The sequence below is a fragment of the Falco punctatus genome (genome assembly GCF_963210335.1).
Source record: "Falco punctatus genome assembly, chromosome: 8".
Taxonomy (NCBI): domain Eukaryota; kingdom Metazoa; phylum Chordata; class Aves; order Falconiformes; family Falconidae; genus Falco; species Falco punctatus.
Window position 1 is genome coordinate 61,031,765 of NC_137588.1, and position 140,906 is coordinate 61,172,670.

The window sequence follows — 140,906 nt, forward strand, 5'->3', positions numbered from 1 at the left end:
GGTTTAAGCCCAGCCAGCAACTCAACCCCACACAACCACTTGCTCATTCATCCCCAGTGCGATGGGAGAGAGAACTGGAAGGGTAAAAATGAAAAAAAAACTTGTGAGTTAAGATAAAGACAGTTTAATAAGTAAAGCAAAAGCTGTGCACACAAGCAAAGGAAAAACAAGGAATTCATTCACCACTCTCCAATGCAGGCCAGTGTTCGGCCATCTGCAGGACAGCAGGGCTCTGTGGTGCATAGTGGTTACTTGGGAAGATAACCACTGTAACTCCCAACAGCATCCCTTTCCTTCTTCTTCCCCCAGCAATATAAGCTGAGCATGAGGCTCATGGCAGGGGACATCCCTGGGGTCAGGCGGGGTCAGCTGTCCCGGCCGTGCCCCCTCCCAGCTCCTTGTGCCCCCCAGCCCGCTCGCTGGTGCGTGGGGTGAGGAGCAGCAGAGCCCTTGGCTCTGTGTAAGCCCCGCTCAGCAGGGACTGAGCAGCCCTGTGTTACCAGCACCCTCTCCAGCACAAACCCAAAACACAGCCCCTTAACAGCTGCTAGGAAGAAAATTAACTCTATCCCAGCCAAAACCAACATACAAATACCAAGATACTTGGAGAGCTATTTTTTGCTTAGAGAAAAAGTCCAAAAGCAAGAGCGTGGGGTTGATCTTAACCCCAAGCTGTGTTAGCTATCTAAAGCAGAGATTCATGTCTGTGCAGCAATATGTAATTTCAAATTTCTTTCAACACCACAGGTTGAGTATATAGCTGTGCAGTCAATCTCTCTCTCTCTTCCCCCCCCCCCCCCCCCCCCCCCCAGGATGCCTTTGCCTCAAAACTTTGTTCTCCCCTGGGCCTGGTAACATCCACATCGTTCTCATATGTTTATTCATTTGGGTTCTCCTGACTTTCTCAGTGAACTCCAAGAAGCCAGAAATGGGGGCAAGAACAAAGCAGTCAGTGCATTTTAGAGGACAGAAGGTATCAGCACAGGAAAACAATGTCAAAACAGAGTGCAGTGAATCCTGCGGGTATGGGTGCCTCCTACAATAGAGGTTACTAAATTTTTCCCCTTATTCAAGCTCTAAAATATCTTAGTCGGAAAAGGCTTGCCCTCCTCACAATTGTGAGTACAGCTCAGGCTGGTGAAGGTAACTTAGCTGCCTGGGTATGTGGGGTGAAAGCCTGCACCAGGTGTCTTTAAGAGTTTGTGAAAGGTAGAGTCTTCTGAAAGGTAAGCTTTTAAAGTGCTGCTACAGAAACCACACCATACTGTCAGTGGGCCCTGCTGAAAAGGTCAGTGCCTGTGCCCATCATTTGTCTCAGGTGTTTCCATCAAATAGCATCTTCAGCTGAGTTGGTTACACAGATCTGAGACTGAAAGTTGGTTAAAAATCTCTTAACCAGTGCCCTTGCTTCCCCCAGTGCTATGAGGGGGTGGGAGAAGGACAACCTGGGGGCAAATCAACATCCTGCCATCCTCTAGTGTGTGCTGCTCAGAGAGCCCTGTGCTGCCTCCCACTGTTACCTCTCCAAGCAGAGGGTTTCCTCCAGGATTAAGCTCCCAGAGAACACACCAGGTGAGGTGGGCAGATGTTATTTGGTAATTGTAGTGGGGTGCATGATGAGGTGGGGATCCCTGCATCCAGGTAAGGAGGAGTGGGTGTGCAGAGGGGTTACACAAATGGGGAAGGACAGGGAAGGTCATGGGCTTGGAGAGCCCTGTGTGCCTGGAGCTGTGTAGGAGGGGGTGGGAGCATCCTGGTGGGTGTCCTGGGAAAAAAGACCTGCTCTTACTGCTCAGGATAGAGTGCAGAAGGGTGCACTGGTGCTCCCGGGTGTAGTTTGAAGTTGTTGCTCTGGCGGCTCTCCTCTGCCAAGCAAGAGAGGGGAGTGATGGCACTGACTGATTATTTTGCATGTTGGCATCGTTTTCTACCCTTCACTCCTGCCACACACATACATACACACCCCTCCGTGGCGTCCCCTAAGAGACAAGATCTAGGGAAGGCAGAAAACGATCTTAACCTGGGCATGGCAGACGGGGAGAAGCGGCACTAACCACTCCCAGCGGAGGGGCGGCACAGCCGGATGAGGCAGACGTGCGGCGTGTGAGGGGGAGAGCCCCCGACGGAGCCCCCCACCCCGCTAGGCAGCCTGCAGGCAGCCCTGCCCTCTCCAGGAAGGCTCTCTCGCCGCGCCTGTTCTGGGGTAGCCCCCTGGGAAGGCGCAGGGGCACTCGCCCAGCTCCGGCCAGAAAAGGGGCGCTCCGAAAAAAACCCATCAAATCCACACCTACAGGAGGACAACGGCGGGGGAAGAGGGGGAGGGAAGACGGGGAAGACAACGCAACTCACATGCCAACCTCGCAGCAGGCTCTTCCTCCAGGAAGCGAATCCCCGGCGCTCCCGGGTTGCTCTGCCTGAGCGGTGCCGAGGGGGGGATAAGGATGAGCCGCCGCCTCGACCGCGCCGGCGGCGGCTGCAGCACCGCGGACAGCGCCCGCCCCGTCCGGCCGCGCTGAGCGGCCGTTCAGCACCAGGGACAGCGGCAGCGCAGCGCACCATGGGGGGCCGGCGCCGCGCCCGCCCCGCGCCGCCGGAGTGAAGCGGAGCGGCCCCGACGCGCACATGTAAGGTGCTGCCCCTGCGGGGGCGGCGGGCACCGGGGGTCTGCCGTGTCCACAGCCGCCTTCCCTTTCTGCTCCTCTGGGAAGTGCTCTGGCTCTAATGCCCGTCCCTAGTTACGCACCGGGAAGTTTTGTCGGGGCTAGAGGTGGCTCGGTGTGGCTCGGTCTCCTGCAAGCCTGAGTATAGGCTGGCATGAGTGAGGTGGGTGGCTGCGTGGGAAATCGGTTTGGCTTTCTACCCTTGGAATTTGTGCAAACGTGTTTGGTCTCAGTGTACCGCAAAGGGCTGCTTGTTTGTTACCGGCCACATGGTTTGGAGCCACGCTGTTGTCTTCTTCTGTAGCTGGGTGAAATTTTTGAGGGTTTGCTTTTCCTGGAAACGGTGTGGCCAAGGTGAAACGAGGAAAAATGAGAGCGGCAAATACGGGACACTGTATCATGCCTGTTGCAGCTTGCTGGGTCTAACGGTTGTCAGAAATCCTTTGCTCTACTATTTTTCTTGTCTTGAAATAACGGTGAAGTGAGCAATGAAAAGGGTGCAGCAATAGGGAAAAATGAAATACAGCCAGAATCGAGATTACCAGTTCTTTTCAGAGCTTCTTCTTTCTCTTTTACATGGAACTGTTAGTTGAAAATCAGCGTTACACTGCCCCCTGCTTGCACCATTAGAAATATTTTTCATTGCTTTCAACAGTAGTAAAAATTTATGAATGAACAGGTATTCTTCTGTTGTGTTCTCGGTACGATCTCAGCCTGAGTTTTGAAGTGCTTCAACAGTAAAGGTGTCCTATTCTTAGTTCCCAAATCCGGATTAAAAAGGAAGAGTCAGACTCATTCTTGTCATGGCAGTTTATTTGGTGGCCAAACATGTTAATGAATGGACAATGGGAGAGAATGCAGAAATAGTCTTGATTTTTGTATATCTATCTCACATGCATTCTATGTTTACCTTTGTAATAATTAGTCATCTTCACAATCATATATTAAGGGGAAGCAAGGAAGGAAGGAAGGAAAAAAATCCCCAGTACATATAACACAAGAAGAAACTGAATTTGAGAAACAAAGTGATTACAGTCTCTCCAGCTGTAAAAGTCTTGTATTGGTGCATGAGATTGCTTTGGAATGGGAAAGAAAATGCTGATGCTTACTTTAAAAAAAGGGGGGAGGGTGAGACAACTCAGAAACAGAGAATGGGGTTTTCTGAAAGATAGCTGGTAGAAAGCCAAATTCCAATTCCTTTTTTCAAACCACCAGGCAGAGCTGCCTCCTTTCTAACACACATCAGGGAGGACATGAAAACATAGATGCTGGTAAAGATTTGGTGGTCTGTCCTCAATGTTTCTAGGTTATTGACCTCAGACCTTATGCTTCATGACAAGAAGGTGTTTGGAATGTTAGTGTGCATCATTCATCAGCATCCTTTAATGACATGAGAGGCCTGGTTTGTCTTCCTGAACGTATCTAGTGCTGCCATTTCTTTAAGGGATTTGAAAAGGTGTGGTTTTGCTGACTGCATCTGTACTTCCACAAGGAGAGAGGCCTCTTTGCAAAGTTTGACCTTGAAATATCATATTCTTCTATCTATATGAGCAGTGGAAATGGTCGGAGGGGACATTACTTCCTGCAACTGCTTTGTAGGACTGCTCTGCAAGTAAATTAGTATCTGCTTGAACAGAGCTAAAAAAAAATAATCTATTAATTGTCCCTAGATACGTATGCAACTTTTCATGTAGGAGAATGACCATGTTGCTAACAGTATTGAATTTGTGTTTTGGATATCCCAAGATTAAGTAAAATGGCACTTAAACATTTCAAAGCACAGAAAACTTTGGAATAAGCTGCTGTTAACCAAAACCAACCACCTCAAATGATACTGAGTCTGTTACATAGTAAATTAGCAATATGTGAAAAAGGATACTTAAAATTTTCATCTTGAAGGATTACATCTTGACTTAAGGTAAGATTTAGAAGGCTATTTAAGATATTAGAGAGAAAAAGGGTATCGGAAAGCTCTAGTAATACATACCTATGCAGCATTTGGAAAGCCAGAGTAGCCTATTGCACGTAGGATATTAAATGTGTGCAGCTGTGTTCAACCTGCGCTCCTGACCTGAAGTCTGGACTCTGCTGTAAAACATGTTGTAATTTTTTTAACTAAAAGATGCAACATCCTACATTTTTGCTCTGAACAAATTGACTTACTCTTTTAAATTGATTCATTTCTATACCAATTTGCATCTGCTTGTAAAACTTAATTTCCTTAATTTTTGTTCATGTTTATAGCATGTCTTAGTTCAGGTTTCCTGTGTGGAAGCAAGGGTTAATAGAGGAAAATGGTCCATTTGATGTATAAGAGCTGTGTCAATTCCAAAGAGGCCTCAGGGAGTCTGCAGCCTTTACGTGCCCTGATTCTTTTTAGAAATATTGATGTAAGTAGAAAGAAAAATAATAAGTAAAGTGTCAATCTGACAGTTTCTGAGACTCTGCAGGAACCAAAAGTGATGTGTTCAAAATGGCTTTCGGAAACTTAAATTTCTTTTTGAAGAAGGTGGACTCAATGTCTCATCAAAGCCTACTCTATGGCTGCTTTATCCAACATGGGGCACAGTAATGGTTATATAGCCTAAGTTTCTTCTGTAGTTTCTGGACACAGGGGGTCATTGAAAGGGCACAGGGAGACTCCTGCCAGCCTCTCTCCACTGAATGAAAGCAAACCCAAAGTGCAGTCAGAGACTGTAAGTTCCTAAAGCTGCCTTCGTAAATGCCTTGCTCAACTTTTAGGCTCTAAGACAAGTAAAGGTTGACATCACCTGAGAATTCCAAAATTGCTGCAGTACCTAATACCCATTGATTTCAATACCTAGTCAGACTTTAGATGTTTTACAAATGTAAGCAGATACTACTCAGCCTGCACTACATGCTTGTAAAATTCTGGCTCAACAGCACATTAAAAACTCCATTTTAGCCTCTTAAGAAAATTAGACCTTTGAATATTTTCCCCAAGCCTTAGCTCTAGATGATAGCCCTGCCCCTCCATAGGTTCTTGTGTGGGCCTAGAGAGGCAGCAGAAAGTCCTGCATGGCATAGTCTGGAGGATCAAGGAGAAAAGGCATTTGCTGAGGTAAACTCCGTATGAGGCAGCCTAGCTTCCTTCCTAAGTCCACCTTGACCTACATCTCTGGAACTCAGACCAGTTAGGAGAGTGTGGCTCCAAAAAAGGAGAGTTTCAGCTTCAACAGTGTTTTCAGTGATATCACATTAAGAACAAATCTCATGTTATGCCCTGTTCCCTTCTCAGATATCGAGTGTCTCGGTGCCCAGTACGTCCGTGCAAGGTGGAAGGACCTATTCTTAGCCACTTTAACTAGAAACTCAGAGAGTCCTGGGGAGGTTTTATTAAAAGCTTAATCACCTTTCAGAAACTGCTACTCTTCTCCACTCACCACATGAGTCCAGCCATCTTATGGCTCCCTCAGCTGTGTAAAGCTGCATGTGCTTTGCTGCAAACAGTACTTAAGCCCTGAAATTTTGGTTTTCTTTTCCCAGACCATTTTCTCTCCAACAACACTGCATACATTGGCATTCTTTCCTAGAAAAACACAATATTTAATTGCAGTGCCTGACGAGTTTGATCACTAGCTGTCTCAATAAAATATGCAAATACACAGTAATTTCAATGCAAAGCACCTTTAAACAAAAATGGCAAGATAAATGCAATCAAGTTACAATTACTTTTTTTTAAGAGGGAACATTACACATACTCAGTAAATACGATTAGTTCTAAACCTGCCTGCACATAACTGAAATGCAGAATAGAAAAAGGTGCTGAGTATAGTCATGACACCACAGTAGGGCTCAGTTTCCAAGATCTTCAGCTACAGCATATATTACTTCTTGCACTACCACTTCTTTATCACGATTCAGTTCTCAGGTCAAACATAATTATAACTTTCTTTTCAGAACAGTTGATAGCTAAGCATTTCTCATGAAATTATTCAAAGTTAAAAGTGTAATTTTTTATTCATCTCTTGTCCTCTATAAAGATGACAAAGTGCGATAGCTGAGATATTGATCTTCTCTGCTCATGAGCAAGGCTGGGGGGCATAATTCATCTGAGGTGAAGCCCTCTGAATGATGGTACTCTTGCCCTTACCTGCAGGCAGTAGAGACCAACTCTGTGCTGCAGGGATATCCCAGCAGAACATTTATTGCAAGACAAATGTTCTGTAGGAATTCTCTTTCTGGAGGGCAGGCATGCTTTTCTGTTTCCTCTTTCTTTGATGCAAATTTTGCTGTTAGAAACAGCATAAGAAACCAGTGTTCACTCCGAATTGAAGACAGTGAAATGAAGGTCCTTTTTTTTGGCATGTTACTTCATATACAACAAACCGGTGCCAATTAGCTCTAGTACAGACTCTAACCTCTCAGGCAAAAATTTTAGAACTGGGCCAATGGTAATATTTTATGTAGCTTTATGTTTATTTTGGGTGTGATTATAAGGTTATCTGGCTTCTCCTTTAGAAGTCATAACATACCAGAAGATAAAAGTTTTTCTAAGAAAAAAAGAATTAAGTATCAAGAATTATACTTGGACATCAGGCAAAATATCTAATAAATTCCTCACTGCTGGAAATGATCCATATAGCTGAGTTGCTTCCAGTACCGACCATTAAATATAACAACAAACAAGGTTGCCAAATATCTTGCCCTACATGGTTTTTGAACATCAGAAAAGCCCAGTGGAATTCCTCCAGCTTGAAGCAGCTATTGCAATTAACAGCCCTAAGATATTTAGGCGTGTGCAATCCTGCTGCACCCACAGGTCATCACTGAGCAGCTGCAGGAGCTGGATTGCTTTCCAGTCAATCCCAGCCACAGTTGCTTAAGCCATCACCAGCTCATCCTTTTAAGTTGCTTAACATTTTAAGAGGTTTAATTTAACATCCAGGAAAGCCCACGACTGCAAATGTGTAAAGTGCTTCCTGGTACCTTAAGTCTCTATCTAACAAAGTCAGAATTCAGAAGTGTTTATTGGTATGTATAGTCCTTACGTGAACTCAGTAAGATTTCAGTGCAGGTTTAAAACTTAAATGTTGTCCTGAACAGCTAAGGACATGCCCTCCAGTTTAGATAAGCACTTCTGCATATGGTTCATTACTTCGCTTTAAGCACGTTAGTCCTCTTGGTCTCACTGGGGCTGCTTCTAAGATGAAAGCTAATTGTTGGGGACATTGTGTATGTGTGTGTGCATGTGCATATGTGTTTGCAAAATTTGGACTCCAATGAACTCAATGGATCTTGAATGGTTGACTTCAAAGGGGCCTCGTTTTTACCCCAGGCATTTTGCTGCTTTAGAGACTTCTGTCTCCTTGTCAGTGTTAGATATGTTAATGGTATTTTTTATTTTTTTTTACTGTTATTGTTTTCTCTTATAGAAAACTTCATTCAGTCTTGAGTATTAATTTACGTAACCGTATCTCCTTCGTTATTCTTATGTCCCTCATGTCTGTGTCCTTAAACTTTCTTCCACAACCTTAGTTTTAAGGTTCATATAACACTTTATCTCTCAGTGGAGCATGGGATGATATGTTTAGTTTCTTCCAGCTTTTAGTAAGTTGTTATATGGATGCATCAAAGCTTAGGGAAACAGGTTCTTAATATGAACCTCTCTTTCAACTGCGTATGGTCACAAAATTGCTTTCTTAGAATTTGTTAAAATTTTAATGTAGCTGCTAAAAATTTTCCTTAAAATTGGTTTGAAACTCTCCAGTATTAGCTTTCTATTCTAGATCAGTAAAAAAGTGATGAATTAAGATGATAGCTGCACATGTATATGTTAGTTGCATAGGAACAGCTACCTTGAGAATTTCTGTGTCCTGATATTTTAGGTATTTGGGGATTCTGATGCCTTTTGTTTTCCCTGGCTTTTACTTAATTCCATTACTATGTTATTACATACGTTATTTCACTACGTATTACTGAAGGCAATATATCTACTCCACTCTGTTTCCTGGAACCTTTCCCTTTCGTCATTCATGACAGCACTTCCAAACTCCAGTAGTATTTTTCAGAGCACCACATGAACTTTTCATTGACTGAAGGTCAAATCTGCGTTGAGGAACAGATGGAGTGTGGAAGGATGAACCTTCGCCACCCACTGAGCATTAACACCTGCTTATTTGTTACATCTGCCCACTGCAGCTTAGAAGCTCCTGCAAATTTTATCCAAATGATTTAGGACTTGCTATGGGACTGAGTGCAAATGCTTTTTGTGGGAGCAGTGTTGTTTATACCTTTTTACTCAGGCTGCACATTCTGTAGGCTTAGGATGGAAATTAACACCGCATGCTTAGACTCTAAAAGAGGGACTATGATTTTGTTAAGATGCTACTGCAATGAAATTAAAAAACTATGAGATGGCACTGAATGCAAAGTGTGAACATTTTAAAACCACAGATAGATTTAGGATTTTAGTTAAATTCATACAACGGTATGTTTACTCCCCTTTGAGCCCATTTGCATGTGGCATAGTTTTCGTCAGGGGTTCCAGAGAAGGTAGAATAAGAACAGTTTGTGTCCATCCCACCAACTGCAAGTGAAGGCATTTCAGCCACATAATCAGTGGGGAAACTCATGACCATTTTTGATCTGCCCTCTGTTTGTGGTCAGATAACTGTGTTCTCTTCTTTCTGCAGTGGCACTCTGAAAGATGCTTACTGGGGAGTGATGTGACACCAAATCAGGAGTTATTCCTGTTTTTCAAGACTGGCCCCAGGATTTGGGTACTTGTATTTAGAGTAGCTGCAAACTATATTTCAGTGAAAAAATTCAGACGTTATTCATTAAACGGCTCTAGATCAGGAAACAGAAAAATGGTATTATGTAGCATGAAAAAAGCAGTGAATTAATAGGTGGTTTACTTGTACCAGCTGAATCTTAATAGAACATGCAACATCTCTACCGTTGTTACTGTGTGTTCAAAATTAGAGGCATGATTTTTAACTTTATGGAACATAGCTTGTTGGCCTGATCCAAGGTCTTGGATTGACATAGTCCTGCTAACTTTCTTTAGGGCTTATGTCCTCAAGGATAAAATTCAAAAAGAGTAAGTCAGAGAAAGATTATGGTGTAGATATCACTCCTAAATACTGTGTAATAAAGTTCTAAACAATAAAATGAAAACAAATATGTTCATACTATCTTTTTTTCTTTTTTTTTTTTCTATTTCTCAAGTTAACGTGCTGTGTATCCTTGTTGATATCCAGAAGGGTGTACAAGTCGGAAGAAAACTTGTCTGTTGTTCATAAAGCTAATCATCTTTATTCCACATGTATCTTAAATGATTTTAAACAACTGGCCTAGATCATAAAGCTAGCGAGATCTGATCATAATGAGATATTTTTATCCTTATTTCAGGTTATGTGAGACCATGACTCTCTGAGAATATAACCAACCTTCCTTTCTGGTATTCTGCAGGTTGAGAAACAGCAATTATAAAAACATGCATCGAAGGCACACAACCCTTCGGGAGAAGGGCCGGAGGCAGGCCATCCGGGGCCCAGCCTACATGTTCAATGAGAAAGGCACCAGCCTGACTGCAGAAGAGGAACGTTTTCTCGATTCTGCAGAATATGGCAACATTCCTGTTGTGCGAAAAATGCTGGAGGAATCCAAAACCTTGAACTTCAATTGTGTCGATTATATGGGACAAAACGCTCTTCAGTTAGCTGTAGGGAATGAGCACCTGGAAGTGACAGAGCTCCTCCTCAAAAAGGAGAATCTCGCTCGAGTTGGAGATGCGCTTTTGTTAGCCATCAGTAAAGGATACGTGCGCATTGTGGAAGCAATATTGAACCACCCAGCCTTTGCACAAGGACAGCGTCTCACACTCAGCCCCCTTGAGCAGGAACTGAGAGATGATGATTTTTATGCTTATGATGAAGATGGAACTCGGTTCTCCCATGACATTACCCCTATCATACTTGCTGCCCACTGCCAGGAGTATGAAATTGTTCACATCTTACTTCTAAAAGGCGCGCGGATTGAAAGGCCACATGACTATTTTTGCAAGTGCAATGAATGTATTGAGAAACAGAGGAAAGATTCCTTTAGTCACTCTCGATCGAGAATGAATGCCTACAAAGGATTAGCCAGTGCTGCTTATTTGTCTCTTTCCAGTGAAGACCCTGTCCTTACTGCTTTAGAGCTAAGCAATGAATTGGCCAGACTAGCGAACATTGAAACTGAATTTAAGGTAATTCACCACGGTGCCTTTTTCCTTGGGCTGAATGTGTTCAGGGTGCTGTATGCTTTATATGGTTGATCAAGTCTTGGTTTTCCGTTGGAGGGGGTGGGGGAGGAAACAGAAGCTGCAGAAACTGCCAGGTGTGTTAACTACACATAGATTTAGATCCCTGTGCATCCCCCAGTTAATAAATACATGGAACTGAACATTGCATATTATAGCAGAGACTTCCTTACCTGGAGTTCTTACGTTGCACACTGTGATTGCTTAGACTCTTTAGTTTGCAGCAGGAATAAAAATTAGATTATTACAAAGATGGAGACTCATTTTTTGTAAGAAAGGTAAGTCTTTTTAATTGAGCAATCTATTTAGAGGCAGAGCTCTAGAGGTTGGTTTAACGGCTTAAGAATCCAGTACACCTAGTTCTGTTTCAATGATAAAGGGTATAAACTAAGCAATTTTGGTTCCGTGTAAAATAATTTAAATTGCATTTCATCTTAATGGTTTGGTAGTGCATCTTTATATGATGGATTTCATGAGAAAGGAGGAGAGAAATGATCAAGAGATTGTTATAAAATTTATCATCATGCAAACATAACAGTGGGACTTGCAGAACATTCTTACAAGTTATTCAAGATTGCCATTATCATAATGAGTTTGTAAATGCCCAATGCCATTTGCATTATTTCTCTAAGTAATTTCCATGACATAAATAGCAATGTCTCCCTTTCTAAAATAAATTAGTCATGAAAAAAATAATTTTCAGTGGCTCAGTCATCAACATAAGACTGTTTTCTGACTTACCACTATTGTGCAGCTATGATCAGTGACACTGGGGTAATAAAATCTATGTTGTGAGTGAACTGGAGTAGGATGCTTGCCAGGAAGCCGTTACTTTTGATTTAGAAAACTATTCAAGACTTAAACCATCAATTTCCAGATTTGTAGCTATGGGCTGCAAAGGACCAGGGCAGTGATTGTCCCCCCTGTGCTGGGCACTGGTGGGGCCACACCACGACCCCTGGGGTCAGTGTCGGGCCCCTCACTCCCAGAGGGACACTGAGGGGCTGGAGCGTGTCCAGGGATGGGCAGGGGGCTGGGGAAGGGGCTGGGGCACCAGCCTGATGGGGGGCGGCGGGGGGAGCTGGGGGTGCTCAGCCTGCAGAAAAGGAGGCTCAGGCTCAGAGGGGACCTTCTCGCTCCCCACAGCTGCCTGACAGGGGGGTGTAGGCAGGGGGGGTCGGTCCCTTCTCCCAGGTGACAAGTGACAGGACAAGAGGAAACAACCTCAAGTTGTGCGGGGAGGTTTAGGTTGGAGATTAGGAAAAATTTCTTCACGGAAAGGGTGGTCGAGCACTGGAACAGGCTGCCCAGGGAGGTGGTGGAGTCACCATCCCTGGGGGTATTTACAAGATGTATAGATGTGGTACTCAGGGACATGGTTTAGTGATGCACTTGGCAGTGCTGGGTTAACAGTCAGACTTGATGATCTGAAAGGTCTTTTCCAACCTAAACGATTCTATGCTCTTCAGTTTAAAAGTGAGAAGAAAGCATGTTCTTAGGCTGTTACTTTTGAAACTCTGTAGTAAGTCTCTAACAGGAAAAAGTACCCAAATCACTGAGCTTTTTTGGCAATAGAATTAGGGCAAAATCCTGCAAACTCGTTTACACATGTGAATCAGATTTGCAAGGACACAATAATTTAAAAGGGATTTTTTACTTGCATCACATTCAGCCCTAGTGAAGTAACCTCACTGGGTTCTGTGAATCTGGCTGCTTGAATGAGAGTTACTCCACGGTGGGCTCACACCCACAGTTAACAAGATTCATATCTCATTAATGTTCCAGCTTCTTTCCAGTAGAAAAAGATATATTGTGTGGAGTATAGACAGCCCCAGTATTACATACCTGTTAGTTCTGATAAGTATCTTGCTGCAGAAAAGCAAATCCATTTCTACCAGAATCCCTCCTTTTGTTCGCAGAACTGCCAGCGTTGTCTAGACCGGCACTGGCAGGTACATGAATCCTCCAGGGGCAAAGAAGGAATCAAATGTTTAAATAGTCTCATGGCAGTAACATCTCTCCAGCACTGGCAAACTGATGCGAGTAAATCAATACTGGAAAAAACATTAGAAGCCCTTTGCCAAATTGCTGGATTTCCAGGAAGGCTTTCCGATTTTGTTGCCTTGTAGGAAGGTTCTGTGCAACATCTATGTAGGTTAGTGAAGTAACTCAGAAATACCCATACCCCTAGTTTACTTCAAAGTTGTCACATTCCTTTAGTATTTTAATACTTCCAGAAATAAGGAACTTCTCAAGATTATAATGTATTCTCACTGTAGGCAAAAAATCAGGTGTATGCGTTTATGCAAAAGCATTTATTCTTATTAACATAGTAAGTGTGATGTGGAACAGGGTATTAATAAACCAGTAAGGTTTATTTTCACAGAATATGACATTTTGAGAATTCATTTATAGAGAAGAACACAATTGCTGAAAACGTATTTAAGAAGCCCATAAATAATGAAAAAATTATGAAACCAGACAAGCTCCAGAGGACTTTTTTGTGCCTAAAATAACACTTTCCTAGAAATATAATTTTTTATTTCTAAAGTTCTGTAATTTAATTGGTGCTCAACAGATTTAGAAAATTATTGCTTGGGATTATTTCAGAACAGTTATTTATATGCAATCTTAGCAATACAGTTTTCAGGAGGTACAAAAAGTCCTTGAAACGGAAGGACATGAGTAAGATTTTAATAATGTGGGTGGACAAATAGTAATTAAGTAACTGAAGGAACTCCTAGCATGAGCTAATTAAAATATAGATGCAGTGCTTCTCACCTGCTGCTTGCCGCCCTAAATCTGTTATGCAATAGCACTAATCAGCGCATCAGACTGAAGAGCCAGAACATGCACTGTGTTTTTAGAGAACATGAAATTTTTTAGGTGAGTTGCCTCTTTGAACAGATACAAAAGGTGAAACAAAACAGCCACCGGAACGACTTTAAAGGAGACAATTTGCATTAACTGCGGTTGGCCACGGTTTCAGAGAGACTCCAATGAAGATTACTAGGTGAAAATAATTTTATCCATTAGTTTTCACAGTGGCAGAAGCTGAGTAGATTGTTCTCACCCAAAGTTGCTAAAATTCAGTCATACACTGTCTTACAACTCGTCTTTGCGTAAGCATCACACATCGCAAGGTAGTATGAGAGTGTTATTAAGGTGACAATAGGGGTCTGGACATATGCTAGATCACACTGCTGGCCTTTCTGTTGACCAATCAATAGGTCTTTAAAGCAAGAGTAGATGTTCTGGCTATCAGTCTGGAGTGGATATACTGCCCTGTTGAGCTCCTTTCTTGATGTCTCGAATTTGGCTCCAAATCAAGGTCAAGACAGTCAGCTACTATATGGTTTCCCACATGCTGAAAAGAATAATAACAGTGGAGACTTGGAGCTGGAAGAAACAGGGAAGCTCACAGAGCCAGTCAATGCAATTGTCTTACTGGAGCAGATACTCTCCTGGAGTAAATCAGTGCATTTTCACTGAAGCTTAGATGAGGCCGCAGAAAATAAGAATCTGTCCAGTATTTAAAACAAATGTAAAATCTGGATCAATGTTGCTGTTCCATTATTTCAAGCAAATGTCAGCTTTTGCAATGCTCATTGGGGAAGGTGGGGCCGGGGGGAGAAGTAATTTTGTTTTTCCCTTACATTTTCTAGTGTCAAAATGTTGCAAAAAAGTTTTCATATTAATGGGAGAAAACAAATTGCTTTGAAACATGTAGTCCATGAGTCTAGAAATAAATAATCCCCCTTCTCCAAAATAAGATGAAGAATATTGAACGGGCTGTTCCTACCAAAAATACTAGCAATGTAATTGCATTAAATGTCCTGGCAGTTAGCCTAGAAATAGGGTGCGTAGGAAACCCCTCAGAGGTGGATTCTTGAAATTTCAGAAAAGAAAGAAGTAAATGTCAGAGTCACTGTGTATGTTTGCAGGTTTTTATGCAATAGTACCCTTCCATAGTAGAGGCAGCCCAAGTTGGAAAAACAATCTGAATTCTGTACTTTGCCATTTTTGTATATCCCATTTGCAAGCTCAAAATTAAGTATTGGTTTCACATTCTCCTTATTCCCAGTTTTCATTTTGTGTTTACAAAGGAAAAATAAAATCAACATCTACTGGAGCAAGGGCAATACAGATTGGGGGTCTGATTTAGTCCACTGTATTGACATTGAAAAGAGAGAGGAGAAGAGAAGAGCCTTCCTCCCTGTGTGGACTAGAAGGTTCCTAGCAGTGGGAAACTGAGGGGTTTATTTAATTAAAAATTGAAAGTAAAATTAAAACATAAATATAGGACAAAGTTAATGTGCTTTGTAGTTTTCCATGAAAGGTGGAAAACAGCCAGTGATTAAAATATGAAGCTGTTTTGAGAGAGCAAACATAATGTCAGCCTCACAGAGCTAGGATCCCTCTAGTCCACGTAAGGAGGAAGGCTCCCCTCTTTTTCACTCTCTTTTACTCAAATTGAAAAAAAAACTGTGTACACTCCCATTTCTTTCAAAGTTGACAGACCCTGGGCCTGAGTCATAAAGCAAATAATCCTTCTCTCATCTACCAGTGCATTCTGTTTGTTTTGCCCATGTAAGTAAGCTTGAGGTCACTTCCAGTATGACTGACAGAGCCAGGATTTGTCCGTACAAACACATCAACACCCACGAGCCAGGCTGCTGAGAACTGCTGTCCTCCTTGGTGCAGAGAAATCGATCTTCGCCGTGTCATCTTGGTGTAAAACCATACGCAGATGTCTTCACAGGTGCCAGCTGTCCACAGCTAGGCAACTAATTTCTAGGACTGGAATATTAAAAGCAGAGTCAACAGGAACATTTGTGTATGCTCATTGAACCCTTCAGGAGATTACATTTCTAGCGAACAGTCTGCAGGATTTGCAGCTGCCTTTAACAGCAGTGTTAGGCTCAATATTACTGTCTACATCCTAGAAACAGTGAGTGGAACACAGAACAGCTCTGTTTACTTTTTTAAAGCTATGACTGCACACTGCTGTGTCTGGTGAGATCCCACTCTACGCCCCGTCTACAACCTTGCATGCTTTCAGATTAGACTACATGCTTGTGTACGGCAGGAAACATCCTTGTGGTGGTGACAATCAGCCAATTCATTCCATTTAGCAATCCAGACAAATTAAATTATAGAATCGCAAAGGGGGCTATGAAAAGATCTCACCAACCATAAGTGTTAAATAAGATCTCAGCTCCTGTTGATTAAAATGATACTGAAGGCATGGTGAAAACCACCACCTGGAAGACATATGGTGCGTGGTCTTTGTTTACCGATCCTACCAACATTGTCAGTTCATTTACTACAGCGTAGCTTGTTTCTAAATTATATGCCTCTTGCTGTCACTTTTCCTTTAACTGTTGTCCTTTCTCTAAAAAACGCTGGGATCAGAAAGCAGATCCTAGCTGTAAGCCTGCTCTGGTGTGCAAGTGAGCATCGTGTCCAGCTCAGCTGGCTGGTGGACTGCAGCTGGCTGCGATGTAATTTGTGGAGAGTGAGGGCTTGTGCAGCGGCAAGTCAAGTGTGGAGATGCCTGCAGAGATGCACCTGTTAGGAACTGCTTCTTGTTTTATTGGGGCTGCAGTAACGTTCAACAGCTGAGGCCCAAAACCCTAAATTCACATGATGCTGGAAGATGGCAAAACAACCCTGGAGACTCAGTGACTTGTATCAGTTAGGGATCATCTGGCTTTCCTGCAGCACAGCTCTTGCTCCAGGATATCAGCCCCACCTCTTTCCTACCTAAATAGAAATTGTTAACTTCACAGGGTGTGCTTTGCCTAAGCTTCTCAAGAGAAATGACCTTGCAAATTTTCTTAGTGTTTCTGACTTTATCTCTGCAAATAAGAAACTGGGAGCAGATCCTGCCCTTTGAGGATGACACCGTACTGCTGTTGCAGAGCAGTAAGGACTGCCATGTCTGGTTATATCTTGCAGAGAAGCTGCAGCTTTTTTGAGACTTGTGGCTCTGCAACACTGAACACCTCCCAACCTCTTCATTTCTCGGGCCATCTGCGAATCGTGGGCATTGCTGGGGTTAAGTACCTCAGAGATTGTGAATTGCTTCCTTTCACCTTTTTGATTGCTCAACTTGGTGAAATTAGACTTAATGAAAGTCCGTCTCTTCAAATGAAAAATAAATAGGGCGGGGTTATTCTAAAATTTGTAAGAAAATAAGGTGGGATGGTAATAAATATAGAGAAAAGAAGATACAAAAAAAATATCTGAAAGCCTAAGAAAAATTGGAAAAGCGAGCTGACTGCAAAAGTTGAACTCTGGTGTGTGTCCCCACCCCCCCCCCCCCGGAAGCATTGTAGCATGAAAAATACATACTGCATGGAGAGGGAAAAAATCATCATTAAGCTATTGCTTTCTGAAAGAAGTGATAAAAAAAATAGGAAGGAGCAGAAAATTTGGGGAAGCAGAATAGTTGGAAAGGGAAGTATTTTGTGAGAATGGAGGATAGCAGTGGACTTGGAAAAAGAAAAAGTCATTAAACCCCTCAGGCTGTAAACCAGCAAGGCTGGCTTAGACACTCTGCTTCCTACCCAAACCAAACAAACTCTTAGAGTGGTGTGCTGTCAGGACTGACTGATTGGAGGCAGCCCCTGAAACTCATCTTTCATTTAAAAAGAAAAAAAAAAAAAAAAAAAAAGAGATTGTTGTGGGAACCTCCCTAAGTAGCCTCATTAACACTCTTGTAAATCAATCACTTAGTTTTTCGGCTCTGACCCACTCTTCCTGGAGTGATCCCTTCACAACCTCTGCCTCAACATACTCTCTGGCAGACTTCATGCTCCTGATATGTTTGGGAACACATTTTTTGACTCATATTTATTATTTCAGCAAGATGCTCTTCAAGGCTTTAGTGTGTTGTATCTGGCCTTTCTTTAAGCTTTCATTTAATTTTCTAGAATTTCTGTTCTTTTCTTTTTTATTTCCAGACAGGACTTGCATTTTTTAAAAAAGCTGTCTTTTCACTTGTGCAACTTTTTTCCTGCTGTTTCACTTTGCTGGGTTTTAGGAAGGGAAGACAAAGGGAAGTTCAGAAACCTGGCCTGGTAGAGAGAATATATGCACTCCCTTTTTCTGCTGGTTTTATTTTCTCCTGCACAAGTATAATCAGTATTATGTAGTTCCTGTTTTGAAAATTAAGCATTGCCATTATACACACTTTTGAGTATATGAACCGTCACTATTCCCAAGCAGCTGCCTCTCACACCAGGTCCTGCACACAGCTGTGGAGCAACTGCTGTTTCTCCTGCTGCAAGTTTTCTGACCACCACCCCAAAAAGCAGCTGCTCAGGAGTGCGAAGTGCCTGCTCCCATCGTACCTCTTTCCTCAGCTACTTCTTCTGCCTCTCATTGCTAAATTTCTAATTGAGAGAACAGGTCACTAGGTTATTTGAATTTATTCCAAATTAATACCTGATAATACTGGACTTTGATTTGGCTGAGCCAGACCATCTCTTTCAGACCCTTCTTGTGTTCCAATTAATGTTCTAATTAGCTCGTTCCCTGCTTCTCCTGTTGGCTTTGTGTTACTTCAGTACCATCAGCTTCTCTAAGGGAGATCTCTGCTGCCTTTGGAGCCATCATGATATTCAAAGTCAAAAAGGTGACTAGCTTTTTGATTTTTTTTTTTTACCTAAATATGCATGATACCTGAGAAAGAACAGAAATGTATATATTGCTCCATACATTTGCACTGCTAGTGCACAGTCAAAAGAGTTGTGCGCTTCTGTTGAAGTGATGCAAACTGCTATTTCTAAAGACATGCTGGTAATCTATAATCTTTTTTTAAAGTTTTTCAGATATGAACTTTTCCAGGTCTTTAATAAGAACTTACTTTTGCATAGAAATGGGGTTAGGGATGAGGTCTGGTATTTTTTAGCTTTAAAAAGGAACAGTTTGTTCTTTTTTCCCTTCTCACTTAAAAGCCAATTTTCTCTACTGCCTTGAAAAAAATGTATGTTTAGAAGCTACAATTATTTTTTTTTCAATTTTCACTTGTGCATAGCAAATGCATAAGCTGATACAACCAATTACCCAACTCACAATACAGGAAAGAATCAAGTCCTAGTAATGCAGGAAAACAAATTACCTATTATCAAATTTTTAACTTATTGTTGGAACAAATGAGATATTAAAATAAGAGAGGAAATTAAAAATGATCATGGAAAGAACATGAGAGAAGGAGAATATATTTACGCTTTGCAGTGTAATTTGTGTTTGGCTCATGAGTGGGACTCGCTTTGTACATAAGGAACTCATTCTCCATGCTGTTCTTTTTCAGAGATAAATTCACTAATAACAGATGTCACATTGAGTTTGTCTTGAGAGGTAAATTAATTAATTGCAGATGTGTTTTGCATGGTAGTCTTGCAGAGACTGTGGAAAATGGATGTAGAGAACCCTTCTGACCTTAAAAAACCACCAAATTTGTGGCTCTTGTATTGTTCTCTTTAAATGTTTATAGATTAAGAAATATCCTCTATACTTTGAAAGCTGTTATTGTAAGTGCTCTTTCTATGTTCTGTGATTAAATAATTTTCTGCTTGGCACATTGCCCAAGCAAAATGGTTTTAAAATGTTGCATGAGAAGAAAATCGCCAAAGCTCTTCAGAGTGGTTTAGAACCGATGCCAAAGCTGTGGTGCCTGGAGCTGTCTTGAAAAAAAGATGTTTGTATCTGCAAATGTGAAGGTATGTCAGCATCTGTCTGTGTCTATTCACAGTAAAATGGAGTAGTAGATGCTGTGATTCATAGTGAAGGGTATAAGTCAGCCATCTACAACCCACGCCTGATCCTGGAAAAAATAAGGCCATTATTCATGGAAGTTGTAACTCTAGCGACAGTACTAGCCACTGAGCGGCCACCTAAAATGGGATCCTGGTCACTGCCTACAAGGTTATTTAGCCTACTTTAGGGATGATTGAGTGTTGTTACTGATAAAATCTCCCAGCTAAAGTTTAAAAGAAAAAAAAAAAAAAAAAAGAAAAAAACCCGTCTTTTAAAAGTTGACAAAATACTTTCTGGGAAAAAACATTCTCCTCACAGAGGAGCAAGCCCATGTCTCTCTCTTGAAAGAGTGAAGGGGGGAAAAAGACCCTTTCAACACATCAAATCAGAGACAATGCACCAGTGTAAGAAAATGTAATATTTTAATTAATGCCTTAAGGGTTTTGCTCCCTTCAAAAAATTGTTCAGAGGAAACTTCTGGCATTTGGAGATGGCAGGGCAGAAGGAACCCTGGAAATATTTGAATCTCCCAGAGAGTACAGCTGGGATACTTTTGTTTCCTGTGGTGCTACTGCGAGTGAGATGCTTGGCAGTGCCCGTCTGCACACCATCAGTGCAATGCTTATTACCCTTTACAGCTCCTTGGGAACCAATTTCTAGTCCTACTCGATTAAGGATGAGCAGCAGTGCGACTGAGGCACTTAAAGCTCACTGCTTCCAGTCTGATTGCACATAACAGCCCTAACACTAGAGCAGGGTACCAGTTTAGGTGAGCAACAGACGTGATCATAAAAACACTAAAATAACCTGGAGTCCTCTTATGAGCATTGATAGGAAACAATAGGTGGGTTCACCAGCTGGGTGGGAAGGGGAGCGCAATGGAAATGGTTCACAGGCGAAGCAGCACAGCAGCTGCCTTGCCACTGTCAAGCCTCTCAGAAGCATTTTCACATAGATGAATTCTAAGCCAAACAATAGGACATTTTAGCCAGGTAGAGAGATAAGCGCAAAATCTGGAATCTGTTCAAAGTGAGACTATTTCAGTTGCTTTAAGGTCATTTTGCTCCTGGGATGTCAGTGTTTCCTTTCAAATAAGCAACTCATCCTGCACCAAGAGTGCACTTCTGTCAAGCTGAAAAATCCCTATTAATGAGCACGTTTTTAAGGGACCTTGAGAGCAGGAGTTGGTGAGGGTGCTGTGCAGTTAACTCCCTTATGCATAAAATAATCCTGGGATGAATCTGTAGCAAAAGAAGGGAAATTCCAGTAAAATTCCTGGAATATTCCTCCTGCCAGAAACATCTGATATTAAATTTCTGAATGTGAATCTTTGATGTTCCAGTAAAGGGGTTACACTGGATCTGTCAATGTGCCTTCTCTCTGCATAAAAGCCTGGTGACTTTTCTCTTCTTCTTGTAGCCCTCCGTAGTAATTATATTAAGTCCAGATTTTTCATTCTTAAACCTTGGATATGAAGGAATTAAAAAATTAAATTTCATTATGTAAGGTGACTTTTATAAATCCTTCTGAACTGCCAAGGCTTAGTGGCAACTGATTTTGCTGAGCCATGATTTTCAGGAAATCTATTTGTGTGTGTGACGTCTTACATACAGTTACTCGGAGCATATGGAATATATTTAGAGGAAAGGTTTCTAGAGTGCAGAGATCTCCTCTTCATCCTTCTTGAACCTGAACTTTTGACAGTGAATACAAGGGAAGAGTCATTTACCTTTAATCCAGGCAATCTCTGAATATTTTGTAGTCAGGGTGAAGCCTGTAACATGTTAATCAGGAAGGTAAAGTGTTTTGACTAAGTAGAAGAAAAAAAACAACGGACATTTTGAGATAATCTGTTGTGTGTAGAGGGGATTTGTATGAAGACAAGGTTAAATACGGGGTTATGTTAAGTTAAGGTTACCATGATTAAAAGCAAGTGAAATAAGGTTAAATTAAATTAAGATAGGGCCCATGGGTGTTGTGGAGTCATACACACCATATAGCAAAGGGCAGTGAGTAGCTGATGTGAAGATTTAAGTGGCATTTAACTGGCTTTTGGGAGCTCTTTTAGTGACAGTGAAGCTGTGGTACCAGTTCCTCACCCTGTTTCTGCTTTGCAGAGACAAGGAGGTAAAAAAATTGTTTGGTTTTAGAGACGACTTTTAGTGATGAAGATGATCTGCCTGCATTGTGTTAGACTTTGGTGTGCAAGCACAACTCTGCAACTGCTTTTTGAGTACAGGTGCTTAGAAGGCTGTGTCTGGCAGAGACAATGACAGTCATAAACCCAGCAGACACGCAACAAATAATTCAGAAATACTTTCAGAATTTAATTATGCATAAAAACTTCAGCTCACCACAATGTTATTAGTTCCACATTTTGTATTTTATAACAGCTTTAACATGGGAGGAAAGCCCCTATAGTTGGCAATATTATGGCTCATTTGACCATCATATCATCTTTGGATTTGTTGAAACTATTTCTCCTCACCCTTTGAAAGAAATTTGTACAGTGAAGCTGTTGGACTGACGGGTGGGTCTGATCCAAGGCTGACCACTGCTCATGGATTCCTGTCTTTATCCAAATGAGGAATAATGGATTGCATCTTGAATTAAGAGATCCATCACAGCAAACTAATCCATCTGGGCTGCACCCGGCCAGGCCCTCCTTGCCACTGGGGCAGGGGCACCTCGCGTTCCTCTGCCAGGTTTGCTGCCAGCTGCTGATGGCACTGTGAGCAATAGGGGGGATGATTTGGCCGGTTGCCTGCATTTAGTTTACAGTGACGGAGTGCTTTCTGTTCTTGCCTACCGAGTGTGCAAGACAGGATGAGTCCTGGTGTCCGCACCAGCGCAGCTACTCATGGTAGTGCAGAGAGGGCTCCTGCCACCTGCCGCAGGCTGTTCGGAGGGGAAAGACACACTGGCCCTTTCCATCCCAGTCACTGGATCCTCTGCAATGAGTAGAGAGCTTGCCTGACTTTGAGCTTGCCCTTACAAACACACCTGCCATTCATCTTAGAGTTTTCTCAGTGGACTTGATATAAAATTCCACAGTAACACCGTTACCCTTCCTCCTCTCCTTGGCAATGAATGGTACCAAGAAGCACCAAAGACAAAATTATTTTTCAGAAAGACAAAATCAAATTATTGGTGAGGAAAACAGATGGAAAATGATGCTATCGCTATTGTAATATCAGCGCAATACAGTATCGGTAAGCTTTGGGTTTAATTAGTAACGCCAAATGCCCAAGCATTCGGCTAATACCAGTGTTGTTTTTTAGGGAATAGCTAGGAGCTGGGCAGTTTATTATAAGCAAAATGACTCGTTTCCAAAGACTGCTGCTCATTATTCACATTGGGCCACGATATCTACTGGAACTACAAATGAGCATAATTAGGACTATTGCTCTGAATAGAATAACAATATTAGATCAGCAGATGGGAGAATGGAGTCTACCTGACTCCATCAAACTGTACATTTATCAAAGGCACTGTAGGGAATTAATATTGTATTAATGAATGTAAATGAAGTAACACATTCTGAGGATCTCAAATCCAACATTAAAGAGGATACAGATGGGAAGTGATTTAGTTTATTCCCATTGTGTTCTTAATTGTTGTTATTGTAGATAATTATAATGAACTCATCCTCACTGCTTCTAGGCAGACTATCCACTGAATTGTGGACAAACAGGAATGGTATACAAACAATTTTACATTGCCACAAAATGGTGCTAGGTACTTTAGTGTCTATGTTTTTTTGGCATTTCCATGATCAAAAATGGCAATTTCCTGGAATATAATTTGTTGCAGGGAACTTTACAGCAGTGCAGTGTGGAAATCACTCATTGCCAAGTGTGTCATTTCATTGTTACTACCCAAGCCCAAGGATCTGGACTGATTTCAGAACAGAGAAAAATGTAATTATACCCTTTTTATATTCATATTTCTGCTTAAGAAAGTGCCGCAGCATCACTCCTAAGTCTGCTCTTCCTAGAAAGAGGATGATGTCCATATGGTCAGGAGTGCTCTGTGCCAGGACTCTGCAGCTGGAATCGCTTTTTCCTGAGGTGCTCGGTTTCTGCTTAGGTGCTGTGGGCACCAGAACTTCATCCACTCTGACACTTGTGACTAGTTTTCCAAGGAGCAGATGGGGAACTGTGGTAGATGGTTGTTTGAGATCTGGAAGACATGTGATTATTTTTAGTTATTGATGTCAGTAAGTTGCATCGTGGCTCTCAGTTAAACCAGCATTCACTTGCAAGCTGGATTTATAAGGAGTCGTCTTCCTGATAAGCATGTGCAGTTTGTAGCCAAAATTCCCGTGAGAGATGGGACCCATAGCACCTCTGAACATATAAATGTGTTCTGTAAGTAAGCTGAAAGTGACAAATTTAGCTTGGCTTAGTGGATAAACGTAGCTGTGTTAAGCAAATAATTGCTTTATATTTAAAACCATTATTTTCTCCCTGTTTTTCCCATCTGGTTTTTAGGAAACATAGGGTTTTCAAGCAGCTGAGCTGAAAAAAGCCAGACAGTTGAAGGAGAGCAGCTAATGCATTTAGCACAAGGAAACACTATTCAGTCTCAGATTGTATAGGAAATGTACACCTTCCCCAATGGAGCTCATAACAGACAGACCAGGAATATAATAAACATGGGGAAATGCCAGAGACAAAAAGTATGGGTGGCATGTGAAATGAGGAGCTGGGCCCAGAGGTATCTTTTGTGCTTTGATACATCTATGGCATGAGAGCTGCAGATTTTCTGCCTGTTGCCTTGTGTGTAAGTGCTCTGTTGAAAACAGAATAGGTGGCAAGAAAAAGAAGCTAACCCCAGCACTGCATTGGACTTCTGCCCTTGTGAAATGCATCTGGGGGTAAAAGAAGAATTCTTTCTGCATAATGATAAAAGCAAAGGTTGAGATAAAAGTTTCTCTAATGCAAAGGGCGTTTGTATTTTTAATAATAAGAAAAGCCATTTCTCAGTGTCATGTTGCCACATGGAGTAAGCAAATATTTGAAAATAATGCAGCAGGATTTGGAGTCTTGCACTGCATCATCATAAGCTTGATTTTGCTGCTCACATTAACAGATCCTAAAGTCTTCTTCACCAAGAGAATTAGCAAAGTATTACTTTGAAATGTGTGGTTTGTATTTAATAAAGAGAAGCTGTTGATAGGACACAGGGAGACAGATGCTTTCCTTCCCTGAACTTGTGTATTCCCTGCATTTTGCATGCCAAAGCATTTAGTTAATACCTTTGTATAGCCTGTCCTGTCCATGTGACATCCAGGGACTCAACAGCTCTTCTGAAAACAGGTGTTTCAGCATAAACATTCAAACGAGCCTGTGAAAATCTGAAAGAAGGTAAAACCCCACCTTTTAATCAGTTGAAGAATCAAAAGCGTGTGGCTTATTTGTGACATGGGTTTGAAAACCAACTGAGACAATATGAAAGAGAAGTGCATCAAGCATCAAATGCCATCTTATGCTGAAAAGCTGCTATGCCAACCTTGAGATTTGAAATACTGTAACTTAAAAAAATTATTAACTAACACAATTTCTGTTGAAGTATATTTAAGTATCTTCAGAGAGTTGGAACAGAATGTTAGCTCTGCACTGAATAGCACTGGTTTCTGCACATACACATGCCACCAAGATGCTCTGTAATGGTACTTGTCAGGAAGAAGGTGACATTGTGGGAAAGGAGTACAGGAGATGGTGGTTTTCTTTTGACAGCTTCTTAGATGCATATTTTAAAAAGGATTGTACTCTGTTCAGGGAGAGAACTTCAAATAAGTCAAGTGATCCACTAATTTTGGTGCAGAAAGAGTTCACATGTAGAGGAAAGTTATTTTACGTTTCAAATAGAAAAAGATCTATATAAGTAATAAAAAAGTTGTGAGTGGACTGATTCAGAATTTTGTTATACTGGGGAATCTAAAACCTGGCTAAAGAGTCAGGAATTGTGTTCAGTCTCAGTCCTTGGCTTTCTCTTGGGATTATATGAATGGATTCCTGACTTATTCCCCAAATAATTATTCCCCAAATAATCCATCCATTAATTTTAGATTAAAAAAGAAAAAAAAAAAACAGCATTATAAATAATTGTTTCAAGGGAATATCAATGTGAAGTATTTTGCATTTTCCAATGTTTTTTATTGATGGAAAGAGCTTGCAAAATTTATTCATTGGTTTTGGTCCCACAGAAGCTGTGTTTGTCACAAAAACTAATGATTTCCCAGAAGCGATTATGTACAGTTTGTAGATACATTACAGTTTTTAGATACATAACAGTTAGAGCACAAAAGAGTAGAAACAAAGAGGGTGGTGCAAACCTATCCCTTCTGCTGCTTTTGACAGTTCCTGCTTCAAAGTTCTTGGAACGTGATTGTTGAAGGTTATACCTATGCCTGGATCTGTGAAGGATGTTGTAAAAGTACAGTAACAAATTTAAAGGGATTTTCTAACTCCATCACAGAAATCATTAACACCATCTTGGTTAGCTTCTGTAAGGATATGATATATCTACTCGTCAATAGGTATAAGGTCAAATCCAAAGGCAGTGTTTTGATTGGTTTCTTCCTCCTCTATCCCCTTGTTGAAGGAATATGCTGTTTCAGAGATCAGCTTCTGCAGTGCATATGGAAAGATGAATTGCAGCTAAAAAGCCTAACTTATTAAAGAAAAAAAAAAAAAGAGGCACCAAAAAAAAAAATTCTGATGGTAAATCAGTCAATGCAACCACCAATGAAATCCTTGTAATGATGGAAGGGATGCTACTTTCATGGCTTATTGGAAGTCACACAATTTTCGGTCCTTAGTCAAAGCACACTATTGTTTTCTGGACTTCTTCAGCCAAAAATAATGTCAACACAAACAGCACTGTCTGTTTTATCCTTGGGCTTTTTTTTGGACACATCTGTTGGTGTCTCCTGACACTCCCTCACCAGATTTACCCCCACCTCCACCCCCCCTATGCCTGGAGCCACTGCCCCTGTGCTCCACCGCACTGCAGCCTGGCATCCTTCGGAGAGCAAACCGTTGCCATGTTTATCTTGGCTCCATTTGGAACGGTACAAATTACTTGGAAAGCACCAGAGAAGACACACTTCTGAAATATCAAACTCTTGTATCTGAACAGATTGCTTATTATATTATGCTCACTGGAGGTGAAAAAGTCAAAGTCTGGATCACTGAAAAAATGAACCAGCGGCATCTGTTGCTACCTCCAGCCACACTGAGCAACACACACCTGAGTAATGAAATGTTTTAAATGAGCACTGGGCTGTATTTTCAGAGACATGCCCACTGAATATGACATGGTACGCCCAAAGCTGCAAAAAATCGCTGATGTGCTGCCACTTAAGAAGCAAAAGAACATAAACCCAACTTGATGTTGCGCTTTCTGGAAAATTACCTGTGCAGCCTTGGCGCAGTTTATGCGTGTAGGCATTTAGCCTGGAAACAATAGAAATGCACTCAGCTGTATTTGAACCTGCCAGCAGTTATGTGCACAGTCAACAAAGCTCTTAGGAAGCGGTGCTCAGCACACTTCAGAAGATAATGTCTCCGTGAGCAGGATCAGTGCAGGGTCCTTTCCTTGCACCTCCTCTCATCACCTTCCCTCCCACTGGCCTTGTGCATTTTTTCATTCCTAAACATATGGCCAGTCCCAGGCAGTGTAAATACCCAGAAGGAAATTTGTCCAACAGCTTCTAAACTGGCTTGTGCGTATTTCATGTGATATCTAATTGGTAAATATTTATAAGCATTTTGAATACTTGACATGATGGTTTATTTAAAGATCTCATTTCAAATCTAGCATGTAATATTACTGGCTTTCTGCCCCCCTCCTTTGACTCACCTTTGTGTTCTTTCTCCAAACATTTTTATTTGGGGGAGTTTTCTGTTTATGTTTACAGAATTACTTATCCATATTTTTTTCTGCTGCTGCTTCTCAAAATGCTAATCTAAGCAATGCAGTATTTCCCTCTGTGATATATGTGTATATGTGATGTAGATTAAATATAAAGAGCCAAGAGCTTCAAGGAAACATAAAGGGAGGCTCTGTGCAATGTGTCTACAGCTTTCATTTGCACAGCAAGTTTAATGCTACCCAGAAATGACAGATTTACTGCCGAGTACACAGCTCCTGCGCTGCTCGCAGACAGGAGGTTGGATTCAGCAGGTTTGTGTCACGTGGTCAATCTGTGAACGCACTGAGAGCACACAGGGGCTTCTGGTGCTCCAGTCACAGATGCTGGATGTTCGTGTCAATTAGTTCCAGAAGTCTTGAATTTGTGTGGAAGCCCCCAGATTCTGGTGGAATAGATTTATGAGACAATATACTATGGACAGTGCCCTTGAGAAATGGTAGCTTTCATATATGGATATATAGCCATCATCCTGCATCTGTTCCTCTTTTCCTCCTTTTACTGGGGGTGTGTGTTGTGTGTGTACAGATAAGCAGCGTTAAGTTGCTTTTTTTCTAGAAAAAAGGTCTATAGATTAAATCATTCTGAGCCAGATATGTGGTTCTTTATTCAAAGAGAAACTCATCTGTGATACTAAGGTTATTAATCAGAAGTCTGACCCTGAAGCTTTAGTATAGGCTAGCAGAACAATTAGGCATATGCAGGATAGCAGTAAAAACTGGATCTTAGAATTATCCCTGTTAGAATATCTGATGATGGGTTGTGGTTCCCACCCTGTTCTTTACACATGTTACTGGGAAGCAACTGTTAGAGTGAATTTAATTAAATGTCCTAGATGCTGACACAGGGAGTGATTTTTCACAAACAGTGCACTTGTACAAGTCATTCCGTATTTGCATGTCATGCACTCTCCTGTGAGTCTGTGGCCCCATTTCCAGTAACAACTGTGCAGTGAATAATCTACAATGATTACAACCAAAAAACTGCAGGTTGATTGACAAACTCATCCCACTTTGAAATTCCTGATGCCTGAAAGATTGCTTCAGTGCACTGAAACACGTTTGCCAGCATTTCATTGACATCAACAGGACTTAAACCCAAGTGTGTTGGTGAATCTGAGACTGGGAAGGTAGTTTGGAATTGCACATAAAGTTGTTTGACCTTCTTAGTTTCTGACCCCTTGGTCCTACTCCAGTTTCTGGTGAAATCTCACCTGCACTGAGGGGGTTCAACAAATCTCAAATCTTCTCACAATATATTGCAGCATCGACACCAGACTTCTCCATGTGCCATCCAAACTGCACCTGCAGTGCTGGCCTTGCAGAGGTAGGCTCCCATCGGTGACGTTCCTTTTCAGCCTTGACTGTGATTGCTTTTCAAATAGGATTTTTTTCATTAACTATCCAAGGTGGGTTGCCAGTCTTACTTTTTTCTCATTTCACTTAACTTTTTTACTCAGGCTGCATCCCCCTGACCTGAAACAGCTCTTTTCTGAAGAAATCTGGGTGGTTTTGAACAGATGTGGAGACATGACAGAGTTCATTTAGAACATAATCAACAGATAATAATAGGGTACTCAGAGAAATTGCAGTGAATGACAAGTACCATCAGCCTTTTCAAAACAGCAAAATTAGACATTTTTAACTCCACATGCACAACACTGTTAGAAGCAGGAAATGACTAATTTGGAATGCTTTTATTATGTTCTAGTTTTTTAAAAATGATATTGTAATGTTCTCAAGCATTATTCTGATCCTTCTCTGCTGTCTTTATAGGAAATAAAACACTGTTTCATGTGTTATTTGAAGCAGACTGGCTCTCTCGTGCATTTAGTTGTATCCTTCATCTTCCTCCCTGAGGCTTGACAGTGCTCAGCTTGTCAAGATGAGGCCCCAGCATCCCTCATGTATGATTTGCGGTTTTCATTACTGCAAAGATCCATCTGTTTTATGAACCTCATAATCCTCAGATTTCTGTAACGGAGTAACTAATCGGAGCACTCAGGAGGGTTTGGGTTATTTTCATTGCCAGTGTCTGTTTCCGCAATGCTGCTGGGAGGACTGAGCTGGATTTCATGTCTCCAACCAGGAGCTGCCTGTTGCAGTGGGAGAGAGGACCCCCACTTGCAGCCCACCGCCTGGCCATGTTTGCGACCATGATAGCTGCCCCCAGAAACACATTTGGACCAGGAGGGCCATGAAGTGCATGGTTTAGGGGTCAAACCCAGCTGGCAGAGGCAGTGGTGAAGTGGGGACTGGCCCTTTGCACCCCAAGACCCACTGGCTGTCTGCCCCTTTGTCTGCTGGCAGTCACCAGAAGTCCTCAGGACTCAGATCTTCACAAACCTTGGTGTAACAAAAGTAACTGGAAATGTGTCCTGCTTCTCCTTCACCTCCTCCTCCTGACTCTTCCTCCCCTCGCTAACCCTTGCCCTGGGGCCGCAGCCTTCTGTCCTACACAAAAGCAAGCCCCAGCACCACCGCAGCACTCCTTTGTGCAGGGTGTGCAGGATCTCAGAAGCTTCCAAATGTGTGAAATACAGGCAATTTATACAGCACTGGCACATGCACCAACATAGCTTGCATGCTGCTTGGAAATCTTCTCGGAATCCTTGATTTTTTTACTGTGCCTCATGACTTGCAATTCCGTATTTTATATGCAGGTAGGTAATTTCTGCTTGTGTCATCAAAGCTACATTACGCAAGCCAGGGTCAGGAGAAGCTTGGCTGTCAGTCTCCTACTAATCTCAGTTTTTAGTAAAGATGAAGCCAATAAACTGTGCTTGCAAAGGGAAAGACACTGGCATGAGAGTCACTGAGTGGCTGTGTTCTCACTGTCAGACTGAACAGGACTTTCTGTGCTGACTGTGAGCGTTAAGGAAGCCAGAACAAAGAAAGATGATAAATGCTTTTGTAAAAGGGATCGTCAGAAAAACACAGCAGGTTCCGTGATCATTGAGGCTTGTCTTAAAACATGAACAAAGTCTCCTGAGAGCAGTAAGCTGCTCTCTTTCCTGGCTGCGGGTTGGCTGGAAGGTTTTATTTTATTTTATTTTATTTTACTTTATTTTATTTTTCTTCATACAGCCTGTATCCTGGGTAGGTTATGTTGCTGCTTGTCTCTACTTAAAAATTGGAGTAACTTAAAAATAGTTTTGAACAGAAAAGTCATTCATAGTCTTTGCAAATGTATGGAACCAGTAAAAACATTAGGCTTGGAGATGTGAATAAAGTTGGGTCTTGATGGAGTTGCCAGCTGGGAGCCTGCCATTTACACTTACTTTAGAAGCACTTTCTTAATTGCTAACTAAGCTGCTTTCCTTAAAGAAAGCAGAAAAGGAAAAATAATCTGAGCTAATACATACTAGTTGTTCAGATGATGTGGAAACAGTGATGGGAATTACCTAAAATGTGCTGGCTAAGAGATAACATTGTGAACTTTGCAAACAGTACATAGAGAATGGTACTAAAGTTTAGCAGAGTTCTCACCTTGTTTATTCTAGCCTGCTGGGCTAATTAAATGTCTCCATTACCTGGGGCAGCCAGGCATTCCATCCCCCACCTACATCTATTTTCAGATCTATCTATGTCTGCTGTCCTGTTACAATTCCTGTAGTTACTTCCAGGCTGATATTTTTGTTTGGGCATCTATTCTGCCAGTGAACAGACAAGCTTTCTATTTATTGAAATTCATTTTGGTATGGTGAAGATTAAAGCACGGAATTGATTAGAGTGCTTTGGATCCATAAAGTACAATCTGTCTTTCATTTACATTTCAGACCTTACCTCACCCCATACGTGATAACATTCGTTCTACAAACCCTATCACCACCAGATACTTAGGTACTACATTTAAATGTGAATGTACAATCATTTTCTGCCCGAACCTTGAGGACATATTAAATCTTAGTGAACTGAACTGGCACATTTCTAGAAGTCTTCCCCATTTCTGCAACGGGGCATGCACCTGCTTTACCAGAGATAAACCGCTGCTTGTTGTTGTATCTCCCTTTAACTAAGATTTGACATTCTGGCTGATCTTCATTTATGAACACCCCAATAAGAACATGAGGTCTGATTACAGCACTCAAGAAGGAAAAGGGAAACCCAGATTCTGACCTTTTTGGTAGACAAGAGGATGTAAACATACAAGTTCCACCTTGCAGAAGGTATCATCACTAAAATACAGGCTGTTCTTCAGCTCTCCTCCTCCTCCCTTTCTCCTAAACCTCTATCAGAAATGGCATCTTCCCCTTTCTGCCAGAATTTTCTAATCCCAGCCCTGGAGGGCTTTCTGGTTCCCTGTGACAATTGAATTTTTCTGTCCTGAGTGAAATAGCTCTTCATAGCCTTCAGCACACAGGGCAGCACAGTAAGCAAAGCTGGGGGACACATACACATCACAAGCAAAGTCAAACTTATGGCAAAGCCATTAAACTAAACCTATTAAAAAAAAATCATTATCAAGGACATCTCAATTCTGAAGGGGAAAAACTGTTGTAAGAAATTTAGACACCTCTAATAACACCATATTTTTGACAGTGCCGTTCTGCCTAATTAATGAATGTTTGCACAGTGCTTTGAGATCTTTGCCTAACAAGGAAGGCTAATATGTTGCTATGTGTAAATGTTCGAATTAATAATCTAGAAAATATAGGCATATAAAGCCAGGTTACTCATATCATTTCATCAAAGCCAGGTTTAACGATCTTCTTTTTTTGGCTGCTGGCTTAATTAGATAAGCTGCTGAATTTAATTAACTCATCAAACCTAATTTGAAATGATCTCTCAAGTCACTAAGAGCTTGTCTTATGCTTATTATTTCTATTTGTTGCACCGAGTCTTTAATACCACCATTTTGTTAGGATATTAATGGTAGCCTTAATTGTGTTCTAATTTGCTGCATTTACTCAGATGGTGGCATTTTCCTCATTTTTTAAGTGTCAGCATGTGAAAATCAATCACAATTTAATTTAAGGCACTGACATGGCTCTTCTAGCCCTCTACCAAGTCAGCTACATACTATCTCTTTTCATGTAAGTGTAATTTGGGTTTGCAAGGTGAAATTATTTCCAGGAAATCCTGTTGAGTTCCTGAAGTCCTATTTCCTGGAGAAGTGTTAGGACAAAAATGATCTTCTGGATGCTTTTCCAAGGCTGGCTAACCAAATTGTTAGGTAACAAATTTGAAACTGAATATGGTATTGTAACTGTATAATTTATTTGAATACATCTGTGTGGGGTGCTGCAGCTTGTTGTACCAGTCCAAAACTTCTTGACAGTTATTAAAGAAAGAATCTAAACTGTAAAATTGCTGTAAATTCTGACCTGTTAGCAGGACTTTAGTTGGCTATCTTTTCACATTCCTAGAAGATATGCTACACAGAGAGATGAAATGATTGCTTGAAATCAAAATGTCTCTATAAATCATTTACTTGTTGTTCTGTAGAGCATGCTCTATTGCAATGCAAACTGTGCTGCTGAGAGAAACATTGCTAATTCAGTCTGGAGGAGTTGATGTGTATTTGTGAAAAGCTGGCTACTCCGTAGGTGAAATCAAGTCTTTCTTACTATTCCAGACAGTAGTTTTGCAGGAGTAACCCTGCTGACAACTGCTCTCTCCCTTGCTTGCTTGCTTTGTTTGTTTGAGGCATGCTTTCAAGTGCACAATTAATTAACTCGTTTTTCTCCGTTTTCCCTTAGAACGACTACAGGAAGCTATCTATGCAATGCAAGGACTTTGTCGTGGGGGTGCTGGACCTGTGCAGAGACACAGAAGAAGTAGAGGCTATTCTGAATGGAGATGTGAACATACAGTTGTGCCCTGAGCACCACCGGCCAAGTCTGAGCAGGATTAAACTTGCTATTAAATATGAGGTCAAGAAGGTAAGCTATTTCTTTGGGTGCCTGGGTAATGTCTCCACATCTAAGTTATGCTGCCTTGATGTCACCTGAAAAATAATATATGAAAGATAGATTTCAGTGGGATCAGGACTATCCCTAGAATTTTTGTGGTTTATGGCTTGATTTGCATTTTCTCACATACTTTTGTATGGAGAAGGTTATTCGCAAAGGACATGCTGTAGCAGGTATGGCATTTATTTGAATGTGATAGACATGGATGTATAGCTGGTCTGAGGGACTGCCTATAGGGCACAGTGCTTCTTGTGCAGGTCGTGACTCTGAATCTCTGGAGACCTCAGCAGGGACGAAAAGTTGTTGCTATACCAAACCGAGGGTCTTCCTTCCTTCACTGTGACTTACATGGTTGGAAGGGATGAACCTAGCCAGCAGCTCTGGCATCTTTGCCCACAAATTATAAGATCAGAGAACTTAGTCCAGATCCTCACCATTTCCAAACCATCTGCCTTTCCTTCAAACTAGATCTTCTGCTTTGACTCAGGCAGATGGACTCTGCAGCCTGATTGAAGTCAGCAGACCAAGTCTCCTTGTCTGCTCTCAATGCTCCCTGACGTCTTAGCTCTGGTCCACATCCCCTGTTAGTTAATCTGCAAATGTTGCAACTATCAAAAATATTACCTTTTCTGTACTGTTCTAGAAAGAGTGTACACAAAAAGTAGCAATTTTGCCATAGTCAAGACTCTTTACTGCAGTGTGATGGAAAGTGGAATTTAAATTTTAAAAAAGTTTTGTAATTTTTACTCAGAATTATATCAAAACCTCAAAAATAAATTTCTGATTAACTTGGAATTTTGATTTTTTTGAAAGCATGTGAAAGTAATAAATATTGATAAAAAGTGACAGATTCCCAGCTTCCACTCTCCCAAAGCTCTGGTTCTGTATTCTAAGAGTTCAGATTTCCCCAAATGTACAAAACAGAAGGAAGACATATATTTTAAGGAAAAACATGAAAACTGAATGACTTTTAGAAGTATTTTAAACAAACATTCAGCTTTACGGAAGTATGTTGTGTGAATGGAAAATTTGATTCTGGCAAACCCTAGGCCTGGGTGGTCCCAATTAATTGCTGCTACAATATGCATTGATGGAAACTGGGCTCCTGCTATGCGACTCAAAGAGCTTTCCAAATTTTCAAGCTAACATCTGCTCTCTCTTTCCCCTCCCAAACCCACCACCTGCTTCAGTTTGCCTCTTGACTGTGCTGCTGTGCTGGATAGAGAAGGTCTTTTCCTGTTATGAAAGCCATTAATTAAAGAGAATCTTAAAACTCTTATTTGAAATGAATTGCTTTCATGCAGGAGCACATAGCATGGAGCTAAATATTTCCTCCTAGGATGTTGTGTCTATGTTATCGTTCCATCACCAAAACTGAGCATAACATCTCAGTTCACTCTTAGTGAGATGCCTTTCAAGAAGCTGGGTCCAGGTTAGTTGTTGAAGCTGTTGCTTTGGTAACAGGGAGCCAAACTCGATTGCTTTCTGAAAATGAGCTAATCTAAGACACTGATAACACCTTATCAAGGACTAGCCCCAGTGACTTGTGATCTGAGACTTACCATGAAGTTGGTCAGAACCTTGAGCCTTTTCAAAGCACAGACTTCTGTGATATCTTGCTTGTATATTCTTCTAAATATTTGTGTCATCCTTTAGATACCAGGACCATTAGCCAGAGCTAAATTGCTGTCAGTTACTGTGCTGCTTTGAGCACACTCTTCCTAGCTTGGTTGGTTTCAGAGGAACGTTTCCTCTGATTCTTATGTTGTATATACACGCACCTTTCCATAGTGCATGAAATGACCTGAAGCATCTGCAGTAGGTGATGTACAGTTGGTCTTTTTCTGTATAAATATCTTCTTACGCTCAGGAAATCTGAGCATCCTTCCTGGATCACAGCAACTTGTTGCTGACCGGTAATAACTGTTACGCTAATTACAGAACACAAACATGAACATTCGCCAGCCTCATGTTGACTCTCAGGTTAGCACTTCTCAGAATATCCTTTTCAGCAGGCAGTATATGTCTGTGTGTAAGACGAGCATTTAACTGCTACTTCAAAAGTAAGATAGTTCCATTTGTGGGATGCAGAGACACATTCAGATAAATGGCTTTGGTTATTGGCAGTGACTTATGATAATAGACTGATATTTATCACACTTGCTGAACAAAGAGATTGTGTTACGGTAACACAGTAATGATTTCCTCAAGAGGCAATAGATTTCAGGTACAAGGTTTTTATCCAGATGAGAATTATTTAGGCTTATGCATACAAAGCCTGTGCTTTGAAATCTATTTTCATTTTAAGAAAGTCCTTTAATAGAGAGGGGTGAGATGGGGGAGGGGGGAATTATTATACATATTTAATAGATCAGTTCTTGGACAGATTTTGTAAATATCAAGCCACTTTTTTAAAGCTAATGCAATGACTCACAGGCATAAGTGAGATATTTTTTTTCCCCCCAGAAGTTTATTTGGCAGGATAAGATTAATGAAAGGGCTACATCTGTGCATGCCACCCCTGCTCCCCAACTCTGCCATTGGCATCAACATTCAGGTGGTCAGTTTTGCATTCTTCAGCTCAGCAAGCTCTAGATAAACCAGGGAAACAAAGATGCTTTTACTTAGAGCTCCTAAGTATGTTATATTCGTTCTTTGCCATGAACAGCAAGAATCCTAGACAAGACAACTTTAGGGACTTCAGAATGGTTTGAGAAAACAAAATAAAATAGGTGTTAGTTGTTATGTTTTGGCCATTTTTTCATTAAGTTAGTATCCAGATTAAATATTTAGATATTTGCATTTGCATCTGAAACTTTAAGAAATATTTGATGTTTAAAAAAATCTATTTCTACCATTAGCTTCTTAATTCACATTTCCATATTATACTCTAAGTGCCTACAGTAGGCTTTATTTGATGAAAATTTGCAGAGAACAACTCATATTGAAAATTATTATTTAATATCCATAATTTTACTTTTACAGCTGGTGCTGCAGTCTGCATTTTATCACACTTTTGTTTCCAGAGTCTGAGAAATATATCAAGGGCTCACATCCTTAGGCAGGAATTACATCTGTAGAGCTTCATCAGGCCTTTGCACAAACTTCTAAAATCCTCCTTGTTCTTTTAAATTCCTGTTACTTCGTAGCCCTCCTACAGTGAAGTTACTACAGCCACAGTGTCTAAGAGTGGTATTTTTCTGTAGTAGTAGCAGCTGGTCTACCAGCTTCTCCCACCCCCTGCCCAGCTCACAGCATTTGAGAGAGCAGAATTTTGAAACTGAGTGGCATCATATTGCATTTTATGGGTTTAAATCAACTCTGTAATCTTTTGTCCTTTTCTTCCTATGTCCCCAGCTGAAAATTTTAGGGGTGCAGTTGATGCTACATACACAGTTTAACTATTGAGTCTTGATTTTGGTTCCAACACAGTATCTTCTTGCTCTTAACTTCAGCAATTGCGATCCCCAATAAATCACACAGGGTTGGAGGTCGAGGCTGTGACTCTCTTGCGTGTACAGTGCACGTGTGTCGTGCCCACAGAGCAGGGAGCTCAGCCATCAGCCTTCGGGGAGCTTTTAGCCCAAACCATGTGCTTCTGTTCCTCTCTTTTTCTGAAGGGCAAAGCCCTGCTTGAAAACCACCAAGTCCGGGGGCAACCTGCCCTTGAGCTGGATGTTCACAGACCTGCTCACTGACCACGCTTTCCCGGTGCATACAAGGTTTTCCTGCACATCAGGGCTGAAAAGGGGACTGAAGCCTTCTTACCTCCTCTACTCAGTAAACCTGCAGCTGGTACCTATAACAGGTTTTTGTCCAGGCCCTAAATGATCTTTCTTTGCACTTTTTCCTTTGTACTTCCCATTAGAGTTCCCTGTCACCTCACCCCTTTGTTACTCCAAAAAAAGCAGTTCTCTGTTCAACTGAAAGGACGCAAACTTATTCATGCTTACCCTTTTTTCCTAATTTACAAAATTTGAGATGAATCTTGGAAAGTCATTCAAGAAAACTTGAAGTTCCACACTTCACTTGACTTCCCCACCCCCCCACCCCTCCTTTTCTTCTGCAAAGCACATATGAGACACTGGCAAGAAAGCAAGTTCAAGGCTCTAATATAATTGAAGAACTTTATATGGAAGGTCACTGAAGAATTAAGAAACTCTGCTTGTGCATATTTCACAGCACGGAGAAGGCTAAAATAATAGTAGATTACAAAGTGGTCTTTAAAAACACTGTATTACACCAATTCTTTACCCTTCCTGAAAGAACTAAATAATCACCCTGCACCCCCGAATTCTTGGAAAACTGCACTCAAATGTGGTCCCATCAAGTTTTCCAGAGCCATTTACCCTTCAATTAGCTGTCTTAATGATTCATGCATGGTTCCTCAGAGCTGTAACAATGGGAACAGTTTGTCAAGTGCAAAACAAACAATTTGCAAACATTTGAGTATTTACTGAGTACTGGATCCTCTCCAAGAAAGGGACTTTTAGCCCATGTTAAGAGATTGTTGCAAATTTACTATTGTCTCCCAGCAGAGCACCCTGCTGATGCTGTAGTAAGACCATCCAGGTCATTCCTTTGGATATTGTAGGAGAGGGCTGGGGAAACAGTCACAGTGTGACAGCAAAGACTGTGGCGGAGTCCAGCAGCTATTCAGGGAAATGACAAAATTAAAAACAGCATTAAGGTGAAAGAGGAATTAATTTAGGGTGGATGGTTCTGGTGGATAATAGCCAAAAGTGGCTTGAGCTGCTAAATTGGAGTTCTGGTCCCAAGGAAAGAAAATAAAACTGATCCTGAGCTTCTTGAGCCAAGGATGCTCTCAGCTGTTCATGCAGGCTTACAGCATCTAAGTGGGAGTTTACTTTGTGTTCTTGACTGAAAATTGCAAAATAATGTTTTTTTCTTTTTGAAACAAGCAATTTTGTTTTTAATCAGATACGGGAAAAGTAAGGGTAGCACAGGTTTTGTGTGCATGTGAACTCATTTCTAATTGAGTCAGAGTGTAATTTCTACCTGTGAGAGGCATAGATACAGAGGCTGGGACAACTCTGTCTTGGATTCTTCCCTTGGGCAACCCATAGAGAGAAAATACAGTCTTGATGTACCACAACAAAACCATTTTACTGGTGTATATCAAATTTACAGAGCCATTCATATTTTTTGTTCTCATTTTTGTCTGTCCTACTATGCTCCTTTCTTGTCATCCTTTAATGTTGGCAGGGGTCTTACATGTTGACATTTACTTTTAGGTCTAAAGCTGTTGCTTCTCTGTAGGAGGTGACATTCATTCTCCTTCTTTTCCAATGTCAGAATTATCATTGCTGTATACTTTTAATTGCAAATGTTGAGTGCCCTCTGTTCTCTCAGCAGCTCAGTTCATAGCCATCACAAAGCCAGAGCACATATTTCTTTCACGAGTTTTAATTTAATTAACAGTAAGACACACAAATTGGGTTTGAAAAAAAATATTAATAAGAATTAAACAGAACACCAGATGGCTGTGTAAATCCTATTTAATAGAGAGTTGGAACAGGAACTTTTCTCATGGCTGTATTATTAATAATTAACATATGGAGGATGCTCCGAACAGAATACTCATGGCTGCGTTAGATTATAATTTTTCACTGCATTGGTCACGCGACTCAGATACTCAAGGGCAAGAGAAGTCCCAGCTTTTATCAACTGCTGCAATTTGCTCAGAGGATGCAGTTTTACCCTGCACAATATCTTGTGCACAAAATGCTTGCCAGGGTCCTTCTCACCATTAACTGGGGTCCCACCTGCAGCGTTTCCACCTCGCACGGCGGCTGGAGAGGGTTAGTCCCTGAATGGGGAAAAGGACCGGCTCTGCTCCTGCTGCAGAGATGGCTCTGCCCCGCAAAACCTGCAACACAGCCCGTGCTGAGCTCAGCCAGCACATCCTTAGGAGGGGTAACTGGAAAAGCTTGGCGTGTGCAAGAGAAGCACATGAGAACAGAGGGCAGAAGTCCAAGGGTGACCAGAAGCTCTGAAACTCCTCGCACTGGAGGGCAAGGACCAGGTCTGTGCCGTGTGCCACGGTGGGCAGCTATGGCTCTGCGAGCTCTGTGCACTCTCAGTTTGCCGTTATCCTGCAAATTCCCGCAGTGCCACACCTGGGGAGGGGGCACAGCGGGGCACAGTGCCCCTGCCTCGTGCACAGCCGGTGCCTTAGCCTCCACACTGATGGAAAATGACATTTTGGTAACCCAGATGAAATGTTTCAGCTCCACAGCTTTCTGAGCTGGGTAGGTCCCAGAAAATCTCTCCTGCGGCTGTTTGTCCTTCTTTGGAACAGAATTAAGTTTAGGAATTTCCCATGGGACAGACACCGATCTTTCTGTACTGCAATGGTTGTAACAAGCACAGATACAGCTTGGAAAGAGACAGGGTTATGTTTTACCATGTAAATGTGAATCCTCAAGGAGCAGAATTCCTCAGGAAAAAAGGCTTTCAGGAAGCTGGCTTTTTGCTTTTGTTTCTGTAATCCCTGGTTAATTTTTTCCCACCCTTCAGTCTCAGGAATATTTAACTAAACTCTTGTGACATCGTTGATGGCTTGTACTGTGGTGGTGAGAAGAAAAGCGTCTCCCTTTTCCATCACTGGAAAACCAGTTGATACTGTACAAATGTAATTTAATATCTATGAGAACAGTAGAAACACTGTGGTCATTCTGGACTCTTAAGCTTATCCATGTAATCTTTTCTTTTTACATTTTTAATCACATATTAGAGACGTTTTGTCAGGGAAAGGGAAGGAGTTACTTCCCTTCTTCACAGAAAGTGTTTCTATCTCTCTGAGTATTTCATTAGCAAGGTTCCTTCCTCCACTAAAATCTGTGGTTTGATGATTTCCTTTTGCCCAGATGTTTTAATTTCTTTTCTTTTCCAAGATGAATCTCATTTTGTTATTTCCTGCCCATACATCCATCCTCTCAAGGCCTGAATGAATCATTTCTCCATCCTGAGTGGTGTTTGCAGTATTCCCAATTTATTGTAATATGCAGACTTAATTACTTTCATTTGCAAAGTACCACAGGTCTTAGATGTCCGTCAAGACATTGACAAGACAGCACAGGAACACATGAAACCCATTGCATGGATGTCCATCACAGATGAAAGGACTTAAAATTACCTTTATTAATAATAAGGTTCTTTTAGAAAAGAGCAGTTAATATGGTCTGCTATAAACCTGACCTTAGCTGCCCCCAGTTTTGGCTTCATTTGTCTTCCCATAGGCAGGAGACCTGCATTTTAGATGGAAAGTCAGGTGGGGATGACACAACCCCTCAAAAAAATAAGATTCAGTGTTTCATGTTACTGAGGGAATTTTCCTAAGCGATGTTCAAATTCAGATGTCAGCATGGGTACTGACCCAGGGTGTGGCTCTCCCATGTGAGATCCATGTCACACACCTGTAGGTTGGCCACGTTTGAGTATGTTTTTGGGACTCTACCTCATGGTGAGAGGAGTCTCATCCTATGAGTGAGTCTTGCTCTCCATCTGTGCTGGAGGCACGTGGGTTTGAGCACTAGCCCAGCTTCCTCACCACCTAGCCAAGGGAAAACAGTTCAGTGACTCTCCTGGGGAAGGAAATGGCTAACACATTTTACATTTCTCCTTCTGTGCCCACCATGGTTGGGGTGGTTTTGAGGTTTTTTTAGATACCAAAGGGAGCTTGGGGTTTGGTAGCTTTTTATAGTGGCATGTTTTCAGATGAATAATTAAATAATAAGGATTTCCAAATGGTTTTGATTCCGCACAGATATGAAAACCCTGGGATGTTAGAGGCTGAGACTTCCAATTCATTTGCTTATTTTCAGATAAATAATTCAGTGATAAGATTTATTTATACATGTAAAAAGAGGAGAAACCAGACATTAGCAATGAATCTCTTCAGAAAACATGCAGCCTACTAGAATATGAAACAGAAGTTTTCTCAAGAGCCAGCCACCTTATTCACTCCCTTGTAGAGGAATGTTTAGCACAAAAAAAGCATCTGTCCTTGTTTCAGGAAAATGAAATTATAAGGAAACTTTAGGCAGAAAAGGGTTTAAACTGAACCAATTAAAGAATTTATGTAAACTCTATGTTTTCCAGTTATACACCTCAAATATAGCAGACTTAATTTTACATGACATGAATTGAAAATGTAGCAGAACGACAAAAAAATCCCCCTTCATTCCTTCCACTACTAAGAGGATTATTAATTTTGTGTTTTCACTCAGCAGCAGAGAACATTTCTGTCAATGGGTGAACTGCATTTGAAATGGTCCTGGCAGTTTTATTTACCCCATTACTTTAGTTTTCTATTAAAGTAATTTGGTTTTATTGGGTTTTATTTTGTGCCTATTTAACAATCTGGTGCCTGGTCAAATCCTGTTCCCAAGCACGTTGCTCCCTCTGATGGGACCGCGCCATCTCATTTACGGAGCTGCGCCACATGGGTGGTTTGGGGCAATTACACAAGCATTGGGATGCTGGGATGACCTTCACTGCCTTGGTTCTGTCATCTTGTCGCCTTTGTAAAGTGAGATCCTGATCCTGTTAGTGTACTCATGGGTTTAGCAGAGAGCAGATCTATCCTAAACAACAGGCTTGCTTTTATAGAGCAGGCTGAATCGCAGGAAAGGGATGTGGTTGTAAACTGTAGCCGTGCTAAAGTTTCAAGTCTTCAAAATCAGAATTTTGAATTAGATAAGTCAACCAGAAAGTGGACCCAGATACTGAATTTCCATAAAACTGGGGAATATTTGAGTTACCTTGGGGTTTGATGCAAGCAACTATTTCTCCAATGCTAAATGGTTCTATCTAATAAGAAAAATGTTTTGGTTCAGAAAGGTGAATGTGAAAGGTTTTACAAAATGTGTAATTTATCACTGAAACCATATTAAATGCTTCTAGGTTTATGCCTTAAAAGTGACTCAGAGACTAAGGTTGCACAATTTGTTGGGTTGGGGTTTTTTTCCCCAATAATTCCAGCTCATCTGGGCTCTGCCTACAAATATATAAACCTTTTCCCTTTGCTACCAGGTTTATAAATGCTGCTGTTAGACTCCAGATATCGGGTCTGAATATTCACCCAGACTGTCACAAAGCTCATCTACAGGATGAACAAGAAACCCATGAATATTTGTGTGATGCCATTAGACAGTCAAATGAACCCCAGGGATGGAGGGAAAGCTGCAGAAATCCTCAGGGCAGGGACGTTTCCTTGCTTCACGTTCCCTCTGTGTGTCTGCAGCAGCTGTGGCATCTCAGAGGACTTTTTCTTGTGTACTGTTTATTTTTATGCAGTGGTCAGTTCCCATTGAAATGAGTCTTGGTCAGCTGAATTTTCTTTCATCCAAGCTGAACGGGGTTGCATGAATTATTTTTTTAGTTGCATGTGGATGAAGGAGTTTGGACCTGCTGATTTGCTCTCCCTTGCAAGCTTACTCTGGTGCAAAGTGTTTTAAAAACTGGGTCGGTGGCCATGGATAGAATTTATAATTAGAGCAGGTCTCTTCTGTGAAAAGGTCACAGTCTCACAGCATGGGTATTTGGATTGGAACTTTACATATTATTTTTAATTCATAAATTATAGGGTAAGTAGTTTTTCTATTTTTTTCTTAAACTTTCTACAGCTTTACTTGCACCTTTATCAAGCACAACAGCAAACAATGAGCCAACTTCCAGCCACATTTACCCTCTGACAACCTCATTTGTCATAGTTTAATAGCACAAGCGCTTGCTAGAGGCAGATTTTTTTCCTGTATTCTGGATCATGAAATAACTATATTATATCCCATCTGTTTCTGTTAGGTTGCCTCAGAATAGTCTCTTCAAGACAAAGGAAGGGCTCTTTGTTCACTTGGAGGCTCACAGAACAGAGTACAAGGTGAAGATAAGAAAAGCCATGTGCATATGTTGTTCTTTTCCCGCACTGGGTATTTCCTAGCAAGCTTCAGCAATTTCCACTGAGCTCTGTTATCTCCCACTCGGGATCAGGTGAAATGACTCTGCAAGTAGGTGGCTCTTTTACCAGATAAAAAATCCTGTTATGACACATTTTCCACTTTTTTCCAAGGTCTGGGTTTGTTTGTTTTTTTTTTCCAAAAAGTGCATTTCCATTGAAGAAAATCTTTTATTCAGTATAAATCCAGACTCTTTATTCAGGCTTTGAGTCTTAAAAATGCTTAAAATATCAAATAAATCTTCAAAAGTGAAAAGTGGCTTAAAAGCAAGGAAATTATGTTTTGGTTTAGTATTTTCATTGCTTTTTTTTCTGTCGTGTGCATGTGGGCATATGTTTAGCCCTTAATTCATCAGATCCTCTTTCGTGAAATGGCAGTATATTTTTTACCCTTCAGGGGAACAGCAGTAATATCCTGCTTCGACCCTTCCCGGAGCTTCTCCCACCCTGCCGATGTTTGCTGATACTCCCACAGCATCTTCAGCAACCCACTGAAAAAGGATGATTTCATATCTCCTTTGATGAAGGTTTTGCTGTGAGAAACATGACATTGCCCACACAGCAGCAGAGACGGGCAAGCCTGGCTTCCCATCCCTCCTTGCCTCTGGTTTTGCTCATGCAGATGCCACCTCACCTTCCAGACCAGGGCTGGCTCCCCTTCTGCTGGGAGCACCAGCACAGCAAGCTCAGCTCGGGCTCTGTTTGTCAGTGAGGTGTGTCACCAAGTCTTCTTACGAATACTTATGTGCTTTCCTCATTTCAGAGCACACAATGCGTGTGGTTCACATCCCACCTGGGTTTTCCAGCGTGTGGATGCCTGCAGTAGCCCTGCTCCTGTGCTCCCTGGTGATGTGCCTGGCAAAATGGGAAAAGCCATGTGTACAACCCACCTGATCCTTGCTCCCCTCGTTTTCCCTTGTAATTCAGAGGCACAGGTGACAGTTGATTCCAACGAGTCATCGTCAGCAAAACAGTTTGGGCATTTTTGCTAGAATCTCTGGAATTTGAAGCATTACAGACCCAACCAGGGGTTCCCATGAGCAGGTGCCATGGTCTAAAACATGTTAATCAGTGTAGGCTTGCAGAGGTGATGAGCTACATCAAAAGACAAATGTTTAATAATGAACCCAGAAAAGTTGTTCAAAGGACATGATGGAAAGTAAAACGGCTCATCTCTGCCCGTGTCTCTTGACGTTACCAATGTTCTCCTGAAAATCTGTTCAAGCGGCTCCTTTTCTAGCTCTCACTCCCTGATCAAACACATGGCTGCTCACCCCAGCCGCAGCTTGTGTTTGCTGAGGTTTGCCAGCGTTTGTTGTAAGGCTTATAGCGAAGGGGCGAGCTGGAGAGGACAGACAGGAGTGTCTCTGTGAAAGCAGAACAGTAAAGTCACAAGTTTGCACCGTTAGTTTTGACACGCAGGTTTTTAAAGGGTTTTCAGTGGTTCGCTGATGAGTTTTTCTTTCCTGCCTCAGCCCTGGCTATTCAGCGTAGCGTGCATTAGCAAAGCGAGATGATCCTGTCTGAGTGGTTAATTCTTTTGCCTCACTGGTAGATTTCTGCACTCATAAGGGAATTAAAATTATTTCAGTAATAAAAGACATACTGTTTTTTTTCTGCACAATTAATTCCAATCATCTGAGGCTGACCTCTGCCTTTTACCTGTCTTGCCATAAGTTTCTTTACTTCTGCTGACAGCATTTTTCTGTCCAAGATAATTTATTTTTTTTTCCTGCTCTCTGTTTGATGTGTGAGCATCGTCTGACACTCTCAAGAATTTTCTGGGGTTTGTCACCTGCCTGTAGCTTATCTGCTACGTGCCACAGGATAAGAGAGATGCCCTTCAAGCAGGGACCGTGGGGTGTTTTGGATGGGCGGGTTGAACAGTGCCCAAACACTGACAGCCTAGGCATCCGCAGCACTAATCCTGAACAGCAGCCGTGACTGGGGTCCTCATCACAGGCTCTTTCTCTGTCCAATATAATGGGATATAAACCACAAAACTCTCTATTACGGTGTTTTCTAACAGAAGTAACTTCCTATACAGTTATAGAGATGTAAAGGTACTTTATTGTCTGCATAGAAACTCATGCATTTTTGAACAAGAATGCTGAGGAAAAAATCTCACTCTGTCATGAAAGCTGTAAAGTGCTTTCCCACAATGCATATACATGGTAAGCTACGGGAAAGAGCTGTCATACATCAAATTAGATAGCAATGTGGAAAAGTTATCATTCAATGTGGTTTCCACAGTGGTCTCTTTATTTTTACATGTTAAACAGTTCCTTTGGGCTCTTTCAATTCCCACAGGAGGCTTTGCTAGATCTTTTTCCTTATTCCAGACAAATACTCATCTCTCTCTTTTAATCCCCTGTAGCACAGAACAGTGGCTTTTGGAGGTGTCAATACTTTCCTGTGTCTTTAAGTGGCTCTCACAAATGCCACTTTGGCAGCTTCATTATTTGAGCTGGCTTTTCAGATTGATGTGTGATTTCTAAAATTTTTTTTTTAGCCTTTTCTTTAACTGAAGAAAATGTGTCACTGATAGGCTGGAGGGAAGTACAATCTTCTTTCTAAATCAGAGAGGTATGCATGGTATAGGAAAAGCCACTGCCATCTACTGGGGTCCCTGTGCCAGGGGACCAGAAAAGCTCCCACTGCAGTTTCTGAATGCAGAAGCCTTGGAAAACATCTTGCTTGAGCTCCCAGATCCTGATGCGTTACCTTTATCAGTTTGGAAGGGACTCTCTCTGCCCATTAGATAAAGCGCTTTTAAAGAGCTCTCTTTGGCCCCACACAACCCTCTCCACTGCCAGTGCTCCCATCCCACTCAGCAATACTATGCCCTTCTGTGCAGCCCTGGCCACGCTGGTCTGGTTGCAGTGATTTCTGCCTTCCTCTTCTGAGATACAGCACAGGAGCAGCCACTGTTCGCCCCTAAAAGCCTCATAGACTCATTTTCTTGTATGGAAGAAAGAAAAATATCATTTAATGGGAACTTAGAAAAAATGTTGCAGCATTTTTTTTTTTTGGTTGCGGCATAAACTCAATATAACACTCGACCATTTTTCATTACACTTTGAAGCATTCTGCCTTGAAGCTTTTGTCTCAAACTCTGCTTTTTTCTGTGGCTACGACACTAGGCAAAGCATTAGTGTAATCTTTAACTTGGTGTCAGTGCCCATTCCCAGAGAAGAGAGAAAGTTAAATGGCTTTGTAACATCTCTGATGAGATCTAAGCTCAATTTCTGAAATTTTAATAGAGAGAGGGTTGCCATTGTCTAAGCATCTTTGCATGTTTCATTAATATCTGGATGGAGCAAACATAATGAGAAACTCTACTGCTTTCTGTAAGCAAATAACAGATCAGAACTCATTCATGCTCTTATCTTTCTTATCCTGATCTTATTTTCCCCTCATTTTTGTAATAATCAGAGTAAGATGAACACCGTCAAGATTCCATGGCATGCTGCCAATCTTTATTGCCTTGTACAAAATAAATTGTTCCAGTGAACTGGGGTTTATGGCAATTCCTTCTCAGTTTTCCTATATTTGTATTTTCATTGTAGCTGTTCCCAGACAGAGTGAAAAAAACAACAGATTATAACGTCTGATTAATCCTCTCAAATTCCAACCAGCAAAAGTCTTTGACCATCTCATTGCCAAGGACAACTGAATTTCTTTGTCTGAATCAATTCTCATAATGCAGTGAACGATTACAAGAGAAAGAGGAAGCCTGGCTGCTGCTTTGCCCCTTCATCTCAGAAGTCTGCACATCTACCAGTGTCATTTTTCCTTTCCACGACTTGCTACAATTGTTGTTGAATTCATCATATCTGAAAATCGGATTTACAAAGGGAATCAATTCTCTGCCCAGCTTCCTTCCATGTCATCTTTCTGTCCATGTGCCAGACAGATAATGAGCCCTAGCAGCATTAGCGCAAACAAACACTGGGCGTTAGGAAATGCCTCCCTGCAATACTGCTGTCATTGCCTTAACTTCAAACTTTAAATGCTCAGAAGAAGTAGGACTTGTGACTTATAGACTATCCTTTTTGAAAGCTTTCTTTTTTTTGAAACCAGCTTAAAAGAAAACATGTTTGACTGTTAATATTTCCAGGAAAAAAATTCTAAAGACAGGAGAAATTAAAAGTACCTGTCCAATTTCTTCACTCTGATTTGTTCAGTAGAAGGGGTAAAGCCTTATTTTCTACTTTTTTTTCTTTTTGAGAAATGCAGACCCCAAAGCCTAATTCATCAGAAGAAACACATTTTAAATAGCTGCTAATGTGCTGTTAAAGAAGGAAATGTGCTTTCCTACAGCAATCCTAATTACTGTGCAACTGTATTTCATTCTGCACTAGCAATGAACTGATCGTTTAAACTCACAGTAACGGCTTTGTTATTATGCAGACATCTAGAAAAGAGTCCATTATATTCCCAATTTGATCATCGTTTCATAGATAGTGAAGATGAAAGTGCAGTTAGAATTTTCTCTTTCTCAGTCCCGATAACATCACAGACTAGAGCTGCCATCCCCCCAGCAGGCTGCAGCTCAAAGGGCTGAAGCAGAGCAAGGGGCAGCTGCCAGAAATGGTCCACGTCCACGCTGCCAGGCAGGGGCAACAGCGGCCACGAAGCCCCCTAGCAGCCTCTGCTTTCCTCCTTTCTGTCTCTCTCTACTCCCTTCATCCTCACCCTCACCTCCAGAACGTTCTGGGGTTTGAAATAGCAGAGGGTTTTACATTTCCCTCCTAAGAACCTTTATTCAGCCACAAAACTCACAAATGAACCACTCAGTTCTGCTAATGCAATCAGCGACGCTAGCAATGTATTTATTTTTCATCTTTTCTTTCAGTTATTTTGCCTTTTAATTATCTTGCAATGAAAGATGGTCATATTCTGAATTCAATCACCCTGAAGAACAATACCAAACAAAGAACTTTAATCTTTTATTATAAAACTCTTCTAGGGGATCCAGTGGTGCTGTAATTTTACCATTAAGAAATTGTCCTTTTCTGTTGCCTACTGCTTGCCTTTTCTTTTGCCTCTGAACAACGAGCTGGAGAGGCTCAGTTACAGGGCACAGAACATGTACTTCCCCTACCACAGCACCACGACTTTTCCTTCGGCTTTTCCATTTCGCTTTTTGTCCAATCAGTAAAGAACAAGCTGTCATTTTTTGAGAGGTAATCTGAGATAAAGCATTTAAAACAGAAAAATGCCACCCAGAGCTCTGACAGTTTACAGGAGAAGGAGAACCGTGCAGAAGGGTTTGCTTTGGGTCCACATATAGTGAATAGAACAATATAATACTAGTGCTGTGTTGGGCAACTCTTTCAATGGCCTATGTCTTCAGCAAGTTATTGGAGGGCTTTTTCAGGGTGCTGTCAAAGAGCCTCTCTGTTTCTTTTCTGAATCGCAACGTAGACTGTTGTACCTCAAGAGGGAACCTGCCCACAGAAACACTTTGTCAGCACTGGCCACTGGTGGGTGTTGGGTTTTGGTCTAGATGGTCTTCTGTCTAACAAACCTTTTACCTAGAGGAGACAAGAAGCAGAAGTGAAACACATTCTGCCAGTACCTGGGGATTTTGGGTGCCAAATTTGCATTTTTTCCTTTGTGACACCATAAGCTATGTTAGACAACAAAGATACGCCCTGTCTTGTGAATAATGGGCCATATATGATTTATTTAAAGAACAGTGTGCTCATGTTTATCTGAGGAGACCCTTACTGTTTACTTGAGGATGTACTAAACCCTTGAATGGGTGACATAGGGAGTGTGCTAATTGTCCAGGCACAAGATATGTTAATATTGTTAACTTGAAGATATACTAAATCCTTGAATGGGAGTGTGCTAGTTGTCCAGGCACGAGATATGTTAATGTTGTTAACCTGAAGATATACTAGGTCCTTGAATGGGAATGTGCTAATTGTCCAGGTGCGAGATATGTTAATGAGTTCCCAGAAAGTTAATGAATAGACATGAGTGACTTGTATAAAGAGGGGGCTGAAAGGTTCCCTTGGTGTGCATGACTTTGGTGGAGCGATCCCCCATGCACCCAACGCTGCCGAATAAAGATAACCTCCGCTCACTCCAATATTGGTAACTGATTCTTTAAAACACTTGTTCCACTGACAAGTTCAGCGAGTTATTCACTAACATCTCATCCTCATCAGGCAACGCTACTGATACTTCTGTTTCTGTTTCTTTTACAGTTTGTTGCTCACCCCAACTGCCAGCAGCAATTGCTCACCATGTGGTATGAAAACCTCTCAGGCTTACGGCAGCAATCTATAGCTGTGAAGTTCTTGGCTGTCTTTGGGGTCTCCATTGGCCTGCCCTTCCTTGCCATAGCCTACTGGATTGCTCCCTGCAGCAAGGTACAGGCTCATTCAGGTGATGGTTTTTATGGCTGTTTCTACCCAGGGCCTGGAATGAAGTCACGTATTTTTCTATAAGGCTGTTGGGAAACAATTCATGCTATCCTCTGAGGTTGCCCCAGAGGAGAGCAAGCTTGAGGTGTTGCTTGATGTACACAAACGGAGCTATCGGGTATGGTTTGAGGATCATCTTTATAGGTAAAACAGGTGGGGTGGTGGGGGAAGAGGGTGATATAGGAGATAACAACATGGGAGCAGGGTGAAGAAAGAATAGAAGAACCACCAGAATGGGAAATAACTAAAGAGGAAGGTTTGTGTTCCCCTTTTAGTTATCCCTGAGGTTTAAACCCTCATTCCTTTTATGTACTTTTTATTGCAGGTTCCCCCCTTCTTTGGGGCTTCTTTCTTCCCCTTCCTTCTTTCTGATCTTGTATTTTCAGTTAGTGGAGTGTTATTATGGCACATGGGCCTGACACTGGCATGCCCCAGGGGACTGCTTAGTGCTGCAGGGAAGACTAGACTAATCATACCCTAATGGTTTTGAGGGAAAAGATGATTAAACTTGGAAATCTGTGGTACACCTACATACGGCTGTGCTATGTCTCACAGCATCAGGTGGAGCAGGAGAATTTTGCCAAGACCTGGAGGTCGAAGGACCGGAGCCAACAGTTAGCTTAGGTAAAAGCCTGAGTTGTCTGTGATGTGAAAACTGTAGTGAGGTTTCCACCCTGAAAGTGTCTGCTCAAACAAGTGGAGATAAATAGGTGTGCAGCTGAGTGACAAATCGCTTTCTCACTACTCTTGCCGCAGAAGAAAGGGGTGGCAGGGGAAAGGATCATTTCACATTCAGCAATAGCCAGCAACATCATCCATTACAAGATAGAGGTCTTCAGCAGGAGGCTTATCAGAGGTACTTAAATTCTATAAAAATGACCCCTGGTAATGTATTCTGTCTCAAAAGCATCTTCTCCCATTTCCTTTCAAAGCCAATGAGGAATCCTTTCTGAATTTGTCAAGCCCAAGAAATTAAAGATCCATGGATGGGTATTAAGGAAAGACTATAATTTGAAAAGATTTCTGTTAGTGCAATCAGACCAATCTTTTGAAAACAGTCTTCCAGAACATCTGAGATAATAAGACATGTCTAAACTAGGTCTCCTCCAAAATATCTCCAAGAAACTTACTTTCTCTTAAAGTAATTGAGAATGTAACTTCATTTTCTTGAGGTCTGTATCAACACACACCCCCACAGCTGGTGTGAACTGGGCAGACTCCGGAGCTTCACCCAGGGGAAGTGCGTGTGAAAGCTGGGCTGTGCTGCGGGTGGTTTTGGTTGGGTCATAGAGGGAATTTCATGTGTGGAACTACCACATTAATTCTGTTATTTCAGACCTCAGACTGGCAGGGATTTATGAAGCTGTTTAATTTCCCTCACCTCTGTTGAACGCGCGGGGAGCTGGCACGCCAGCCAACGGCAGCATTTGCAGTGTACTCTCAGGATTACAGAGGTTGCATTCGAATATAGCGTTAGGTGGGGAGAACAATTAGACTAAAAGTAAGTGGATAATTTAAATGAAAAGCATAAAATCTAAGGGGGAAAAACTGAGGGAAAAAAACCCAGAAAAAATACAGCAGAAATAAAAAATTATTGAGGTTGTTACTTGGTTTTAACTTCTTAAGGTAGGTGTATTAATTTTTTTAAAAAAATAGAGAGAGGGGGACAACTTTTCATCAGCTGTGATTTCATTACACTAAACCTTTCATGCATTCTCATTTTTCCACATCCCTTTCTTTTCACCTCACCTTTGGCTGTGAAAAACCACACGTAACCTCCTATCAGAAAGTCAAATGGGAAGTTCTTTCAGGCAGGAATTGTCTTTCAGTGCATGGGTTTGCGTTGATCAGAACAATGCAGTCTTGATTTTTGATTGGGGCCTGTGGTAGAAATATCTGAATAATGAATACATTTTCCCCCCACAAATTGGTACCTCACCCAAAATCATCATTACTAGGTTGAAGGGTTGAGGGCCTCGTATCCTCACATAGAGTTATTGCAGACAGTTTCACACAGGCAGCATCCCTGCTGGAAGGATGGTGGTGTTAACAGAAGCTCTGGCCATCCCAGTTTTGTCCTGGTCAATTTTACAATTTTTTGTAAACTTAATTGGTTTTAAGTTATGGAAACAATCTTGATGTTACACAACTGAGTAATGAAATCATTTTTCCATAGTAACAATCAGTTATTTGACTTAAATCAAGTCGGGCTGATGCATGGATGCCCAAACATCAGTCAGAGTCTCATTTCTGGACTAAGTGAGAAAAATGAAGGAAATATCTGTAATGTGGAATATTGTTTATAGGAGCTGTCCTGGCCAATACTGGTATATCACATTCTTAAGATGTATTGGTCACATTCTGCAGTTTCACATAGGATAATAGAGTAGTTCATAGCTCAAAATAATTCCTTCACTGGTGTATGTTAGCAAGGAATATGTTTTCAACCCTTTTTACCCTAACAGAAAATTTTCATTAATAAAGCTTAGGGCGTTGGAATATTCCATACCAGATACCACCCTCAAGAATTTGGTAAATGGTATTAACTGGAGTTCGTAACTGAAGCCTTAAGTCTTCTTTTGCATTCAGTTGCACAGATTGTCCCCATTAAAAACAGTTTTAGTGTCAGTCATTCATTCACCTCTGGATGCACAAGCTGTTGGCAAGACCTGTGGAGTGTAAGCCCATCCTATCCTGAAAGATCTGTGCTGATGCATCTACCCCGTGGAGGCCATGACTCTGAGATGAACTGGGCTTGGTATGTTAGCATCCAAATTTGTTTCACTGGTGATCAAAAGAGAAGATAAGACACAGCATGAAAAAATTGCACAGTCTGCTACCCAAAAATATAACAAAGGGAGGAAGCAGGACTGTTTGGACTGTCTGCAGAACTTTAAGAATTATTTCTTTCTTCTCTGGTCAGTTGAAGTGCATGTTCCAATATCACAACGCTACAGACATCATTTATAAGTGGCTTTCATTGCCTGGGTTGTTCTTTGGCTTCTGTGTAGCCGTGCTGGGGATTTATGGACTGTAGCTCCCGCTGTGGCAGGCTCCGCATCACTTAAGCACTAGGACTTTAATGGCTCACTCTGCCTAAAGCTGCACCCGTACCTTTCTACTCTGGGTATTTTCCTCCCCGGTTAAGCTACATAAAATTACTACAATATTCTTCATGCTTCTGCTATGAGCATAGTACTGAAAATAGTAATGGCTTTTTTTTTTTCCCTGATGTTTTATTTGTTCCTATCTCTTGGAGAAGAGATTAATTTGCATTTGGAAAATTTTGTTTCAAGATCACATTTTATGTATTTTTATTCTGACATGTCTGTACGCTTCATTATTTTCCTATAATACAGGTAAGATAGTTATGAAATGAGCTGTTCTCTTAAGAATGAACCTTTGTATTCTCACACTGCCAGTGTTTCTGTCTTAACAGTGACAGCCAGGCACTTTCCTGCAATCCTGATTTGATGAAAGGTGATATTTTGATTTTAAAAAGTAATTGAGAAATTGATACAACCCAGTAGTTACACACCTTGAGTTCAACCATATCATGTTGCTTGAAAAATATACCTTATTGTCATAAATCATTAGGCTGACTGGAGGAATTGATGTTTCTTTTTTTTTCAGTGATGTTTTCACTATTTTTTTACAGAATATTCTAATCAACACTTGCACCTTCTGTAGCTCTTAGCTAAAAATCAGATTCCTGAGAAGATATGAAAAGCATCAGCTCAAGAAAAAAAATGTTAGCTTTCTGCAGTAATAAAGGGGATAAAACACTGATGTAACACTGACTAAATGCCAACTTTTGTTAAATCAATAGAGATCTAAGTGAAGCTACCCATAAAATTCACTTGGTTCTGTAACACACAGGATTATTTCTCTGATAACCAAGGCTGTGCTACTTTAATCTTAGGTCTCTCTTTTTAATGTTTCTATAGACAGCAGAAGTCGTCTTATTATTTGGAGAGAATTCATGGTTCAATAGACAGTGTGTTTTCTCTTTGGTGGATTCAGGGTAGAAATGAGTTTTGTACAAGATGCACTTTCTTAAAACTTTGTTGGTCAGGCCCCATATGCCCATTAGTTGTTGTTCCACATTACTGTTGGAATTTGAGCTCTCTCAAATTCAAAGACAAGGCATATGAGGAAAACATCCAGGATTATTACTGTACAGGACATCGTTCAAACATATCCCATCACCCCATCAGGTCTGTACTGGAAATATAAACTCTGCTACAAAGCGTAAATCTACCCAACACCGGCCATAAAAAGCTGTTGAGAATTAACACTGCACCAAGGTTTACAGCAGAGGAGTGAACCAGCATCACAAGCGTTGAGGCTGGGTTTAACACACTTAATTTACTCCTACATCTGCCATAATATTCCTAGGCAAGATTAAAGAAACTTGGGGTTTGATTCAGTGCAGTATCTACCCACTTAAACACATCCTTACTGACCTCAGAAAAAAGCAAGCATGTTCATAAGGGCTCAGGAATAGAGCAGATTTTTTTTTTATTGCCTTTATTGGAAAGTGTTTCTGGGATTTAAAACATGCAAATTTTCCAATAGGATTTACTGTTCTGTCAATTTCATAAAAGATTTAATTGACTTTTTAAAAATCCAAAGAAGAAAAAGAACTAAGAACCAGAATCATAAGGCTTCCTTTAAATTTCTGCTAGACCCGAAGAGCCCTGCTTTTAAAATATTTCCTGCTCTGCAGTGGCCAGAGACCTGGGCTCCTTTGAACAAAGCTGCTTTTGGAGATAAGTAAGAAAACAAGGAAGTTCCTTTTTCACTCCTTTTTTTTATATTTCCTATGAATTTTTTTAATCAAGTCAGTAGATATTAAGAAAATTTGAAGAATTCCTTGTCATCAAGGGAAAAGAATCCATGAGTAATATATGGCAAAAAAAATCCCATTTGTTTTGAGGGGGCTTTGGAAAGGCCATGTACAGGACAGCACATCCACTGCTGTCTGCTGTGCCCAGCATCACAGGCATCGGTCCTTGTGCTCCTACAAAGGCTTCTGTTCTGACATCTTTCTGGAGTAATGTCTTAGATCACAGAAAAGGAAAAATGAAAAGTGTTATTTAAACTGATTAACAAAGAAAGCCTTTCAAGAAGAATAGAACAAATATTAGCTCTAGCAAAGAGATCTGCTGCTCTGATTCTTGGCTTACTGTCTTGAAATAAATCCTTGTGACCTGGGGAGCGAATCTCCAGCTTTTGTAGTAATTATGTGAGAAGACTATCATACCAAAGCATATTAAAAGCATTACTAAAGAATCTTTAAACAGAAGGCTATTTCCTACAGATCGTTAATGAACCATGAATTCAGCATTAATAAAAGATGTTAAATATAACAGTGATGTAAGGCTGAGAAGAGAGCACATCATTAGGATTTACACCGACACACGAGTACATTCATATAACATGTATACACACAAACGTGTCTGATATAAATGTTCTGTCTCATTTCCTACTTACTATATGGTCAGGACAATTAGGTATGTGGGTATAAAGGAGCAATATAAGATACTACCATGCACAGAAAATTTTCCAAAGGGCATCATTTGAACTGCAATGCATAATGTCTAGTAATAGCAAAGAACAACTTGAACAAATCTAAACCCCATTTAGGTCATGATCTAGAATTTATTTCTGAATTCTGTTCACCTTGGGCAAATGGTTCAGACTTTTATAGGAACAAAAATGGAGAAAAAAAACCTTATGTCTTGTGTATGTTTCATTGCAGCTGGGACGGACCCTCCGAAGTCCTTTCATGAAGTTTGTGGCACATGCAGTTTCTTTTACAATCTTCCTTGGACTGTTAGTAGTGAATGCTTCAGATCGGTTTGAAGGAGTAAAAAATCTCCCCAACGAGACCATCACGGATCATCCAAAACAAATATTTAGAGTCAAAACGACTCAGTTCTCATGGACAGAATTGCTGATCATGAAGTGGGTATTGGGTAAGCAAAACCGAAATGTCTGTAAATCCTCCAGGGAAATTCTACATGACTAGGAATAGCATGATAGACAGTGAGAAGACAAAAGGAAAACAAAACAAATAAACAAACAAAAAACCCCAGCAAACCACAATGAGGCTAAATCAGAGGTTGATGGTAATATTTTTTATTAAAATAGGGTCAAAGAAAACTTTAGCCTTGGTCACTGCTTTTGAAACTATTGAATGTTGCTTAGCAAATTTGCTGTTTCCTGATTTTCTATGGTGAATGCTATAGATGTTGTCTGTTTGCCTCTGTTGGTTTAATCGTTACATTTTAAAGAAGGTAATACAGTCATTAAAACTTACAGTTCCACTATAGGACATTGCTCTATCTAAAGTGAGCAGAAAGAAGTGTGTCCACTGGGACGTGGGTGACCACCAGCCTGTTTTAATAACCTGCCATGAGATCTTGCTATAATTGACTGAACCTCAGTTCCTTCATCTGTTAAATGGGTATATTGTTATTCATTTTTTTTGTAATGCACTCTCAGATCTAGTGATGGAAACTGCTAGGCAGGTACGAGTTGGATTTTAGGAAATTCATAATATGAAATTGTTACTGGTGAGAGGACAGCACAGCACTCAAATCTTTTAAAAGTTAGTCATCCAGCAATTATAAACCAGGGATTCATGTGGATGAAGTCTTCAAATATAAAAGTATGTCACATGCACAGGTTAAACTTCCAGGGAGTTTGAGGCAAATTCCGATGTATTGCTTTTCCTGCCATAATTTATTCCTGGCAGGTCAGCTACCCCGAACTAATCCAAACAAGCTCAGAAGGTTTTATTGGGAAATTGAATTTATCAACTCTGCAGAATCTTTGTCTACCTCTTCTGCATCTATTTTTAGCCACCACCATGATTTTGATTTTTTTCTTGCAGCTAATAATTCCACTGTTCCATAAGTACTGATGGCACGAACCCCCCCTGAAAAATAGGATAGAGCTGCTCTATCTGATGACTTCTTGGCCACCATTTCTTTGTTATCTGTCCCTGCAATAATCAAAATCCCATACAGGATATGAGGCTAGAAAATACTGAATAGATGCCAGACTGGATAGAGTAAGTCTGTAAGATATATTTTTAAAATTATATTAAAGCAGTTGGACCAGATGATTAGATTTTTAGACTAGGTATTCTTTTCTTATAGGCAGTAGGTATCTGTCTGCCTGGTGAGTTCCTGAGAGATGAAGCAGAAAACATTTCATTTAAAGCAAAGGTTTTCACTTTTCTGGGAGAAGAAAGGTGATTCATTGTACAGGCTTCTGAATATAATGAGATTTTCTAATGACTGCCTACATCAGCACTGACAATCTTCTCTGGCCATTTTACCTGTCTGCCTACATAAAGCTTTCAAATAACATTTCGGCGATCCTAAGGTGAAAGTTTGGTGCCCATGGTCTGCAGGCAGCTGGCACAGGGGCTTGTGCACTTGTTTGGCCCCGTATGTGACCCTGAACATTAAGGACTAAGGGTAGTGGACACCCCAGGCTTCTGGCACGAAAATCTTATAGGTATTCTAAATACGTATATATATATATATATATATATATATGTAAACAGAAATACAATTAAACAAAAGTAAATGCTATAGCTAAATATCACAAGTAAAGTTGCTAAGACATATTTTTCCAAAGACACCAATGTAAGTAGACAGCAAATATGTATTAAAGTATGGTAAAATTAACTTTTGTGTACTAAATATACATATACAAATATATATAACTATACATCCTATTTGGCAACACCTGCAGTTGCTGTCTTCGGACTCAACAGTCTAGGTGTGCCACCTACATTTCCATTCGTAGTAGAATGGAAAAGTGTAATTTTTTTTATTCTCAGCTTGTAAATCCCTTCCTTCTGTTTCTATTCTTTCTCTTTTCTCCTTCATACTGTGGCAGCAATGATGAATGCTGATGACACATTACTTGTTCCAACCATAGCAGACTATTTTTGAAAAATTAGTTTACAGGTCCCTGATCTTGGTTCTTTTTTGGGGAGAAAATTGGCTGTCTGAGTTATCTGGCTGTGAACCATAAAATTATGACGCATGTTCAGAATAGCATTATTCGAAGATAATGTGATACATTAGCATAGCATAGTGCGGCCATGAACGAGCACAACCTGTGATAGCAGTCCCTGCAATTAATCTTGCTAGAGATATGAAAATTGATCTGTGTGCCTATATTTTAAAGGAAAAACACAAGTAGGAGAATTTCAAATGCAAAAAGGCACCATTGCCATCTCCTGCTCCCAACTATTTGTAATGCAGGCAAGAAATAGAGTAAACGGAGCAGAGGCAATGACTTTCAGCCAGGCAAGCACTTCATCCTACTCCAAAAATCCATATCAGAGACTTTACTTTCCATTAGCCTGCGCCGCTGAAATGGCTGTAGAGCATCCCTGGCTCAGCCAGGTAGTGTTAGTGGCCCACTTAACATCTTCGTAAACAGCCAGAGAGCGTTTTAGGCAGGAGTACACCTTTTTGGTCTCCTCTTTGCTATAAAGGAGCAGCCAAGGCCTGCAGATTATAAACCTGTTAGTGCAGAGCAATACCACGATGCTCTGAGAGGGGAACTTGCCCCTTCATATACGGGGCACGGCAATTTCAGCTCTTGCATCTGTGGCTCATTGTATGCCCTGGCTACCTCTCCCACTGTGGCTGAGTCTTCCCATCTCTTGCCTTCAGGTGAGGAAGGCTGGGTCTTTCCTCCTGAGCAATACGGACAAAGCTGAGCACTGGAAGCAGGGAGGTTTCGTTTAGAGAGACAAAATCCCCACTGCAAAAGCAGCTGAGGTATCAGTTAAGCTCTGGGCAGACACAATCTGAGCACAACTCTCTCTCTTAATCCAACAGCCTGTGGCAGATCCAGGAAGGCTCAAAGGCAGCTCGGCAACATCAGCTGCTCGTGATTTATGTGCCAGGTCAGTGGATATAAAAACCTGACAAAACTGTTCCTTTTTGTGCACAGGTGGTGAATGGCACTTCTTGCACACTTCCATTTTTCTTCCAGGCAGGCTATGCCTGTAGCTTGACTCTCCTTCCACTGCTGAAACCAGAAATGTCCATCAAGAGGACATTTCTGATTATCCCTACTGTGGGAAAACAGGCACAACTGACGTGCAGAAGCTGAAGCTGTTCGTATCCCACCTCTCCCTGCATCAAACTCAGGGAAACGGTCTCTCCCGGAGCCACTGGGGTGCTCAGAAACACCATGTCGAAGTGTGGTCACATTCTGACAAACCTGCTTTACCTAGCTTCCTTCCCTGATTTCTTACATCCCATGTTATGTCCCATCCCCTGAATTTTAGCTGCTTTTTAACCTTCTCAGTATTTTTACATCAGGAGAAGCTTTGAATTACTCTCTCACAATGTATATACAATTACACAGGCAGTACCGACTGAATAATTACTGTAACTTTTCCACTTGCCCTGAACAGACATTTTTCCATATGTATGGATAAAAAATGATTGCCACACCATTGGCAAAAAGAATGATGTAAATTATAGGCCGGTAGTATGGTAAGTTCATGGAGTGATTCTAATTTTAGTCAGTCTACTTAGGTTTAGACATTTCTTACTTCATTAATCTGTGACTTAGGTATATTAAGTGACCAAGATTAGAAATAAATTTGGATGGGTGAGTTAATATTTAAACCAGAAAAGACATTTCTGGGCATCAATGAGCAAGTGCTCTGGTGGGCAATGTTACCACCTGTGGGATATTTCCTGAAGTGCTTTAGTACCTTTATACAACATGCAGGTGTAATGTGTAGGGCTAATGCCTCCTAGCTATCACTTCGGGGATTTTTTTTTTTTTTTTTTTTTTTTTGAGCTCAAAATGTTTCTTTACTATTTCATCCTTGCTCTGGGACAGTTCCTAAGGCACCAATCCTTCTGCCTTCTTCTCTAGGTTATTTATCATTAAATCTTACTCATGGTAAGTGACAGCTTGGGAGGAAGTTCCTGCATTTACCCAGCCAAGCACATGCAGACTTGAAGAGCAGAGCTGGGAGGCTCCTCTCCTGCCCTCCCTCCGGCTCTTCTCAGCACGGAGCAGACCTCAGGCTCGCTCTCATGAGACATCTATATGGGGCAGAATATATCAGGGTACACCTCCAAGAACCTGCCTGCAGATTCCAGGGCGATGGGGGTCACAGGCTAGCAGTGCCCTGGCCACCGGTGGTATGGATAGCTTAGCAGTCCTTTGCCTCTCAGATGTTTCCCCATGCACAAGGACTGACAGCGGCATTTCTTCATCCTTCCACCCTCTGGCTAGATTCACACCTACTCATTTCCTTCCCTACGACACCTCTTGGGACACCAGGTGCTGCCAGGAGACTCTGAAGTAGCCAAGTGAATGCATTTACATGCCACGCCACGAGAGCTTCCAGCAAAGCCGATGAAGAAGAGTTCACAGAAAGGACGAGGTTGCAGGAGGCCACATGGAAATTGGCAGGCGCTTCTCCTGCTTGATTAAACGTGAATTTTGCTGCTGCTATGGAAACAGGATTGGGTAGAGTGCAGGAAATACTTATCAGTGGGTTAAATATTGCAATATTTTAGCTATTCAGAAGCAAGATTTTGGCCCTGGCACCCTGCTGGGATTGAAAGTTGGGCAAGTTGGTGAAGTTGACCTGAACTTTTAGCTCCACTTTGCCCATTGAATTCCCTTTGCCCAGTGGAATATGGATGCCAAAACATTTGAATGTTCTGGGTTTGGCATTCAGGTGTAGCTGTAAGTCTATTGTCAGAAAGATCCTAAATGCAGGCTAACCTTGGTGTATTCAAAGTGGCAGACCAGACTTTAATGTATGGAAATTAATTATTATTTAATACATAAAACTTTCTGAAAAGTACTGCAAGGACAGAACTTCTGTCTTATTTTTTCTCTATTCATACTGTATTTACTCCTGAATCAGATTTTCTCTTGCAAAGACATGTTTCCATTCTCAAAATGGACTCAGCCACTGTTTTAGGGAAGGAGAAAAACATGAGCAGAGCAAGCAGTACTATCTTCAGTGGCACAGTTTAGCAAGGAGAGATTTTGGGGACAAGAGAGGAAATCTACATTTTTTCCAAATAGATCAGCAGTAGGATTTTCTAGTGTTTCCAGCACTTCTGAACTGCTTTCTCTGACATCACCAGAAATCTACTTTACCATTGACTCGTACAGTGACATTTTGAAATTCTTACGACCTCATAGGCACAAAGATATGTATCAAGCTTAAAGTTTTTAGTAGTTTTTAAGAAAAGATGACACCAACCATACTTAGGAAATTCAGCTTAATGAAAGAGTTACTTGCTTCGGTCTTAGAAGCCACTGTTTTCCAGGAAACAGGTGTCTGACACAGAATTAAACTGCTCTGTCCTTTCCACAGGCATGATATGGTCAGAGTGCAAGGAGATCTGGGAAGAGGGTCCACGGGAATATGTGGTGCATCTCTGGAACCTGCTGGACTTTGGGATGCTGTCCATCTTCGTGGCATCGTTCACTGCCAGGTTCATGGCTTTTCTCAAAGCGACTGAAGCACAACAGTACGTAGATCAGTACGTTCAAGATGATGACCTCAATAATGTCACCCTTCCCCCTGAAGTTGCTTACTTTACTTATGGTAAGATGCTTTTTGCTATCTAATGCTTCCTGTTCTTTTGGGCTAATTGTGGCAGTGCTGAAACAGTGGCTTTCTTTTTGTGATATTTACGTAGATATTTCTAAATAAACGAAATTATTCTTCTCAAATCTACCCATTCCAGCCATCTTCCTAAACAGAAAGGAATTGAGATCTGAGCCTCATTGAGTCTCTGATCTTGTGCTAAGGTTATATTCAGGTCAATCACATTCTGACAAAATAGCTTGAGCAAAAAATAAGCAGGAACTGGGAGTGAGCGGAATATAATTTAAATTAAAGATGAATGAACCTGCTTGGTTTTCTAAATGTGAGAGGAGGGAGATGTGTGAACAAACATAGGATATGGAGTTGCATTTGTAACTGTTGGTGCACTCTTTTACATCCAACACCTGTATAATGGAAATACAGACACCAATTACACCTATAAACTGCTGCTCCTCCAAGAGAAAAACTTTATTTTTGGAGAGCCTGTATCATCTGTAAGTGCTAACATTTGGAAATGCAAGCAGAGAATAGCCTAGACAAGGCTATTTTTGATGGCTGAAATGCTTTTTTCTCACAAATGAATAGAGCTTTGCTCCCCAGTGTGGGGACTGAATTCATTGCATGCCTCTGCAAGATTTAGATGTAGCCCTGAGCAAAACCCATGGTGATTTTTGCTCGCGGAGGGGTTGCAGGAACTATAGAGCTGGCCACAAAGGAGTGCCACTTGCTCCCTAGGGTTGCAGGGTAGTTATTCTAGCAATATGCTTGGGCTGGAGAGGAAGATCTGGGGCAGCAGACTTCATCCACTGTAGATGCACACCACACAGCACCAGTGCCCGGACCCCACACCAGGGTGTACAGCCACAGGCTTGCTGGCTGTCCGTGAGCTGGTCACATAGGCTCAGCCTCTTGGCTGGGGTGTCCCCGCTAAAGGTAAGCATCCCCCTCCCTGCCCAGGCAAGCAAGAGGCCCCTGAGATGGTGCTGGTTTGCTGTTGACCCATTTAAAGTGAGTTCCTGATACAAAGGTGCAAAGGGTCCTGAACAGAAGAACGTCACAACCAGATCCTGCAAATTCCTCCATCTGCTGCTTTTCCTTTGGTTCAGATCGCTGCACATAATGCCTAAGTTTACTCCTCGGTCCGTAAAGATGTCACATGTTTTAGCTCTGAGTCACAATCTTTTCATCAAGAAGCTCAGTTGATGCAAGGACACTTATAAGCTATATTAATATAAATGTTCACATTTTCAGTAGATTAAATAAATGATGCATATCTGGTATCAACAAGAAGCTTTCTAAAGTAAGAATATTAGAGTGACTAGACTGCAAGAACCAGTTTTAATTTAAAGATAACATGAAAATGATATAATTGATGGTTATATCTGCTTTATCTGAACAAATTCTAACTTTCTTATCTAATGGTAGATAGAGATCTCTGTCTTCCTAATGCTTCCTTTCCAAATAGTGGCACTGTGCCATGTATCCAAATCTATAGCCAGACTCCACTGTGCCGTGGTTTCGGTTCTCCAGCTCAGGAGCTTCAGATGGAAAAGGCACAGCAGAGTAGTTGATGTTCAACTAGGAAACAGAAAATATCAAATTTGTTTAAAGCCACATGATTTTTTTGCTGTGTGTCTTTGGTCAATCCCAGTGACTTGCTCATTTCTCATCTTTGCCATGTGAAAAATACAACTAATCCTTCTCACCCGTATTTGTACAGCATGCTGAGGACTTCAGTGACCAGTTGTTCCAAAACTTTTTACTTTAACTACTGGCCAAACCCAAGATTCAGTCTTGAAAAGGGGTCATTTATCATAACAGCTTCCATCTAACACTTTTTGTTACTAATACCTAGTGTACATGTATTGTTTTAGCCAGGAACAAGTGGCTTCCCTCGGATCCTCAGATCATTTCAGAAGGACTGTATGCCATAGCTGTGGTACTCAGCTTCTCCCGCATTGCTTACATTCTTCCAGCCAACGAAAGCTTCGGCCCCCTGCAGATCTCTTTGGGGAGGACTGTGAAGGATATCTTCAAGTTCATGGTCATCTTCATCATGGTGTTCCTGGCCTTCATGATCGGAATGTTCAACCTTTACTCTTACTACCTTGGTGCAAAATACAACCCTGCGTTTACAACGTGAGTACCTATGGGAAAGTGGCTGCTCTTGCAGGGCTCAGTCCATTCCGGGCCATTGCTGCTGTAGGGTCTGCTCTGATAGTTTCTACTCCAGCTGCGTGGGGAAGTCGCATCCAGATTTTTCCAGGGAAACTTGTGCCACAGCCTCCTGCCCTGGCAGCTAGCTCCAGGCCTGAGTGCAGGCTGATGTGTAATTCAGATATGGTTATTTCTGGAAATCAAAATAACAGGTCAGGAAAATGGCTTTTGAGATGTTTAGATTAATGAGTCAAGCCGTGGAGAAGAGGTTAGACCCAGACTGTTGTTCTTAAAGCTGCAAGCTGAACTGGATATAAAATAAGGGAGGATTTTGCTTATCTGACACCTGGTTTAGGATACCACCTGAGGGCAGCTGTGGTTATTAGGCACAATCTGCAGAGCCAGCTGCTAGTCGTGATGCTCAAAAAAGTAAACCAACCAGGATGCCTAGGCTGTGTTTTTTAAATCCTGACTGGGGACTTCCCAGCAGAGGCCATGTGAAAGCTGCACCAAGCATCGTGCCAGGTTACTGGCCATGCAGGGCAGTGGGTGGCTGGAGTCATGCTGGTGGGGTGGCTGCATAGCCCGGGGAGGTGGCCGTGCTGCATGTACTGCCTGCAGCCTGTCGGGGATGGGGGAAGAGAAAGAGGTTGGCAAACGCTTCTGGAATGAGGTTCAGCCTGAGGCTGCTTTTGAGAGGGAAAAGGCTACAGCCTTTTGGAGGTAGGACGAAAAGCAATCGATTCTCTGGGACCCTGGGAACCCAAGCCCCAGCCCCATGGGGGACAGCTGAGGCCCTGAAGGAGCTTTCAGGGGAAGGGACAGCCTGGTGCCCTGCTGTGCCAGAGGGACATGCCCCATGCGTCCACAGGAAAGGCTCCTCCCTTGCACTGCAATGTGGCACTAACACAGCACCGTGGCAGTCAGCTTAGTGTCTCACAAAACAACAGTGACTTGCCTTAGGGACACAGTGGGGACTTTTCTTCCCACACACCCGTCTGTGAGGGAAGGGGAAAGCTTGGCACAATGTTTCCCCCTTGCTGTGATCTCACTTCCAGGCAATCACGCTGTGCTTGTGGTGCCTGAGCCCACGGTGTTGACCAGCTGCAGAGCAGACAGCAGCTGGCATTTGATGTGCCATTTCTCTAACATGTCACATGGTGAGCTGGGGGCTTAGCTTGTAGCTTTTCTAAGAGAAATTACCTTTCCAGCATCATTTCTCTCCTGCAAGTGGCTGTTTCCTTCCAAATGCCTAGGAGCCAGTTTTACCACACCACCCTCTTGTGCGACATGTATCTTGTAACATGATGTTTACTTTCTCTAATTGAGCCCAATATGCCTTCTAGACCTCTCCTGTAACCTCAAGATATATTTTAATGGAAGGATTTATGAGGCCAGATGCAATTACATTTATCTGTGCTTAGTAGTAAGGTAGAAGAAAATGGAGTATGTGGGATGTGACTTGTTTCTCATTTGAAGAGAAGGCGATGCCCTTGAAGCACAGGACTTAATGGGAAGTTGAGTCTATACCATCGTTGATTGCCTGGTGCCACAGTAACCCCCAGTTACCATATTCCCCAGGCACATTGCTAGAGAACAGTCTTTGACAGATTCCAGCCTCCGATGCAATGCCCAGTAACCCTCTCATTAGCACTCATTACCTAAGTGGATCTTCCAGTTGTACTATCTTTTGATGGAAACAAGGAGCAAGCATTGACTAAAATGATGACTGCTCAGTGGAGTTAAGATTGCCTAAATGCCTGAGGGATGTCTGAACTGGGAAGAGTCTTGTCAAAAGGCAGTGCTCTCCCTCCTTAACTTCAGCCTGGTGACTACTTATCCCGGAGGGATTTCATGTTATTATAAGCAAATTGTCCATGAGCATAAATTTTCCTTTTAAGAATTTGGAGGAGATTTAAAATAGACTTACTTTCTTCTGGTTATTTAAACACACAGGAGTGTCAAATGATGATCAGTGAAAATAAGGCCTTTCATCATATGAAACAAAGAGAATAGATTAACATTCATCCCAAAAATCCTTCTCAGGCACCTCATTCAACAAGCTAGAGACCCTGAGGTATGCGGTCTCAAGCAATTTTAATAAGCTAGTGACAGTTATATTGGCAGATGGGCAGCCACCAGCTCTAGCAATCTTTCCTTCTCTATTTTTCATCAGCTGCCTGTGGGCCTAGCTGAAGGTGGTGGGCTCCTGCTGCTGTTAACTTCTGCATGAAAGAAGGAAGATTTCAGTATTAGAGCTGAGTAAGGAACTCACCTGTTCATTCACTGAAAATATACTGGGGCAAGGAAGAGTGATGCTTACTTGGGTGTCCTCAGAACTGTTCTGTGACAGCAGAGACGTCACTGAATGCATTTCCTGGCAGGCATGTTTGTAAATTCTAATGAGAATGCGTGACGTTTTACAGAAAGCAAGTTTTGGACCCAGAAATGTGACTGTTCAGCTATGGGACATAGTTCTCAGAGATCACTTGGCTAGTTATGATAGAAAAAGACACTGGATTTCACAGCTTCCCAGGACAGTATGTAGGCAGAAAAAAGTATGCAGGCACGGAAAAAAAATAGTGTACATTTGTCCAGATAACACAAGGAATTGCTTGCTTAGTTCTGATGTTAATCATCAGTGAGCGTTTGGTGTAACTTAGCTTTCACCTTCCCTTGCTATTGCACTTCTGAAATCATGTGCTCTGTTTTGCTTGTGTTGCCATCACCAAAGCAAGCACGTAGCGTCCCAGTGGCCTCTGAACTGAGTTGTGCAAAGTTTCCGTCATTTCTTCCATTTTAATGTTCTGGATGCAAAGGAAATAAAGATGCAGTGGACTTGACTTCACACAGTTAAATACAGAGACAGATTAACTAACAGTGGTATACTTTCAAAAATTTTTGAAGCTCTTTGATGCTGAACAGTAGACCATTTCCACAACAGTTGCAACCGACCCCAGCTATGTTTATCTGTTTATTGTGTGCTGTGTACAGAACACAGTTCTTGAAACAGCCTGTAATTAAAAACATGCTATGCAAACAAAATGAAAATGGAGGCAAGGCTGATGATTGTCTTCATCTTGCTTTCCGCATCACAAATCAGGCTGAAGGCTACAACGCAAGGTTTTCTGTCTCCCTCTTCCCAAAGGGAAATGTGACTCACTGCTCAGTGCCAATGATCTTTCAAGGCTTGAAGGCTTTTTTCTTCTCATTTTGCTTTGTCAAAATGTGATATTGTTGTAGATTATATTGACTGCATTGCTTTTTTGGCATTGTTAAGTCTCAACGGATCAATTTAAGGAAATAAGTCTGAAAGGATGCTTTAAGCTTTCTTAAAGAGGAGGACACAAGACTGACGTAAAATCAGCCTTATAGTGATTTTTATTTTTTTTTTATAAAAAGCACACTGTTGTTTACAAAAGCGAGGAAAATATGCAACTAGATGATTGCCTATGGTCTGTTTTCTTCCTTGATACAAAGTCTTTGTTCAAGTTTTACAGGACTCTGTATTGAAACAAACAAACAAAAAAATCTCTGCTTTCTCTCCACTGCAACAGTTGGCTCTACCACAGCAGAGAGAGAGATTGCGGCATACCTCTCTCTGCAAGCAGCATCAGTCAATCTGCCCCTGCCAGATCCTCCTGCTGCCAGGAGCTGTCAGTCTGGGCAGGACTCCCAACTTGCTCCGTTCCTTCATTTGTCTGCCTTTGAGAAGGATAAAACACCCGCTGACCTTGCAGGAAGGGGGTAAATTGCTTAGCTGGCAGTGATGAGACACATCAGCACCTTGGAATCTTTGAGAACTTGGCTCCAAACGTCCTTGTCTCGTGTTTTAGTAAGATGTTCTCAAAAAACCCCAAAGCTAACCGATGTCCCCGAGACCTGTGCCAAATCTCGTGTGATCCAGCAGTAAAGGAAGGAGCCGTCCAACCTTTTTGGACGGTAGGGATGTACTGGTACAAGGTCTCCTTAGAAATGTTTCCTCTGCAAGGGGGAGATCTGTATCTGCTTGGAGGCGTTGCTAAGCATCATTTTGGGGTGCTACAGGTCAGGTCCATCTCTCACACCACCTTCCCAGTCCCCACCACCATGGGCACTGGTCTCTGACCTGACACTGGGAATAAGGACAATGGACATTTGCCCTGGCCCTTCCCTGCCTCCTCTGCAGTGCTCAGGGTGCTCAAGGCTGCTCGCAGCCCTTAATTAACTTTTCAAGGACAATCTGGCACCACTCCAGAGCAAAGGTTAATGCTTAAGCTGTGGAAAAGTAGCAGAGTTGACACGTTGTATTAAAATCTGCCAGCAGGGTGGAAAACTAAGGGAACATTTCCAAATTAAAAAAGGAAGGTTAATAGCAGGGTGCAGCTGGGATCAAGGCTGGGGTTATGGTTTTTATTAGTTTGATAAGTGACTTAGGTGGTGGGTTTCAAAGCCAGAGATTTTTGGTGTTATTATATGTGTTCTTTAACTGGAAAACACACTTACAGAATAAGCACTGGCCAGAGATCGCTGCCATAAAAGTGAAGGGTCTGTCTGGCACGTCCATGCCAGTGGCCCTGTGCTGCAGATGAGGGCAGGAGAAGAGAGCTGAGTGGTACAGGAGAGCAAACGTCCAGCAAGTGCAGAAGCGACGGGGCTGTTTGCAGCACAGTCATAGCTCATCCCTCAAGCGTGTCTTTGCATGGTGGCCCAGCCTCGTGCAAAGCAGCAAGGGGCAGTGAACACAGGATAAGCAACTCTCGGCATCGTGGCAACTGAAGACAAAGCCACATTTTAAATGAAGTTGTGCAGCACCTATTTGAAACAGCACTCGAGGTTACATCCTGCAAGTCAATGCAATTATACTAGCTGACAATGATACCTATTTACTACAGCCTTACTATTACTTGTAAATGGGATATGGAATACTATAAATTATGGTGGGAGATAAATGCCAGTTTGCTTTGGCAGAAAGACACTGCCCAATGCTCTGCACTAGCCTTTCAAAGGGTCAGAATTAATTTCTCTTGCTTTTATGCATGGTGTAATTGATACTGGAGTTGATGTAAATCATATTGTTCCCTTAAGATATTTCATGGTTTGTGTCTATAATCTGTTTTTATATACAGATAAAGCAGGATTAGGCTGCCAGCCTAGTAAAAAACAGTTCATCAAAATAATTTATCAATGGTTTTGTTTTCTTAGAAGGTGTTTACCTCCTGGCAGGCAGGGAGAGAGAGGAGGCAATTAACTGTTAACATGCTAAGGATTGTTCAGTGAATGCAAAATTGTTGCTAAACTAAAAATTAAGCAGGCTGTTTCCAAAATGTACTAGCATCCGTCCTCCTCCTCCTCCTCCCTCCCTTCCTTTTCAGCTGTAGCTCCTCGCCTTCTGCCTCTTGTGGCTCTGACTCCTCTGAATCAGACTCTCCTTTTGACCTGTCAGTCAAATTACTTACTGTTGGCTTTTTTTCCTGAAAAGAGGGAGAAACAGAACACAGATAAAACACTAACAAATACGTGCATGAGAGTCTAGTGTACCGAAAATTGAATTACCACTGTGAATGGGTCGAAAGAATAAGACAATTATTTATATACAGGCCCAGAACAGAGAAATTCTTGCCTTGGGTGATGAAGCTAGTGGGCTGGATTTGTCTTTCACCCCATTGCTCCTGTAGCCCATCCCTCTTCTTCCTCCAGATCCTACCTGCAGTAAAACGTACTGAATTGCTGACACCACTCATTGCCATCCAACATCGGTGTCACAAAAGCTAGACAATTACTTCATTTAAGAAGAAAAAACTGGACCTGAAATAACAACAGATGAAGCAGCAAAGAGAGATGCTACAAAGGCTCAGGCATCTGACTTGTCTGCAGTCCCAGAGCAGGAAGGGAAGAAAATCAGACTACGATCTGGCTATATTTACACTTTATATTCTTTATTTTAATGCCATAAATCAAAACTTACCAGTCACTTCTCCTGGGTAAAAAGTAATGCTTCTCTTGTGCCCTGGAAACCACCTATAAGGAGGTCAAACTAAGCTCCTTCTTCCCTCTCCCAGATAACCTCTGCCTGCCTTCTCTGGATGAGAACAGAGTGAGTGAGTAGAAGTAAAAAGCCCTACACAAAAAGTTTCAAGCTGCAAGTTGCCCATGGAGAAGTCGTCCTTTACAGGGACACAAAATCCAAGTGACAAATAATGTACCTGAGAAGAGCAGATGGAGCAAAGAAGGGGATGCTGTCATTTTATAGTATTAACCAGAAACCATATTTCTTTATCAAATGAGGAAATATGATTTGGCACATCCCTGGGTGATAGATAATGGCTTACAACAACTGTGCCAAGGCATCATATTTATATTGCTGGAATGCCACTTTTATTAACAGCATTTGGCCTGGCTAACCTGGTGTCAACTGTATAAAGTGATGGTTTGCTCTTTTTTTTTTTTTTTTTTTTAGGGTAGAAGAAAGTTTTAAAACCTTATTCTGGTCAATATTTGGCTTATCTGAAGTGATATCTGTGGTGCTGAAGTACGACCATAAATTCATTGAGAATATTGGATATGTACTCTATGGAGTATACAATGTGACTATGGTGGTGGTGCTGCTTAATATGCTAATAGCCATGATCAACAACTCCTATCAGGAAATTGAGGTAAGATAAGAAATTATATTACAAACTTAATGTACTTAATTACCACTGATAATGCAACTGTTAAAAAAACAAGGAAGCTGTAGCTTATTCCATATGCAAGATCAGAGTGCTGTTGAAACACATACCTTACACTATGTAAGAGTTAAGGCTGTGCCTGTCCCCAGATTATGGGATTAATAATTAACAATGAATCGTTTCTGGAACAACCTCAGCTTCCTTGTTTTTAATGACCATCTGTGAGTAAACCAAATTTCCTTTATATGTATTTAATGAAAGTGATTTGTGATATTTTTTATTCCCTGTGTTGGTTATGATAATTTATCTATGTGGGTTACCTTTTGCGGCATTGTTTTCTTATGATAGAGTAATAGTTCATCTGGCTTCTTGCCCTGTTCTCTACTGCTTAAACGCTCAAGCCCATATAGGTCTGAAGCTCATGTACTCATATTTAAAAATTTCATATTTTCCAAATGCCAGGCATACAACCTTGATACAGAATTTTTTGGGGAAAGTCTAGGTCTGCAAAACATAACTGCATGGACATTCACAAAAAGTAATTTTTAAAGGATATGAACACAGCCCTCAAGGCATATGGATAGGTTTCTGCAGAAAGGTGTTTGCAGGGTTTACCCAGCGTTGTTCGGTAGCATGGCTGTTAGCAGACTGGATTTGCTGAATGCTTGGGACATAAACAACTGCCTGCTAATGTAAATAAAGACAGAGAAAAACATAGTATTTGGATAATGCTAATGCTGAGTCACCTCTTTCTTCCAATTTGTTAAATGTCAAACTTCTGTAGTTGGGTTTGTATTAATTATTTGTTCTAATCTCCCCTCACAACCTGACACTGCAAAAGGCCAGAGCTGAAAATATTTTCTCACTGTAAGGTCTGATTCATCCATGTACTGTAGTGTAAATATAACTCTATCTTGTGCATGCTGTAGCTAAGTCTAAATGTCAGGGAGACCTTACATATGTTCTCTGCCCCAGAAGCTTTTCCACATGCACAAGGCAGAGTCATTTCCCCAAAGGTTTCTCATCACTTAAGATCAAGCATCTTCCTGAATCCTTTTCTACTGAGACGATTTATGTCTGAAAGGATCTCAGCCTCTTACTGCGTTTTCTAGTTTATTGTAGTAGGTAGCAATGCTCTTGAATGTTTTCAAAGAAAAATCTCTAAAAATACTTGAATAGGTGGCCTATATTAACTTTCTAGTCTAAACCTTGTGATGACCATCTCCTGGAATAATGCTTTATCATCCTTCTTGATTGCGCAGAAGTTTTCAGAGCTTTGTTAAAGACTACTTGTAACGATCAGCAAGCAAAACAACTGTGAGCTATTTGGCTCAGATCGTCCTACCCGAGGACTGGGAAATACTAGTAAATCTCATACTAATTAATTTCGGCAGTCCTCAGTGGCAGGGAGAGTAAAGACAGTCATCGATTCATAGAATCATTTAGGTTGGAAAAGAACTTTAAGATCATAAAGTCCAACCACTCACCTAACACTGCCAAGTTGACCACTAAACCATGTCCCCAGGTTTAAAAGACATCTACATGTCTTTTAAATGCCTCCAGGGATGGTGACTCGATCCCACTGACTGCAGAGAAAGTCCCTTTTGCCGATGTGTTTCTCTGATGTCAGCAATGCCAATAATGACAGAGGATGGTCATTTTGTAGGAATTAAATTCCATTAGTCAGTGGTGAGATGCTTTACTGTTAGCTCAAGTGACAAGACCGTATTCTCATGCTTTCCATCGAATGTCTCTCTTCAGCTACTTCTGTTCTTCGGTTTATGCCTCAAGTATTAGTGCTTCCTGCCAACTTTGCATTTATGGAAGGAAAGAAATCCTTTTTCCAGCCAGAAACCAGAACTACTTCCATCAGTAGCTTCTTAACTGCTCAACAGAGAAGCCTTAAAACTGTTCACAAGTGATTTCTACTGTAATTCAGCTTAAGGCTTCTGTGAGGAGCAACCCCAAACAATGAGACCAAACGGCAGAAGGGAATGATGCTGCTCCATTGGCAAAGTCATATTGCTGTAACTGTGACAGAAATAATCTCAGTAGCGTATGCCAGTTTTGGACTGGGTTTCAGAGGTACAGGGTAATCAGGGGTTATTAATATCAGCAGAACACAGATGCACATGAGTACGGGTTGCTGGCAGACCCAAGCTCTTATTGATGCTGCTGCCCTCCATATAAACCACCATGAAAACAGCTGTAGAGCAGCTGCATCTCATGCTCTCTTTTGCCTGATAAATGGTCCTGATATGCGGCCCTGACCATCCTCCTAGACAAATGCTGAGCAGATCCATAAAGTATGTGCTAACCTTGTCCTTGTTGCTTGGAAGAGATCCTGGCCCACCTTGACAGCTCGTAAAGGAGATTCACAGGCACTGAGCAAGGGACTTTTTCTCCACTTTCATCAGTGGCAGGAGGTGAATCAGAAGAGAATTAAGGTGCATCCATCTGAGGGTACATGATGGTGAATGCAAACAGGATCTATGAGGAAATCAGCTAATAGAATAAAGAAGCGACCTTAGCCTCTTCTGTGGGGGATTCCTGGCCAATGCAGTGATGATAACAGCTGACAGATAATGTTGCAGTTAGAGACAGTCTTTGCTGTTGTTGTGCACATAACAGTTTCTTCTGCTTTCCATGACTCCGTATACGTTATGGCATATGTATTTATCAGCATAGCACAAGCACCAGATTGTTACTGAAAAACAATCCATTGGATATCTGAGGAAGTAGGAAATAGTCTAATATTTGCAGGACTTCATTTTCCTTATTTTGAAATATCACAGAGAAGCCTACAAAGACACATTTTGTGTGGGGGCCTCGGTCTGGCAAACAGAATCTGATTCTAGATAAATCTGACCTGTATGTTAGTGCCTGTCGTACCTAAGTTCCTTCCTATTTACTAATTATGCATTTGGGGGTGTGTGTGTGGGGTTTTTTTTCTCTTCCCTTCCCAAGGAGGATGCGGATGTGGAGTGGAAATTTGCACGTGCCAAGCTCTGGCTATCCTACTTTGATGAAGGAAGGACTTTACCGGCTCCTTTTAATCTAGTGCCAAGCCCTAAATCGTTTTATTATCTCATACTGAGAATAAAAATGTGCCTCATAAAACTCTGCAAATCTAAGGCCAAAAACTGTGAAAATGATCTTGAGATGGGGATGCTGAATTCCAAACAACGGGTATGTCATATCTTCACTTTTCCACTTTTTTGCAGCCAGGGTTCACGCCAGGGACCTTGGGGGAGGCGGGGGCATTGCACAGTGCACAGGTGGACCAGGGGCAGCACAGCCTCGTGCTCAGCCTCATCCTCGCGTGTTACTTGTATTACGTTGCACCTAGAGGGTCCTCACAGACTTGTGGCCTCGTTCTACTTGGCACTGTCTGGACAGCAGGGAAAGAGCAACTTTTATAAAAACAGGCAGTTTCAGACAGGAGTTTCCCAAGGCCAAACAAGCAAGGTCAAAGACCAAGGGCAGAAGCAGAGGCACAAACAGGCTCCCAGCTTGTCTGACTCCTCATCTACCCAACAGGCTTTTATGCCTCTTCAAAACATCCACCTTCCTTTAAGTGATTTCCAAATTAATTTTACTGTTATTACAGCATTTACAGCCATTCCAACTTTGGGAACAAGTTTCCAAGCAGGGATTAATAACACCTTGTAAATACCTAAAGCTATAATTAACAACCTCTCTGCTTACAACTACCCAGTGATGTGTAGCCACTGATTGGGTAGATCCTGCCTCAGCCACCGCCCCTTTGGTCATCTGAAATAGCAATTTGCTGTGGAAATAGTGGCTACACAGCAGCACTAGTGTCTGCGTGATAAAGTAAGAGAGACATGTAGGGGTCTACTGAGCATCCAGCCCCTTCCCAACAGAATTAGCTTTGCTCCTCCAAGGGGAAATGCTGGAGAAATCAGAAAATTTGTGTTACCCATGGAAATCAGTATCTGCAAAGCAGTGCAGAGCATCACTGGGAGGAAGCATTCCTAGCATATAAATTTACAACAAACAGGATCCCACTCACAGGGCAAGTCCACTTGCTTTACACTGAAAAAAATGCCCAAAGCATTCACAGGAGCCCAGCCACAGCTGCACGGCTGCTGGCGTTAAATTCAGTGGATACAAAGATGCAAGGAGGCATCTTTGCTTAAGAGCATCCTGGCCTTTATTTAATTTTCTCAGCTCAAGCTGGGTTTGAAACAGGAGAATATTGGGAATTCATTCCTGGGGGAAAATAAAGCTCTCCACAATGTATTCTCTTATTTCTTAGTGCATGTGAGAGTTCAGTGTGGCTCCTGGGCAGACTGCCCAGCCTTTCTAGGACAGGTTGACGTTCCCTCAGCCTGTTCCCGGACCCCATCCATCCAGGCTTTAAAACCCTGGCTGTGTGGCACTGCACAGGAGAGGGGACAACAGGGTGACACCAGGACTTTCCGGCCAAGATGGGCAGCCTGCCCTCGGCTTTAACCTTGCAAAAGGGAGGAGATACATAGTAAGAGAGATGGAGGAGAAAGAAAGGAAGGTTGGAGGAGGCTTTGCAGGGCTGACCTTTGTAATGTGCAGCCTGCTTTGGGGCTTTGTTTGGATCTCTTGGCTCTCCTTGAAGGAGCAAACAGCTGAGCAATGCAACTCATGGTGAGCCATCCAGCTCCGGGCAAAGCCTCGGGGGGGGTCATGCTCCCATGAATTCAAGAGAATTTTTCAGGTCTGATGTTTATTCAGTCTCTTCCAGAGCCTAAATTGAAGGGAGAAGTATATCCATGGGGTCTACTCCATGTTATCAAACAATTTAAATACCCAACATGGTGATCATTGCCAAGATAGGCAAGCATTTGGGGGAATTTTAATCTATAAATTAATTTAACAGTATTATTGATTACTGAAAAACCCACTATGACAGTGGAGTCTTGAAATAAAAAAAAATTTTCTCCTTTAACTATGTCAAATAATGATTTTAAAAGATAATATTTTTTAAATGTTATTTGAATCTAACCACACAAAGCTCACTCTGTTTGAAATCTAATTTCTGCTTCAAAGCATAAACCACAGTAATAAAATTAAGCCCCTCCTTCCCCAAGCCACATGAGTGAAAGTGTCTGGCTTGCCCTTTTTCATGGGACCCATGCAAATTAATAGTTTCCATGGCTTTAGCATAAAGGATTATCAGTCATTTCTTGCTTGCCTGTTGATTTTGTTCACAGAATATCTTCAAAACTGTCTAAAGACCATGGCACACCTGAGAAGTAATAAATAAATAAATAAGAATACGAGATTACTTGAGACTTTTAGTCCAATCATTATCAACATCCTGATTTTAAAAATAATAATAATAATGGTAATAAAACATAACCTATTGCATAGGATCTCTGGTCCAGTCAGGGAAGAGAAACCCTTAACCAGGGCCTTCCCTGTACATACACTTATGTATAGGTGCAGACGTCTGTGATATTTATTGGCTCCTCTGGGTCTATGACATGCATTAATTCCTTTGAATAAGTGATATTTTTTTTGTTAACATTTGGACCAAAAAGTTCAGAGGTGGATAAGAGGGTCACAGAATATTGTGTATATTCTCCAGAAAAGTCTCTTTGGGAGCTTCCAGAGTACAAAACTAGTAGCTATGATGTCCTCTGATCAAAAAATACTGCTGTTTTTTAAAAGTACATTATTTTTGTTGAGCTAAAAAAGTAGCAAATGGTACCGCTGTTTTAAAAGGACCAGTGAAAATCAATTCTGTTTCTGAATTTGTTTTTGTACCACATTGACTTATCTCTAAACATAAGTATTTATTTTTCTTCATTTCCTAAACTGTTTTAACTTAATAATCACCAATATATTTTTGTTTAATGTATTTTGTGCCTCTTAACATCTTCTTGTCTAAAACTTGTGTAAGAATACCATTTTTATCTAGATAATTTGGAATCCAATTTTCTCCAGTAGATTGTGGGGTTTGACCCTTTTCTGTCTTTCAAGAGTTTACTTTTTAGGCCTGAATGTGCTGGCTTTTGTTCTGCTCATACATTGAACCATCTCCTACTGTCTTTCTAAAGCTCTGTTTAGTTTGGGACTGTCTGGGTATGAGAAACTATCATTGATTTAATTATATCATGATGTTTTATAATTTCAGAAAGTTCGTTTTCACGCTAGCACTCGAAATGCAGAAATTTTTTCTGGGAAGAATGCTTATAACAAGCCTACAAGATATCAGGTAATCACAGCACGAAAGCAAGAGCCAGGGAAGAGATCTGTCAGTGAACAGCTCTTACCTGCAAGGGCCACGGTTGCCTTCGTCCAGGCGATGCCATCCTGCGAGGTGCCAGGCTGTGGCTTAGCACGGGCATGGCACTGGGCTGGGGCACTTCAGAGACAAACAGCCCATCGCTCCTGGAAACACACATAGTGTCAGCGTTTGTCATGCTGATGAATTCCGCCCAAGGGGATTTAATTTAATACCAGAAACATCATTCCAGCTTTAACCCTCCACCCTTGCATTGACAGCATTTCATTTGTCATGACATAGAGTCATCTCTCCAGCCTTTGCATTAACTTTTGCATGTGCTTTCTCTGGCCGTGACTTGTCCCACCGAGCTACACCTGCAATGTGGTACGGTTCAAAAATACCTGTGGCTGCAGCGGTGGCACGGGGCACCCAGCCATCACAGAGACCAACACAACTGTCTGTCTTGGCTAGAGCGTTCGTGCCAGCAGATGTATTATTTCTCGTGCAAACATGCCTAGTAGGTTAACACAGTAAGGAAAATATCCCACAGGATTTTTTTCCCTTATTTTTTAACATAAAGGGAAAAAGAATCTGACAAGTGATATATCTGAAGGAATCTACGTTAAAGAGAGTTGAGAAAAGCAACAGTTAAGTTGGATAAAATGTGCAATGGCAATTCTAGAAGTGGTTTGTCTTGTATTGCTGCAGCACAATGGGCTCCCAGGCTGTACAGCAGACCAGTAAGAAATTTCTACTGGTTTAAAAGTTGTTCAGGCTTTTGTGCCAGGATAGGAAGAGTATCTAAAATTCTAAGTTAGAAATGGGATACATTTGCTCTGCTATCTGGAGTTAGTTGGCTTGACGCCCTCAAAGGCAAAGGGAAGATGATGGTGTCCTGCTCCAAATTTCAGCATTTCTGACATTTCCCCGTCCATTCAAACCCACAGGTAACGGAAAGATGTGTCAGCCTCTTCCAGACTCCCTCTCTTCATGTAGCTATTATGTCTAAATGAGGCTGCCTAATGTTTGTGGTAAATTAGACCATTATTTCTAAAGTTGGAAAAGCCAGAAGCAGCTGTAAAAAATAGAAAAATACAACTACCTGTTATCTTGCTTCAGTAACGCTCCTCTAGCTTTGTCTTCAAATGATCTTAGAAAGTTTCTGTTGCTGCAGGAAGAAATGGTCCAGATAGTATAAAGAGTGTGCAATAGTCTTGATTATCTCATTATAAAGAACAAACAGTTTGATTATCTGGCCAACAAGCTTTCTTCTACAACTGGGAAAACCTCTGAAGCAGTGGATTCTTGCTGAACTGTTTCCTTTAGTGGTATTTAGCAAGTGACGAACCTGCAGTCTGTGTACTTGGACTGCAGACAGTGGTCTGCGGGGATAACAAAAATGAACAGAACCTAACATGCAATAATTTGAAAAGTAGGAATAGAAGTCAATACACAGCTGCCGTGATCTGGGAATAAACTAGTCCAGGCAAAATACCTTTATCAAACCCTCTTGAGCTGACACTAGGGTGGAACATTGCTAGAACGCTGTGCTAAGCTCCCCAGTTTCTCTTGCTTCCAGCACTGCCATCTGTCATGTCATCAACAATGTCTTTATCTACAAACTCAGGAAAGGATCTGTAAGGGAAAAAATAGAAGGAATAATTTGTACTTTTAAAGGCTCAGCAGTATGTTTCTTTGCTGTTTGGAGAGGCAAAATAACAAAGAGGTGAAAATGATCAAATTCCTTTCTTGCCTCATTCTCGAGCTCTTCTACTGCCTGATAACGTGGTTTTGAGATCACCAGGTTGGAGATCTGATGCCCCAGTTAGCAGTTATCCCCTCTGACCACTGCTGGCTTGTATTTGATTTTGACCAGGGGCATAAAGGTACCAAACATTTCCTCCCGTTAGTGCTGCCCTGGGACCTCCCGTGCTCATGCCAAATGGCATCTGTGGTGCCTCCAAACACAGCGTCAGGAGGAAACCTGTGAACGAAACAGCAGCGTTAAGGTCTGCAACAATGTGATCTTCAGCAGTGCATTCAAGTCCAGAACAGAACAGCAAAAATTGTGAAGTGGGAAGACATGGCCTCCACATTAAAGACAAGGACCTATCAGACCTAAAAAGCCTAACCTAAAAAACTAAAAAAGTTTGAACTAGAAATTGAACCCCAAATCTCATGATTCCTATGTCAGTGCCTTGGCCACAAATCTGCCCTTTTCTTCTCATTTCCCTCTGTGCTAGAAGGCCTAGAAGGTGCTCAGATAGCTGATGGCAAATACAGAGCCCGAAGGGTGTGCCAATAAATACACAAAAACGATTTAATTCGGTGCAGAGTTATAATTCACAAATGACTGACCTGTTCCTAGAACCTGTTCTCTTAAGACTGTTTTAGGACCAACAATCAATAGTTGAGTGTTGTGTAGTATAAAAGTGCTCCAAGACCTGAAGAATCTCAATTAACTTTTTGAGAATGGGGGAATAATACTTCATGGAAATCAGATATATTTGAATTGTTTCAAGTTTAGCATTCATTACCAAGAGGCTGCCTGTGAGTTTCGTTCATTATTTCCCTGCAGTAACCAGGATTATTTTGCCAACAGGCAATTTCACTCACTGTCGCTAGAAGGAGGAGTACCAGAGAGAAGGGGAGAAGCAGCAAAGCTTAGAAGTCACAGTGCAATACTGAGGCAAAAATTACTTACTTTCCTAAAGCTATTGGCAGAAAAATCTACTAAGTGGCAAAGCAGACTCTTGTTAAAAAGTAGTCACATTTTTAATATTTAGTTTCTGTAGAAAAATCTGACTACAACTTATATTTGATAGACTAGGCACCTTAAGCTTGTGACTTCTATCACACGTAGTGGTTAATACAGGATGGCTTTTGAGTAGCGTCCATCAAAAATACAAGCTGTATGAGAACTGGAATAGATAGATATTACGTTACCATATTTTTCCAGGTAATAAGAGCATTCACTGTGTGGTATTCCTTGTTTTAGTCTAAATTTCCTGTCGTCTGTTCTGAAAAAATAATTTATTTTTGGGTCCAGGATTTCCCTACTTTCCCCAAACATTACTTCATTTATGTTTTCTCAGGTGACAACCCTACCTCCCTCTGGATTCTACTACCTTGGCCATCTTCAACACACCGTACGTGCGCTGTGACTCACCTCTGTTGCCTTAATGACTCAGCTGGTTAGCCAGATGCCTCTTTGACACAAGGACAGTCTTAGACATCCCATATTCCATGACTGCAGGACATATATAAATAACGGGATCCTTCTTTGATGTTCACATGCTTTTTGCACTGCTATAATCCATATTTGACTTCTAAGAAAAAAGAGCAGGTGTACCGATTTCTTAATTCATATTTCACACTCTTTGTAGCATTTTTCAGTGGTGTTCAAAGCAGAGACCTGTGATCGCTCTCTGAAGAAGCGAGCCCGTGCTGGGAGAGGCTTTTCCCTTAACAGTGACCATCTGGTCAATGAAAGACATTTATATATCTGTTCTTGGGTGCTCACTGAGCTCTCCTCTGTTTGCAGAGGATGCACCTAAATCATTGCCTCTGATAGAGCAATCCTTTTTACATTTATCATAGTTGAGATTTTTTTCCCCATTCGTATCTTTTCGGTAGTGAAGGAGTGGCAATGATGCAGGCCTTCAGCTGTAACACAGTGCGTAGCCCAAGATGGCCAAAGTTACTTTCCTTTGAGATAAATGTAATTTATACATTTTTGGAACAATATCACATTGCAAGCTCATATCCATAGCCATCTTCTACTATTCCCGCATACGCTGCTCCTTCCTAACAATCACCCCCCATTTTGTAAGTCTACAATGCCTCTATTTTTTTCCCTGTGCATGTCCCTTAAAATCTGCCATTTCCCTAAGAAACTTCTCTCATTTAAGCCAAGTTCTCCACTTCTGTTCAAACTCTTTTTTTCTGTCCTTCATTAAATTTATTTTCCCTCCTAAACCCCCAACTGCAAGGCAAGGAGTTTTTTCGTTAACCTTGGTTCAGATGTTTAGTTTATCATCATGAGTGAGTTTGCTAACATATTAACCACTTATTTCTTCCTGTAAAGTATTTTTTATTGCTACATTAAACAGCAACATGCTAAAGGAAGGCTCTGGATCCCATTCTTAGCTTGCTGTTGGATCACCTGTGTTTTCTTTCTGTTTGTGGGACATACTCTACATTCACGTGCATCCCACAAAATACCCCAAAGTGCCTCATATGGAGGCTCATTATGGAACGGCTGTCAATCAACTATTGTAGTACAAAGTTCATAATATAAAGTATAAAATCAATGGGAAGTCGATAAAAAAATTCTCTTTGCATCCTCTGAAACCAGGTTTTATCCATAGTGAAATGAAGTGTTTGAATTGTTCATAATAAGTCTAGAATTAAGACAAATGGATAAACTCACATTAAGATAAGTGTTTCTGTTCTCTTTTCAGAAAATAATGAAACGTCTGATTAAGCGGTATGTACTGAAGGCTCAGGTTGACCGAGAAAATGACGAGGTCAATGAAGGCAAGTAGATTTTTATAACTGATTTTTATATACTGATTTGGGCAGTAAGAGGGTTGAGCGTAGATGGCATCCTCTGTAGAGAGAGAGCATGCTCGTGTTTACACTAAGGTGAGCTGTGGTGACTCTGAGCCACCTTTATGCTCTTGAAATTCTGTCTCCTTAATTTTCCTTTGCAGAACACATGTCTCACAGGATCTTTACCTCGGGCTGCTCTGCCCCATAGCTCTGCCTCCTCTTGCTTTACCACACCCAGGGCATTACCAACCCCCAACCTTATCTTGGTGTCTAAGTAAAACAATTTATGACTCTACCGCCCATGCCTGCCCCAAGGATGGGTTTTTTTGAGCTTGATAAGGATTCGTATTGCCATGGTGTCACATAGGATTTGTATGCAGATGGGAAAGAACCTTCTTCTAACACCTCTTAACTGCTACCCTCTTGCAAATGCCCTGTGTAGGTAGAGATCAGTATGCAGAGAGAGAACAGACATGAGAAAAAAAATTAGCTTTCCATACATACTTGCTATCGCTGTCAGTACCACTACTCTGCAAGTACAGGCTATTTCTTAAAAGTACCAATATTAAGTGCATAAAATGCGGGGACACCATATGGAGCTCCACACAAATTCATGACCAAGCACACCAAAATTAATGCTCTCTCAGGTCTTAAAACCACAGGGATTACTTATTTGGTTCAATATTCCTAACAAGAACATTTTCTTCCTTTTAGGAGAACTTAAGGAGATTAAGCAAGATATTTCTAGTCTCCGCTATGAGCTCTTAGAGGAAAAGTCACAAGCTACTGGTGAGCTGGCAAGACTAATACAGCAGCTGAGCGACAAATTTGGGAAGGACTTAAATAAGGACATTTGATGGTGAACACAGAGAAAGGCAACTGGTTTTCTAATCATTCTTCAGTGTCAACCAGCATCTTAGGAGGGCAAAAACCATGTAAAAGGTGGGAACTGCACTCTCAACTTCTGCTAACTAGCAAGTATTGGTAGGAGCATTTTGCATTGCTCCTGTGCAAGGTGAGTTACCAGTTAAATCTTTTCTGATACAAAAGTGACTTACTGGTACAAATATGTGCACTTTGGTGCTGGAAATAGACGCACCATATGGAAGGCACCTCTATTTAAAGGCAAAAAAGCCAGATCTTCACCCATCTGACTCTAGTGAAAACAATGCAACTGTGCTCATTTATACCAACAGAGACTGTACTGATCAGAATTGGGTGAAGTCTGAAGAAAAAATGTGCCAAGCATATTCCTTGAAAAGTTTAAACAATTCCTATCCTTGGGTGTGTACTCTCCTTTTATGTTTACACTGGCATCCATGAAGATAACTTTGAACAGCACTGTGGTTAATGAAAATCAAATGAGAAATCATCTGCTGAAACAACCAAGGTGAAGTACGGCAGGTAGAGGTCATCTGCATTTGAGACTGGATGACAGTGTTGGAAAAAAAAAAATCAAGGTTGTTGTGTAAAATGTCCTTTCACCCTTCTGCTACAATCTGACAAAAGGATTCAATCAAAAACTCCTTTTCACCTTTTCCAGCTGTATTAGCTCATCCACTAAAGGGTATGGCCTGTTTGTACACACCTAGCCTCTCTTTTATTCTTAGAGGATCCAAGCTTCAACAACAGTCTACTGAAATATTAATAATAATGTGAAACTCACTTCCCAGGAATATCCAGAAATAAGATACATTGTGCTAATGTGTTCGGGTCAAGGAACAGCGTTAATCCAGCGACAGTGATGCGGCTGAGCTCAGCTTTCAGATTCCAGATGTCAAACAGCAAGCCACAGGGTGAGACAAATCATGAGAAGCATAGCCCAGCAGTTTCAAAACTTTAAATCTATACGAAAAGTCTTCAATTCAACTAAGAACATTCTGTGGAAAAAAAAAAAAAAAAAGAAATAAAGGAAAAATAATTGTAGAAATAATTATTGTCTTATGTGTTTGGCTCTTGCAAAGGACAAAGAAGGGATTAAAACTCTTTTAAAGCCTGCAGTAATACAAGTACTGGGATTGCACTTTTACAACTGGAAGTCAATGAGTCTGTGCAACAGAACTGCAAATTTGGATTGCTTGGGTTTTTATATTTAACTACATGATTTCAACTACTTAAAGCACACCTTACTACTTGGGAACCACTGAACTGTACTGTTTGTTTACAAGAGACACCTATAAGATGAACATTACATTTAGGTATCAGCTGAGAAAAACAAGCAGAACCAGAAGGTGACCTGTAATCAGTTCTTAAGTGCCAGACGAGAATACAGATAACCTAATAGAATAATAGTTATATTTGTACCAAAAAAAAAAAAAAAAAAAGAAAAAAGAAAATAATAAAGTGTACTGTACGTAGATCTGTTTAGAGAAAAAGCAAAACGCTGTATTTTTACCTTTAATAATATTATCTTGTATACTGTAATATTTTTACCTAAAAATGGGGAAAAAATAAAATTACCTCATAATATTTTGTTGTACACTGAGTGAAATATTTGCCTGATCTTTTGACTATCCAATACGTGAACATTTTTTTCACTTTTCTGCGACATGTGAACAATGAAGTCATTATATGAAGCAATTTTGCCACAGAAATTTTGAAGCCCAAAAGAGTCAAAAAGCAAACTTAAACCAAAATACATTTTGAAAGAATACAGCTAAGAAATTAAAGGTTCTGTGACTAGCTATAGTCTGCAAAAATGACGTCTTATTTGTGGTGCTTGATTTGAAATTACTGTCTCCTTAGTCATGGGTTTGTAAAATTACCTTCTAAGAACAGAAATTCAGCTCAGCTGCTCTGGACAAGTGCAGTGCTAGTACTGAGTGTGCAACCACGAGTCGGATGGGCAGCGCTAAGTTTACAGGCTTTGGCTGGTAAAACTGAAACACCTTTGCCCACCACTGCGCTCCAGCACCGGGCAGCACTGCCCACAATGGAGCGCCATGGGAAACACTTAAACGCCAGCGTTCAGCAGAGTACCAAGTGCCACTGTAAGAAGGCAGGCACTGTGGGTAACTGTGCAAGAATGGTACCTCATCGGTTTGGGCTGTCTTCCATCACTTAAACCAGAAAAATGATACTGATTTATAATACTCAGTTTTCCCCAGAAGGAGGAATATCTATCATGGTGATATTGCTTCCCACCGCCCCCTCCCTTTCCAGTTACTGTATAAAACTTTTTTTCAGTTTGGGAAACCAGCTCTGTTGCCACAGCACTGTCTTAAAAATTTGTTTCGTTACAGCTCTACACCTGGCTCCTGATCAAAGCACTGATTTACCCTTCCCATTCAGTGTTTCAGCATCACCTAGGAATTCAAGCAGAATTATTCTAGGCAGAACACACAATAACCACCATAATTTCCACTTCTCATGATATTGCATGCCAAGCTGCATGAGAAAGTTAAGTGGAAGCACTATGGCGCACTTACATTTTGCACATTTAAATGCAGCTCAAGAAAAGACCTGTCCTAAAGTCCAGCGGTGCCAAAGAAATGTTCTTCTGGTGCTGATTATCACAGGCAATGCCTGTTGTGATCAGCACAAATCACACCGTGCCGTGAATAGCTTTGCTGAATTACATGAGCCCAGGCGGCGGTACCACCGTGCCCCGTCAGCTGCTGCCCCTATAGCATCTGTAAAAGGCAGTGCAGCCCCACCACAGCTACTTAGCATGCTTCTCTGCATTCAGGAATCTGCTATGAAAGAGTAGAATAATTTCTAGGACTTCAAAAGTAGACTAAAAGATGTATTAAAAATGCTGTTTAAAAAATATATACATATATCTGCTTCCACCCCTTTTCCATTTACATTCCAAGAACTATCAAAGCATGAAGACTTCTTATATAAATATTCATGACAAGCAAAAATTCCATTTCATCAGAGTGCTTTTCTCATCTGGTCCCAGGAACACACCCAAGGAAGCTGCACACTGTGTATTGATGTGCTATCAGCAGAACTGATGTTAAATTCATGGTTTATTCTCCAAGCTCTGTTTGTAAGAAATTAAAATTAAGAAGCCTTACTAAAAGATCCCTGGGAGAACTTAAAGGCTTCAAAAAAAAAAAATCAAAGTAGGTGCGTTAGGTTGGGTTAGACCTGAGATGTGCAGGTCCCCTGTCCAATCTCCCATCACTGGTGGGACCTCACGGCAGGCCAGTGTCACATCAGCCCACCTGCTGAGTTAGATTTGACCCAGTCTGTAACTTCTGGCTCTTAATTTTGGCTTTGAAATACAGGATTTAATATGCCTTGGACAAATTCCTACTGCAAAGGGACGCAACTTTGCCCAAACTCTTTGTAGATACAGAATTATAACTTTTCATGGGAATACATTGGAGAGGGGTCAGACAAAGATGAAACTAAGCTGAAGTCATCCACACAAGGGTGAATATTCTCCAAGAGATTGCCCTAACTCTGCAACTCCCACAGGCCAATCAAGCTAGAACTTGAATAGACACCCTGAGGAAGATCAGCACAAAGCCATTAATTAGCCAATATCGATTTCTTGACTGCCCAAGTCTTCAGACAATTGTTTCATGCCCTGCAAAGACCAAACCAGCCAGCTGCTGCTAGCAGAAAGGCTGCAAAGGGCAGAAAGCATTAACGTCACTGGAAATACTGAAAACCACCAGGTTTTAAGGCAGGAACCGCTGCTGACCAGAGGTGCAAATCCTAAGGGAAAGGGGTTGCCCGAGGGCATCTGGCATCATGCCACTGCTTCCAGCAGCATGGGATGGGCTTCGCAGCCCACAGGCTGGAGGTGATGTCTGGTGCACAGCTTTGCTTTCACAGCTGGACTATTTCTGCCTGTAACTTTACAGCGAATGAGCAACAACTACTGTCCCCAGTCCCCACAAAACACAGTTTAAAAGTAAATAAGAAAGGTGTCATAAATAATGGCTTAGAAGGCTGCCTGCATCCTGACCAGAGTTCACAGCACATTAAATTGTCAGAGCTAGGCTTTATTTTTAATTAATCTACCTGAGAAAAGCATTTCCAGCAGGCCAAAAGAAATTACCCTAATTAAAAGATGTAAGAGATGAAGGCTCACTCAGCCAGGACAAGCCGGGACACAGTCCATCACCACAAGCGCAAGAGACCTGAGCAGCACGGACAGGGTCTCACGCACATCTCCAAACATCTCCAGCTGAGCGCACATCTCTGCCTGCCCCCAGCTCCGCGCTGGGGGGGGAGGGGGATGCAGCATCACTCCCGCGCTGTGGGCAGCACTGCGCTGCAGAGCATCTCTGCTGCTTCTCACACCCAAAGCAGGAACCTGGCAAACGGGTCTTTTCATTCCTAATTCAGCTTGCATTTGCTTCCCTGACTAACCAACAAGGAGGGAAACTAACCACAACTTCGAGCCAAGGCTACCAGGACTGTCCTGCAAGGTGGTTTTCAGATGGGAAGGGTAGATGTTTCCTCTACCCAGACATTATAAATACTTTCCTTCTGACCCAGCCTGATGCCTAAAAGCTGCTCTGTCCTTTGTTTCGCCACAGATGGCTCACCACTACAGTCAGATGCTATGGCCAGCCGGTCCCATCACTCCCTTCTTCATTCACTTGGGTCATGCCCATCATTTTACCTGGCCGGTGGCTGGGCTGTAAGCCCTGCAGGTGGGAGGCCTGATGCTGAACACAAACTCTTTGTGTTTGTACAAACTGTGGCGTTAAGTAACTGGCATTTTTGGTAAAAAAAAGATAGAGAGGGCACAGGAGAAATAGCCCTGGCTTCCAGTGAGGGAAGGGAGAGGCAGAGAAATTCAGGGATTTGTCTCAATGAGCTGGAAGTCCAAAAATGGGACTGTGGCTTTGACGCTTGGGGGCATATATACCCGATAGCTTCACCTTCTCGTGGTCCCTGTTCTGCCTTTTTTTAGGGCACGTACTCCAGTGGGAGGCTAAGACCTGCCAGTGCCCGATGCAATCAGCACAAGAGCAACAGGAAAAAGGAATCATTGCCTCAGGTATCCTGCATCACTGTGGGAAGTGATTCCCTCAATCTCTGGGAGGTTCCAATGGCTCCATCAATAACGAGATAAGTTTTCACTGTAAGTGAATTTAAATAATGCCAAACAGAAAGAGAGATAATAACCAAAGGGACAAAATAACTAAACTGGTTCTGGCATTTGTAATGCCTTTAACAGCAAGCAAAAGGGCACTCACTTCGGGTCACTTGAGACAGACATTTAACACTAATCTGCAGTGTGATAAAGGGGGTGTGGAAGGGCTTAAAAAGTTAATGAATAGCTAACAAGCTTGTTAATAGATAACTAATGTTTACTATAATACAGACTAATATTTAATTCCCTTACTAATGATTAATTATTCTGCTGCAAGGGTTTAATTAGGGCTTACACAGCAGGAGGGGGAGGGATCTGGTGCTGAGATGAATTTGTGTGGCAGTTGCTGACCTGACTCTGGGCTCTGTGTCACAGCACACCCACGTGTCCAGGAAGCAGGACACTGACAGCAGAGATCTTCCTTAGGATGAAGGTACATCCAAATGGGTGGCACACAGACTCCATAGCAAGTTGGTTTTGAAAACAAACAAACAAACCCCGAAAGGAAACCTGTCCCTGTACGCCAGCAGCATCGCACACTGCCACCGTGCTCTCCCCTCGGAGCAACTCTCCTGCTCTCATGCTGGTACCCAGCATCACTTCTCATTGCAAGGATTGTGGAACAGTGATTGTGATAACTCATTCCAAAGTTTTCATCTGAAGACGAAATCTTCTATCAAATTAAAAAACTGATTTTATGCAAAAGCATTCTCTGCACAATAACATGCTTAGGGCCAAATCTGCCTGATGATTCCCAAGCACAAATAATAAAAGTGAATTCATCCTACAAAGAAGGTTGCTGGGCACATGCATGTAGAAACAGCACTGCCTGATTTCATCAGTCATTCCTGCAGCCAGCCAGGACAGACAGACAGTGCTACAGCAAGCTGCTCAGAAGACCACACTCATCTTCCCAGCTTTGCATTTGCAGCCAGTCAAGTGAGCTCACAGTTCAGTGACTTTTATTTTTGTCTTTTTTCCCCCAAAAGTCCGCAGCGACACCATATCCATGTCACAGCTCTCAGGGCCATCAGACCTGAAGGCTGTAGAAGTAACACTTAGGCAAGCCTTTAGCTAAAGAGAGACGACCAGTTTTGTTCGAGGGGCAGTCACTAAGCACATCCAAGAGCAGTGCTCCAGCTCGTGGCTTTCTGGCAGCATCTGATTTCTGCAAAGCAGTTACTGAGGTTAAAGTACGACAGTGAGCAAATAACAGATACCTCACCAGAAGCAATATTCACTGCAGAGCAAAAAGGCACAGCTTCAGAGAGAATTTTGTACTTATTAAACACTCTAAACCATATGTTATGTCCCTAGAACCACCTGACTCAGTCCCTGCTACTTTCTAGGCATTGCACCAGAACCACATTTTTCATGCTGGTCCCCAGTTGCCATTTCTGCTGCAATAGGTATCGTGGTGGGAGATACGGTGTGCCTGTGTGCTGGCCATCACAGGCACACGAGCTGCAGGGAGGAACGGGGGGTCCTGCAGCAAACTGCTTTCCTACAAGGCAGGACAGGACAGATGACGTTACGAACCTGAACCACAAACCTCCAGCAGGTTTTGCTTTCAGAGCAGAACAGGGTGGGAGCAGGCGCCTGCAGGCAGGAGATACAGGGGAACGAGGGCAGCAGATCTGCACCCACGGCAGCGAAGCTGTAGCATGGAGGCTGCGCTGCGCATCACCCGGCTGCGCCCGATTGCCAGTTTGCATAAATTATAGCCTTTGCACTCTGGGGTTTACTTTTTTTAAAAAAATCCTTTAGGAAAAGGTTTGTGAGATACATGTTCTGCAGCCTTCCTAAGGTGAAAATGATGAGGAGGGAAAGATGCAGCTTAAAGTATAATGAAATGAAAGGAAAAAGTGTTATGGATGGGTGACAGCAGGCAGAAGTTAAAATAACCCTTCCTCGGCTGGAGCTGCAGCCCCAGAGCGCAAGCTGCTGTCCCTGAACACCTTCCCTTCAAGCTGAGCAGACACACCAGCTAGCTCAGAGGTAACTCGGGGGTTAAACGTGGCATGGATACACCTGCAGAGTCTGCTAAATGCCAGCCCTGAATCTAGATGCTGGGTGTAGCTCAGAGAGAGCATCATAAGCTAACAGGATCAGTTGTGACTGAAAATGTCAGCTGATGCCAGCCTGCAATAACCCTACAATCCCTAAGACTCCCAAGTAGCCAAGTCTGAGAGGAGAGAAACTATTTATTTTCCATTGTTTCAGGAGGTTTTTTTCTGCCTTTTAACTATAAAAGTTCAAACCTCTTGCCCCTGTGGAGAGCTGCAAGGTGTTTCCCTATATATTCTCCACGCTTCGAAGTAAAGGCTGTGGGTGTCTTATAGGGACTTCAGTGGACATGTGCACACGTCTTCTAGGGACTTCAGTGGACGCTTCCCAAGTGGACAAAGCATTCCCAAACTCCAGCAGAAGCTCCTGCGGCTGCAGGACTCAGCCCGCCGCTGCTGGTGGCGGTCGGGGCCGGCAGGCTGCGCTCACGAACAAGGGATGCACGGCTCCGCCTGATGCGCTCCCGCGAAACCAGAGCTGCGGGAGAGGGGAAAAAAAATAATCCTCTTTCTGCAGGGTTTTTCTTCAGCTCGTTATAGCAACCTGCCTACATGCTTTAACAACGCATAAAGCCACAAGAATGTGGCTCTTATTAAACTGTGTTATTAAACCAAAGAAATGCTGAACTGCTGCTTTCATGTTAGAAGGAAAGACAATTTTGCTTCAGCTGACTTTGACACACTTAAGTCGGTTTTCTTCTTTCTACTCTTTTTTTTTTTTTTTTTTTTTTGTAAATGTCTGCCTTGCTCCTAGGGGACCATCTTTCAGTATCTCACACTCATTCATACCTGCAAAAAATAAAGATAAAAAGGTCCGTAAGCAAAATTTCCCTTTCAGCTGAATTTTGTGTTTAGGAACTACTCTGGCCACATCACCACCTGCTGCTTCCCCAAAACGTCTATTTATACCTGTTTTAAAAATACGAGGACCAGGTTCTCCTCCAATCTGTACCTATCTAAGCCAAACCCAGACTGCTTTAAACTTGAAAACACCACCAAGTTTACACATAATTCACATAATAAGCAGGGTTTTCTACATCCATCCTTCAAATTTTAGTGTTTCTAACACAGTGTGGAAAATCCCTAGGTCTGAGGTACCGAGACACTTACAACAGAACAGTCACAGCTCTTTTCAAATTCTAATAGGGAAAATCCCTCCAGCATGCATCCTTCTTGGAGCTGGAATTCAGCCCCTAGCCTTTACTCTTTCCAGGCACAAAGTCTAACCTTGATTAAAGACAACACTCCAGTCATAACCTAAACTTCCATAAGTACAGTAATTTATTTCTTGCTATTCTTCTTGCAGCAGTGAGTCAGAAATCTTTACATTATGAACTTTATGCTCCCAAAAGCAATTCAGAGACAAGCAACATCTCAGGAGTCAAGTGCACCTCTCCTGCGCTGAAGACAAAGAAACCTCAAGGTCTCCAGTGACACCAAGATGCACTGGCGGTGGTAGGGGACTCCCCCGAGGGCTGGGCGAAAGGCGGGAGCGATACAGGATTATCGGGATGATGCATCCACCACACTCTGCAATTTTAATTGGGGTTTCACAGTAAAAAAGCTGAGTTGTCACAGATAAGGAAGTTCAACTGGTTCTTGAAAAAAAGAATAAAGCAAAGACACGCAAAACGTGTGCCGTGACTGAACTAGTGAATATCAGACACATGAAAACTAGTCTGCCAGCAGCTCCATGGCAGTTGCATGGCTCCATGCTCCCCGCAGCCCTTCTGCTCTGCAGCGCCTGAGCCAGGGACCTGGAGCCACCCCCACGCCACAGGCACAACCCCGTGTCAGTGACGCACAGCATCAACCACAGCCCGCGCCTTGTTCAGGCAGAAGGCTGCGGTTCAGAAACATATTGTTATCATCCAAGTCAATCCTCCAAGCCAACCCATTTCAGCAACTGGCTTTGAAAATACCACCCACGTTCTATAAAAATTCAGATTTGAGATGCAGCCCACAGAGATTAATGAGGGCTTGAATTTATGCCTCAAGAGCTTCTAATACTTTTATTTTTCTGCTATGCCGCTGTAATCTTCCGATACATGAAAGATGCTCACATACTTCCAGCTAGGGAAAGGGCTTGATTTCACAGCTAATAAAAATTGCATTCAGGAAGAAAGTAAACAAAGTAATTGCTATTACTCAGGCTGTATTTTAGTGCAACGTTACGCTATGTGAACTGGTGTGGAGTGGCCGAACAGGGTTTCGGGTGGTATTTTTCTCAGCCAAAGCCCCTGCGACGTGCAGGAGGGCCCCGTGCAAGGCACGCAGCAGGGCAGCGCAGATGCACAGCCCTCCCACCTCTCCCGGCACCAGGGGCACTTTGCCGCAGCCTCCGTAACACCATGGGAAGCGTTCCCTGCAGAAAGCTTTTTGCTCAGGGTTTGAGGAGTGAAGTCACGAAACACAGAGTAGGGGTGGTAGCCAACAAGACCCTTCCAGTATTCCTCAGCTGGACAGACCTCGGAAGGATGCCTCCCCACTCAGGCATAAATGCCGCTGACAGCCATCCTGCTGAGCGTGCCCATTAAAAGCAATCAAGCACACCTCTCTGCACTTGCCAGGCACTTCAGTACAAGTACTGAACAAATGTGTTGGTTTGGGCAGAGCCGGCTGGAAAGCATCGCTGTGAATTTATATTTTACTCTATTACACTACAGACATAGGCAGCCCTAGCCGAGCACCTGGAGTTTGCTTTCCTCTGATAGTGTCACTTTTCAGATTTCATTTTTTCCAAGTTTGAATTGGACATCCTGGAGGAAAGGAGAGGACAGAACTGCAGTATTGCCTGAAAAGCAAAATAACCTTGTTTTCACAGACTATAAGAAAATCTCTCCAGCCTCTCCACCTCCTCTCAAAAAGAAAAGAGACAACATTTATCTCCGTTTAGCACTACCTCCTGTTACGTATTTCTGAGTGATTCCAGTACCTATAAAGCTGTAGGAGAGGAAAAAACATTCTTCTTCTCTACACATTACATGTCAGATGCCCTTAAATAGCTCTTAGGACTGTCCCCTAGACTAGGATGAGAATGCCAATGCAAATGTCACTCTGACCTGCGATATTCCTGCTTCTACATGTGTGTCTGAGTTGTGTTGTAATTCAGCACAACTGTACATATTTCTTCATTAATGTACTCAAAATAAGCATTACTCAAGCTTGATGACTAGGTCTTTGTTTACAGCCATCTGGATGGTTTATTTTAGAAAGTAATTTGGAAGAACAGTACTTTATTCATAATTATTACAAGGGCTCCTCGAGAACACGAGGGCTGCAGGGATCCAGCTCCTGGATGTGTCTTGCCTTCCTCTCACCAGCCTCCAGCTTCAGGTTTAACTTAGTAGTTCCCATATTTTTTAAAGGAGGAAGATAACATTCATCATTAACCGCAACACACTCTTATCATCAAACTTTGAACAGCAACACCATAAAGGCCACCTGGCTGCAGAGACGACCCACCACAAATCCACTGAGTGGCAGTTTCCACACCCCCAGCACACACGCCTGCCTGCACTGGGCTGCAGCCAAAGAACAGAACTGCACTTCACATTAATGCCAATCAATGTCCCAGTGACTCACCCAGACCTTTTGTGGAAATGTTGCCTTCCAGTGTACCACTTGCTGCAGTGGGAGCCATGAGTGGCAATGGCAAGCTCAGGATGCCACCGACACCGGTCTGAGCGGCTGCAGCCTCCTGCAATGCAAAAAGGGAGAGGCACTATAAATTTAGGAGGGGCTCTCGTGTATCAGCCAAGCCTCACGGTACATAAATGATTTACTGTGCACTTCTACATTATTCATTGTGTCCCTTTTGCCCACACATTCAAAGAACATGAGCTAGTTGCTCTGCCACAGATTTCATACAACATCCCAGCTCCCATGGCTTCTTCCAGTTTTCCTCCATAGGACAGATTACCATGGTCTTTTCAAGGTAAATATGTTTTCCCTCAAGTGCAGAGGTCCACTTGGGTGTAAAGGTCCCAATCAGCCTCTGCAGAGGCAGGAACATGCCCAGCAGCCACAGCAGAACGAGCTGAAATTATTATAAATGTGGTTCTGGTCACTGTGAATAAGCAGCTGTCTTGCTAACCACAGGGTATTTACATGTCCCAGAGGGTGCTGCTGGACTCTCCTGCAGCGGCTTTCTCCTTGGAAGAGGTCATGACCAAAAGGAACCTGATGAAGTTCAGCAAAGGCAAGTGTAGGGTCCTGCCCTGGGTAGGAATGTCCCCATGCACCGGCACAGGCTGGGGATGACCTGCTGGGGGGCAGCTCTGCGGAGAGGGACCTGGGAGTGCTGCGGGGCAGCAAGCTGCCCATGGACCAGCGGTGTGCCCTTGGGGCCAAGAAGGCCTGGGGGGGCATCAGGAGGAGCATGGCCAGCAGGGCAAGGGAGGTGATGCTCCCCTCTGCTCTGCCCTGGGGAGGCTGCCAGAGTGCTGCGTCCACTGCTGGGCTCCCCAGTTTAGGAGAGACAGGGGGCTGCTGGAGAGGGGCCAGCGCAGGGCTACGGAGATGATGGGGGGACTGGAGCATCGCCCTGGTGAGGAAGGGCTGGGAGAGCTGGGAGTTCAGCCTGGAGAGGAGAAGGCTGAGAGGGGACCTTAGCAATGGCTACAAATATCTACAGGGCGAGTGCCAGGAGGAGGGGGCTGGGCTCTTTCCAGTGGTGCCCAGCGACAGGACAAGGGGCAACGGGCACAAACCGCATCACGAGAAGTTCCAGCTCCACGTGAGGAAGAACTTCCCTGCCCTGCGGGTGACGGAGCCCTGGCACGGGCTGCCCAGCGAGGCTGGGGGGTCTCCTTCTCTGGAGACATTCAAACCCGCCTGGACATGGTGGGTCCTGCTCTAGGAGAGCTGCTGCAGCGGGGGGGACGGGGTGAGCTCCAGAGGTCCCTTCCCACCCTGACCCTGCTGTGGCTGTGAGGCATTTCCCATCTCTGCACCACAAGGCTTTGGGGACTGGCTTCGCTTTCCCGTGCCGGCTCCTGCTGCACAGGGCAAAGCCTCCGTGCTGCTCCTTTCCCCCAGCTAATGCTGTTTAGAAACGTTTCCATCTGTAATTACTGCACAATGGGACGAAGCAAGGGTGCTTTGATCACATATTCATTATATCGCCCCTGCTTTGAAGATAACTCTGCAGAGTGACAGCATCTGTTTTAATCCCCAGGTGGTGCCAATAAATACAGGAACTGGTAGTTTAATACAGCGCTATCTGTGGTCTCATATTCCTTTAATAGCTAATAATAGAACAAAACTACAAAATAAAGCAATGATTCCACAGCTGCAAACTACCCATTAAACCAACTCAAGACGTGTAAAGGATGGCTGCTAGCACCCTCAAAGCCACTGAATCATCTGTGCCCTCCCTTCTGCACAACGGAGTGCAGATTTCATTTATTTCTCCAATACCTGTCAGAGCAGAAAAAGCAGGGCATTTTTAAAAGGTATCAAAAATCATCACTGTCAGGTCCAGGATGAAACCTTTTAAATTGTCAGATTCCACAGCAGAGACTACATGACACTTCTGCAGGTCTTTCATAATCCTGCCATGTCAGAAAGTTATAGGTCTGCTTGCAATTTGATCTGTAAAGGAATTGCTAGTTGGGAAAAATAAGCAAGGCCACCCGTTATATTTCACAAAGATCAAAACAAAAAAATAACAAGACAGGATACATTTGGCATGCTGAGACAGACAGATATTCCCTCAACTACACTGCAAGCATCAGGAAGACACATCAGTTCTTTCCCACTGTGTTTTTTTTTAATAAAAGAAACAGAAGCAAATAAGGAGGGTAGATACCACGAGTCTGCAAAGGCATCTCTAATCTCAAGCGAGGCAATTTTGCCAATAGTTCTTGCTGTGTGGTCTCCAGGGATGTATTCTTAGCTGGCATTAATTGGCATGGAAAATGAATGCAGCCATGTGTATAATCTGAGGTTGTTGCCTAGGTCTTTTCCTTCACCCCCACTTGCGTAGAGGTGCTCTATACTGACAAATTGCTGCTTGGGATGATATGTGCTAACTCCACAGCTCCTCCACTAAACTCATTTTTCTTTAATCCCCTTGGTGCAGACTCTTATGAAGGCAGTTGTGATTCCTGGATCTCTGCCTTTGGCTACACCTGTGATTAATATCATTCCCTGAGTCATGCAGGCTTAGGACTTTAAGAACATAGCCGGAGAAAACCTGAATTTGTCAGGCCCCAGGAGACCAAAGTATTTTAAGTATCACATCTTTTCTACATGGCATTACATTATCCTCATTGATATATTATTTTATCCAGACTTTGCATTTCAGATAACAATCCTTTAGGATTTCCTTTTATCCATTTTTTATTAAACACAGAGTAACACTCATGCCTTTCTGCTGCTCTTTCCCCTGACACCCTATCCCTTTTTGGCTGTGCCCTCCTGCTTATTCTTCTTTCATTTAAATCTCAATAGCTTACTTTTTTATTTCTACTCACCTTTTCACTTCTTTTTAATAGTCTTTGCATTTCTCTAACACTGGTGTGAGCATCCCAGAGAGCATGGGTGGAAGTAATGCAGAGCCACCCCCTCTCACAGGACATGGGGGGTCAAGTACCACCCTTTGCTTTTAATTGGACATCAGTTAAAGGCTGAAATAACAGATGTGATCCTCAATCATGCTGATGACTAACCCACACATTCAAAAGGCAGCTAAAGGAGTGGGGTTGGTGGGAGATGTGGGCAGAGGAAGACCCAGTGTGGCTCAACCAAGGGCCAGGCACCCATCAGCCTGCCCTGCCCCGCCCCAGCCGTGTGTCCTCAGCAGGGAGTTATCACACCTGGTTCTGAAAAACAGAGAAGCGCAGCGAGCACAGGGTTAGAATATTCCTTGCAGAAATCATTTTGCTGCCTGTATACTGCAGGACTTCATGTGCTGGGAACTGACTGTTACCACTGCAGGATAAAGGGGAAGAAAGACAGCTTCTGAGGACAAGTGGATGTTCAGCAGCAGACATCAGATAAATCTGCTAGAAGGTGCTTTACATGAATTCCAGCACACCTGCAGCATAAATCAGAATTGTGACCATCCTGTCTGTGGTTGTGAAGGAGCTAAGCTGGCCTCTGTCTTCCCTCTCAGTGGCTTCTTCTCCAGCCCAGCATCAGAGGGATTTGCCTGACAGTAGCAGAAGGAGATAGGAACTTACAGTTCAGATAAACAATAAAATCGTTATATGGCTTGTACTTACACGGGAATGAGAGTAGTAATGGCGGTGTACCCAGGATGGTGCAACTCCACAAGCAAAAGTTTTTAAGCGTCCTGAGGAAGGGACTTTCTGCTCAAAACCTTGTGTTTTCCCAGAATTATCACAGGTCTAGTGAAAGGCTCTGCCTTTCCCTGCGGATTTGGTGTCAGCTGTAGATGACGCTTGGTGCCGGCTTAAGCAAGTGTTACTCCTGAACTCTCGCTGCCTGAAGAGGTGTCCTCGCTGGCCACCACTGCGGGCATGGGGCAGGGGAGGAACACAGCCAGCCTTGGCTCTCTGACACTGCAAAACAAAGGACAAAACAAATGTGACTTAATGACACTATCCAAAAAGAAAGTGCTAGTATCTCTGGGGACTTAAATTATTCTATCAGATATTGCTCCTGGCATGAACTGTTGGCATGGAGACCGGTGCAAAATGTAATACAACATAAATAAAATATTAATGTCATAAGAGAATCCAGTAGTTATTTGAAGAGATACTGAGCTGCCAAACAAGCTACAGTTTGGAGTTCATCATGTGAACAACAGGGAAAACTATGATTAAAGTATAAAGGACAACGAGGAATAGTCCCATTCTGCCAAAGTCTTCTGGCTGTAAAAACCACTCAGAAAACTCTTATTTGGCAGAGGGGTGAAGTGAAGAACTTCCTAAAAATGTTTTTCCTTTATCTGAAACAGAACTGAAAGGAAGGTCCCAGCGTCATGAGCAGCAGGGCCGGGCCAGCTCTGGGGCATGGCTTAGAAGGGCACCAACTACATCACAGCACTCACCAAGGTCAGAAAAATGCTGTCACAGCTCTTACCTCATGGTCTTGGGCAGCCTTTGCAAGAAAACCAACACCCAGAGGGGAGGAGAAAGGCCATTGCTGAGGTGGGGTGCCCAGAGCCGGGAGCTGGGAAGCATTGCTGATTTTATTAGCACGGACATAGACTGAGAGGTTCTGGCTCAAATCCCTATTTCAATATCAAAATTGTTCCAACACATTCAGCTGAGTGAGATACTAACCCCAGATTAGCAAAAGCGGTGTCAGGCTGTTCTCTGGAGGAAAAGGCAGCTTGAAAAACCTGTCCCCCTCTCCCCCTCCCTGAGCAATCACCTTTCCCAGTCAAAATGTTGCTTTTAGTGGTGCACTCCCAGTTGGAGAAAATTTTTCTTCTGCAGAGCTATTTCATTAAAAAACTCCCAACAATCCCTAATTCTGGATTCTCACCCTAAATTATATTTGAAGTCAGACGCTTCCAAAAACATGCAAAGATAATGAGCATTTAGTGCAACCTAGAGCAGGGTGGAAAGCACTGAGTGCGATCTGATCCTTACACGAGCCTTTCGCAGGCTCAGATGATTGCACAGCTGGTGATAAACTGGCAGAGACAGTCAGCAGAAGGGGAGAAATTGTCAGAACAGTTCCTGAGCTGCTGCAGCCAACACGTTGCTCAGAATCGTACCAGCTCTACTGAAATAGCTGGCCTCAGCAGATTTACATCACTGGGCATGGAGGCAGAATTTCATCCCAAAACAGCACATTTCTTATGTATTAATGTCTGAAAGAACGAGACCTAAGTCCTTTCTATTTGCATCCTTTTTCTCTTTGCTAGGCTTTGTGATGCACATTCCTTGCTCCAGATCCCCTGACTGGTTGTGTATAAACAATATTAAAAAATAAAAACATTTTCTGAAACCTGATAATTTTCCATTTACATAAATCATAAACATTTCTCTTGTGTGAATTGGAAGAGAAAAAGTGAGTGTTTGGGAATAATGTAAGTCTATCTGGACTAAATATCTGAGAGAGAGCTGGAGATGAAAGACTCCCAGATACAATGCAAAGTATTAGTCATAATTTAAAAGCATGTCTCCAGGAGATAAAATTGTCCCCTGTAACTACTATAAATGCTGAATTTCTGATACAGAACTTACAGCACTTATTATTGAATACTCCGTGCATCACAGAGGAACATCACAAAGTGCTGCTGGAGAAGGACATTATGTTGGGTGACAATGGAAACCCAAGTGTAATCACCAGCAATTTGTGTACTGTCATTAACTGGCTATTCAAAATGAACCGGAGACACCCAGAGATACACATCCTCCAGAGCCACAGGGCAACAAATTCAAAGGCCTGCTTCTGCTTGCAGGTGCAAATAAAATAACTGTGTATTTCTACATGTGCAAAATTTGTCACAGTGCCTTTTGCACAGACTTGCATAACTGTATCCGAAATATTTTAAGCATAATCTCATTGTAGAAAGCTTACACAGGCCAAGAAATTACAAGGAATATATACGGAACAAAATAAGTTCACATTTCTATCAGTTATTCAGTGAATGAGAACTAATGTTTGGGCTGGGACACAGCTGTATCAGTTTATTATGCACTATCTAGAAAGCTGCATGAGGTGCTTATTGACTCATGGGGATGTGGGGAAATACAGGAGAATGGTGTGGAAGTGCTCATTAAAGTGTTTAGCACATGCACCTATTGTGCTTGTTTTCCTTCTATTGTCTCCTGGGCAAGCCAGGAGGCTGGGCCGTTCTCAGAGAGAGGATGTCTGAAGTCAAGATCAAAAATATTTTCCTGGGAAGTGGATTTATAAACAAAAGTACTCTCAGCCAGAGGCTGAGCATCCTCATTGCCTGGTTAACATCACCCCTGCGCCTTCCACCATCCCTCTGAACTCATCCCACAAGGGGATAAGCCCCCTGCCTTCCCTGCTGGGGATGGGCACCTGCAAAGGGCTTTGCACCGCGGTGGTCATGCTGGATCCCTGCTCCTCTGTACCTTCTCCGGATAATCCCCCTCTATGGACTCTGTGTTCTAGACTGAAACTGTCTTGATTCAGGAATATCTGCTCTCCAATTCTCACATCATCTTAGATAAAAAAGACAAAGCATACCAGGATGTCTTATTCAGATCACCTGTCACGGGGAGGGGGGAAGAAAAATAGGAATGCAGGAAACCTGCCCAATGAAAACAAATACCCACTCACTCACGGTTCCTTTCTGACAGTGCCCATGACCCCCAGCCTGACCATGCTTCTAAAAAAGGGTCCTCATCTCCGGGTGCCCTGCATTCTTCTCTTTTCTACAATGTCCCTACCATCTTCTCCCCGTGTCCTTGCCTGTTCACAGTCTTTAGAGCAGCTCCCCGCACCGTGAGCCCCCGCCTGCCCTAACTATCCACCTGTGCCTGGGATCCAGAGACACTGATCCAACTCACATCAGTCTTTTTGGTGTTCCTATCATGCTATCAAGTTGCATTGTATTTTCATTACCATAGCTTCAGGTGTTACTTTAGTCCCATTAAGTGCTAGCAAAATCATTTGTGAAAGCACTTGCAATTAAGTAAATAATTATAAACACATTTATAATAATTCACCCAGGATGCAGAGCATTAGGCTGCTCAGGAGACGCTCGCTTCAGGCAGGTAGGTTTCAACAACAGTGCCTTCTCCCCGCAGAAGGGGAGGGCAATTAGAGATGGATAGCTGGGAGGAATGACCCTGCCAGTTCTGCTCCCAGCCTAACCCATTTTCTTCCAACCTCATTGAACGCTGAAGACAGCCACCACCGAGGGCAGCCCCCACTGCTGGCCCTGGGGACCTGTACAGCCCCATGATGTATTTTTCTGGAGCAGGACCCCACAGCAGTTTATTTTCCCAACTACCAGCTGCTGCATTGGGCAGAGCATCAACAGCATCCATTGGAGGGGCTGCTGATAACAATCACGTACACGGCAGCACTAAGGTACGAAATTAGCACTGGAAGAGAAAACCAGCAAACACTCAGTTTTGAACAGCAAGCAACAGCAAGGCAAGAGTGGGTGAGAAGTGCAATGAGCAGCCTCAGCGGCTTTTCCTATTTTTCTCAACTCCTTTGTAACACCATGCAAAAGTAAGCTCTGTCAGCAACCCTACCAGAAACTTCCCTGAGCAGGCCTGGGTGGCACACGAGCACCAGGACACCCGCAGGAGGCAGCTGCCGGCTGCTTCCCGAACAGCAGCAGGTAGTGTGCCATTTTTAAACGATGGCTCAAACACCTTAAAAGCACTATTGTTTTGTCAGACTCCTCCACAGCAGACTTGCCTGGAGGAATTTAAGGTGTTGTTTGCATCCCTTCTTCCACTCCAGCCTAGGGCTGTTTGCTGTCACCTGGAGATGCAGGTACCCCCAGCACACCTCCCTGCCCTCCCTGCTAGCTCAGCTCACTAATTGTACCAACGAAGGTTGTTAAAATCAGCCAGCTGGTTTTGTGCAGAAATACTAGCCCTTATGCAGGTTTTGTCAACTTTGGCTACGACAGTGGTTATCATCAGCGGAGGAGTTAGAGCAAACATCAAGTGGGGGTAGTTTCTGCAGCTGTTTCAGCAAGATCACAGCAGACCTCCTGGCTGCACCCTCTAAATGGTTTTCTCATTGAACATTCAAAAGCTGAAGGGATCAGACACATTCTTTGCCCCTCATTTCATCACAGCTGACCCAGTAACATACAAAGGGAGCTGATTTGCCTTTGGGATGCCAGATTTTGCAACCATGGCAACACGTAAATGTGTAAACGTGTTTCCTTTCCCCTTTCTCAGGGAAATAAACTGAAATACAAAACCACAAGAAGAAAGGTTTGCATGCTTAGTGAATCCGGTGGTGAGCAAGCAGCATCAGCAGGGAGGGACTCACCAGAAGTGTCCAAAAGTGCCTGACACAAATCCTCTGCAAGGGATCGACAGCTTCAGAGATTCATACATGTTAATCTACTTAGCTGAATTGCTATAAGCTTGGCTCAGCTTTTAGGACTTGCTATAAGCCACCAAACCCCCCTGCCTGATTAGTTTTAGTCATTCCAGCACAATTTTTTGAGTCAGAAGAATTTAGTTTTTCTGTTGCAGAAAGTGATAGTTCCACTTTGTAGGAGTAATGCTTGTAATGCAAGGAAAGGTCAGAACCTGAGACGAACCTCAACGTATTTTCATCTCATGCACCCTCTGAGCTACATGGATTTGTTTTCATTAATAAGAAAACACTGTTATTTTACAGATACAAGCTTTATCGCAGCAGAACAAAATGTTCACATCTTTAAATGTGCTCGTATAGTCTGGGGCTCCCTTGGGATGTTCATCTCGCTGGTGACTCCCATCCTAGTCTTTTCACACACCACTTCTCCAGGTGATTGCCGCCTGGTTTCCAAAGGACATGTAAAAGTCCCCTTGAGCACGCTACAAAACTCCTCCAGGTAAACAGGAAAAAACTTTCAGCAGCACTTTGTGGCGGCTGTGCAGTGAAAGCTGTGCCTTTCCTCTTGGATGCTCTGTGTGCATGGAACGAAAGCGCAGAGCGGCTCTTTGCTGACGCTGCTCCTGCTCTGCAGCGTTTCACCCTCCCACATCCAGCCTCTCCGTGCTGCCCTGAGATGGATGCAAGGCGGCCGATGTGCGGGTACCTGGGGAGGCAGAGCAGATGCTGGGCTTGACCCCCCAGCCCACCGGAGCGGCTGAGCAGCTTGGCTTCAGTCCCACCCAGGCTCGCCCGCAACCTTTGAGCCCGGCACTTTCAACAGCAAAAAGTAAAGGCGCCGGTTCCCCATGAGCTGCTTTAGTCATCACGGTGGAAATCGTTTCCGTCTCCGTGTACCTACGGGAATAGCTACAGGAACATACTGGCAGCATCCTGTTGTTTCTGAGAGACCTGCCCCGCAAGAGCTTTCCCATGTTACCTCACTCCTTTGCTATCCCAAGCGTCCGTCTGTCCTCGCTGGCTGGGAGAAACTCGCTGGACACACGGAAGGGCCCTGGGCTTCCCTGGTGGCGCAGGGCACAGTGCTCAGCCACACTCACCTCTGCTCCTCGCAGACCGCCGGGCACACCTCACCTCTGGCTCTCAGAGCGCCGTGTTTTATAGAAGGTCTGCATGCGGGTTTGAAGAAGATGCCCAGCTCTTACATGGGTGACTGCAGGAATTGTGTTCTCCCCCCGCACCATCTGTCCCACTGAGAGTAACCTGCTCTCCTCTGGCAACCCCTTTCTCACTCTGCAGCCCCCAAATTTGCAAAAGCTCACAAACAAACACAATCCAATAATAAGAGCTTAAATGCACTTACACACACTTCAACGCAGAAGCTGCTGTTGCTAATAGAAACAGATGCTCCATTTCTTATAGAGGCAGTTTCCTCGGTAACTGATGCCAACACAGGGCCTCATCCTGCACGGTGCTGACTGCTCAATGAGAGCAGAGAACCACGTAGGAGGTGGTGAGCACCTTTTCACGAACACCCTATTAAAAATAGGCAGTGTCTGTAGCTGTTTCAAAAGCAGATTTTGATTTCCCTACAGTGTCAAACAGTTACAGGAGGGAGGAAAACCTTCCCCCATCAACAGGAGGTTTGAGCAAATGCCTTAATACGAGAATAGTCACTAGTCTGCAGCACACAAGCCACATCACACCTTTAATCTCATGTTTGAATATATCGTGGTGATTCCTTGCTACTGCTGGCCATTAGCTTCAACATCAAAAAGTAGAAATTCCATAGGAGTTAAATAACATTAAGGAATTCATCTAAACATTTATCAAATGGCATGTGGGTCACACAGCTCAGGCTCTCCCTGTGTCTGTTCTCACCTGAAAATCCCAAGGGATCCTTGAGGGCTTTTCTCCAGCAGTGGAAAACTATGGAAACTTATTCAGATGTGACCTGGATGTGTCTGCAACACAGGATTCCCTGGGCACGAAGGTCCCAGGGTTCCCAGGAACAAGAATGAGCAGGTGGAACTCAGAAGGCGTGAAGCATCCCACCATTTCAGGGCTGTGGGTCCCAAACCCAAATCTGCTCCTGGTTACAGGCCCTCCAGCCATCCCATCACCTGAGTGTGCTGAGCCCCAGCACATCTTCCGCCCACCTCCAGGCAGGAGCAGCTGCCCACAGCTGACAGCTGGCAGCCACAGCCTGCACCCACCAGGTCACACGATGCACGGTCCCGTGCCCATCCAAATACCTGGAATTGCCTGCTCTGGGTTAGTCCAGAGGTGCCTGAGGTTCAGGGGAGATCAAGGCTTATGCCCCATTCCTTGACCGGCCCTGCCAGCCAGCAGCAGGCACAAAGGCTGTGGGAGTCTGAGACACGTTCAGGAAAACACAGGAGCCATGGAGCCTTCGCAAGACAGGTTGTCTCTCCAGCTGCTCACAAGTGCTACACCTGCTGCTTCTTCCCATCGTGGTCCAACGGGCATGTATCCAATAACACTCTCAACAAGTGTTCTCAACTCCTGTTTAGTTTTGAAGGCTGCTGTTCCTATTCACAAACACTTGGATGCTGAAAAGCTCTCTTAATTTTCCAGTAATATTAGATCATCTGAAAAAAAAAGACATTATCTCTGCCTACAGACCTTGCACTGCCTGCCTATGGTCTAGCCTGGATGAAGCTTGATGTTATTGGACAACATCAAATCCAAAATGCTGATATCAGCATGTAATCTGGTTTGAATGGTAGATTCTCCTCTGATTTCTATAGGTGTCGCATCCAGCAATAAGAAAAACTGTGATTTTACTGATTTGCTTTATTCTTTCTTCTTACAGAGACGGTGTGAAGAGCTATTACATTTTCCTCCCTCTGCCCTCAGATCTGCCCGACACCTCCCATAACAGAGCAGCCACTCTTTATTCTGCTGGGAACTAAACAGGCAGCAGAAACTGGCTAAATGCAGGCTTGTCTCTAGCACAGCCGTGGGAGAAGACACAAGGTCCCTGCAGGACAAGCAGCCACCATGAAAGCTCATCTGCTCAGCTGGGGAAGCCCCCGAGGGCTGTGGGTTTGGGGTCAGAGCACTCCCCTCACATCCCCTGCACACACAGATATTTTATGGACAGCTCTTTTACTGTCAACTCTATTCATGATGGAGATACCGGGGAGCTCCTCCCTGTTCCCGGAGGAAAGATGTTTCTCTGCTGCCAGACAACCACAGTGGGACAGGAGCAGCCTGTGCTGGTGTTGGCCACGGGCTCTGCATGTGTGCTTAGTATGGCCATGGTGTTGGCCGGTTTGCTGGCCAGGCAGAAGTCTCCAAGCCTGTACCTCAGCTGGCTACCTCCTGTGTTGACTGGCAAGATACCCAGGAGAAGATATTACCCGTGAAGTCTCTGAGACCTGCAGCCCCTCAGGGGAGAAGGCTGCTGTGGGATGCAGGCAGAGGGTGGGGGCCGTGGGACACCTAACCCCAACCAGAGCTGGAGAAGACCTCCAGGGGTCATCTCCCCCATCTCCACCCCAAAGAGCAACGACCACACCAACGTCACTCCTGGCAAAGATCTCTCCAGCCTACCCTTACTGATCCCAGTGACGATGTCTCCAGACCCACTTCCCCAGTTCCACATCAACACCGTTACCCCCACCAGTCACTCAGCTGTCTTTTGCCACCCTCCCTCCCAATCAATCACGTTTTGTCTGTCTTCTTCAGTTTTGTTCTGCTCCTATTTCTATTCTCTCCCTGACTATTCTTTCTCTAATACTTGACATTGATTTGTTTCTTTTCCAGCTTTGAGGCTCATACAAGCTTTTCAACACCTTTTGTTCCTCCTCATTCTTCTTTTCCTTTCCCCCTCCCAGATCCTCCTCGTGTCGGTCTCAAGCACAGCCCAGGCTGTGGAAGGCGATCAGCTCTGAAAGCCTTTCCAAACTGTATTTTCCTTCTTGGAAAGAATCCCAAAACCAAATAATAAACGTTTATTTTAATTAGTGAAAGACCACTGGGCTAGTATTAAAATCACCTTCGGCTGACAGGATGCACTTAACTGGCTGCTGATTTGCTCAGTCAACAGGGCTGCTGGATTCCTTCATTAATTCCAGCCAACAAAAAAAAGTCCCCCAACAGACTTGGCTCTGCATATAAACAGCACCCGCAATTACGGCAGCACAGCTGTAGTTAAGGTTAAGCCAGCCTGCTCCTTCAGCCTGTGACCTTGCAGGCTTCTAACCTGGCAGTAATGGGATCTGTTGGCTCCAAACTTCTGCACTTTGCTCCTTGGTGAGTCTCCCTCATCTGAAGCAGCACCCCAGAGAGGCAAGAATGCACTTTCAAGCCAAGTGAATTGACAATTAAGGTTATTTCCCATCCTTCAGGTTAGTCTTCCCATTAGATAACTGCAGGGAATTGGGGAGCTTGATCCCCTAGACCCTGTGCAGATACAACCTTCTCCCACCTCTGAGTGGCATGGCTAGGGCAGGGTCCATCTCAGGCTTCCTCAACGCACAAAAATCAGCTGTGACCCAAACTGAAGTGCCTCTGACTCTCTAGGGCAGCACAACTCACTTGTTTAACCTTTGCAAACATCTTCTTTTAGTACCAGTAATTCCTTGGCCTCCCTATAAAGGTTTTTAGATTGTTTGGAAAGGGACTTTTTATTTTTGGCTAAAGATGGAAGCAATCTCCTACACCAAGCATCCAGTTAGCAGCACCCTGCATTTCCCCACTCCCTGGACAAATACACTAGTATAATCTCCCAGTGGCAGGTAAGTAGTTGGGGTGTTTTACATGACTTTTACCATCGTCATGTAGTAACCCCATCAGTGACCTTCGGCACATCGCAGCATCGGTGCCTCTGTGTCCTCTGAGCACTGGGTAGGCTGCCAGGAGAGGCCCTGAGCGATTATTAATGCAAGTTCCAGGGTGGGCATCACCAGGAGATACCCACCCAGCCCCTCACTGCCTCTGTCTCTGAGGGCATGGGGGAACCAGTGTTCACTGACCGAATCTGACCCAAGAGGAGACACAGACCTGAGCAAGGGAAAGCAGACAGACTTGCTTCACTGCAAGGTACCATGTACCGCAGCTGCTAGAAATTCCCCGGGGGAGATGACCCTGCAGACTTACCTTCAAGCCTGGCAGAGGCCAGATCTGGAGAGATGCTGGGGTGAGCATTGGTAACGGGGCCAACCCACCCCAGGCAGCGTGGGCTCGTCTGATCCTGGCAGCTGCCTCTGGGATGAACCCAGCAAACGAGCTGGGTTGCTTTGTGATTCGTCGCTAAACCTGCACCACATAACCCTGGGGTAGTCACCCTGGCCAAACCGCCTCCAAATGATACCCCTCAGAACAGTTCTTGCAGACAGGGTTTGCAATACACCTGCTTGTGAAACAAGTGATGCTGCTTTCGTAGGACTGCTGCAAGCGGGCATCGGTCTCCAGCAAATCTGCTCAAAGACAGAAAAGTTTCTGACCTCTCTACGAATTTGTTCAAGGCAGACTTAAACAAACACCTATGTTTCTTTTAGATGACAAACTAATTGTGTCCTGATCCAAGGTTAATGTTTCTCCTTGTTTAAGAGAAGAAGCCTGGATCTGAGACATCAGTTGGCCTTTTACTGGCTGCCACATCCCTCTGGACTGAGGCAGGCTCACCTGCTGAAGTCCTACTGCTGCACGATAGCAGAAATGTTTTGTTTGTTGTTAGGAATCACATCTGAGTAATGAGGATACAGCAGGAGAGTAAGGGTCTTCAGCAGAATAATTATTTTTAAATATATGCAGGTTTGTCGCAATGGGCTGTCCTGAAAATCAATATGATAGCATCAAGCACCAAATTTCTATTAAAAATCTAACCTTTAAAACAAACCCAATAACGTCCCATCCATTTGCTGGGGAAACCTAACGGCCAGCTCCTGCATCAATAATTGCACGTTCAAAAGAAACAGCCACCGTTTGTCACTCTCAGGCATCAACAGAGAAGAGTTCAGAGCCACTCAGGCAAACACCCCCAGAACAAGGTGGGGGCTCTCCAAGGGCTGCGTTTGCCGCTTGCCTTTCTCCCAGCAAGTCACCAGGTAACATTTCAGAGCCAGCAACTGTGAGGCTGAAACCTCTGCTTCTGACAAGCTGCTCAGTAAAGGTCAGCCGCTTAGTAATGAAGCCATACACATCACCAGCACAAAGAGAATACAAATGACAGGCAGCTCTGGGAAACAGCAGTCCCTGTGCTGCACATGCCACAGTATCTGTCAGCAACGGCCCCTATTTTGAATTTGCTCCATGCCCCCAGCGGAGAGAATCAAAATGAATCAGGGAGTCAGGATGGGAAGTCATCTGTCCACATCCCTGCTGCTCCATACCAGACCAGACACATATTTGAGGCTTTCTAGGAAAAGGTTCAGACAGGAATTCACGTGTTTCACATGCCACATCAAACACGAGCATGCAGCCTGGCATGCTGCTAATGTCACACCGACACTGCACCTTGCCCTGGAAACAGGAACACACGTCCAGGGCTGTCCCCTTCCCTCTCACACTGGTGTCTCTGATGTCTGATTTCAGTCACTTTTTGTCCATCGTTTGTCAGGAAGAAAGCATCTCCTCACTTCTTATGAGCCAGAGGAAATCCTCTTAGAAGCAAATGCCATGACGACACGTTCCCAAAGATGCCACACGCTGTCCCGCAGGGATGGTGCCATGGGTCACCTTGCAGCAGGTACAGCTGTGATGGCTGTCCATGGCTCTGATGGACCTGTGAAGATCTTAGCTGGATCAAGAATCACTCTATGAATTATCTTCCTCCTGATAAACATATATATAAAATATAATATATATATGTTACGTGTGCGCATATATATACACACACAGACATGTCCATACATGTATTATAAAAAAATACAGATATATTGTATAAAATAAATGATAGCATTAGACCTGAGGATGTGTTACTGATTACCTGGAATAATGAAAGAACGCAGCAATTTATTTTTTCCTGCAGGAGAAGGCTATTTAACAAAATTACAATTTAAACATTATTTATAGGGCAACCTTGTCTCCAAAACCACTTACAGCGGAAATAAATTAGAGCTCATCCATCATGAGCAAATGCTGCTGGTGCAGTCTCCTCTGGCGCAGTTTCATACCAGACTAGGCAATTTCCCAGGATTTCACCAAGCACCTGGAGCTGATCCGATCTCGGCTGCCTCTGGCCACACTTGGCTGCGTGGTTAATGCACCCTTCCTGCACGAGCGGACCAGATGAAGTCAGCACAACGCTAAGGTAATCTGGAGCTGCCTGGCTCAGATAATCAAAGTCAGATCTCCAGGGCTTGTCTCCACCGAGAAATCAGGGCAAATCATCCAGGATGTGAATTATCAGTGCCACAAGCGTTCACATCAAATCCTCCCGCTCCCCTCTCAAATTAATTTCTCTCAGTTCAGCCTAACCCAGCTCAGCAACACGGAGGTAACTTCGGAGAGGTGTTGTGGTGGAAATTGGTGTAAAAAGCTGCAACTTGGCAGTATGGGCTCTGCCTGCTCTTTCCGACATTCCAGATGGGGCTTTGGACATATTGTCATTTGGAGGTAGGAGAGTCATCTTCCCTCACTTCCCACCCGTTATCTTATTTTAAGTAATGAATCACATGTTTTACTTTTTCCTCTTTTTCCCTTACAAAGCTGAAAATGCATATCAAGATTTTGCAGTCCTTCAAAGCTCGCGACTTCTGTAACACCAGCAGCAAATAACCTCTGCTGCTACGGAACAGTGTTTTATCATTGCCAAGTGTTATTTCTCATAGAAGAATGACACTTTTCTGATGTCTTAGGATGTTCCCCATGGTGACAGACCTCGGTTTTTCCTTAATTAGCAAATTCCTTTCTGATATTCAGAAATAAGGGAAATATTCCTCTCTGAAATCTCAGGATTAACTGGAGGTCACACCCAGGATGTCTGTGACCCTCCTGAACCACGGAGGAGGTGAGAAGACCCTGCATGGTGTTGGGTCTTTTTTTGTCAGTGAAAGATGATTTTATATGCTTTTATAACAGAACATGAGACCTTGGGAATTATTCCTCTGTGAAAAATGACAGGGGGAAACAGCCAAGCAGCAAACAAGACTCCCCCAGAGCTGATGGCATGTCACCGGTGCAGCACGCGACGTCCTTCAGCTGACAGCCGTTTCATTAGCAGCCAAGCACGCTACATTTGCTCCAAGGTGCCTAAAGCACACCAGTCTCACGGCTCTTCCCTTGCTTTATTGGGCCTGTTAGAGATAGTAGCAGGGAATCAATTAGCAGTCAGAATATTTAAGTTGGATGTCACTGTGCGGACAAAGACCCCAAAGTGACTCTCAGCCTGCTGCAGATGCTTGGCCAGCGTGTGTCACACTGAGGCTGCAGGCATTTTAAGCGAGACTGTCAGAGACAAAAATAAACAAGGACAATGTGGGCAAATTGTGCAAGAAGTTGCTCCATCATTAAATCTGGTGTACCCGCAGAGGAGGGATCTGCTGTGGGGCAGCTCGACTCTCACCCAGCTGCCAGGAGCCACATCACCCACCAAAAACTCACATTTTTCAAAGTTCTTCCCTGGTGTGACAAACCTTTCTAGACTTGGCAGCGGGGGAGAGTGTTTTCTGGGTCGATCCTGTCAGTAAAGTGCCTTTTACAGGCAGCAAATTAATTTCCAACATAAAAAGAGAAAAATACAAAAACTCAAGAGGAAACAGAAGGTAGGAAATCTAGGAAACTAATTGCCCACTTGGCCATCCTGAAAGCAGCAGATTGCTTTGCCAGCTTATTGAAACTGTATCCAAGTACCCAAGACTCTTCTCCTGTAACTGGTAAAATAATCAATACCTAACCACTTCTGAAGTTACGCGAAAATAATGAACTGGCGAATCTTTATAGCAGAAGCCATGGCACATTAGGTATTCCAAAGGATTCATGCAAGCGCCACTTTCTTTAATACAGCTTTAGAGGAAACGCTTTAAGAAGCTTTATCAGCATAAAACATATTTTGAAATTAATGAAAATTAATAAGTGCCATAGCAAAGTCAAAGCCATCTAAGTGGAATGACTTAACCCTGCTGGACAGTATTTTTCACTAACTATAATGGTTACTCTGCCAGTTGAGAGGAAATTTCTCTTTTATTGTCAAATGCAATGAAACAAAAGAGGAAATTTCAGCTGATAGGGACTTTATGGAAATGAATGGAATAGGGCAAGTCCAATAAGGCCCATTCTTCAAAATAAAACCAATTAACCCTAAGTTGAGGAAACTGAGTCACAGCAATTTCCTTGTGACTGAACTAAGTGCTGGGTTTACTCTAGGCTCAGCCTCTGTCTCCTGAGTGGGTATTTTCTCCTGGCCAGGTCCTGCAGGGCTGGCATGTATTTCCAATCAAAGTCCTTTACCCTGAACTATTTGCTCTGTTTTCGAGCCCATTCAATGGTTGACTCCAACATATATTTTAGCATACAAATGGCAGAGCCTAAGGCTTGGATTTGCCTTCAGGAGGTTGTAGTAGGGAGTCCCTGCCAGGGCCAGGACAGCGTAGCCCTGCACTGCTACATGTTCCTGGCCTTGCTCAATTAAATGTATCAATTATACATACATTTATATATGGAGAAGTGTGACAAGGCTTTACGCAGGTTAATTTATACCCTGAAATTTGTTGAGTTTCGTATCTTACCCTGCCATTCCTGCAAAGAGTACCCAAACCCCACTTCCCCCAGCAGATGAATTTAGAAGAACCTTCCTCTCTCTTGGGTCACAGGATAATTTTGTGCTTTACAGGTTGTCTGGGGTAGTTAAGGGCACCTCAGGCTTGGGATGCATCCTTCTGTAGCTGTGAGCCAGCTGGTAGTAATCATTCCTTCATGGAAAATTCACTTTCCTGCTATCATCAAATACATCTCTATTAACAACTAGCAAGTGAGGCTCCCTGCCAGCCAAAGCAAACAATTTTTTGCTTCAAACCAACTGCATGTCTTCAGGCTCCCTCCTACCAAGGGCTGCGAATAAAAGTCTCTTACTTACCCTGAACCCAGCTAACCTCTCTGTGGCTGGTTTCTTGCACATTCTCTGTTCTTTGCTGAGACCAGGGGCAGTGGCTGTTTGCCCTGTTACCTTAAACGGGTCCTTCTCAGGGTCCTTTGGAGGCGTCCACACTTGCCACCGGTGCAGATACCCCCAGGGTGGGCTGGGCTGACTGCAGCCCCCTCCCAGCCATCGCTCCTTGCTGGCTGCTGCTCCTCCCTCAGTCTCAGGCTGCCGTTTCGTTACACAGGTTTCCTGGAGCTGTTTAAATAGAGATCATTTTGGACCACAAGACTTGGCCTGCATCCTTCTCTTTTCTGGCATTTATCACCTGCTGAATTTTTTGGGTTCTTCATTGGAAGAAGCCCCCATGTCAAAGCAAAAGCAGTTACCAAGGCTTGTCGAGTTTCAAATGAAAAGCCACAAATACCACCAAACCACATAGGATTTATCTGAGTTAGGACGGGTGAAGATTTGTAGCCTACTAAAATCTAAGATCAAGTGAAATCTGCAGCATCTCTGTATCACTAACATAAATCATTTCCCCTCAACAAATTGAAACTGCTATACCTCCCAAGGTTCTCTTTGCAATCTACTCAGCCAACAGCAGCTTCTACTTTATATATATAATTTGCTTTTGTCACAGAACTGTGAACTCCAAGAAACACGCTGCCCACCTGTCACTATCTCCCACAGCCTCCAACACAGAACTGACGATGCAATTTTTCATAGGAATAATCCTAACTCTGCATCATGAGCTCCTTGGGGCAAGAAATGATTTTGTTCCTTTTGTGTGTTATGCCCGGCACAGCAGAGGCCAGATTTGCATTAAGCAGCGTATAATGGGATCTACAGCATAATGCAGTATAATGAGTGGTAACAAGCAGAGTGGTAAATGATGTCATTTAGTGCATGCTGTCCCTGTGGTTCCCTGTCATCAGTTTTTTATTGAACAGGCTTGTCCTCACATTTTCTTACTGATCTAAAAGTTTGTCTCTATCATTATGCCTGTCTGGGTGTCTATCTAACGCTTTTCTGCTGCAGCTCCTCTTTCCCTGCCTCTCTTTCTCAGCCTGCTCCAGGGAGTTGGGGACTATGTTCCTGTTTATCCCCCCTTTTTTTTTTCTTTTTTTTCTTTTTTTTATTTTATTTCCTTTGCTGCTTCACTTCCCAACTTTGTAAGCAACAAGGACAGTCAAGTGCTTCTGAACACCAACACATGATACGTGACCGCAGAAGCAGATCGGCTCCAAGACCAGAGATGCTCCTCTCAACACCCCTCCTGCTTGTTCCACTGTGTAAGAACTAAAGCCAAACACTTTTCAGAGCACACCACTGCAAACTCTTCCTCAGCTCTCCTTAGCATCTACTCAGGCTCCATTCGCACTACGCCTTCCAGACCACAACACCCAAACCGAGAAGGCAGCTCTGCTCTGAGCTGCACCCTCGGCCAGCGCCTTTGACACAGACCTGCCTCCCACCAGACCCAACAGCAACGGCACTGAGGACTTGCCCTTTTGGGGTTTTAGCTTGCATCGCTCCCAGTTCTCTTCCCGCCTGCCCCACCTCCTCCTACTCCCATCTTCGGTCCGCACACTTCAAAACACACAGCAGGAGCTCATACAAGGCTGTTTGCTTACATTTCTATTAATCACCTTTCCCTCATCCCATCTGTCACCTCTCTTCAGTCTGGCCCACCCAGCTCCCAAATTTATAGCACTCACAATGCAGAAGAGTTAATCAAATGCAATCTCTCAGCAAAATCTCTAGCATCTGCTGTTCCATATTCGCTTCACAGCGAGGGCTGCTCAGCCCCAGCCTCATCTCCCTTGTTTGTACCACGGTTCCCATCGGAGCAAACAAAGAACTTAATTAATTAATTGGTACCCAAACTTGAGAGTTCCATGTGCATCATTAGAAATAATCAAAATAGCTCTGCTGTGTGTGTAAATATCCTTTGACTATGTCTTCTCAATGCATTTATTATTTGCACAGTAGAAGTAGCTAGGAGCGGCAGCTCACCCTAGGATCTCATCGCTGCAGGTCAGGAGTAGGCGAGACCTGCAGACGAATAAATACAAGGGAGAGCAAAACAGCGAGAGGCAGGAAAAGCTTCTCCATTGTCTATACCATGCGTTCACTTGAACAACGCTTTATGAGTGCAGTTTTCTAACAGAAGCTATTAAAATAAAAAAAAAATAAATTAGAAGCAGTATGTTCACCTCTAACAGCCTTACCTATTTTTTTAAACAGAATTTCTTAACAGTTAGAGATTTCAAAGGAAAGATTAAAAGATTTTTAAATTCGTGCCCCTGGTGCCTGGTTTGTCACAGATGCTGAGGCGAGGGTGTATCCTGGCACAGAACAGCCAGTGCCCCAAGCCAGGGCAGGTGAGGGCAGGGCTGGGGCCAGGCAGCTCCGAGCACAGCCAGATGCTGAGGGCAAAGCCCCAACAGCCCAAAACTGCCATTTTATGCCAGATCCAGCTGTTTCCTAAGTTTCTTCCACATGTGCCCCCTTGGGGAATAACCTGTCCTGCACGGGCTCTGTTTGCATTTGCCATTCATGGATTCAGCAGACAGGGGTGCACAGCACATTTCCCAAGGAGACGCATCAGCCCTTGTACCAATATCATCGGCCTGCCTACATCAGCTCGGTGCAACGGTGGGCCTGGGTACACTACGGAAAACCTATTATCCACCAGCCCAATCCCACTGTCTGCTTTCTTTTGGAGGATGGTACTTCAGGCATCCACTTATGTGACGTTCATAATTTTTCCTGGAGCCCAGCTGCTTCAGCTCTACCCCTCATTGCATTGCTTCGCAGTGCAAATCGTTTCGATGCAGGCGTAGCTCTGAAATGAAGGATCCATTTCTTCCCGCACAGCCAAGCCCGATGCCTTCTGCTGAAGATAATTCATGTGCCTACTGCTCTCAGCAGCAGGGATGTAAAGGGAGAGGGTTGGGGTATGTTTAATAAAAATATATCTTATACTGTTTACTAACTGAAGAGTTGTTCGACAGATGCTCCATCCTTAGCTATGTTTAAATTATTCCCTAAGCAAACAATGCAAACTGCACACTTCATCTTACCCAATACAAAAATAAAGAGGACATGCAAAATATATGGTCCTGGTATAAAATCCCATACAAAGAACACTGATTTCTCCTTTGCTTAAATATTTTCTGCACAATGTTTGCTCAGTAATTTATTCTTCCACTGGCTACAACAAATTAGATGTCAAAATCTGTTTATCTTATGAATTTTCAAGACTAATAGTGAGTCTCGTATTTCAGCTTAAATAACGTTGTTGGTGAGATACCTCTTGATGGATTGTATAAATAAAGCCAGATAGAGAGACTGAAAAAACCCCAAAAATGCTCACAAAAGCTGGTGTGTGTGTGTGTGCGCCATTCTTTTTTTGTTTACCAGAGAGGCATATAAACACTGTGATCAGCTCTGTTTTCCCTAAAACATCTGAGGTGTTTGGGTTCTTTATAGAGGAGAGAAAAATCCCTACCTGAAAGGAGCTGCTTTGCTGTTTTCAGACCCCTCCTGCCACATCCCAGACATGGCCGAGAGGCAGGAGGGCACCGAGTGAGGCTGGGGGTCCTGGGGCACCAGGCACCCACCCACCCCCAGCAGCCCAGCATGACCTGAGCTCCCACAGCCCCGGGGTGAGCCACATGCAAGTGGCCCCTGTGAAACCAGCCTGGCTTGCTGGAGCCAAGGAGGCCAGCCCAAACCACAGATCCTCCTCCCCGCCAGCCGGGACCACCCATCGGCCAATCCGAGCATCCCTGGAGAAGCCAAAACGTGCAATTGAGCCATCAGCCCAGCCTGGCAGGTCATTCCTGTGGAGCAGTGCAGATGCTTCCATAAAGACCAATAAAAACCACTTTCCACCTTCGAAATATGGAGCTGTCAAACATACCAGACACCAGATTAGGGAGCAGGAGTGAATATGTCCGTGGAAGCATTGGACACATTGCAAACCATGGCCCTTCACCCTGTGTCAGCCCAGGCTGGGGTCTCCAGGGCTGCTGCAGAGCCTGGAATAAGATCTAGTTAACAGCCTTTGCATGCACTTAGTATAAATGTTTCCCACTAATTAAATTATTTGCTCACAAGTTGTAAATGGACTAAACCTTTCATATCTCTATAGCCACCTTATGTTAATCCACAAACAAATTATGCTGATTTATTTCTCATGAGACTTACAAGGTAGAGGGAAGAAGAATCAATTTAGAAACATCCTGGCACTGCAGCCAGGAGCTTCCTATCATTCGCACTGCAAAAGCAGGAGTTGGGCTGTTTTCCTGCTTTCTTGAAGCTCAAAACCAAAGCACCATGCGCTGTAGCTCTCCAAAGCCCATGAGCTGGCACTCACCTGCTGCCAGCAGCTCCTGCCACTGCCATGTGCCTGCAGCCCACCCAGGACAAAGCCATGAATTTCTGTATTGAGACTTTTGTAACAAGTTCCTGCCATGCTTCCACTCCTGGCAGATTTTAAATTGTCAGCAGCCAGGAGCAGAGGGGCAGGCGAGAGCCGGTTCCCCAGCGTGGGTGAATTTACATGCTGCACCGGGAATTTAGCTGCAGAGGTTTCGATATTGACTCTTTGGATCTGTCTCATCCTGGCACTTCCCACCAAATAACTTTAAAGAGGGTCGAACAAAAGAATAAGGCATTCAGGGAACTAATAGGTCTGATTCATGGTGGTATTTCTCCAGATTTAGGTAATTCCTCTCACAACTCCACTTTAGAAACACAGACAACCCAAACGCAGAGACCAGCAGCAGGAGCTGAGCAATTTCTGTGACTGGTGATGTGGGAACAGTGACACAGCCCTTGAGGGAAAGGAAGGATGCAGGTGGAAAGCGAAGCAAGGAGATGGCCTCAATTTATCAATTACTAATTCAATGAACAGATTAGCAAAACAAGGAGGGCCCAGGGGCAAATAAATAATGCTTTGGTCGCTGCTTAGCTCCGCTGTTCCAGCTGCAGGAGCCGAGCTGCAGGCACCGCAGTCAGGCAGGGTGCTGGGCTTCCAGCAAGGGGCACAGGTGGGTACCTGGGAGAAGAAATACATCATCAAATCCTCTCTGAACATTACTGTCAATGAAGCCAGTAGCACAAATGCTTTCATGGTACGTTTGCTTGGCAAAGAGACTGCGAAAGACATTATGCTGTACTTTCTTCTGCAATACGGCGCTGCACAGAGGCATCAACACAGGCCCCAAAGCAGGAGCAATGCGGATCACCTTGAATATCAAAATGTACAATCATGCAGTCTGCAAAGGAAACAAGGATAACTTGGTATTGCATAACTCAGCCTCATTATCATCATGACTCAATTATTATTTTTACTGCATAGCTTTTTCCAGTGTCAAACCTGCAGTTATCTCTAAATAAGAAGTTTATATTCCCCTTCTTGTAAATGAAACTTGGAACAAAGAAAATTTTGCAAAATACGTTTTGCTGACCTTTCACTGTTGCCTTCATGTTAGTCTGCCCCCGCCAAACCCCTGCATGTCCTCTGGACAAACTCCTTCCACCAAAATTACACGCTGATTTTGCAGACCCCTTGTTTTTCACTGTTCCATTAAAGAGCAGAAACAACAACTAAAGGCTTGTCCAAACAGTGACCCCAAAACATGAGAAACTTGCAGCCTCTGCACAGATAGTCTACGAACCGAGAAAGGGCTCCGTTACTTGGCTAACAGAAATATTTACCCAGCTCTAGGGAAAATACTCAGCCACAGATTTTTATCTAGCAGCTTCTCTGGTGACAGTTTAATATGGAATTTGGAGTCAAAATGGTAATTGAACTTCAACAAGCTTTTCCTACAAAGAACACTGAAAACTGCATTTTCTTCTGGCCGACGGATGTTTTCATTGTTTATGGTATAATACTCTCTTAGCATATAGGAGATTACTCATATTTTATGCATTTACAGACATGGGTCCAAACACATACACAGCTATTGTGCATACTGCTGAGCTGTTGCAAAAAAAAAAAAAAAAGAACAAAATGCAGAGGTTTTCGCATCCTGGGAGAGGATTTAACCAGCTCCCAAATGTCACATGGCAGTTAAAATGGAACTATACTCATGTATTTATTCAAATAACTACTCTAAAATTACAAAAGATAAGTACCACCTTTCAACATGAATAAACTTGAATACATACTAAAAATAATCCCATGTTAACTCCTGAAGTTACTGCCTTCTGGAAGGTCTAAATGGATAGAGTTTGCTATTAGATGCTTTACGTAACCATATGTCAAAAAAATTCAATAGAATGAAAATTGCACATCTGAAAAGTGAATCTGCAGCATTTTGGGAGGTAGTTTCATCTTTTTTAAAAAACAAAACAAAACAGAAAACCAAACATAAAACAACTTAAGCCTTTTATCTAAGCCCAAGATTTTTGACACAATTCATTTTTTCACTCTGATTAGATGGCATCAAAATGTTAGGGGATGGACAAAGAGGTCTGAAACACAGTTTACGTATTAGGGTATGAATCTTTCACGTTTACTTGCATCAGTTTTACTAAATAGTGAGTAGTCCTGATGGAACCAATGAACTTACCTGCAGAGTAAGGAACAGCTCGAAACGAGGAAGGCAAGCAGCATCGGGCTCACTGTTGATAAATGAACTCACGCGGTAGGTTGTGGTTCGAGCTACAACCCAGCGCTCTCTCCTTTTTTTTTTCTGTGTATCACATCAGATGTCTTAACCCAGCTGGATGGACTATTTTTCTTGAGGGTCAAGATGGCCCTGGGTGGTGCTAGGAAGAAGTTCCTCTTCTACCCCACACCCCCTCCTGTGGCACCCTCTCTCACCCCTCACAGCCGACCTGGGAGCCCAAAGCAGCGGGACCGGGAGGGACCGGGTCACGGTCCCTCTATCCTGGCGCTGCAGTTCCCTCCTGGCCAAGGAGCTCCCGATTATCCCTTGGTGAGAACAGCACGGGATGTCACCACTTCACTCTGCTGCCACGGAAGATGCTGAGGCTCCTGCAATTTCAGAGAGCAGTTATTTATTACATGCCACTTATTTCTTACAAATAGTTATCTCGATAGAATACATGGCAACGGGTGGAAGTACACCGCAGGGAGAAGAAGAACGTAGCAATGCTCTGGCAATTGCTTGGGGGTTCCTTGAGGAAGGGCAGCGGTGGGTTGTTTCTTTCTCATCACTTGGAGGACAATTTTCATCCTTGAATCAGGCATTACATTCAGAAAGTACAGCTGCAGAGATTCACCAGGAGAATATTTGAAACTGTGAACGATAAAATATTTATTAGCCCAAGTACAGCAGATTACAGCCTTTTATTCTAAGATGCAGTGCAGACAGCTTCCTTCTATACGCAAGGATGAGTTCTGTAAATCCAAGGAAAGGAACATCATAAGCAGGCAAAGCATAACACAAAACAAAAGTACGAAGTAAAGAGTTTGAGAATTACTGCAAAGGGGACTTCTGATCATTTAAAACATGGAAGGCTCTACCTTGTTGTAACAGAATGCTCCAGGACTGACCTTTTGGGCTGTATTGTTAAACGTGGTCTATAATACCTTGAACTTCACTCTGTGGCTTCTGTACACATCTTCTTTAATTACAAAGACATACCTTTTTAAAAAAGGGTATACCTTACTGTACGGTAGTTCTACTTCCCAGCAATATAGCAGTATCCAAATTTGAAGCTGATAAATGTGCAACAAGACTTTTTAATGTAACCTAATGTTCCAGTTTCAGGGAGGAAATTACACACTGTAGGAGCTCCCAGAGGGAGTTTGTAAATTAATTTGGGGTCCTTAAATCACTATGCATGCAAATGGCTTTTCCAATGCCTTACCCGGTTCAACAGCGTTAAGCAATTTGGGGTAGAAACAATTCCCCATAGAAATTGCAGGAGTGGATGGTCTTTCCACCAGCCTCAGCTATTGCCCCTAGCACCAAGACAGGCACCGAGACTGCCAGTACAACTGGGGGGGGGGCTGCGCTGTGCTCTCGGGGAGCCCCGTCCCCTGGCATTCCCTCGCGGATGCGAGCGCTGTGATCGGGACCTTCCGTTGTGAGTTGCAAATGCACGGCTCGATGGACAGACTCCAGGGTACTGTGAGGCTTAACTAAGGCAAGAATTTGAATGTGTGTTTGAGGGCTGCAGGGCAAATTGTCAGAGGAGGTCAGCAACCATCAGGTTCTTTGAAAAGAAATTCTGACCAAACTGGTGACAGTGGAAATGGCTACATGTCAAGTCTTCTGCAGACCTGCCCCGTCCCATTCACTGTATCATAGTCTCCAACTCAACATCGACTGTTAGTAGGGCAAAACATCCTGATTTTTTGTCACTAAGAGATCTATTCTGTACGCAACTTTACTGATCTCCTTGCTGTAAGTTTGCTCTACTTCGATGACTTCACCCCTCTGGAAGTACAAGTGCCTGCCTCATTTGGACATAAAATGCCACACAGAGAGAGTGGGAGGATTTTTGAAAGTCCACAGCTTACTCTTTTATCTTCTGACACGCATCAGAAATTTTCCCCTGATTCCGATGGGAGCAGTCAGACCCACTCAGGCTTCCTTTTACAGCCACTCCCTGCAGCCACACATTTGCAAATCATTCTTAGCTGTGGATATTTATGCTGCAAACATCTCTTCTTTTATCAATAAACACCTTTCAAAGCCAAGCCTTTGCACTGCAATGAACGTGAATTCAACAAGCATATTTTAGACATTTGTTGAAGAGCTGAAAAATATGAACATACAGTTAAGGATCTTCATCTTTAGGAGCAGTCATTTGCCATAATTTTCCTCCTCTCTACTTACACGTTTTAGCAGAGCTACATGATTTTATGTCCTACATGATATTGGCTGGATAATTACCAGATGTCCCATATGTTGTAGGTCATTCCCACGGCTGTTGACACTTAATCTCTTGTCTCCTATTTCTCCATGAGCAGGCATCCTACCAAGTTTTGATGCACATAATATATTGGGTAGAGGAAAAAGATTCCTTTTCAATAATAAAAAAGGAAGGGGGGGCCAGACAGGGGGAATGTTTTGAACTACCAGAGCAAAACATTTTAATTGAGCTGATAAAAAAAACAGTCCAGAAAAGTATCACTATCTCTCAAGAGACGGCAAAATTTATACAGCTCTGAATGTGAGGGATGGATGCTGATGGCAGACTGGAATCTGGAGCAGAGACAAGAAATTATACAAACAGCAGGAGTAGCAGAAGAAGGGCTATTTACACGAGACTTGATAAGCAGCGCAGTGCCTGACACACTGATCCACAAAGAAACCATTGCAGGACCGTTCATTAGTGATTGACACTTCGGATCCCGAGGTGAAGAATTCCTGAGACTCCAACAGTCTCATGTTTGGGGGAAGGTAATGAGAGCATTTACTGAGCAAAGTAGGTCACAGCTCAGCAGGAGCGGCACGTTGTCACATTCAGCTATGAAGATGCAAAGCTTCCAAGAGGTTGGTTATGGTTTTTTTCTGCAGTTACTTTGTTTAGCCATGTATAATCCGTATTTTAAGGAAAACAAGATGGTCATAATTTATGGGTCACACCATTGTTCTTGCAACAGCTTTGTGAAAGAGGAAAGTGATTGCACTGTCTCACTACAAAAGGTGGTGATTTGAGTAAGCAAGCTCAATTGCCTGAACAATATTCTGCAAACGAGTGTAAAAAATTATGTCGGAGAACAAAGCATGAGTCACACAGAATTCCTCAATAAACCCCAGCAAGTCAACTTTCATAGGATTTGGGTAACGTGGGTATCTCCTGAAGTTATGCCTAGCTGCAGCAGCAGTCATGATGGAAACAAGACACTCAGAACAATAAAAATACCCAGTTGTTTTGAGAGTAACAAGTGGAAAGTTTCAGGCAACAAGAACCAAACCGAAACAAACCCCAGTGATGTCATTCTTCGGATAGCTCGTGTAAACTGCACAGCCAGCCCAGCAATGAGCCAAAGAGGCCTGAGGAACCGTGACGTTTCGGGTGCTATCCCGTCAGCCACAAGAGACTAACGACTGGAATGACTGAGCCTAGATTTTGACACTTGAGAGTACATAGAGTAGGTGTCGAAAAGATTACAGTTATGCACACAGATGGAAGAAGTAGATCACTGGAGAACAGAACTGTGACAGTATTAAGACAGATAAAGTAATTTATTTTATAGGAAACGATTATAGAGTTGAGAATCATGGGGTGCTTTTTTCCATCAGAGTGAAAAGGAGAGAATATCTGATTTTCTTCCACATGATCTACAAGATGTGTCATGTGCTTCTGGTGGTGTCAGAGAGAAATAAAACGGTTTAGAGAGTGGGCGAACATTTAGATTTCTGCCTGATTGACAATGTGCAAGTCAGGGAATTGGCCCAGCATCAATGAGTATCTAATTAATTTTGGCAGTAAATACTGCCAACACTGCAGGAAAATGGTCATGTAACAGGTTCAGAATCAATACATTGTCCTATATTTAAAGAGTGAGCAATGAAAATAATAGCAATTTTACTAATTCCCTGTCCCAGGCTTCCCCCTGCAGAAGCTGGAACAACTACTAGGTTTAGGAGTGCTTTTTTTGCCAGCATTTCTGAGCATCCATTTAGTTTAGTGACCAAACATAAAACCCCCCAAAATACTGGCAGTCACCCACTTGGATTTTACTCAGATCTCAGGGAGAACTTCCCTCCAAACCTGGCAAAACAAGGTCTTCTGCTCTGAATTAGAGGGTTTCACATCGCTCCGCAGCAGTGACACCACGCGTGAACCAGAGCAGCCTGCACTGAGGCACAAACGCTTCTGTCCTTTGCACCAAGTCAAGGCGTGCACAGAGCAGGACGGATTTCTGACATCAGAACCGCTGGCATTCAGGCATGCTGAGGCCAAATCCTCTCTTATAACCAACCCAGAAGTTTCACAGAAATTAAAAGAAGAAATCTGAAATTAGAAAAGGATAGAAGGAAAAACACCCCAAACAAAAAAAAACTACCTTTAAGGAGGAGAAGCAGTTTGAGGTAGCTCAAAATTATTTCAGAAATTAATTGACTTTGCAGTAATTGGCAATGCTATTTAGGCACCAGGTAAGCAGTTATTTCATTTATAAATTAAGAGCTCTAAGGGATGTTAAAAGCCGATGGCAGAATACTTGTAAAAAATATATGGGTTTTTTCCTGCCAATCCCCCATAACATTATCTGTAAAACACACACAGACAGCACAAAGGTGTCGGAGCCTTTCAAAGACTTTTGTATATGCTTCCCCTGCACATTAGAGATAGGGACATTAGGAGTTGAACAAATCATCAAAAGAAATGCATGTGCATAGATTCTCTTCATTTCAGTAGTCTACATATTTTTCTGAGGCTCCAAGTCCAGAGACACCAGATGGTCGCTTCTCTCAGATATTTAGGCACCTACACATGCAAATAGGTGCCCAGCGGTATTTTCAAGCATGTCCAAACACTTTCCTCTCTAAATAACCATTAAAAATATTGATGCAACATTTTCATCCCACGAGATTTTTCTCAAATATCAAAGGGAAAAACAGTTCTACAGAAATTTGCCAGTAAATGAAAAGATGCGCACCTCCAGGCTACAGAGTGGGTACCACATAAATGTGATGTTGCAGCCAAACGCAATAATGTATAGGGCAAAGCAATGACAGTGGCTCGGGAATAACCTGGCATTGGAAGAGTTAAAAACTCCAGTTAAAGCTAGATAAAAACTTCAGCCAAATTTCTTTGTATCGCAACCACGTGGCTATCGCTGGCTGTGCCCACGAGGTATCTGTGCCTCTGAGGTTCAAAAGCCAAACGGCTCCAGCCCTCTCTGCAAGGAATGGGGACACAACAATCCACTTGGGAAAGCTCATTTTAAGAAATTCAGCTGAAATTTACCCTATAAACATTCAGCAAACAGTTCTGAACCATAAAAAGAGAAGACCGAGGCAGGTCCGGGTGAAGACGGGAAGTATAAACGCTACACAATACCGAGATTTATCCCCCTTTTCCGGGAGACTGGATTGTGTGTACTGTACCACCAGCACCACACAGCCTGTCCTGGGTTTTATTAAGGAGGAATAGGATGTTACTCTGGTTCTTAAGAAGAATATTAAGAAGAATATATGATAGGGTTTGTCCCAGATATTTTTTTTCTTTAGGTTCCTGACACTTCAGCAAATTACAGCAAAATAGAAAGGAAGACTGTCTTGGGGAACAATTAGAGAGTTCTAAAATGCAGTAAAAAGTTACAGATGAAAAAAAAACCCTTCTCTTAGCTATAATTCATACTTTTGTCTTACAGGGAATTAACAGAATTTTATTACTTTGATCTTCTAAAGAATGAGTTTCTTAACTCCATTAGTCATTTTTGCTCAATTTTAAGTTTGGATGCCACAACAGAAAAACCCCCAGCATTTTAAAAGGGAAAGTCCTTCCTATATTTGGCAAAATTGCCCTACTAAAAGTCAGTTCAAAAGTTCAGTTAAAAAGCTTTTATGGCAGACAATCTGTTATAATTAATGAGCATTCATAATTAATGGCTGGCCTGATGTAGCCTTTGAGAAAGTTCACAACCTTTCTCTTTATGATCTCAACAGAACAATTTCTCTTTATGGCCACAACCTTTCTCTCTACTTAAAAATTTAGCAGTGGGTTAAATGATAGCAAGAGTTAGATAATTTGACTATTAACCGAAGTCCTTTCTCTTGCAGTTCTCAGAGACCATACTAACTGTACTGATCATAAAGCACGAATTTTAATAACAATACCGTACTGTATTCCTCACCAGGATAGGCTGAGAACTAATTAAAATACATCGGGAATGTATTTGCCTCTCTCTAGGCAAGGAGCATGCCTGAGTAACAACATCTTTCTGCATCATCTCAAACAGAAGCAGCACTCGATAGCCCTGCTTTCCTCTGCACAGTTAGAAGTCAGGTGAAGTTTCATTTCACTGAGAGGAGGCATTAGCTGCAAATATTTCAAGGGGCTGCGATCGGAGGTATTCCCATTTGCTTTATATTTCATGCAGGTTTCCTTTTGCGAGCACTGTTATAGATGTGAAAAGACATGTTGTTACCCTAACTGATACTGGGTATTGAGCTTCTCAAATTTATTTCCATGAAGTTAGAGCAATGAAATTAAAACCAATCTGTTAGCTCCGTGAAAGAGCAGATACTCCAGAAGCAGTAAGATTTTAGATTATTACAATAACCCTTGTCACATGCTGATAGATTTTCTTTCTAAATGTATTCAATAAGCACAAGTTTCAGACCATTTTTGCTGAGGGCATGTTCCAGCTTCCCTGGGTGGTGGCCAGTGGCTATGTGCCCACGGACGAGCCCCCGCCCTACGATGGAGCATCCCTCCGAGGCTTCCTGAAGCAAGGGATGCTCCAGCATGATGCAGTCCCATCCCATCTTGCAACTGTGGGCAAACCTTGCCTAATAATAGTTACCGGCTTAGGCAATGAGACCCAAAGACACGGAGCAATCAGTTAATGAGGACTCACAGGTTAAGTTATGCCGGCAGGAGAACCCAGAAGATGAGTAAGAGCGGTTTCCCCTGCAGCAGACACCGCCAGCGGGGCTTGCCGCTCGCAGAGCTCTTTTCCCACTCACAGATCCCTTTTCCCAACCCTGTCTGGCAGCTGGGCTTTCCTCTTTCTCCTGGCTTATACCAACACCCAAATAACCTAAAGCAAACCTTGCTTTCCATAAAGGCCTGACCAGCAACACCCCAGGGAAACAAGGGGAGGGCGCCTCTAGGTTTGTGGCACGGCTTGGAAATCTGGAACACAAGAAAATTTTGATTTCACCTGATTCAAGGCTGGGTCTGCCCCAGGCGGGATCATTTCATATTCACTTATATAATTAAACAGAACTTAAATACAGAGCACTGACAATATGTATCAAGTCCTTCTCCAGGACTCAGATGCCACCACAGAATAAGGAATAAACAGGCATGGAAACCTGACAAGTACAGGTCTATGAGCCTTTTTCCCCTTTTTTGGGACAAATACATTCAGTGAACAGTGCCAGCCTTTCAGACCAGCTCTGCTGTAGGAATTGAAACAACTTTACCCTTTCCTTGTACATCTGCAGGTGGTTTTGGAGAGCAGAAAAAAGGGAAGAGGTGTTTTTTCTTAACAAAGGATTTAATCAACAAAGTTGAAACAAATCCTTTTGTTCTGCCATCGTACAGATAACTAACTTCCATTGAGGAGACAACAGTTCAGCTGGTGGAAACCTTGGCTCTGCTGAGGACTGACCACCCTCTGCCGTGGGCAGGCCACCCGCTTCCAGAGATGCTCCATGTGTTCTGCAGAAGGTTTCTATCTTCACACCAAAACTACCTTTGAGTTAAAAACAACGAGCAGTGGGATTTCTTGAGTCAAGCTGTTATGAATGACAAATCAGAAATCACAAAACCATTTTTCTTTATCAAGCAGCACACAAACCATTAACCTCCGCAATTCCCTGGCCTGCTGAGGAACACTGTGTTCAATTTTCCTTTAATTTTTTTGCAGTCGTTGATGAAAATATGCCTTAAAGTGCCAGCCAGCCACACTGAGAGTCTGCTACTTCCCCAAATAAATTTTATGTAAAACTCTGAAGTTTATGCCCAGTCTGAGAAGGGTGGTGTGCTGCTCGGTCTCTAACCTGATCTGTTCCTCTCCCCACGGGGCACCCAAGGAGCTGTGAGGCAGCCCTGTTTATATGATCACTCTTTCTCTGAGCTCACGCTGCAAGCAGAGCTGAGCTCACACCGAGACCGGTAATAAATAACCCACCGTGAGCAACACATTTGCTTTATTAACTCACACAAGCAGGGAAGCACACAGGCAGCAAACTGAAATGCTGCTCGCTGGGGCAGAGGTGCTGTGTTAGAGCAACGGGACACAGGTTTACCCTTCCAGTGCTGATACCTACTCAGCTCCCTCTGCCACCCTGATTTAGCTGGTTCTTTAGTCCTTTTTACCACATCAGAGCACCTTGCTACCTTTAGCCATTAATCCTCCAGACCCCTGCCGGGTAAGGAAGCATTATCAAGTCCATTTTTCAAACAGGGAAGGAGGCTGCAAAGTCATCACCGTGTTGCACAGAACCTGATCAGAGACACGTGCAGGCTTAGCAGGCATGCAGAGGGGCAGAGTGCCCCTGGTCTCTGAAAGAAACTTCCATACACATGTCTAGGGGATCACCTAGGTTTAATAACTCACCCTCATTACCTGGTGTTGATTCCCTTGAAAATTCACAGTCAATACAGACCTTAAAAAAAAAAAAAAAAAAAAAAAAAAAAAGGCAAAAATCAATAACCAGGAAAGAAAGGGGAACTGTGTCTACCCAGCCTGTCATCTGCTGTCTGATAGACGCAGTCACACCTTCCCATCACTGACAGACCATGCCCAGACGCCTGCAAGAAAGGAGGAAAAACTTCTGACACCAGACAGGTGAGCTGTACAAGCAAGAAGCCACAAATAAAGACAGGCTCTGCTAATAAAAGAACCCTGTGATGATCTGTGAAGCTTCCAAAACAGTCCTTGTCTCACCCTAAACACCCAGTACTGGGAAAATTAAGGCAGAGAGAAGCAGAGCAATTTCTAGCTGAGTGTTCAGCATTTTCTCAAAAGATGACGTGGACCCCCAGCCCCTCTTGATCTCAATTCCCCGCAAGGAAGCTAATATTAAGGTTAAACACAAAGTTTTAAAGCTTACTGGTTGAACAGGCAGGAGGGTTATATATGCAGGTGGGATGCGTTTTGTGCAGCAGCCTGGAGAAAGACTCATTTTTTTCCCTTTGAGAAGAGACATGAATAGGAGAGAGATGAAAAGCACAGCTCCCCACAGCCTCCCCAAATTGGCTTCTGATCCCCAGAGAGCACATTCAGGATGGGGCAGAATTGCTTTTATTCATATCGCAGGTCGGTAAGGCATTGCTAGCACCAGAAGCAAAACGTATTCAAAACTAAAACCTCGCAGTGAGCTGGAACACTTCATCCCTTCTTTTCTTTACTAAAATTCAACCTTCAACAACTGGAGTTGAATGCTAGGAGTTACAGACACTGCCTACAGCGCCCAGCCCTGTCAGTGCACATGCCTGCTCTGGGACGTGTCTCCCTGGGTAGCACCAGGGGAGGACCAGGAACCAGCCCCAGGCAGCACCGGTGTGCTGAAGACAGGACTCTACACTCACAATCTGACACATCTCGGCAGCCCACAGAGCAACAGCCCGTGTCTGCCTGAGCATCGAGCTGACACACACCTGACGACCTGGGAGAAGCCCTTCTCCTGCCCAGAGCTGGGCTGTTGCAGAGCCCAGCACAGCTTATTCCTCCCCTTTCGCACCCAGCTCAGCTCACAAACCAGTGCCTCATGACTAGAAATCGGTTTAAGTGTAAAGGGGGTACCAAAGACAACCGCTCACTACGCTTACACCTTTTAGTCTTACTTCCAATACACCTTCCTGCTCATGTTCTACATGTGTGGATGCACTGATGCTGCATCCCCTGGAGCATCGCTGGATGCCCACCCACACAGTGCTGCATGAAACTCTTACCAAGCCATGCTTTCCCTTCCGCATACACCAAGCAAGCCACTGCAAAGTGAAAAGGATTTTTTTTTCAGCATACAGGGAACCCACATATCTACCACACAAGAACACGAAGCTTTCTGCTGAGGGTGAAGCTCCCAGTACTGCAAAACCCCTTGGAGGCTCTGTCGAGCTGCTGCAGTATGCTAGATGGGTGATGGGAGGGCAGGGAAGCTAGGATGTTGCCACTGTTCACCAAACAGCCCAAATTATTTCCCTACATCCACTTGAGCAGCGGTAAAGCTTACCGGGGTGCCAGGGTGCTTATTCCCTGACCTCCGATACAGCATGCCTTGGTCAGTCGTGATGCTCCTCACAACCCAGAGAAGAATGACAGACTGGGATGCAGCCCTACCTGATAAAATGCACCTAAGTTCCCTTTTTCACAGACTTCTCTGGAAACTTTCTAAATACTTCTGCTTCAGCTGGTGCAAACGTGCCCCAAGAAACCTAATGTTAGAAGTTGGTTTTAAATAGCACAGACAAGCTCCTTCAAAACAAAATATTTGCAAGATGCCTCTGCACTTGGGCCAACTTCTTCAGGCATCAGCTCCATATTTAAGCACCAAAGGCAAGATCCCCGGCTTAGGTGCCTGGTCTTATGCCCACACATTTGAAAATATAGCCCTTAATATCTGATTCTTGGGCACCTGGAAATAAGGATTTTCCTTTGGAGTGATTACAAAAGGAAATAATCTCTGTACATTATTTTTATTTTCCTTCCTTTATATGGTTTTAAGGCTGCTTTTATGCGGCACTGGAAAGTTACAGCCCATGATTTGTTGCATTCTGGTCTGCTAATAGAAACATCCCCCCGACTGCTGCTCACTCCTAAGAGCAGAAGGATCATAACGCAGATTGTAAATGGTTGCATTACTGAGAAAGATAATGTTTCTTTCCACTTTCATTTCCCTCAGTTGATATTTATCGTGGTAGGGGTTGTGTAAGCATATAAGAGAGAGATCATGCATTATTTACCAGTCTGGAAATGGGGAAAGGCTCCAGCCTTTCACAGCATGGCTGAACCCCGAGAGATTCCCTCCCACTAAGAACTGCATCGTGTTTGGTGGCAGCTTGGCTGAAGGTCCTGCCAGCCCAGCGAGCAGCAGCAGAGCGGTGCGGTGCTGAGGGTCCCAGGCTCTGCTCTCCCTTCTTGCAGCTCTGGGCAGTCTATGCCGCTATTTATTTCACACCATGGCAAGACTGGACCAAGCTCAGGCCAGAACCAAGTCACCACAATCATCGATAAATTTCTTGGGGTCAGCTGGGGCTCCAGGAGTCTCCAGCACCTCTGAGAGAAAATTTCTTGCTCTTGCACTTAGCTGGGGGAAAATGTGCTTATAGGGGAGGGTGAGACAGGAGCAGGCAAAGCCCCTCCAGCCCCAGAACTGTCCCCATGATGCTACCAGGGCCAGCGATGCTGACCCAGCTTCCAAACACGCCAGGAAGTTGCAACACTCAAAGGTTTATTATTATTAAATTCCAGGCATGTCAGGGGCTCTGTGTCTGCCCTTGCAGCACCACTGCCCTTGCATGCTAAATAGTGACAAAAATCACTACATGCTGGAAACCTTGGGGGAAGGGGGAGAAAAGAGAAAAAGAAAAAGAAAACAAATAAAAACAACGGAACTACTAAAATAAGTTAATGAGGAAAAATTACAAGGAACTGAAGACTTTAAATGCTCTTCCAAACTAAGCAGAAAAAAGGGAAAGGATCAGCTCTTCTTTTGCAATTAAAGGATTACATATGGCAATTTACCCTTTTTAAGATGAAGCCAGACACAGAGCTGCACAAAGCACATCTGATTTACTCCCAGGGCTTCTCATCAGTTTCTAATCGGCTTCAGCCAGCCAGCCAAAAAGCAGGAGTTCTGGGCGCTCCCGAGCCTGCGTGCGAGCACACGCCACCTGTAAAATACCCAGAAGATTCATCCCAGCACCGAGTGGTTGGACGGTGACCACGAGCAATGGCCCCAGCCCAGAGCTGAACCGCTGCACCTTCAGGGCAGAAGAGAAAACTTCCAAGAATGAAAGATACTATTTTGTAGGAGTAAAAAGGAAAACATAAATATAAAGATTCTGGCTCTGCGTCTGCATATAAGCAGGGGTGGAAAGAGGTGGCTCAGAGGGGGCACCCCATGTTTGCAGGGAAGAGACCCGCAGGCACACGAGGTCATATGGAGATGCTGACCTGGCAGAGCAAACAGCCCGTTTGTCCCCTCCCAGCAGCGAGGTGACTGTCCCATCGATGTGACCGTCCCATCCACCTCCAGGGACACCTTAGATGGCTCAGGGGAACGCTCCCACAGGCTCAAGGGAGGTGGAGGGTGAGCACCTGGCCACCACGGAGCCACGCTGGCAGAGCCCTTCCTTCTCCACCTCTACCCAGTTCGACTCCGAGCCATCAAGCGGAATGCCACGGGGCTGCCAGGAGCCACGCTTCTGTGCAGGGAGAAAATGCACCCACCACTACAACATTCACATGCATCTTTTGTAGTATTTTGTAGTATTTTTTTCCCCTCTTGTAAAGTTGGTAACATTTGCAAGGAAGCTGTTTATACCAAACTTTTTGCTAAAGCATGTGAAACTTTAAGACTGCAGATGCTGTTTGTAGGACTCAGCCCCCCCAAGCCTTCCTGCTTTTCCTACAGACTAATAAAACCAATAATTTTTTTTTTTTTTTTAAAAAAAAGGATGAAAAGTTTGTTTAAACTCAAAAACAGTTTAGGGAGGAAAGAGCTGAAGACAGGATGGTCCTGGGAAGGCATCCGGCTGTGTCATGCTGCTGCTCACAAAGCTTCCTATTTCAAGGAGCCACGGCAGGTACCACAGTTGCAGACTGTATTAGCTTTTTTATGGCTGTTGATTTTTCCAACCCCTGTGCTGGCTGCCTGCCTCCGTCTCCCGTCCTTTGAACCCAGACAGAGTAAATAGGTGTAACTGCCGCAGCTCTGCGGGCAGGAGACCCGTCCTCAGGAGGAGCATTAGGTGCAGGCAGGGAAAGACACCCCCTCCCCCCATCCTGGAGAGCAGCGTGGGGGGCTTAGCTCACCTGGGCTGAGAAAGGGCAAGGGGAGAGAGACAGAAAAAACAGAATCAGGAAAACCTTGGAGGAAGATCTTGTGAATTCAGAAGGTCCCCAAGGCTTGAAAGTAAACCTGCAGGTAGTGGCTTTGCCGAGGCCAGATGCAGAGGACGCGAAGGAGGACGTGACAGCCTTCAACCGCCCCACAGGGCTGCTGGCGGCACGAGGGGCTTCGCTGGAGCGGCCGGAGCTTGGCAGGAGAAGAGGAACATGCTGAGCAGGGCCTCAGGGGTGTTGCCCTCTAGCAGAGACTTTTTTATTTTATTTTATTTTAATCTAACTGACCAGAAGATTTCTCTTCTCTCCATTCCCCCTCTCCCAGCAGAAACATGTATTATGCTAAGTAAAACGTTTAACCAAGCGGGACTGTTGGCTGCGGTCTCTCATCTAAGCAGCTTTAGCTTGTTTGGATAAGCACCCTGGGACTGGAGAAGGTGTTTTATCCTTTCCTTTGCCCAGTTACCAAGTGCTCCTCTCACCCCCAGCCCCTTCTTCAAGTTGCAATACATTAAAATAAAAGTATTAACAGCGCTTCTCTGATGCATGGGAGCTAAAGATTGCGAGAGTGAGCTGGCAAGCAGCCAGCAGCTAATAGCAGCATAAAAGCAATTTGATGGGAAAAAAAATAAATTAACATGCTAATTGTCAGGTTGGAGAGGGTGCTGGGGACTGTATAGAAGGAGGGGGAAAAAGAAAGACATTTTCTGATTACTCTACATTTTAACAATAAAGGTCTGAGGAAGAAAGGGAGGTTTTGAAGCAATTTTCTGCTTTTTGTCCCATTCTCTGGTACCCTCCCCCAGTTCAAAACCTCTAGCCAGAGCCTCAGGCACTCACGGGGATTTATCGGGGATCTCTTCCTTTTCAGCGTCGTGTCACTGCCAGACGCACCACGGCTGCGGAGCTGGCCGGCTCCACCACGCAGTTCCCCTTCCCACGGCACCAAGCGATGCTGGCGGCGCTTCTGGCAGGGGGGAAAAGTCAGGTCTGACAGAGCCCCCCCCCCACTCCCACCTCGCAGCTCGGCTGAGCCAGGGCAGAGGAGCTTTCCCAAGAACTGATCCCCCCTCCCAGACCCTGGGAGGCTTTTTTAGTGTTTCTGTTTTAAACAAAGGGAGGTTGATCAATTTCTGGGGTTGTTTGTATGGGTTTGGTTTTGTTTGGTTTTTTTGGTAATTTATTTTTCTCAAAGCAAGTGAAAGGAGTGCCTGGAAAGCTCAGGCAGAAAGCTCAGCCTCCTAACATCAGCTCCGCAGCACGCCGTTAACTGGGATTAAGAAAGTCAACTAATGCTTCACAGCACCAGGATTTAACAGCACAGAGCCTCCCGAGGCGGAGAGCTGCGACCGCAAATCCAGCAGGATCTCAAAGCAGCAGCTGCCTCTCCCCGCAGATGCCATTTATCCCTGGATTTGTGTGCATCGCACTTCTGGATAGCAGCTGGAAATCCATCGTGCCTTGCCACCCCGGACAGTGAGCGCTGCCAGCCAAAGCCTTGGCTCCCCTCCGCCGGCCACTGGCACGGGAGCCAGCTTAGCCAGAGCCTTTGCCCACGGCACGGGGCTCCCAGCGGATTCCCAGCGCTCCCAGCTCATCCCAGCTGACCGGCAGATGATCCAGCACGTTTCCCCAAAGGAGGTGTGCTGGGGCAACGAGGGCCAGGACACGAGGTACCTGTATCATTTTTGATTAATATATGTGGATGAATGCTGTAAATATGAGCCAAGAAGATATAAAAAGAAAGTCACTCAGCTGTACAACTGAATTAATTTGCTTTTAGACAAAATGTGGCTGGTTTTCAGCCTTTTACAAGAAGGAACATTATTTCTTTTCTATGCCAAAGACTGACTGCATTTGGTCTCCTGCTTTACGGCTACCGTGGAGGAAATTTAAGCAAGAACATGTATAGTGAATTGCTAAATTCAACCAGTGCCACTGAAGCTCACCTAATCATTCAGACCAACACGCCCTACCTCAGCGGCACGCCGAGACCCGTGAGCTCCTCTGCTTTTTACATGTCGACAGCCAGGGTTTTAAAAGAAGGGGAAATAAATAAGCCAGACCTGGCGACTTACATCATTCTGTTTTTCTTTCTGCTCTTGACTGTGACACTCATTGTGCTCTTCATAAACTGCCAGCTGAAAAATTCTTTTTTTGCTACTCTTCCTTACGACAGATCGCTCCGAGAAGCGAGGAGCCCGTGGAGGACACAAGCTGTCTGACACTAGAACACAGCTGTGTATTCCAGCAGTAGCAGGCACCAGGGACCCTGTGCAATAAGGCGTTACTGCCATGTGCCAGTGAATGGATGTGACCCTCTTTAGAGGAATAGGCTGCATGGCAGGAAAAGATTGATGAAAAAAACCCCTGTATGCAAAACCAGAATAGCTGTAAATAAAAAGCTCTGTTGTGAACTAAAGAGAGAATGCTTTAGCCAATTTATACAGTTTTGTGCAAAAAATTGCCCCATGATTCCAGATTAAGCTCTATATGTATGCAAATGCCATCATCCCCCCATTCAGTGTCCATACAAGGATATTTGCATTAACAACAATCTCTGATTTGGGCATCTGGTGGAGCTTGTTACCCATGTTTATGAAACCGTAGCATCAAATGTAAAAACCACAGTGTATTTACCTAACAGCTCCATGCTGAGGATATGAGTTTACTTTGCAGACCCATTTCTCTCAACTGCTGCTGAAACTACGTGGTAATGCAGCCTGAGTCCTGCCAGGCAGGAGGAGAAAATGAAAAATGTTTATTTAGACTTTTGATTGTGATTCTGTTCAGGGTGTTTTTGATGTTTTACCGCATCATCGATCAGGTTTAAAGTTACCAGTTACGCGAAACCCTAAATACCTAAGGAATTTGTTATCAACTTTCTTAAGCTACAAAGGAAGCTATTTGCCACAGCATGAAACCAAAATAATCAGGATGGGGAGAAGGAAGGAGAGAAAATAAATATCATTAATAGTGTGTAAACTAATGGAAGAGGAGAGCAGAGTGCTGCAAGTTCAGTACACAAAGTAGGCAACTTCTGAAAGCCATAAAACACAGTTTTATAGGAATAGTTGCTTTAATATACAATTATCCCCACTCCTTGGTCTTTATATAAGTCTAACACAATTAGAAGCATGCTTTATCAATACGGCAACAGCTTGACATAACACTGACCGCTGACAAAAGGCACCATTTAAAATTAGTAGCTACCCAATTTTGTTCCTAAAGCTTCTGCTTAATCTTGTTAGCTGACATGATATTTTATAGATGCTTACTCCTAGTAAACTTGCAGTTACAGCACAAGTCCAGATTGAACTGCACAACCCCCAGAACAGTATTTGTTATCCCCACAAACAGCGGGCAACAGGCTTGTTTTGTTTTGACCCCGGTAACTCTACATACAACTAAACTGCAGCTATCCAGAAACACAGAGTCCTAAACCCTATTTTTGCTCCGGTTTTTGCTCGTGGATCAGCTATCAGAATGGTGTTCAAGTGGTGTCAGATGCTGTGTCCCCAAACCCATTCTTACCGTGCCGAGTACAGCAGAGGTGCTGTCTGTATATATGTACATAACTTATTTAATCCAAATGAGGAGATTTTACAATGCAATTACACACACAAGCTAGGCTTGCACTCGAGCACACGGACAAACATGTACATACAGCAGCCTGTTCACAAGCTTTTTTTATACAGAAATTGCACAGTTGATAACACTTCCATGTCATTGTCTTGGTTACCATGTTTTATTATGCTCAAGTAATTTAAACTACGATATAACAGGCTTAAATATTTTATTCCTTGATAGGTGGCCAATTTTTATCTCCTCTGAACCAAATTTAACTGGTGTAATTCAAAGTAATTAATGTACAAAGTGAGAATAAATTCAAGTGTGTTCATCTCAGCCCTTTTCAAATAAATCAAGTTTTATCAAATCAGGCATTTCTTACTTATTTTCAAGTAACGACAGCTTGTGTTCAGCTATCAGTCATAATGAGTTTGATCTAAGAATTTCTGCTGGCAAAAGCCTCAGAATTCGATAAAGCACATGTTGCGTTACACCCTTTATTTAGATGTTCAAGAATAACTTCAGAATAATCCAATTTTTCTCTACAGCCTGATAGCTGGAATAATACCCCAGAAGAACCTGTCATGCCCCAGTGGATTTATTGGGAATAAAGCCCGTGTTGCTCTCATCGAGACCCAGAATCGCTTCCATTGCAGAAGAAAGTTCTATTAGTGACAATTTAACCAATGTATGAAATATATGGATAGAAAACATCTGAAATATTCTCTTTCTCCAGGCCCAAAATCCAAGCTAAGCATAAAATCCACTTCCCGACCACAAGCACGCCAGAGAGGGACTAACGGGCATTTATTCACTTGGTGTAACTGGTTTATTAGGTGCATGCCACACGCATCCCTTCCCCTCACCTTCTGCCAGTCACGCTCCTGTCCTGGCACAAATGCACCGTTCACTGTGTCTTTATAGCAGCCCCCACTTTCTCAACAAGCCTTTCGAAAGCATCTGGCGACACCAGCAGCAGCCTCCTGTCCTGCCCATGGCTTATCTCCCAGGCAGGCTGGAGCTCGGCATGCTGAAACACAAAGGGCAAGTGAAACGCCCGAAATCTGGGACGCGATGCTGCGAGAAGCCGGTGGCCCCAGTTCAGAGCAGCTCTTAATTACATGCTTTGCTTTTGAAAGATTAATAGCTCCCGTAACGCTCCGTAGAGCATCTGCACCCTTAAAATGCCCAGCCATGTGCTTTGCTGAATGGGACCCGTGTGCGAAATAAGGTTTTAACTCTTTTTCTTCTGGGCCAGGGAAACAACTCACGCCTTCCACCTGGCAGTGTGAGACCCTTCGCACCCGATGCCACCCTCCCTGGTGGATTATCATTGTTATACTTCAGTCTGTTGGCTTTAAGCTCTTAGTCCATGGCTAGTTTTGAATGCAGCTGCCCCAGCCACTGCCAGTGCCCACAGAGCGTTTGGGGCAGCGATGGTACTGAGAAACCACGAGGAGCGGGCAGCACGATGCTCCTCTGCAAGAGCACCCCAAAACCGGGCCTCACTCATTCCATTGCTCTGCCTGAACACTGGGTTTCTTAACATTTTGGGGACCCAACAGGACACATCTTTCTTCTCCTGTTTCCTACCTGTAGGTAGGCTTTTCTATTGGCATTCACTCTCATGCATTCCCCTTTCCCCCAAGCAAAAAGTAGGAGCTGAGCGTTTCCCGCTCCCTGTGCCACGTGGCCATCACAACTGGTGCCTGGGAGGGACTCACCTGTAGGACTCGCAAGTCTGCCAAACTACACAGCAAGGCAAAAGGCAAAGAATAAATCCCCAAAGCTAAATATTTCACGTCCATTTGGGATGCCTCAGGCTGGTGAATACCCTGGTGCCACATGGCAAAGCAGAAACCAAAACTGCATCGCCTGGTCATGCTCTCCAAACCGATGTCAAACCACAAGAGCCACAGCAATGTGTGACTGCACTTGTTCTAATGAGTTTTCTTCTAGTAACTCTGGAAGAAATGAAAAGCCCTTATCCCAGGACACCACTCCAAAACAGGAATTACTGAGACAAAGGCTCCTCTGCAACACCGCTCCCGTTAAGGAAAAAAAAAAAAAAAAAAAAAGCTAGAGACATGTAAAGCCATTAGGAGTGCTAGCAAGAGCAGGAGTTAGTTATTACCTTCCACACTTAAGAGTGATTTCAGAGAATGGCTGAAGAGGCTGAGCTTTGATTTCCAAGTGACAAGCAGCAGCTCCTGACTCCTATACAGGAGCACCTGGCCAGACCTGATCCCAGCAGATGTGCTGGTCCTCATTCTCCTAAACCTTTTGAGAGCCAGGAGCTTTATCTACCTGGGTTGCAGAACATTTAAAACACTGGCAGATACATCAGACTGAGAAGATGAAAGGAAGATGCAGCTGGATTGTGTTCACAGTGCGTTTGGCTTCAGGAGGTCATTTCTTCAAGACTTAACTCACAAGACTCTGAGCAAATACACAAACTACAGATATAAGCAAGTAAGTTTGGTGTAAATCATTAATCCATACAGACAGTCTCCCAGGCAGCAAGATACATGCAGTGTCACATCTTTGCAAGTATTTTTTCCTCTTCTCACCTTGTTTTTGCCCTCCTGGCAACGTCAAATTCCTCCCTGTGGGGCTGAGCATTTCCCTGGGCAGTGCCCCTAGTACTACTGGTGAATAATCTTCATGGACACAACCCTGTTCACTCCTAAACTTGCACTTCCAAGTTTAACATGCTATATTTACCTCTAATTTCTTACAGGGAACTTAAGGACAACTCCTTCTATAAAGCCTTTTATAAAATGAGACTGTTCACCAGAGACCTGGAATCTCACAGATCTCAGGAAAACTGTCTCCATTTGGCTCTTACAGAAAAGAGCCCATTTTGTCTCTTTTGCTTTGTCTCTCAAATTCCTCCAAGCCAGCTCTAAAGTTGAAGTTACCCACACAGCTCGAAGCTTTCTCGAAAGGGTCGTGAGTTTGCTGACAGCAGTTGCTGTATCTCAGAGACTTCAGAAAATGAGATTTTCCAGGAGCGACTGGATTAAACAGCACTTATTTAGTCATGGAAATAACCATGTTGTTTGCAATAGCAGATAAGCAACTTCAAAAACAGAATGGAAAAAAGGTATTTATAAAGAGCAAAATAAAACTGGCCTTGGAACAAGAGAGGTTAATTTTAAAAGATTAAAAAAAAAAGTCTTATGAATAAAAGGAGGGAGTACTGCCTTATTGATCCCTTCTAACTTGAGATATTTTACGATTCTAAGGAGCAGGAACACAGAACAGCTGGAGATGACCCAAGAGCCTCCAGCCCCTAGAACCTTAACCCCCAAACCCCTCACCTTGCATCTCCATGGGAGTGAAGTAGTTTTACAGGGCTTGTCTTTATATGTGTGTGTGTGTGTTGATAACTAAGTAGGCTTATTTCTACACAAGTTGGAATTTCATTTTCAAGACTTCAGACTGCAAAAAATTGAGATTTCACATTTCTCTACTGATGTGTATAAAAACTTCCTATCATTTTGTCTTCATTAGACTTTTACCTTGCCTTAGTTGTCCTCCATCACCTGTGGCACATACAGGCACCTCAGGCACTTCCACGACACCGTCGCTGTTTCTGCACCCACTGGCAGTGGAGCAGTGAGGTCTCTGGTAACTCAGAGCATCCCTCTGACGACACCCAAACCCAACTGGTACCTCAAGCAGGAGGCAGGTGGGCTCCAGGTAACATACAGCAACACAGGCTCCTGTGACCCCCCTCCGGACGTGTCGCCATACCCTTTCATCCTGCTTTTCTTCCCTCCAGCACAGCACCAGCAAGCGCCATTCAGACAGCACTACAGAGGCTTAATCAATTAAATACAGAACTGATTGACCTGGCATGAAGCTACTTTGCATCTATAGCGGGTCTGACGTGTTAGCAGTTCCCCCCTCCATCACATACCTTTAAGGGAAACATTGCGGCTAGCACAGTAAACATTCTGGGTCAAGAAGAACGAACAACATGCTTCTCAGATGATTTTCTATCGATCTGCGTCTTTGCTTCTTGTGCAGAAGCGAGTTATTTCCAGTGTTGTTCTGGAGCAGGGCTCCTTCGGCAGAGGTGGGCACACAGCACCGCTCGCTGCAGGATGGCCCAACAGCACCCGCCTGTTCTAGAGCAGCTGTGAGCACCGCACTCACAAAACAGGACACTTGTCATCCTGGCTTCTTGCCACCCTTAGGGCAGATGATGATCACTCCAGCAGAAACTTAAAAGTAGTGATGTTGAAAAAACAAAACAAAACAAAAAAAACCAACCACCTTGCCTGGCAAGATATCTCTGCTGGGATAGATTTCCTGCCTCCAGCTTTTTGGAATGAATTTTTAGACTGTTTTTTTCTGTCGTTTCAGTTATTTATGCTGTCAGTGGCTGCAACGTCTGTTTTTAACTGGATCCCTACGAGCCCTACAACCGTATTTACTAGCTGATGAAACTGTGGCCTCAGACTTACCTTTACAAGCACAAAGCCAAACGTTCCCTTTGGTCTGCACTCAACTAGAGCTAAAAAACGTTGCTTACAGAGGTATTTGTACTGCACACTTGAACATGCGGCCCTGTAAGGCAGTTAACAAGAACAGTTTGATGCGAACTGCCTGGTAAAGCACCTATCACATGGGTATTTTTATGTGTTTGTGCTGCCTTTTACTAAGGTTTGCTCCCTCTTTTAACATGAACACACTACCAGAACTCCATCAGCTAGAAGTTTCTTATTTGGTACCTTGAGGGCTACCCCTTTGACTATGCTGCACTCTGGAGACCTCTCAGGATGGTTTTAGAGGAAAATACTGCTAAGTACAGGAACAGAGGGCAAAGAAAAAGCCAGACCACATTTTAGTCTACCTGCAACAGAAATATTCTACCAAGAATGAAAGTGTCGTACACACTCCCCACAGGCAGTTAATGTGGCCGTGGCTACACAAGCACACAGTCCCTGTCACCTGCATAGGGGACACCACACACAACAGGAGGCAAAAAGAACAGATACTTCAAAATTACGTTTCCTACGAGGTAAAAGGACCCTTGTTCCAGCTTGCAGGAGTTGGAAAATCATAAAAAAACCCCTGAACATCTGGGAGAAGCAGCAAGACACCAGGACTAGAGAGTACTGTCCTTTCAGTGGCTCTGGGGATGATTTTGTTGTAGGGGTTCTCGACCCCACTCCCCAGAACTTGCTATTTTGACTTCTGCTGTTCCACAGCACAGTAGGAAGCGCGAGGACCGATGCTAGACAGCTTGCACAAGTCTCATACCTCCACTGGATAGCTTGCATAAGCTTCATTTTTCAGTCTAGACAAGCTACCTGCCAGCACACAGCTTTCTTCTGATTCACTATTCAATTTGCAAGTGGTTGGAGTGAGAACTCACACTACAGAGCTAGAGGCAACCACCTTTGCTGGTCCTGTATAATAAAAATACATAGAATGACGTTTATTTACCTCAAAATTTATACACAGATATCCAAAACTAAGGGGAATTATTATTTCTGCTCAATGTTACCAACCCCAAAGTGCTAACGCTGACTACAAAACGCTCATCAGCATAAGCCAATTCTCTTGCCAATACTAACTGAGCATTAAGATGATGCAGTATCTAAAAAACATTTACATTTAACTAAGTGGCTGACAATTCACAGGTACTTTGGGACTTTTTACAAATGCCTGGGATAGCTCTGGATAGCTGCTCTGCATCCCGAGTCAGATGATTAACAGTGTTTGAGACTTCAAAGCAAACTAGAGCCAGTATCATCACCCAGTGTAGCCCAATTACTCTTTTTTTTTTTCTTTTCTTTTCTTTAAACTAGTAGTGTCTGGAAAACACAAGCTCCAAATCATACTGGCCATAATACTGAATTTGACAAGTTAAATGGAATCAGCACTTCCAGGATGCCAAAAGGTTAGTTCAGGAAAGCTATTCGGAAAAGCCCGATTCAGTGCACTGACTTGACACTCCAATTGCTAATGTCCTCTGACCAGAGTATCTATAGTAAAAGTAATTTCCCAAGTTTTCCTAACTTCTATGAAACTGGTTTTCTAGATGAGTAGGATTTCTTGGGATGGTGTTAGAGAAGGCTACAAGAGGGCAGGGAGCACTCCAGGACAAGAAAGGAGGACTTCTCTTGGCACAGGGTATAGGATACCCAAAGTTTAAGTACTTTAAATGCCAGTGAAATATTTGCTTTTTCCATAGCAGTGCACACAAGTAGCCTCTGACTCATTTAACAAACAATGCAGGTTGGAGTGGGAATGGAAGAGATGCGTTTTGCCCAA

At 43.2% G+C, this 140,906-nt stretch overlaps 1 protein-coding gene across 1 annotated transcript; it reads left to right on the forward strand.

Annotated features, from left to right (window-relative positions):
* The first annotated feature begins 809 nt into the window (after positions 1–809).
* Positions 810–82,871, forward strand: TRPC7 (transient receptor potential cation channel subfamily C member 7). The gene is made up of 13 exons (XM_080398530.1): positions 810–2,624; positions 10,098–10,875; positions 33,336–33,518; positions 49,749–49,913; positions 55,732–55,948; positions 61,369–61,602; positions 63,480–63,744; positions 70,202–70,397; positions 73,380–73,601; positions 76,552–76,632; positions 79,740–79,793; positions 81,108–81,183; positions 81,913–82,871. Coding segments are annotated over exons 1-13 (2,616 nt in total). The 5' UTR covers positions 810–2,622; the 3' UTR covers positions 82,056–82,871.
* The last annotated feature ends 58,035 nt before the right edge of the window (positions 82,872–140,906 follow it).

What these genes read in the sequence shown, in the direction of transcription:
- TRPC7 (XM_080398530.1), top strand. An exon ending in AGTTGCTTACTTTACTTATG is followed by an intron (nt 61,603 to 63,479) that starts GTAAGATGCTTT and finishes GTATTGTTTTAG; the next exon opens with CCAGGAACAAGTGGCTTCCC. An exon ending in TACAACCCTGCGTTTACAAC is followed by an intron (nt 63,745 to 70,201) that starts GTGAGTACCTAT and finishes TTTTTTTTTTAG; the next exon opens with GGTAGAAGAAAGTTTTAAAA.